At 45.6% G+C, this 144,179-nt stretch overlaps 3 long non-coding RNA genes across 3 annotated transcripts; all 3 read left to right on the top strand.

Annotated features, from left to right (window-relative positions):
- Positions 1-40,083: 40,083 nt before the first annotated feature.
- LOC120988725 lies at positions 40,084-57,256 on the top strand. The gene is made up of 3 exons (XR_005776171.1): positions 40,084-40,205; positions 40,288-40,599; positions 57,245-57,256. It is a non-coding gene; the product is annotated as an uncharacterized LOC120988725 (long non-coding RNA).
- Positions 57,257-71,896: 14,640 nt separating this feature from the next.
- On the top strand, positions 71,897-87,927 carry LOC120988724. The gene is made up of 4 exons (XR_005776170.1): positions 71,897-72,018; positions 72,101-72,409; positions 81,330-81,333; positions 87,913-87,927. It is a non-coding gene; the product is annotated as an uncharacterized LOC120988724 (long non-coding RNA).
- Positions 87,928-110,722: 22,795 nt separating this feature from the next.
- On the top strand, positions 110,723-112,020 carry LOC120988728. Its single transcript, XR_005776174.1, has 3 exons — positions 110,723-111,034; positions 111,805-111,811; positions 112,010-112,020. It is a non-coding gene; the product is annotated as an uncharacterized LOC120988728 (long non-coding RNA).
- The last annotated feature ends 32,159 nt before the right edge of the window (positions 112,021-144,179 follow it).

Raw genomic sequence — 144,179 nt, 5'->3', positions numbered from 1 at the left:
AGGTGGAAGACCAACCACAGCAGGCGTCCCAGGGGGCTTGTTGTCACCTTTTGAGGACCCTTGGTCTTGTACGTGGCTGGGTGGAGGAAGAGACCTTTAATGACGTCAGTGAGGACAAGGAACGGGACATGGCTAGCTTGGTATCCAACCTTGTGCAAATGGGGAGTTTGCGGTTGTGCAAATGGACTGTTTGCGGTAAGTTAAACAGGGAGTTTGGTCTGTCACTGTGAAGCGGGCGTAACCCTTACACTACCTGATCGATACAACATCATACCTGATGTTTTAAAGCACGTTATTCCAAACAATTGAGGAATGTTAGGTGATTTATGCCCTTTATGGATTAAAACCCAACTCTGCCTCAACTACGGAATTTTACATGGGAGTTTTGCCATGGATCCCCCTCCGGCATGCCATAGTCCAGGTGTTAGTCCCCTTGAAACAACTTTTCATTCACTATTGTGGCCAGAAAGAGTCCCTGTGGGTTTTAAAATTCGCCTGCCTATTGAAGTCTATGGCGGTTCGCGAACATTTGCGGACATTCGCATCCACCGTTCGCGAACGGAAAATTTTATGTTCGCGACATCTCTATACCCAATATGTTACTGACAAACTGGACATCCTGCATGAATAATAAAGATTATCTATGACTATAGAATAGCTTTGGTATACTGAAGCATTTCCAGTATTTACTGTGCACTGTAATGGATGATAATAGTAACTAGAAAAGCTACAATTTCTGGGGAAATTGTGTGAAGTGTTCTTGCCTCCACTAGTAGTCTACAACTAGAGTGGGTGGATAAACTGGGTGGAGTGGCTTGAGTAACTGTTGTGTGGTTGAAGTGGCTGGAGTAACTGTGGAAAGGTTGGACTGGGCAGAGTATCTGTGTGGAGTGTTTGGAGTGAGTAAAGATAGTAAACATTACACTAACCAATTGATTGATTAAATTTAAAAAGTGCACATGGCAAGCTTGATGACGTGAGAAATGCATTTCAACTTTTATTTATTTATATAGCACATTTAATTGCAATTGTTGTTGTTGCCCAAGTGCTTCACAGTTACATTAAAACATACATTTATAAAAACTTTAGCAGCCGATTTGTGTAGGTGGACTTGAAAATGAGGGAGAGGTGGCAGTTTAGAAATCATGTCCTGATTTTTCAGTTTACACACTACCTTTTGTCACTCTGCTGGCTGCTCACACACCTGGGTTCCTATGGCAACTCACTCTACAGCAAGAGCAGAGAAGAGCGGTTAAAAACAAACTGCTCCAACTCGCTCACTTCACTGGCAGTTGCTATCTTCAAATGGTTGTAGTTTAAAAATTATAAATCCTACAGCGAAGACCCAGACCTACATTTTCATGCATAATATGTCTCTGAAATATTAAAAATGAAGGCACAGTCGCAGTTTAGAAATTGCCCTTTAAGTTTGAGGTGGCTAGAGTGGAGTTTCAATAAATGTCAATGGGCAGCGTGAGTTGCAAACAAATAGTTATATTGTGAAAACTATCAGGACCAGGGGAGCACCCAGGAATTTTGTCTAGGGGGGTCCGAAAGGCAAAAAAATGTGGCATGTGTAGTGCGGGAGGGGGGGGGGGCTGTAGTGTGTTGCGCTGATTCTTTTACTTGGCCATTTCTAAAAGCTATGCAGGAATGGAACAATGTGGCGCGCGCAGCCAATTTTTTTGCCCCGCCCATTATTAAAAGCCCCTTCTACATATAATAGGCCACGCCCAACAAACACTGTACAGCTGAAATTCTATAGTTGAGGCCTGTCTCTACATATCATACGGAGAGGGGAGGGTCTGTCCTGGCTGCACTGCCTGCTTATACAACAAGCTACAGCCAGGAAGCTCCTCCGCTCTCCTCCCTCCCCAGATCCTGCTCAAGGCCTGTGGTTCCCCCCACCATCTGTCACCCGCCTGTGGCCTGCTGCCCCCTTTGGCCGTCCTCACCCAGCTCTGAATCCTCCTTCTGCAAATGGCAGGGGGAGGAGCCGGAGCATCTCCTCTCCTATATAGCGCCACATACCTCTTACATCCAGTGATGTCACCTTTGTTGTAGACGTTCTCTTTCTTTATCTTCTCCATTCAGACCAGACCGCCATGATGATTTTTCAGCCATCTCCCGTCTCTGCAGAGATTAACAAACAGACATTAGTTTCCCACATTTCCATCATCTTCTGAACACCCTTTCCTGCCACCCCCAATACTATACTGCAGAAACAGTCCCCATGGAAATGCTACTACCACACAGATAGTGTCCCCTTCAACAATTATTGGCACACAGTGCTCTAAAAATAACTGCGCCCAGACACTAATAGTATAAAGATAATGTCCCCCAAAAGTTATTGTGCTAAGCTGATACTGTGCCAGGGTGCCCCCCAAAGTAACAGTGCTCCCCAAAATCCCACCAATAGAAATAATTCTCTGCCAGAGCACACTTAGTAGTAATAATGCCCCTATAGTGCCCATACTAGTAATCATGTTCCTCATAGACCCCCAGTAGTAGTAAAGCTAATACCCCCTAGTAGTAATAATTCTCCCTATAATATGACAGTACATAAAATACCCCCGCTTAGTGCCTGCAGTTGAGCTAATGTCCCCATAATGTATTCCAGTATAAAATACCCCTATATATTGCCCCAGTAAATGCCCTCATAGTGCTCCTCTCGCCCTTTCCCATAGTGTCCCCCATAATATGGCAGTAAAAAATGCCCCTTCTAAGTGCCACCATATGCCCCAATAGTGCTCCACTCCCCCATAGTGCCGCTCTCCCCTATAGTGCCAGTAAAAAATGCCCCCTTAGTGCCACCAGATGCCATAATGCCCCCCATAATGTGCCAATAAGAAAAAAGGCCCCTTTAGAGCCCCCACTTCCCCATAGTGCCCCCAAATAATGCCCCTATAGTGCCACCAGATGCCCCATAGTGCTGTTCTCTCCTATAGTGCCTCCCATAATGGGTCAATAAAAAAAAGCCCCTTTAGAGCCCCCAGATGCCCCCCATAGTGCTCCTCTCCCCCATGGTGCCCCCCCCCCAGAGTGCCACCCCCCAAAAAAAAAATAGAAAACACTAATACTTACCTCCATCAGCAGCAATGTGATGCAGGTCTCTTCCAGCCTGTGTCCCTGCTGTGTGCTGTCCGGCTCAGGTGGCGCAATGATGACGTCATTGGCCTATCAGAAGAACAGGGGAGGGACACTCCTCTCCCTCCCCTGCCACAGCACAGGCATCTGTATCGCTGTCCTGAGGACAGCGATACAGATGGATATGGAGATGAGCGCTTCCAAAATGGAAGCGCTCATCTCCTACTGCCCGCCGCCACCACCGCCGCTGCCGCAATTACATCCAGGGCCGCGCCGCCTGTGGTGATCGGCGGTGCAGCCCTGAGGGATAAAAAAATATATATATATTGTCAGGTTGTTCTAGGGGGGGTCCAGACCCGCTGGACCCCCCCTGTAGGTGCGCCACTGATCAGGACTATGGCTTAGCCATGGACATTTTTTGTGGCAACAAGGATAGCTGAACGTTTTGATATAAGATTTGTGTAGGTGGGCTTGAAAATGAGGGAGGGGTGGCAGTTTAGAAATCATGTCCTGATTTTTCAGCTCCCACTCTAGCTTTTGTCAGCTCCCACTCTAGTTTTGAACATTCCACCATTCATTCCTATGGGACCAATTTCGCCACAAAAACACTGATATTTCGTGAACCATTCGGCGAAACGTTCCACAAAGTAATAGCACACCAATCGGGAACAATCCACACGTTTCGGTATATTACTGTCTATGTAGTGTAAAAACTGTGGGAGGCGTTAGGGTGATAAATTTGGCTATAATAATTTATATATATATATATATATAGAACACAAATCGGACTGCACTCCAAGCAACTCTTCAGAAAATGTGTTTATTCACCCATTTGGTGGCAAAAGCGACGTTTCGTTTCTCAGGCTTGAGAAAGGCTCATGCTTGAGCCGAAACGTCGCTTTTGCCACCAAATGGGTGAATAAACACATTTTCTGAAGAGTTGCTTGGAGTGCAGTCCGATTTTTGTTCTCTATAAGTGGGTAAGCACCTTTTACCGTACTTGGACATTGCACCCGTCCTGTTTTTCCATACTTCCTAGGGTGGTGCTGCCAGTGGTTTTTTTTTTTTTTTTTTTTTCTCTATATATATATATATATATATGATAACCATGCCATGCCATGCAAGAACACTTAATCACAATAATATGTTCAAGAACTACTAGTCTAAAAAATAACGGATGATTTTGTACTTTTGGTCACAGACGCCAGAAAAAAAAAGTCTTCTATTTTCACAGACTGTCCATGCTGTTACAGGTGGTTGGGAACACTAAGCAAACACCTCAAAGCATTCCTGAACAATTTTTCATGTATTTGGTCTGCAACAATGTTTAAAGGGGTTGTCTCACCTCAGCAAATGACATTTATCATGTAGTGAAAGTTATTACAAGGCACTTACTAGTGTATTGTGATTGTCCATATTGCCTCCTTTGCTGGCTGGATTCATTTTTCCATCACATTATAGACTGCTCGTTTCCATGGTTACAACCACCCCGTAAACCATCATTGGTGGCTATTCTTGCACACTATAGGAAAAAGTGCCGGCCTCTCTGGTGGCTGGGACCGTGGGAACTCACACAGGCTAGTGCTTTTTTTCTATAGTGTGTAAGCACGGTCACCACTGATGGTTTATGGGGTGGTCGTAACCATGGAAACAAGCAGTCTATAATGTGATGGAAAAATGAATCCAGCCAGCAAAGGAAGCAAAATGGATAATAACAATACACTAGTAAGTGGTTTGCATTCTCTACATAATAAATGCTATTTGCTGAAGTGACAACCCCTTTAAACAGTATTGCAGACCAAATACATACAAAATTGTAGATGATATATATCTAAATAATGTCCACATGAATGCCAGAGCCAAAGGTTTCCCAGCAGAATATTGTCCAGAGCATCCCACTGCCTCTACTGGCTTACCTTCTCCCACCATTCTATCATAGCCAGCATAAATTTTCATAGCAATTTGTGCCGCATAAGCTCTTTTGTGGAATCAGAACAAATGTGCTAGCCGTTGCCTGCCCGGCACATGAATGGATTTGGGCACCCATGACCTGATCACTGGATTACCAGTTTTTCATCCTCAGCAGGAGGGGAGGGTGGCAGAACTAGCATTGAGCTGACTTTCTCCCTTCCTGCTGATGGCTTTGAAGAAAAGCAGTACTGTAATTCTGTGATAAGGATTTTTTTTTTTGCATTCGTTATATCCAAAACTGAAGGACACAGTAAGCCAAAGTACAACCAGTTATGCTCTTTTAGGCGGTGCTCATATCATGGAGTTCATTGCATGGAGGCAGACCATGCGACAGCTACAGGTCTCATGGTGGAATTCCTGCAGGCTTAAAGGGGTTATCCCACTTAGCAGTTTCATACTTACCTGCTGCCACCGCGCGTTCACTTCCTGGATTCTGGCTGGGGGCGGGCTTCATCTTGATTGAAGTCTTCTCCCGGCCGGGCCGCGCGCTGGACTGAACGCGCACGCTGCCGCGCATGCGCAATGTGACTTATTTCTGGCCAGTATAGTACAGAGCCGGCGTGCGCGTTCGCAGCTCTGTACTATTCTGGCCGGGAAAAAGTCACCGTCGCGCATGCGCGGCAGCGTGCGCGTTCAGGACAGCGAGTGGCCCGGCCGGGAGAAAAGAAGAAGTCTTCTGGGCAAGCGCGACCATCGGGATTTTGCGGAAGAGCGGTGGTCGTAACCAGGGGAGACCGAGTCACAACAATTAGGTAAGTGGGGATGAATTTTCTCCTAATCGGTGGGAATTTGTTAATAAAGTATATTTACAAAAATGATCACTGTCAAATCATTAACAGATTTAACAGTGATCATTATGATGGGATAACCCCTTTAATAGATATGGAGGTCACTAGGAGAGATTACTCAGTGAATTTATTATTTTTTGAAAAATATAATGTTTTAATATATATTTTTTCTACAACTGTGGCACAAAGAGTGTTTATTTACAGCATCTCACTACAAAGGTGGTTTAACATATAACTTTTTTTAAACTAGATTATTTGATATTTTTTTCCTTTTTTTTTTTTCAAAAACAGCTGCGTTCAAATCTTAGCTTTAAGTAGGACTGGGAGATTATCAATAGAGATGAGTGAATTTCTCAAAAATTCCATTCGGCCGGTTTGCCAAATTTTCCGAAAAGATTCGATTTGATCCATTTCCTGACTGCAGAGAGCCTCTATAGTGGTGTAGAACACTGTGTCCTGCAGTAACACGCATTTGGAGTCTGCTGTGGTAGTGAAACAATACTGGGTCAGTATGACACACAGGCGTCGCTCTTAGAATCACTGCACACTTTATGGGGCCAAAACTGACCAAATAACTTGTGTCAACTCAGCCTTATGCCTCATTCACACGTCAGTGTTTTGGTCAGTGATTTCCATCAGTGATTGTGAGCCAAAACCAGGAGTGGAGCCTCCACAGACATAAGCTATATGGGAAAAATCTGCACCTGTTCTGTGTTTAGAGCCGCACCTGGTTTTAGCTCACAATCACTGATGGAAAACACTGACCAAACACTGATGTGTGAATGAGGCTTTACAGGTCGATGTTATCGCCAGGTATAAAGAACCGCTCAGAGGCCCAAGATCCTACTGTAGCGTGAAAGCGCGCACTCCTTTTACACCGTCATCAGCTGATTTCACATAGATGTCTACAGAACCTGTTCTATGAAGCACTTATACAAGTGAGTCAGTGACAGAGTAGAGAGGGTGTCAGCAGTAAGTTTGTGTTGAAGTCACTGATTATTTTGCCCTTCCTCTGATCCGTCAGAACAATAACCCTCCAAAAAAGGATCCTGTCTGTTAGTATAGTGATTAGAACTGTATACTGAACCAGTTATATGTGTGTTTACTTACAGTTCCACCAAATACAACTGCAAATACAATTGCAAGCATACAAACCAGATTCCATACAAATTGCATGCAAACTGCGAACTGCTCATACCAGATCATAAGCAATTGCATACTGCAAACCAAGTTGAGCAAGTAGAACTATTGGTTAGACCTCAGATATACCTCTCAGAGAGATCATAAAGTGCTTAAATAACAGTACAGATACTGAAGAAAGAAATATATCCACCATTTTATGTTGAATGACAAGATTGAACAGTTGAACCGCCATCTTAATCATACCGCCATTTTGTGATATCTTTTTGGCAGGTATCTATCTTCTGCTCTGTCTGTAGTCTGCTTGATTTGGGCTTGACTAGCTGAAGGAGGAATTTGGCTTCTCCTGGTCTTTGGATTAAACACTCACAGTTCTGCTCGCAGGGAATGGCTTCCTGGAGATCTGTAGATCTGGAGGTGGCTGCTTGCTTGTCAACCAGCTGAGGTAGATGACTCAGGCTGGGAAGGATGATCCTGGGCCTCAACCGAGGCTGGATCCTAGGTTGGGATCCCTGTTTCTGGGAGCTCCTACCAACACAGCCTTCCCCTAGGAGGGGGCTGGTACACACTAACTAACTTCCTCTCCTCCTCATGAGACAGGACATGGGAACAGCCCACTTCTGCTCACACAGGGGAGACTAACCTGGAATGGACTATTCCAGGCTAGAGATACTAACTGGCTATGGTCTGCTACGTACTGCTGCCACCTGCTGGTGTACATGGAAATTACAGCAAGATACATAAAACAGGCCTGGATAATCCACATTATGGAGAATGCATTGTTAGATTACACCAGATGGAAATACATACACACCTAACATGATGCAGCGGGGACACAGAAGTTTAGTGACATACTTCAGGATGTTACATTTTCAACACGTGTTATGTACATGGACTATCTGCTACGGAGGCGGCAGTGTTATATGAAGAAAAGTTGAAGTTAATAAAGAAGTTATTTCAAGCATTTGGTGTGCTCTTTAAACTAATAACACACAAAGAATTAAATGTTACCATGTTTTTATTGAACACACCATGTAAACATTCACAGTGCAGGTGTAAAAAGTATGTGAACCCCTAGACTAATGACATCTCCAAGAGCTAATTGGAGTGAGGTGTCAGCCAACTGGAGTCCAATTAATGAGATGAGATTGGAGGTGTTGGCTACAGCTGCCCTGCCCTATAAAAAAACACACTAGTTCTGGGTTTCCTCGCACTAAAGAGCTCTCAGAAGACCTACTATTAAGAATTGTTGACTTGCATAAAGCTGGAAAGGGTTATAAAAGTATATCCAAAAGCCTTGCTGTTCATCAGTCCATGGTAAGACAAATTGTCTATAAATGGAGAAAGTTCAGCACTGCTGCTACTCTCCCTACGAGTGGCCGTACTGTAAAGATGACTGCAAGAGCACAGTGCAGACTGCTCAATGAGGTTAAGAAGAATCCTAGAGTGTCAGCTAAAGACTTACAAAAGACTCTGGCATATGCTAACATCCCTGTTAGCGAATATACGATACGTAAAACACTAAACAAGAATGGATTTCATGGGAGGATACCACAGAGGAAGCCACTGCTGTCAAAAAAAAACATTGCTACACGTTTACAGTTTGCACAAGAGCACATGGATGTTCCACAGCAGTACTGGCAAACTATTCTGTGGACAGATGAAACTAAAGTTGAGTTGTTTGGAAGAAACACACAACACACTGTGAGAAAAAGAGGCACAGCACACCAACATCAAAACCTCATCCCAACTGTGAAGTATGGTGGTGGGGGCATCATGGTTTGGGGCCGCTTTGCTGCGTCAGGGCCTGGACGGATTGCTATCATCGAAGGAAAAATGAATTCCCAAGTTTATCAAGACCTTTTGCAGGAGAACTTAAGGCCATCTGTCCACCAGCTGAAGCTCAACAGAAGATGGGTGTTGCAACAGGACAACGACCCAAAACATAGAAGTAAATCAACAACAGAATGGCTTAAACCGAAGAAAATATGCCTACTGGAGTGGCCCAGTCAGAGTCCTGACCTCAACCCGATTGAGATGCTGTGGCATGACCTCAAGAAAGCGATTCACACCAGACATCCCAAGAATATTGCTGAACTGAAACAGTTCTGTAAAGAGAAATGGACGAGAATTACTCCTGACCGTTGTGCACGTCTGATCTGCAACTACAGGAAACGTTTGGTTGAAGTTATTGCTGCCAAAAGGAGGTTCAACCAGTTATTAAATCCAAGGGTTCACATACTTTTTCTACCTGCACTGTGAATGTTTATATGGTGTGTTCAATAACAACATGGTAACATTTAATTCTTTGTGTGTTATTAGTTTAAGCAGACTGATTGTCTATTGTTGTGACTTAGATGAAGATCAGATCACATTTTATGAACAATTTGTGCAGAAATTCATACAATTCTAAAGGGTTCACATATTTTTTCTTGCAACTGTATAACATTTATACAAGTTGTATTCAGGGCCGGTGCAAGGATTTTTGCCAACACAAGCGAAGCAACATTTTGACCCCCCCCCCCCCCCTCTGTCACATAAACCCCCCCATGTCATATTTCTCCCCCCCTAAATATCATATTTCTCCCCCTCAATGTCTCATTTCTCCCCCTCAATGTCTCATTTCCCCCCCTCAATGTCACATTTCTCCCCCTCAATGTCACATTTCTCCCCCTCAATGTCTCATTTCTCCCCCTCAATGTCTCATTTCTCCCCCTCAATGTCACATTTCTCCCCCTCAATGTCACATTTCTCCCCCTCAATGTCACATTTCTCCCCCCTGCATCCATGTCACATCACCCCCATGTCACATTTCCCCTCCCTCTATCCATGTTACATTTCTCCCCCTCCTTTTTACATCACCCCCATGTCACATTTCTCCCCCATGTCAGGTTTCTCCCCCTCCATGTCACATCATCCCCCCATGTCACATTTCTCCCTCCTCCATGTCAAATCACCCCCCTATGTCACATCAGCCCTCCATGTCACATTTCTCCCACTCCATCCATGTTACATTACTCCCCCTCCATCATGTCCATTTCACCACACCCCACCATGTCACATTTCTCCTCGCGGGCCGCACAGACAGACTACAGACATTTGTCGAATTGTCTTGGCCCCCTCTCCCATCATGTCACCCCCCCCATTAATGTTCTGTTATGTAAAATATTATACGCTCCGATCTGCGCTCATCACCTACCTGTCACGCTGGACAGGATACAAGATATACAGAATACAACCAAACCAGTGTCTAGGCAAGAAGCTGGGGATAAAGGTCACCTCCTGACAAATCCCTACCAGCTCTCCCTAGACTTCTATGCCCACGTTCAGACCCTGAAGGTGGGAATGAACGTGTCCCCGTGCCTAGGCTGAAGATACCCTAAAATCCCTAAGATGGTGAAAGGGAAAAAGAGGCAGCCTGCTCCCTCAGGACCTGGAGGGGGCAGACGTCTCTCTGACAGCCTAGACAGACAATCACAAGAAAAACAAAACCAACTTATCTTGTTAGTGAGCAGGAACAGCAAATCCTTCCTTCCTTCCTCTCAGCAATACAGAAGCTATAACCCGCACAGGACACTGGGAGTGGGCGTAATTTAAACTGATACCAACGACCCCACCCAGTGCACCTGAAGGGAGGCGGATACAGCTTAACTCCAAAACAAAAACAAAAGGCTACACATGTGCTGCTAACCTGGCAGACCTCCGCACATAACCTGAGCAGGGCATGACACTACCAGTGCCACCTACAGCAGTCAGCTGTCCGTCTGGTCTGGGCCTAGCTGTGTGAGTCACTGTCAAGACTCAGTCACCAACAGCCCCGGTCCAGTTGCTGCCGCGGCGCCGCTCGCCAGTCACCCCCCACCCTGACCCCGTGACCGCGTTGCGTGCCGCTCTGTGAGTGAGGCCTGGGGCCGCACGGCACACACACAGGCTGGGGCGGGCGGCTGGCAGCGCAACTTATTTATTTTAAAAAATAAAAAGTTTTATTTTTCCGCCCTGGCACCCCCCTTCTCTGCGCCCTCAGGCAGCCGCTTGGTCTGCCTTATTATAGCGCCCCCTTGGTTGTATTTCTTTAACAGCATTGTTGTATTTATCATATAGTGTACTGACAATCATGAAAAAAATATATTTGTCAGGTGAAGTTGAAAACGCTCCGCAGTTCCACCATTGTTATTTGGGTTTTGTTTTTACAGCGTTCCCTATGTGCTAGAAATGACATGATATCTTTATTCTACAGGTCAGTACGTTTAAATTACAATGTTTACCATATGGAATAAATATTTTTGTTTATGGCGATACCAGTTATTTTTATTTTTCAATTATTTATTTGTTTATGTTTATTTATGTATTATTTAGATTTATATGTTTTTGTTTTTTTAAAGGGACTTAATTTTTGGATATTTTAATGTAGGATTAGTCAGTGTGCAAAGTAAGCTAGAAATACAGCTATAAACTTCTGGGTTTTTAAGGGCTCTTTCACACTTGCGTTTCCGGCATAGAGTTCCGTCGTCGGGGCTCTATGCCGGAAAAATCCTGATCAGGATTATCCCGATGCATTCTGAATGGAGAGAAATCCGTTCAGGATGCATCAGGATGTCTTCAGTTCCGGACCAGAACGTTTTTTGGCCGGAGAAAATACCGCAACATGCTGTGCTTTTTGCTCCGGCCAAAAATCCTGAACACTTGCCGCAAGGCCGGATCCGGAATTAATGCCCATTGAAAGGCATTAATCCGGATCTGGCCTTAAGCTAAATGTCGTTTCGGCGCATTACCGGATCCGACGTTTAGCTTTTTCTGAATGGTTACCATGGCTGCCAGGACGCTAAAGTCCTATTTGCCATGGTAAAGTGTAGTGGGGAGCGGGGGAGCAGTATACTTACCGTCCGTGCGGCTCCCGGGGCGCTTCAGAGTGACGTCAGGGCGCACCACGCGCATGGATGACATGATCGCATGGATCACGTCATCTATGCGCATGGGGCGCGCTGACGTCATTCTGGAGCGCCCCGGGAGCCGCACGGACGGTAAGTATACTGCTCCCCCGCTCCCCACTACTACTATGGCAGCCAGGACTTTAATAGCGTCCTGGCTGCCATAGTAACACTGAACGCATTTTGAAAACGGATCAGTCTTCAAATGCTTTCAGTTCACTTGCGGTGTTACGGATCCAGCGGGCACTTCCGGCAAATGGAGTACACGACGGATCCGGACAACGCAAGTGTGAAAGCAGCCTAAAAACACCCTTTTTTGGCAAAATACACAATTTTACAGCCCTTGCTGCATCTGCACGTGTGAAATTCAAGCGTTATATACAGCTTTCATATTCTGCTAACACCCTTTTTTTGCAAAATACTTAATATTGCAGCCCTTGCTGCAACTGTGATTGAAGTTTTTAAAACTTGTTTTTAACAATAATTTTCTAGCTTTGAAAAAACACCCATTTTTGGCAGTAACCTTCATTTTGGGCCTCTGCCTCATTAGTCAGTGTGCAATTTAAGCTAGAAATACAGCTATAATTTTCTGGGTTTTAAAAAACACCCTTTTTGTGCAAAATACACAATTTTACAACCCTTGCTGCATCTGCACGTGTGAAATTCAAGCGTTATATACTGCTGTCATATTCTGTTATTAAAAAAAACACCCATTTTGGACAAAAAAAAATATTTTGCAGCCTTTGCTGCATAGGTCATTGTGAGATACACCCTTTAGATACTGTGGTTCTATTCTGCTATTAATAAAACACCCATTTTGGCCAAAAATCTTTAATTGCGGCCTAGTCTGGATCTGTACGTGTGAGATACACACTATAGATACTGTGGTTCTTTTCTTCTATTAGAAAAACACTAATTTCTGGCAAAAATCTTTAATTGTGGCCTAGTCTACATTTGTTCGCGTGAGATACACATTTTAGATACTGTGGTTCTATTCTGTTATTTGAAAAACAACAATTTTGGCCAAAAAATCTTTAATTGCGGCCTAGTCTGGATCTGTACGTATGAGATACACACTTTAGATACTGTGGTTCTATTCTGCTATTAATAAAACACTTTTTGGGCAAAATACACAATTTTACAGCCCTTGCTGCATCTGCACGTGTGAAATTCAATCGTTCTATGTTTCTATGTTTCTATGTTATATACAGCTTTTATATTCTGTTAGTAAAAAAAAACATTTTTTTGCGAAATACTTAATATTTCAGCCCTTGCTGCATCTGTGATAGTTAAAAACAAGTTTTAAAAAAAGTCAATAATTTTCAGGCTTTGAAAAAACACCCATTTTTGGCAATAACCTTCCTTTTGGGCCTCTGCCGCATTAGTCATTGCATTAGTGTGCAATATAAGCTAGAAATACAGCTATAATTTTCTGGGTTTTAAAAAACACCTTTTTGTGCAAAATATACAATTTTACAGCCCTTTCTGCATCTGCACGTGTGAAATTCAAACGTTATATATGCAGTGTCCCACTCAAGTGACCGTGGGCCCCGCAAACGTATCTTAATTATGTATTAATGTCATGTGATATGCCTGTATTTTGTATTTTATCTCCTGTCATATTCTCCATGTCACAATGTGATTCTACATGCAAATATCCTTTACACAGGCCTAGTCAGGGTGCACTAAACTTGTTTCTCCACAAGATGGAGCAGTGTCAGTGTGTATATATAGCTTAGCTCAGACCTAAGTTAGGCTGTGCAGTTCAGTTCAGTTGCTGGTCGAGGTCAATCCAAACCAGTGCAGATGAGCTCAGGTCAATCCAAGTGAGAGTTCAGTTCAATGCAGTTCTCTCATGAGCCTACAAGATAGCAACAGCCATGTACCTGAATGTCTGGAGGGAGGCATCTTCCTAGCCTCTCTACTCTGTCCCTGTCAGCTCCATAGCCCAGGGTTAAGGCCTTCAATCATTCTACCTAAAGGTGAGCAATCCACTCTTATAGATCGCTCTTCCGGGGTGACTAAAGTCTAAACTGTATGCAGCCGAGTATTTAAGGAATTATCACGTTTATGCAAGACAAAGTATTAGCAAGATAGTCATTACCTGAGGACTTATTAGGCACATTTGTAGCAGGTGTAGGAGATAGCTTGAAGCATATACAGTTTAAATCCTGAGGACAGTCAGGCCAACTGTCAGAACAACATTGGAATAGAAGTTTCAGGATTCAGAAAAGCACCTTTAATCAAGGATTAGGATCAGGCCGGATTTGTGACCAGTGTAAGACTTTCATTATTACCAGCCTAGTCTGAGCAGTAGCTTCCTTATGTATCACAAGAGCTTGTACTTCATTGAGGACTTGCATTTCCCTTTCCCCATATGTATGGGAGATTGTGCTTAATGCCGGATTGTATCAAGAGACTGCTTTAATGCCATTGGATGTATTGTTATCAAGAGTCATCTTCAGTAAAGTGCCATTTTGAGTTTCATCCTGCTTGCCTCAGACTCAAGTTCCTCTATTAATACAACAGTAAATGGTTTTACCTCCATATAAAAAAGGTACTGGCGTCACGACTACAAGGGACCTTGCCACTGGCACATTAATACAGACCATCAAGGGCACCTCAAACCACCATCTGGCCAGTGTCCCTTACACCAGAGTGTGCCCCAGAGAATCCTTGTGCCGTTCTCCTTTTCACTTATGCGAGCCTGCCCAGGGACAACATAATCGTGAGTAACCAGAACTGTATTAACCTTTGCCCACCTATTGCTTACACCGTGACCTCACACATAATTCCCCTGCAAGGTCTGGCATACCGCATATACTGCTGTCATATTCTGTTATTAAAAAAAAACACCCATTTTGGACAAAAAAACTTAGTTTTGCAGAATATGTCATTGTGAGATACACCTTTTAGATACTGTGGTTCTATTCTGCTATTAATAAAACACCCATTTTGGGTATAAATCTTAAATTGCGGCCTAGTCTGGATCTGTATGTGTGAGATACACCCTATACATACTGTGGTTCTATTCTGCTATTAATAAAACACCCATTTAGTGCAAGTTCCTAAAAAGACCCACCCCGGTCGTGGTGCTGCTGGTGGAGCTCCTGTTGCAGGGAGAGGACGTGGTCGATCTGTGCCAGCTACACGCACAAGTGAAACCCCTTCCTCAGGTGCGAGTAGGCGACAGAACCTGCAGCGGTATTTGGTCGAGCCTAATGCGGCTCTACGGATGGTGAGGCCAGAACAAGTACAGGCGGTAGTAGATTGGGTTGCTGACAGTGCCTCCAGTTCCTTCACATTGTCTCCTACCCAGTCTCCTGCTGAAAGATCAGAGTTAGCACCTGCAGCCGATGTCCATCCGTCTTTCACCTCACCGCCTTGCAAATCAGCCAAGCAGTCTGAGCCCCAAGTCATGCAGCAGTCTCTTCTGCTTTTTGATGACCCTGTTAGCAGGGTTTTCCAGGGCCATCCACCTATCCCTGCCCCAGAAGTGGAAGAGATTGAGTGCACAGATGCCCAACCACTTATGTTTCAAGATGAGTACATGGGAGAACCATCGCAGCACGTCTCGGATGATGACGAAACACAGGTGCCAACTGCTGTTGCTTTCGAAAGTGTGCAGACCAACAGGGAAGGCAGGGGTGAAGACTGGGTGGAAGATGATGTGGAGGACGATGAGGTCCTCGTCCCCACATGGATACAAGGTCATGCGAGTGACCTGTGTAGTTCGGAGGAAGAGGCGGTGGTCGCACAGAGCCACCAGCACAGCAGAAGAGGGAGCAGGGTGCAAAAGCGGAGCGGCTGTCCCCTAGACAGTACGCCTGCTACTGCCCACCGCAGCAAGGGACCGATCACACCAAAGCCAGCTCCAAGGAGTTCCCTGGCGTGGCAGTTCTTCAGACAAAGTGCAGACGACAAGACACGAGTGGTTTGCACGCTGTGCAATCAGAGCCAGCATTTCTAAATTACTGGCTTTTGAATTGCTGTCATTCTGTCTGGTGGAGACAAATAGTTTTAAAAGGCCTTATGACGGTGGCTGTCCCACAGTGCGTCGTGCCCAGCCACCACTACTGGGGAGAGCCATCCCTTCCCTGCACAACCAACTGTGGGACAAAATCAGGTGTGCACTGCGCAACGCCATCTGTGGCAAGGTGCACCTGACTACGGATACGTGGACCAGTAAGCACGGTCAGGGCCGTTATATCTCCATAACAGCACACTGGGTAAATGCAGTGGCGGCTGGGCCTGAGGCGGATAGCAGTTTGGCGCATGTCCTCCACCACCGAGGATTGCAGGGCGCTTCAGTTTGCCTCCTGTTGCTTCCTCCTCGTACTCTGCTTCCTCATCCTCTACCAGCTCCTCATCCGGTCAGCGTAACACCTTCACCACCAACTTCAGCACAGCCAGGGGTAAACGACAGCAGGCAGTTTTAAAACTTATCTGTTTGGGGGACAAACCCCACACTGCGCAGGAGCTGTGGACGGTCCTTGAACAACAGACCGATGAGTGGTTTGTGCCAGTCAGCCTCAAGCCCGGCCTGGAGGTGTGCGATAATGGGCGAAATCTCGTAGCAGCTCTGGGACTAGCCGGTTTGACGCACATCCCTTGCCTGGCGCATGTGCTGAATTTGGTGGTGCAGAGATTCCTTAAAATTACCCCGATATCTCAGAGATGCTGCATAAAGTGCGGGCCGTCTGTGCGCGCTTTCGGCGTTCTCACCCTGCTGCTGCTCTCCTGTCAGCGCTGCATCGTAACTTCGGCCTTTCCCGCTCACCGCCTCATATGCGACTTGCCCACAAGGTGGAACTCCATCTTGCACATGCTGGCCAGTCTGTGCAAGCAGCAGCAGGCGATAATTTCAGCTGCAGCACGCACGGGTGAGTCGCTCGGCGGAACAGCACAACTTCACCACCAATGACTGGGCCTCCATGCGAGACCTGTGTTCCTTGTTGCGTTGTTTCGAGTACTCCACCAACATGGCCAGTGCCGGTAACGCCGTTCTCAGCGTCACTATCCCACTTCTATGCCTACTTGAAAAAACGCTCCTGGCGATGATGGAGGAGGATGTGGCGGAGGAGGAGGATGTTGCGGAGGAGGAGGAACCATGTTCACAGCAGGGTGGCACCCAGACCAGCTCATGGCCATCACTGGTGCGTGGATGGGGGGATACAGAGGACACAGACAATACACCTCCCACAGAGGACAGCTTTTCGTTGCCTCTGGGCAGCCTGGCACACATGAGCGATTACATGCTGCAGTGTCTCCGCAACGACCGCCGAGTTGCCGACATTCTAACTTGTGCTGATTACTGGGTGGCCACGCTGCTGGATCCCCGTTACAAGGACAACGTACCGTCCTTAATTCCCTCACTGGAGCGTGATTGTAAGATGCGCGAGTACAAGCGCACGCTGGTAGACGCGCTGCTGGTGGCATTCCCACCTGACAGCAGGGGCACAGTGGAAGCACAAGCGAAGGCAGAGGACGAGGAGGATGTCGTCAATGCAGCTGGGGCACCTCCAGCACCTCAGAAGGCAGAGTTAGCATGGGCGAAATGTGGAAAAGCTTTGTCAGCACACCGCAACAACCAGCACCACCAGCTGATATGGAACATCTTAGTGTAGTGTCCCACTAGGTAAATGTGGGCACTACACAAGGGTCAATTAGGCCACGTTGCACTCCTACTCCTGAGGGACAGTGGCAGTATATTTAACCGTCCATTGTAATGTATTTTCTATATGCTTTTATATGTATTGTTCCCCTGTGATATGTACAGCAGGCCTATTGGGGTGTAGTGTAGCATCCTAGACACTAGAGGGAGATAGGGAACCCCTAGTATAAATGTTCAGGCCCAGACAGGGAGGAGTTAGTCTGTAGTCAGGAGTCTGTGGAGACAGAAATGAGAGGGCATCTTAGCCAGAGACATGCTGAGGGCCTCCTCCTGACATGCAGCTAGATAGTCCAGGCTTCTAGTTGCAACCAGGAGGCCATTGGGAAGAAGTCCAGCCTGCCTGTAGAAGATGAGCCTTAGTTAGCTCAGAAGATTTACCCCATGAGAAGAGTTGCCTCCTGGGAGAAAACCTGCAGTTCCCACAAGCCAAGCAGAGCCAGTGTTTCCAGCTAGTACAAGTAAGCTGAAGGGCAGAAGAATTATAAATGTAAAGCAAGGATAAATACCTGAGGAAGATTGTTTGCCAAGGATAAAATCCAGCATTGAGGTATCCGGGCTTTGGGATAAAAACCAGACAGGAGTTCTAAGGAACAGTGTACACTATTTCTGAAAAGGTACAGCCTGATTCTGAGTGTGTCTTGCAAGGAACAGTATACCTGCCATTGATGTGTAAAGCCTGCTTGTGAAGTGTATCTTATATGTGGAACTGAAATTGACATCCAACTGTATAAAGTTGAACTGTTTTCAAGTAAAGCAAAGTTTGGTTCACCATACCATCAGTGTACCTCACTTATTACAACTAGAAATCAGTGTGCCACCGTTACAGGCACTGGCGTCACGTTTCTTAAAGGGACCTTTCCCCAGGCACATAAAACACCTGCAACATCCAGGGCACCTCATCCACCACCCTAAATACAGAGTGTGCCCCAGAGGACTCCTGTGCCAGCCTCTCCTTCACTGCTGTGCGCCAGCCCAGGGTCATCCTACAGAACTGTGAGTAACCCTCGCTTGCCATTAACCGTGACCTCACAATCGCAATACCCTGCAGGTCTGGCGTGCTGCATTAGCAGGAGGCTGCATTTCACCAACATGGTGGAACAATATGTGTGAACATGCCTACATGTACTGAATGACGGGTCTGCCCCCTTCAACTTCTGGGTCTCCAATTGGGCACATGGCCTGAGCTTGCCTTTTACGCCTTGGAGGTGCTGGCCTGCCCTGCACCAAGTGTACTATCTGAACGTGTGTTTAGCATGGCAGGGGGCGTCATAACAGACAAGCGCAGCCGCCTGTCCACAGCCAATATAGACAAGCTCATGTTCATTAAAATGAACCAGGCATGGATCCCTCAGGACTTGTCCGTACCTTGTGCAGAATAGACATGTATACCGGCACAGTGGGTGTATAGTACCACTGCTATACCTAGTAGACAGGTTAAAAAAATAGTCAGTTAAATTTTTTGGTGAAATTCACCAATTTTTGGGTGTAATATACCCCTCCTCTACCTAGTTGACAGCTTAATAAATTTCAATAATTTTTCTGTTACATTCTTGGTTGACATTATACAATTTTAGACGTGAATAAACACCTGCTATGCATAGGTGACAGGGAAGAAAATTTTATAAATTATTCAGCAATTAATGCGCGCCACATCCTTTCATTCAATGCTTAAACTTTGAAAAGTTGTCACACTTTTATGCTTTAATAATTTCTCCCATATTTCAACTCTATAATTTTAAATTTGAAAAAATGAATCCTCCCTTGGATGTGGTCTCTCTTTCTCATGCTCCCTCTCTGGCCTGGAACCCTGATTCCCCGCCACCCGTGATCACCATGGTAGGCGCATAAAAGAACATCGAAAGTTGATAGAGCAGATATCAAATTGGATCGTGAACATCACAGGGACGTGCGACATAGTGGGGCAGTAAGTGTGCACACGCCTACACGAACTGACTGACAGGGGTCAGCTCATGCAACTTCTGGGTCTCCAAATTGGGCACATGGCCTGAGCTTGCCCTTTACCCCTTGGAGGTGCTGGCCTGCCCTGCCGCCAGTGAATTGTCTGAACGTGTGTTCAGCATGACTGGACTGGGGTTATCACAGGTTATATTTCCCAATGTTTTGGGGTGTACCCCAATTTTAAAAATAAAATTTAAAACCAAAAAGCAGTGTAGGCTACCTCCTCCTCCACCGCCGCTTCCACCTACACCACCACATCCACCGCCTCCTCAAACTCCTACTCCATATGGACCTCGTCCTCCTAGATCAAGATTATTATTTTTTATTTTTACGTATTTTATGTTATTTAACCCCTTAAGGACTCAGCCCTATTTCACCTTAAGGACTTGGCCATTTTTTGCAAATCTGACCAGTGTCACTTTAAGTGCTGATAACTTTAAAACGCTTTGACTTACCCAGGCCGTTCTGAGATTGTTTTTTCGTCACATATTGTACTTCATGACACTGCTAAAATTGGGTCAAAAAAGTTAATTTTTTTGCATACAAAAATACCAGATTTACCAAAAATTTTGAAAAATTAGCAAATTTCAGTTTCTCTACTTCTGTAATACATAGTAATACCCCCAAAAATTGTGATGACTTTACATTCCCCATATGTCTACTTCATGTTTGTAGCATTTTGGGAATTATATTTTATTTTTTGGGGATGTTACAAGGCTTAGAAGTTTAGAAGCAAATCTTGAAATTTTTCAGAAATTTACAAAAACCCAATTTTTAGGGACCACTACAGGTCTGAAGTCACTTTGTGAGGCTTACATAATAGAAACCGCCCAAAAATGACCCCATTCTTTAAACTGACCCCATTCTATTCTACAAACAAATTATTCAAAACAGATTTTACAAACTTCGTTAACCCTTTAGGTGTTGCACAAGAGTTATTGGCAAATGGGGATGAAATTTGAGAATTTCATTTTTTTGCCTAATTTTCCATTTTAACCCATTTTTTCCACTAACAAAGCAAGGGTTAACAGCCAAACAAGACTGTATCTTTATTGCCCTGACTCTGCCGTTTACAGAAACACCCTATATGTGGCCGTAAACTACTGTACGGCCACACAGCAGGGCGTAGAGGGAAAGGTGCGCCGTATGGTTTTTGGAAGACAGATTTTGCTGGACTGGTTTTTTGACACCATGTCCCATTTGAAGCCCCCCTGATGCACCCCTAGAGTAGAAAAAGTGACCCCATCTAAGAAACTACACCCCTCAAGGTATTCAAAACTGATTTTACAAACTTTAACCCTTTAGGTGTTGCACAAGATTTAATGTAAAATAGAGATACAATTTCAAAATTTCACTTTTTGGCAGATTTTCCATTTTAATATTTTTTTTCCAGTTACAAAGCAAGGGTTAACAGCCAAACAAAACTCATTTATGGCCCGATTCTGTAGTTTACAGAAACACCCTATATGTGGTCGTAAACCACTGTACGGGCACGCGGCAGGGTGCAGAAGGAAAGGAATGCCATACGGTTTTTGGAAGGCAGATTTTGCTGGACTGTTTTTTTTTACACCATGTCCCATTTGAAGCCCCCCTGATGCACCCCCAGAGTAGAAACTCCAAAAAAGTGACCCCATTTTAGAAACTACGGGATAGGGTGGCAGTTTTGTTGGTACTAGTTTAGGGTACATATGATTTTTGGTTGCTCCATATTACACTTTTTTGTGCGTCAAGGTAACAAGAAATAGATTTTTTGGCACTTTTTTTTTGTTATTTACAACATTCATCTGACAGGTTAGATCATGTGGTAATTTTATAGAGCAGGTTGTCACGGATGCGGCGATACCTAATATGTATACAATTTTTTTTATTTATGTAAGTTTTACACAATGATTTCATTTTTAAAACAAAAAAAATGTTTTAGTGTCTCCATAGTCTAAGAGCCATAGTTTTTTCAGTTTTTGGGCGATTATCTTAAGTAGGGTCTCATTTTTTGCGGGATGAGATGACGGTTTGATTGATACTATTTTGGCGTACATGCGACTTTTTTGATCACTTTTATTACCTTTTTTGGGAAGTAAGGTGGGCAAAATTTTAATTTCCTAATAGTTTTTATTTTTTTATTTTTATGGCGTTCAAAGTAACATTACCGTTTTATAGATCAGGTCATTATGGACGCGGCGATACCAAACATGTGTAGGGAATTTTATTTTTTTCATTTTTAATCAGTGATAAATGTGTTTGATTTTTACTTTTTTTTTCACTTTTTTTTTGACCCAGACCCACTTGGTTCTTGAAGATCCAGTGGGTCTGATGTCTGTATAATACAGTACAGTACACTATATAGTGTTTTGTACTGTATTTTCTTACACTTTGTCTGAACAGATCTATGCCTTTAGCACAGATCTGTTCAGCACCATGGACAGCAGGATGCCTGAGACGGCGTCCTGTTGCCATGGGAACCTTCCCTGTCTGCTCAGTAGTGGTCAGAACTTCGCAGACGGGGAAGGGTAAGGACGGGGCTGTCGGGGGGCTGTCTGGGAGCTCTCTTCCTCTCCATCGTGGGGGCTGCAAAGGCACTGCAGCCCCCCGATGGGAGAGGGAGGGAGCTCCCTCTTACTGTTAACTTTTTCCATACAGCAGTCCGTACGGACCGCGGTATGGAAAGGGTTAAACGGATGACATCTGCACAGATGTCAGCCGTTTATACCAGGGTGTCAGCAATGTGCTGACACCCTGGTATACCCACTAGATGCCAACGATTATTCAAGGAGAGGCAGGTGGGGGATCGCGATCCCGCCTGCCGCACCGCCCGCCTCCCGCACAACTCTTCCCCCTGCACCACCCGCCGGCAAAAAAAATCAGGGGGGGGTGCAAAATCTTTATTTTAGGGACCGCGGGGGATCAGAAACTGCAGAAAGCGCAGCGAACCGCAGGTCTGAATTGACCTGCGGTTTGAGGCGATCGCCGATAGGGGGGTGGTCACATGACCCCCCCTGGCGTTGTGACAGGATGCCGGCTGAATGATTTCAGCCGGCATCCCGTTCCCATTAACCCCCGCGGCGCCGGAATCTTCATTTAAAGTTAGGACGTACCGGTACGCCCTGAGTCCTCAAGGACTTGGGAAATAGGGCGTACCGGTACGCCCTGCGTCCTTAAGGGGTTAAAGTCATTTCCCTATCCACATTTGTTTGCAGAGCACTTGCCATGCTCTTAACAACATTTTGATGCCATTTGCAGCCCTCTAGCCCTTTCCATGACATTTTTACAGCCATTTTAGTGCTCAAAAGTTCGCGTCCCCATTGAATTCAATGGGCTTCGGGTTCGGGGTCAAGTTCGGGTCCCGAACTTGAACTTTTTTGTGAAGTTCGGCCGAACCCGAACATCCAGGTGTCCGCTCAACTGTAGTCCTTAATTCCGTCACTGGAGCGTGATCATAAGATGCGCAAGTACAAGCGCACGCTGGTAGACGTGCTGCTGGTGGCATTCCCACCTGACAGCGGGGGCACAGTGGAAGCACAAGGCGAAGGCATAGGAGGAGGAAGAGGTCGCCAACGCAGCTGGGGCACCACCAGCACCTCAGAAGGCAGGGTTGGCATGGCCAAAATGTGGAAAAGCTTTGTCAGCACGCCACAACAACCAGCACCACCAGCTGATATGGAATGTCTTAGCAGGAGGCAGCATTTCACCAACATGGTGGAGCAGTATGTGTGCACACGCCTACACGTACTGTATGACGGGTCTGCCCCCTTCACTTTCTGGGTCTCCAAATTGGGCACATGGCCTGAGCTTGCCCTTTACGCCTTGGAGGTGCTGGCCTGCCCTGCAGCCAGTGTATTGTCTGAATGTGTGTTTAGCATGGCAGGAGGCGTCATCACAGACAAGCGCAGCCGCCTGTCCACAGCCAATGTGGACAAGCTCACGTTCATTAAAATGAACCAGGCATGGATCCCACAGGACTTGTCCGTACCTTGTGCAGAATAGACATGTATACCGGCCTTACCCAGCCATTGTTATACTACAGCACAATTGCTCATTGTTGTATTTTTGATATTTCCCACTCTTTTGGGGTGTACCCTAAAAATCAGTGTTCGCTACCTCGTCCTCCTCCACCGCCGCTTCCACCTACACCGCTACATCCACCGCCTCCTCAACCTCCTACTCCATATGGCCCTCCATCTCATACATCAAGATAATTTTTTTTAATTTGTACGTATTTTATGTCATTTCACTAATTTGTCTGTTACATTTTCAGGTCAAATTCACAAATTTTTGGCTGTGATATACCCCTGCTCTACCTATTGGACAAGGAAATACATTTCACTAATTCGTCTGTTAGATTCTTGGGTGACATTTTACCATTTTTGCCGTGAATAAACCCCTGCTCTGCAAAGGTGACAGGGACCGAAATTGTTTAAAATAGTCTGTTCCATTGGTGGGTGACATTAACCCATTTTTGGTGATGAAAAACCCCTGCTCTGCATAGGTGACAGGGAATAAAATTTCAAAATTTAGTCTTTAATTGACGCGCGCCCCCTCCTTTCATTCGATGCTTCAACTTTAACAACTTGTCCCACATTTCCGCTCGATCACATTGGAGCCATTGACCTCCCTTGGATGTGCTATCTCTTTCTCACGCTCCCTCTCCGGCATGGAACCCTGATTCGCCGTTATCAACATGGTAGGCGCAGAAAAGAACATCGAAAGTTGATAGAGAAGATATCCAAATGGATGGTGGACGTCACGGGGACGTGCGATCAGGCATACGTTTCCTAGAGTCAACAAAGCGGCAGCAGGGCCTCTCCTGTCTAAGATTTACAAATCCAAAATACCCCAGTGACATTCCCTATAATTTTTTATTAATCATTCCATTAACAGGGCATCTTAAGAGTCCTGTATTGTTATTTATCTTCACTACCTCCCCGCGTCGGGAGTGGGTAATTGCAGCGCGCCCCCTCCTTTACTTGGAAGGTTATGCTTCAATACTTTGTGCCACATTTCAGCTCGATCACATTGTAGCCATTGACCTCCTTTGGATGTGGTCTCCCTTTCTCATGCTCCATCTCCGGCGTGGAACCCTGATTCGCCGCTAACTGTTCAACATGGTAGGCGCAGAAAAGAACATCGAAAGTTGATAGAGCAGATATACAATTGGATCGTGGACATCATGGGGACGTGCGACATGGTGGAGCAGTATGTGTGCACACGCCTACACGAACTGACTGATAGGTCTGCCCCCTTCAACTTCTGGGTCTCAAAATTGGGCATATGCCCTGAGCTTGCCCTTTACGCCTTGGAGGTGCTGGCCTGCCCTGCAGCCAGTGTATTGTCTGAATGTTTGTTTAGCATGGCTTAAGGGGGTTATCACAGGTTATATTTCCCAATGTTTTGGAATGTTTTGGGGTGTACCCCAATTTAAAACCAAAAAAATAAATAAATAAAAATTAAAACCAAAAACCAGTGTTGGCTACCTCCTCCTCCATCGCCACTTCCACCTACACCGCCACATCCACCACCTCCTCAACCTCCTACTCCATATGGACCTCGTCCTCCTAGATCAAGATTATTATTTTATATTTTTGCGTATTTTATGTTATTTTAAGTCATATCCCTATCCACATTTGCCATGCTCTTAACCACATTTTATTTTTTTTATTTTTTTTTTTTTTATAACGTAACAAGGTATATTAATATGTGCTTACACACCTTGCAAGACGTGCAGCAAGTTTATAAATGCTATTACATAGGGTAGACATCAGATATAGCAGTGAAAGTTAAAGTCACAGATACATAAGTTTGACATTCTCAGTATATCAAGTTTACAGTTACTATAACATCAATGTTTAGCCACAAGTGATATAACATCAATAACATCAATAACGGGGTACACCAGAGGAAGGCAGTATAGAGAGGTTGGTACAGTAAGTGGTTTATTTTCCCTCCACATTAGACCCATATCATTAGAAGTCACCCAAATCTGACGGGATGCAGAGCCGGACCTTATGTGTAGCTCGGGTGCCTAAACTTTTGCCATAAATGCCAGTGGCGTTGAAATTTTGGATGATTCCTAGCTTCCCATGAGGAAAGTTCTTCAAAGCGAAAGATTTGATCCACTTTCAGTTTCCATTGCTCTATGGAAGGAGGGATAGAGGACAGCCAACATTTTGGAATTAATAGTCGAGCTGCCATCAGAAGCTGTTTGAAGAGGAAAGGCATAGGATGAGTTGCCCTGTCCAAATCAAGGTTAAGTAGGGCTTTACTCGCAGACATTTGCACCTTAGTCTTGCATATTGAATTGCTAATTTGGAATATTTCTTCCCACCATGTCTTAATAATTGGGCAGTCTCACCAAATGTGGAAAAAAGTTCCCCTACTAGTACTGCACCTCCAGCATATGTCAGAAGCTGTTGCCGAATATAGCGAGGTGGTATCAGGGGTTTTGTACCACCTGGTTAGGATCTTGTACCCAATTTCCTGTATGCGGACACATCTGGATGAGTAGTGTGGGGAAGACAATACGTCCGGCATTATGGAGCTTGAGAGCTCCTGTCCCAAATCCCTTTCCCAGTGGCGAACAAACGCTGGCTTAGTGGAGGTCGATGGAATGTTTAGCCTTTTGAAGAGTTGTGAGATTAATTTCTTTGGGGGGCTAGGATTTGAGATTAAGGCCTCAGACCAAAGTAAAGGTCGAAAAATGTCACTTACTGTTACGTGTTGAGAGATGAATGCATGTATATAAGATGTGGAGGAGATATGTCGGCGATCAGCATTAAAGATCGCTTGAAACTCCTTGAATTGGACTAAGGAACCATTGGAATAAAAAAATGGTAGAATTGGGAGTGCTGAATCCCTCAAGTCCCTTGGGGTACATTCTATTACCTCGGGCAGTGCTGTTCCCAGTATATCCCTAATGGAAAGAAGAGGAGAGGGGAAGGGTATTGAACAGTGAGATGACTGAAACCATTTCCACACATTCAGAGAGGCTTGAATGATGGGATACGGTGAGGAGGGTAGGTTACATGTGCTTTTGTTGCCTAATAGGGATCTAAAGGACTTATTTACTAATTCCTGCTCCATTGCAACCCAAGGTTTTGTGCTACTAGGTCTGAGCCATTCTATTATTCTAGACAACAGGACTGCCTTCCCATATAACTCCGGGTCTGGTAGGGCAATACCCCCAAAACATTTAAGACGAGACAGGAGTTCATAAGACAATCTTGGCTTTTTCCCTCTCCATATACCGGTAAATGAGCGAAATATTTTCCTTAAGGAGTTATAATAGGTTTTGGGGACTGGGATGGGCAGAACTTGTTGTAAGTATGTAAGGCGGGGGAGTATCAAAGACATTAGTAAATTCTTTCGACCAAACCAAGAGATGGTTGGGATATCTAATTTATCTATACTAGAGGAGATATCATTTAATAATGGGGTATAGTTTAGTGTAAACAGATCCTTGGTGTTTGAGCTAATTTTAATCCCTAGATATGTTATATAAGAGGAGGACCAGTTGAAAGGGGAATCTCTTTTTAAGCTATTTTGGGTCGATTGGGGGATCCCCACACATACTGCTAAAGATTTTTGCTTATTAATTTTAAAGCTGGAAAAAGAGCTGTAGCAATCTAGGTGTTTTTGGATGATATGCAATGAGTCTTTAGGGTCAGTGTCACGACTGTGACTGATCCAGACAGGTCTGGGAGGAGAAGGTCGCAGCGACTTGCTACTCGTGATAGCTTGTGAGTTTGCTCCGTGGTTCAGGGTATGTCATCTGGGTTTTGCCTTGTGAACCTTTTTGTCCTGACTGGGAGTTGGTAGGCATCCTTCTCAGGTGAGTCCTGTCTGCCACTCCCAGCTACTATATTAGTTTCAGTTTCACTTGCAGTCATTGCCAGATATAGTCCTTACTTCCAGTGCTACTCTGACCTTGGAAGGAGATCGTTTGACGGTATTGCTGTGGAGCTCTTGTCCGGCGTGGACTGTCGTGTTTGGGATCGCCTTCTCTGCTCGTGACTGGATAAGTCTATCTCTGCTGTTGTTTGTTTGTTGCTGTCTTCCCCTGTTGTTTTCCTAGATGTGAGTGATGGTGACTAGCGCTCCCATCGGCCTTTCCCCAGTCCAGTCTTGTTAGGGCGACTGAGGGTTTAGGCATCCTGCTCGCCGCACGGGTTCACACCCCGTCTAGGGTATCAGGGCAGACAGGTGCCAGCTTAGGGTTAGTCAGGGGTGGCCATTCTATTTCCCATCCGTAGATAAGGGTCCCCCTTCCCCTCCGTCTGGTGCGACACAACTGCTGCTGGGATAGCGGTCGTGACAGTATATCTGGCCTTTTAAAAAAAAAAAAAAAAAAAAGGGACATTTCTTTTTTCTTTTTCTTTTTTGCTTGCTGTTTTGCTTTGTATTTTGTCTATTCCACTATGGATCCGGTTTCGGTTTTGGCGAGACAATTACAGGGGTTATCCCTTGAAGTGGCAGGATTAAAAGCAACAGTGCTGCAGCAGCAATCCTTGGGTTCCACCGTTGCTACGGGAAACCAAGGTACTCCTGAGCCAAAAGTGGCTTTACCTTATAGGTTCTCAGGAGGGAGAGACCAATTTGTAACCTTCAGAGAAGCTTGCAAATTGCTCTTCAGGTTACGCCCTAGATCCTCCGGCGGTGAGGAACAACGGGTGGGCATTGTAATTTCTCTCCTGCAAGGAGATCCGCAGGCTTGGGCTTTCTCCCTACCATCAGACTCTCCGGCCTTACGATCAGTGGAGGAGTTTTTTGAAGCCCTGGGTCTAGTATATGATGACCCGGACAGGGTCTCACTGGCTGAGTCTAAGCTACGTAGACTTCGGCAAGAGAACCGGTCTGCTGAACTATATTGTTCCGAATTCCGTAGGTGGGCTACTGATACGTTATGGAATGACTCGGCCCTTAGGAGTCAGTTCTGCCAGGGGTTGTCTGAAAAATTAAAAGACGCGCTGGTGGTATACGAGGTCCCTGGGTCTCTTGAGGCTGCTATGTCTCTGTCTATAAGAATCGACAGACGACTCAGGGAGAGACTATTCAATTTTACGGAGGCCTCTATAGGGCAGGGATCGGTCTGTTATGGTCCAGTCGAACCAATGCAAATAGGGGGCGCCACTAGACGGGTGAATCCTCCTAAGTTCCGCCGTAGGTCAGAGGTTTGTTTTCGTTGTGGGGGGAGGGGTCATTTTGTAAAGGTTTGTCCCTCAGAACCCAAGAGACCACAAACAAAGGAGCCGCCAGAAAACTAGAGTCCCCAGATTGTGCGGAGGAGAACAGTCTGGGCGTATTCGTTTCCTCCATACGCATGTCTCAGTTTTTGTTGTCCGCTACCGTTGAGGCGGGCAATAAAACTGAGATCTGTTCCGTCTTTTTGGACAGTGGGGCGGGGGTCAACTTGGTGGATTCACGGTTTGCTCAGGCTCTGGGTTTTACTCCGGAACCGGTATGCAGAACTATTCCTGTTTTTGCCATCGACTCCTCCCCTCTTACTCAGAGAGAGTTAACTCAGATCATCCATAATATCCATCTGCAGGTAGGGGACCTCCATAAAGAGCATATCTCTTGTTATGTCCTGGACGGTCTTCCGGCTCCTATGGTATTGGGGCTTCCCTGGCTGGTGACTCACAATCCAGTGGTGGATTGGCAGGCCGGGAGATTGTGGAGTGGAGTGAACATTGTAAGGACAACTGCTTGAGTAGTAGGTGCTCTACACTCTCTGTAACATCTTTACCTGCCTTTCTGTCAGATTTTATGGATGTGTTCTCTGAGAAGGGTTGTCAGGGGTTACCACCTCATCGTCCATATGATTGCCCAATTAATCTATTACCTGGGGCAAAACTACCTAAAACCCGGTTATACAATCTTTCCGGCCCGGAGAGGAAGGCTATGAAAGATTATATTTCAGAGAGTTTGGCTAAGGGACACATCAGACCCTCTTCTTCACCTGTGGCTGCAGGGTTCTTTTTCGTTAAAAAGAAAGATGGGGGCCTACGTCCTTGCCTGGATTTCCGGGAATTAAACCGGATAACTATCCGAGATCCCTATCCTCTTCCTCTCATTCCCGACCTCTTTAATCAGGTTGCTGGTGCTAAATGGTTCTCCAAAATGGATCTCAGAGGAGCCTATAACCTGGTTCGCATCAAAGAGGGGGATGAGTGGAAGACGGCTTTTAATACTCCGGAAGGGCATTATGAAAATCTGGTCATGCCATTTGGTCTTACTAATGCGCCTGCGGTATTCCAACATTTTGTCAACGATATTTTTAGTCACCTTATCGGGAGATTTGTTGTGATATATCTTGATGACATCCTGGTCTATTCCCCGGATCTGGATACACATAAGATCCATGTGAGACAAGTGCTGCAGATATTAAGGGCCAACAAATTGTTTGCTAAGTTAGAAAAATGTGTGTTCGCCGTAAAAGAACTGCCATTTCTGGGGTATGTGTTGTCAGATTCAGGTTTCCGCATGGATCCAGAGAAAGTCTGGGCGATTATAGACTGGGATCTGCCTGAGAACCTGAAGGCATTGCAACGCTTCCTGGGGTTTGCCAATTTTTATAGAAAGTTTATAAAGAACTATTCCTTGGTGGTCAAACCACTGACGGACATGACCCGAAAGGGATCCGATTTTTCCAAATGGTCACATGCAGCCAAAACTGCCTTTGCATCTCTGAAGGAGAGATTCACCTCGGCCCCTATTCTCGTACAGCCAGATGTCTCGCTTCCTTTTATTGTAGAGGTTGACGCATCAGAGGTGGGAGCGGTACTATCTCAGGGCCCGTCCCCTGGTGAATGGCGTCCGTGCGCTTTCTTTTCGAAGAAATTGTCTACTGCAAAAAGGAACTATGATATTGGCAACGGGGAACTTTTGGCTATTAAGTTGGCTTTTGAGGAGTGGCGTCATTTTTTGGAGGGGGCGGTTCATCCAGTCACGGTGATTACTGATCACAAAAATGTATTATATCTGGAGTCTGCTAAACGTCTCACCCCTAGACAGGCTCGGTGGTCGTTATTTTTTACTAGGTTTAATTTTGTAATAACCTATCGCCCGGGGGCAAAAAATACTAAGGCGGATGCATTGTCGCAAAGTTTTCCTGGAGGGGGTGATGTTGAGGTACCAGAGCCCATTTTGCAAAAGGGGGTGGTGGTCTCTGCATTACACTCAGGTTTGGAGGGGAGGGTGTTGGAAGCTCAGGGGGACGCCCCGGCCTCCTGCCCCTCGGGTAAACTGTTTGTGCCAGAAAATTTACAACTGGAGATACTAAAAGAACACCATAACTCCACACTGGCAGGACACTCAGGTAGTAGGGCAACCTCTGAGTTAGTGTCTCGTCGGTTCTGGTGGCCTAAATGGCGCCAGGAGGTGTTGAATTTTGTGTCTGCATGTGCTACCTGTGCTCGTTCTAAGGTAGATCATACTCGTCCGGCAGGGCGTCTTTTACCTCTGGCCATCCCCAACAGGCCTTGGACGCACCTGTCAATGGATTTCATTACGGATCTACCAGTATCAGCGGGGAAGACTGTTATTCTTGTAGTTGTTGACAGATTCAGTAAAATGGTGCACTTTATTGCTCTTGCCGCATTGCCTAATGCTAACACACTGGCTCAGGTTTTTATTGACCACATTGTGAAGCTTCACGGGGTCCCTTCCGATATTGTTTCGGATCGTGGTACCCAATTCATTTCTAAATTTTGGAAAGCTTTTTGTTCTCGTTTAGGGGTTCATCTGTCGTTTTCTTCATCTTTCCATCCACAGTCCAACGGTCAGACTGAACGTACCAATCAAAACCTAGAGACATATTTGAGATGCTTTGTTTCCGAAAATCAGGAGGAATGGTCATCTTATTTACCGTTAGCCGAGTTTGCCATTAATAATCGTCGTCAAGAATCCACCGATAAGTCACCATTTTTTGGTGCGTATGGTTTCCATCCTCAGTTTTGTACGTTTAGTGAGGGGGGGCCGTCTGGGATTCCCGAGGAGGAACGATTTGGGTCTTCACTTTCTTCAGTGTGGCAGAGTGTGCAAGAAAGTTTGAAGAGAATTGGTGGTAGATACAAACGTGCGGCTGATAGGAAGCGCTCTGAAGGTCCGGATCTTGGGGTGAATGACTTGGTGTGGTTGTCTACCAGAAATATCAAGTTGAAGGTTCCCTCGTGGAAATTAGGTCCGAGATTTATTGGTCCTTATAGGGTAATTAAGATCATTAACCCGGTGGCTTTTCGTCTGGAGCTACCTCAGACTCTAAGGATCCATAATGTCTTCCACAGATCTCTGCTTAAGAGATATGTAGAACCTCCTGAACCATTGCCACTACCGCCTCCACCGGTGGTTTCAGGTAGAAAAGATTGTTGATTCACGATATGTTTGCCGCTCTCTTCAGTACCTGGTGCACTGGAAAGGTTATGGTTCCGAAGAGAGAATGTGGGTTCCAGCATCAGAGATAAAAGCGGACAGACTCATTCGGGCTTTTCATAGCTCCCATCCGGAGAGGCCTGGTCTTGAGGGTCCAGGGACCCCTCGTAGAAAGGGGGGTACTGTCACGACTGTGACTGATCCAGACAGGTCTGGGAGGAGAAGGTCGCAGCGACTTGCTACTCGCGATAGCTTGTGAGTTTGCTCCGTGGTTCAGGGTATGTCATCTGGGGTTTGCCTTGTGAACCTTTTTGTCCTGACTGGGAGTTGGTAGGCATCCTTCTCAGGTGAGTCCTGTCTGCCACTCCCAGCTACTATATTAGTTTCAGTTTCACTTGCAGTCATTGCCAGATATAGTCCTTACTTCCAGTGCTACTCTGACCTTGGAAGGAGATCGTTTGACGGTATTGCTGTGGAGCTCTTGTCCGGCATGGACTGTCGTGTTTGGGATCGCCTTCTCTGCTCGTGACTGGATAAGTCTATCTCTGCTGTTGTTTGTTTGTTGCTGTCTTCCCCTGTTGTTTTCCTAGACGTGAGTGATGGTGACTAGCGCTCCCATCGGCCTTTCCCCAGTCCAGTCTTGTTAGGGCGACTGAGGGTTTAGGCATCCTGCTCGCCGCACGGGTTCACACCCCGTCTAGGGTATCAGGGCAGACAGGTGCCAGCTTAGGGTTAGTCAGGGGTGGCCATTCTATTTCCCATCCGTAGATAAGGGTCCCCCTTCCCCTCCGCCTGGTGCGACACGACTGCTGCTGGGATAGCGGTCGTGACAGTTAGATGTCATGATCATGATATCGTCCGCGAATGCGCCAATTTTATGGTCCTTGCCTCCCAGGACCACTCCTCGGATACCTTTGTCCGCTCTCATTTTCAGGAGAAGTGGCTCCAAGGCCAGTACGAAGAGCAGAGGGGAAAGGGGGCAGCCTTGCCTAGTGCCGTTTTGGATAGAAAAGGGGTCAGATAGGTCGCCATTGATCAAAACAGATGCAGAGGCCTGAGCATACATTGCGAAGGTAGCTTGTACAAAGGGATCAGGTAGGCCAAACCGGTAAAGGACATGTCTCAGAAAAAGCCAATTAATTCTGTCGAATGCTTTTTCTGCGTCCGTGCTCAGCAGTAGGAGAGGTCTGGAGCGGTTAGCAGAAAATTGCACTATGTTCAATACTCTGGCCGTATTGTCTCTACCCTCTCTGCCTTTGATAAAGCCCACCTGATCCCCGTGTACTATTGAAGGAAGGAAAGCCGACAGACGATTAGCCAATAATTTCGCAAGCAGCTTAAGATCAATATTGAGGAGGGAAATGGGTCTGTAGTTGGCACATTGCTTAGGGTCTTTTCCCTCTTTAGGGATCAAGGTAATATGGGCTTGTGTCATGTCCCTGGATAATTTTTCCCCTTGTAGGGTTAAATTACAAACCTCAAGTAGGTGGGGGAGTAAGCATTGTTGGTATGTTCTATAGTATTGTACCGGTAGGCCGTCAGGGCCTGGGCTTTTGCCAGAAGGTGTCTGTTTTAAGGCAGTTTTGAGTTCCTTAAGAGTGAACGGGGATGCCAGTTTCTGTTTCTGATCTTCAGGGATAGTCGGAATTGAGAGTGAGTCTAGGAAGGAGGAAAGGATAGATGAGTGAGCCTCAGGGGAAAGTGTTTGGGGCAGATTATATAGAGCTTCATAAAACTCTCTAAATTGAGCACCTATTTCTTTAGAGGAATATAAGGGAGAACCCTAAGGGGATGATATTTGGTGGATGTAGTTTGCTGCTCGTCTATTTCTTATCCTACTCATTATGAATTTGGATGTTTTGTCTCCGTGAACAAAAAACTTGTGTTGCGAATTTAAAAAAAGCTTAGTTGTGGATTGCTGCAACATGGATTTCAATTCAGCTCTGTAACCAGACAACTCCTGGAGTTGTAGTGCGGAGAATGAACGTTTGTGTAAGGATTCCAAGGATTGTATTTTCTGGCATAGAAAGTCTAATTTTTTAGTTCTCTTTTTTTTGGTGAGCTCCCATGCTTATGAAATGTCCCCTAACAAAGGGTTTGTGGGCATCCCATAGGGATAGGGCGGAAATATCAGGGTTTTTATTTAAGGTGAAGTATTCCTCAAGGAGTTCAGCAATCTTGTCTCTAGTGTACTGGTTCCCCAATAGGGATTCGTTTAGGCGCCATTTAAATTTGTACTGTTTGGGGACTGGGGCAGAGAGTGAGAGGGAAATAGGGGCATGGTCGGAGAGGTGTATAGATCCAATTTGAGGGTTACAACAGTATTGAAGGTGTTCTTTAGATACAAATAGGTAGTCCAGGTGTTGATATGAGCCGTGGACGTTTGAGTAAAAAGTATAGTCTGCTGTAGTAGGATGTAGCATACGCCAAACGTCTATGAGGTGAAGGTTCCAAAACCCCTCTCTAATGTACCTTAAAGTTTTAAGGCCTAGGGCCGATTTTGAAGTTGAGGAATCTAGTTGAGGGTTTAAGGTTGCGTTAAGATCCCCTCCTGCTATGGTCAAGCCTTCAGCGAAGGAATTAATGATGGGAAAAACCTTAGAAAACCAACTGTGGTGACCAGTGTTTGGTGCGTAAAGGTTGATGAAAGTATAGGTCTGAGGGCCAATGTTGCCCTTAACCAATATGTAGCGACCTTCAGGATCCTGCAGATGAGAATTATATTGAAAAGGGACTCTCCTCTGAAACCCAATACTCACCCCCCCCTGACGCAGAGGAGTTGCCGCCACAGTGGAACCACTGTGAATAGTGGCCATACGAGAGATTGGGGTATTGATTAAATTTGAAGTGCGTCTCCTGGAGGAGAAGGACAGTGGCTCCCAGTTTGCGTAACAATGAGAAAACCTGACTCCATTTTGAGGGAGAATTAAAGCCTTTGACATTGCAGGATGCAAAAGATAGGTCAGCCATTGTGTTTAGTGTGTTGTGTATTACCTTGCTGAATGTCTTTCCTCCTCCAGGAGAGCGCGACTTTGTAGAAAATACCAGGTGAAAATTGGGTGAGTAGGATGGGATCCAGAGGGAGCTCTTGCATCTGATGGTACCTTAGAGCACAGAATACATGTACCTTCATAACAGAGTAAACAAAACAGCAATTAACAGAATAAAAACTATCTGTGAGATAGACCTTAAGGGGCGGGTTATCACAGAATGGAATAAAGGTCGTAGGGGGAAAAGGTTAAATAACCCATTTGTGATCCCCAATGCACCGTATGAAGCCTCACAAGTGAGGTTCCCAGACATGCACATGAGAAATGCCCAAGGATGGCCTCTTGTTAGACACGCACATTATAAATGATTATGAGAGATAGGGTAGTGGGAGAAGGAAGGAAGTAAGCAGGATAGGGCTAGGAATATGAGAACAGAGGAGTCTCGTATAATGAGAATAGGTAAGAGAGAATTCAGACAGGCACGTGAATAGACATATAATGAGGAATCAAGAAGTCACGGTGTAGGGTCCTTATGGGGTAAACTGTATGTTTCTTTGTTTGGACTTCTGCGATTTTGGAGTGCGAGGATGTTCAAAGGGGGTGATCACGGGAAGCTCCGGTAACTCCAGGATGTCTTGATATAGTTCCCAGTTCTCAATGTCCATGCGTGGAATCTGAAGGTGGTCAAAAACTCCAGCTAAATCAGTGAACGCTGAGATCGTGAGACGGCGACCCTCATGTGTGAAGGTAAGTCCAAATGGAAAATTCCACCGGTACAAGATCTTGTTGGACCGAAGCCAATCGGTTAGGGGCTTCAAGGATCGTCGTTTTCTTAAAGTTGAAGGAGCTAGGTCCTGGAAAATCATAACAGGCGATCCCTCGCACGATATTGTATCCTGGTTTCTGGCCGCCTCCAACACTGCAGTTTTGACTTGGAAATTTAAAAAGCGGCATATGAAATCCCTGGGGGGTTCGGATGGTTTCGGTTTAGGCCTCAGCGCGTTCGATAGTAATATCCATCTGATGTTCCGGGCCTAGCAGGGACTTACATATCTCCATGACAGTAGCTGGTATATCAGCGGCGAGGATTGACTCGGGTATCCCCCTGAATCGGAGATTATTCCTCCGTCCACGATTTTCCTGATCCTCCATAGCGCTGTGGAGGTCGTTCAGGTGAATATGGCATTTTTGCAGGGAGGATGCTGTGGCTGTTTGGTGGGCCAGAATCGCGGCCTGGTGGGACTCTAAGGAGACCACTCTGTCCCCGACATGCAGTATGTCCTGGCGCATAACCGTTAATTTGGTCAGAACAGGCTCCATCGCTTTGCTAAGCGCCTGCTTCAGGAATCTGCGTGTGATCGGGAGTGCCGCTCTGTTGTGAGAGTCTTCGGCGTCCAACTCCCCTTCAGAGAGATCTGCTGCACGCTCACTGACCTTAAGCGAGGGAGTCGGCGCCATCTTGGGTTCCCGGGCCGCGACTGTGGCGGCTGCTTTTCTGATAAATTTGTCCTTTTCTCCGCTCGGATTCGCAGTTCTGTTGGAGCTGGACGAGTCTCCATACTTAGATTGGCCTATCTTGACTATTTCTCTGGCTATCGGCTAAAGTATGCTGGTGCTTTGTAGGATCTGTAGCGGAGAGCTCCTGACTAAGCTGCCATCTCGGTCTGGCGCTAGCTCCGCCCCCCCTCTTAACCACATTTTGATGCCATTTCAGCCCTCTAGCCCTTTTCATGTCTTTTTTAGAGCCATTTTAATGCTGCAAAGTTCGGGTGCCCATTGACTTCAATGGGTTTTGGGTTTGGGGTCAAGTTCGGGTCCCGAACTCGAACATTTTTGTGAAGTTCGGCCAAACCTGAACATCCAGGTGTCCGCTCAACTCTATATCCAGTATCTCACTACAAAGGTAGCTTAACATATAACTTTTTTTAAGTTATTTAGTTTAAATCGTTTATCCAGCTTTTTTTTTTTTTGTCTGCACCCAAATCTTAGCTTAAAGTAGGGCTGGGAGATTAATCAACTTAATGAGTATGAGTACAGCATAAATCATAGTGCAAAATAACCCTTCAATGCTCAATAAAGTAGTAAGTTGATGGCTTTTCTCAGTGGCAATAGGGGCAAGTGTCCATAGTCAAAAGCAACCTTGCTCCAGGGCACTACATCATCAACCCTAGCAAAGTAGGCACATTGCACATGCTGAGTGCAATGACACCTCTGTTGTAGCAATCAGTTTTAATGAAATGTGTACATTTATGTTTTTTGTTAATAAGGCACTTGGAGCACTGAGGGGCACCACTTTACCTCCTCCTCTACCTCGTCATCACTCCTACTGCACTGATTGACAGCACCAGCACCAGGACTTGCTGCTTGGATGCCTGGCACTGAAATCCCTCATGCGCCAGAGTATAGTCGGCGCATGCGCAGTTTGCATTTCAGCACATGATCCCCACTCTAAGATCTGAGCTGTGTGTATGCTGACTGTACTTTAGTCAGTGCATGCAAGATTTCAGGGCCAGGCATCCAAACAGTGAGGATTCCTAGCGCTGTCAATCAGTGCAGTATGGGGAATGGTGACAGGAGAGAGGTGGAGGTGAAGTGGTGCTTGAAAGGGTTAGGCGAGGTCATCAGTGCTCAAAGTGCCTCATTAAACATAAAAATAAAAGTGCACATTTCTCTAAAATTATCATTTTGATTGCTGCAGTAGAGGTGTCATTGCACTCAGCATGATCAACCCTACCAGGCGGTATGCATGGTTTACTAAGGTTTATCATGCAGACAGATGCTTTTTACCATGTAGAGGACACAGAGACTTGACTACAACAGTAATATTAGAGAACACCATTTTTTTATGTAGTTAGTAACCATGTGAGTTGTAGACACAATAGGGGTCATTTATGGCCAAATATCTGCCACTTTTTGGTGTATATTTGGCACAGATTTTCCCCAGGTGGGCAAGAGGGCAGACCCGTCTCATTTATCATTTTCTACAGTTTTTGCTGTAGAAAATTATCTGAATCTACGTGCAACGGGCGGCCTCCCCCCGGGGCCCTCTATAACATGTCCCAGGTGTAGGAAATGCAGAGTGGTATGTTGCGGCCTAAAATGTCTCTATGTGTGTCACGGTGCTCCTACCTGGATATGGCTGGATCCCAGGCTTTGGCTCTGAAGCAAAAAATAGGGGGGATAATTGAGGGATAAAAGAATAACTTGAGTCCAAACCTTGTATGTAGTTGAACAGCAGCTTTACTTGAATAAGCATTCATCAAAACAATCTTAAAGCTCTGTCTTGGTTCCAGCAGGCTTTAGCATTAAACTGGCAGGCTTCTTCAATAACTCTGCTTGCTTTCTCTCTCTCTCTCTCTCTCTCTCTCTGCTGTACTGATAAGCTGAATAGGTAACTTGGCTTCCTCTGTAAGCTGCACTTCACTTTGTAGTCTGACTCCAAGTTATGCCAGGGAACTTTCCTCCTGGCTCCTGAGGCTTTAAGCTTTGGCCTCATGGCCAGCAGAGCTTAAGGTGCTCTAGCTGGTGTGGGCACGTCCAGCAGAGACATGCCCCTGCACACCTGTCGTCCCCTAGCAGGGGGTAAGCTAGACTGACTAGTACTTCTGCCCACTCTTCCTGCAGGAAGTAGGAGGGGAGGGGGGGAGGGGGTTAGAATGGAATGGAAGGTTCCATTCTATCTAAATATAGCTCTGCCGTGTTTGCTGCCACCTGCTAGTGAACCAGGCACATTACACATGAACAGTTACATAACATTAGAAATGCACAGTGTGGAGGACCCGGATTAAATGCATAAGATGACATGAGGTTAGACCAATAAAGACAGTAGCAAGGTGCAGGAGTGGTAACACCACTCGAGGGTGTTACATACGCCCGGTAGCTGATGTAAATTTAAGGCTGTTGTACGCCAGTGGTGGATGTGCCTAAGTGATGTAGAGGCCGGATCCTCTACATTAATTAGGCACATCAAGCGCCAGCACAGGGTTATTAAGACTGGTGTCTAAAACGCAGGTTTTAATAAATAACCCCAAATGTTTGTAGATTTTTGATTAACACTTTAAAAAGGTACCCTATTTTTTCACATATTCATTGGAACATGAAAGGAAATGGTTGCCAAAGGACATTCACTTTAATCTTTTCCCTGTCATGGACTTAGCGTATGTTTGCATCTGCAGCATGCCTGACCCAGCACAAATGCAGGCTGTCAGCTGGACAAAAACCATTGCATGCATTGTAGTCACCGACGGATCTCCATTGAACTGTAGAATCCATCAATGCCAGATCTAGTGAAATCCTGCAGGCTGCTCTCTGCTGGAACAGCCTGCCTGATCCACTGCTGTATATGTGAACTGTGGGGATTCGCTCTGGTAAGCGGACGCAGTACAGAGGCAACAAACAGTTCTTAAACACAAGTTCAGTGTTTATTCACACAAGCAGGTTAACCAAGACAAAAGTCACCTTAGGTTTTAAGTCGTGGTGCTCAATTCACACTGTGCTGCGGGTACCGCTGAAGAGGGACCAGTCCAGGTGTTCGGCAACCTGTCCTCCCAGAAGGGCCGCAAACCAACATCCAGCCACAGTCCTCACACCCCCTACTGCCATCCAGCTGGCCTTTTAAGACAGTCAGCTGTCAGTAAAGCACGGGCCGGCATATGAGATCCGGTCCGGTGCTTGACCTCACCTGGGTGTCAATCAGTCCAGCAGCACATGCTGAGAGGAAAACACCTTCTTCTCCACACCAGACCTTTCACTGTGTCACAGAACATACACTTAGGCCTCATGCACATTACCGTATTTTCAGGCCATGTCTGCTCCACATTTTTTGCAGGTTGCACACCGACTCATTTATTTCTGTGGGCCGCAAAAAATTAGGACAGCACAAGTGTGGTTGCTCCGCAAATTTTAGAACATGTCCTGTTCTTGTCTATTTTGCAGACAAGAATAGGCATTTCTACAAAGAAGTTGCAGCATGCACAAGGCACACCGACTGCAAAATACATACTGTATGGTCGTGAGCATGTAGCCTTAACTGGCAAGCATTAATATCAATGCTTTTTATTACTTCTACTTTGTAGCTTTACAAATATACATGTGACACATGTACTAATAGATATATTATAATAATTTGTCCAGATGAAGCCATTCCTATCAGTGTATATGATATTATTTGCATACTTGGTTCCTGTCTTCTTTCTTTCTGGACCCATAAAAGAAGAAGGCAGTCACGGTGTAACTGTCTGCACAGAGAATACCTCCTGCACCATGTCCTGCTCCGTCCTCCTCCTCTCTGTAATTTTCTATAGTGCCTGTAAGATCCACCTCTCAGCACAGACAGATTACAGAAGAACAGTCTCTTCTCTGGTGTAACATTCATTTCTTTCTCTTTTCAGATACATCGGCTCAGTTTACTGTGACTCAGGATGCGTCAATGTCAGTGTCTCCTGGGGAGAATGCCCGTATCACCTGTAGTCGAAGTGGGGGTTCTGTAGATGGGGGTAACTACCCATCTTGGTACTACCAGACACCTGGAAGTCCCCCTAAACTACTAGTTTACAGCGGCAGTAGCACCAACCAGAATAGCAGACCCTCAGGAATATCAGATCGATTCAGTGGATCCATATCTGGGGGATCAGCCATTCTGTCCATCAGCAAAGTTCAGTCAGAGGATGAAGGAGATTATTACTGTCTTCTCTATGCTGGTAGTAATATACACACAGTACTGCACGCTGATAAAGAACAGGTACAAATACCTCAAGCACGTCCTATATGACACACTAGAGGCAGCAGAGCATTTACTATAATATTTGAATATTCAGCACCAGTTCTAAATGTAAGACAGCTTTTTAGCAACCTAAAACAAGAGTAGAAAATGATAAATGAGACGGGCCTCATGGCCCGCTTACGCCACACCCACAATATTAGACCTGGCGTGAGCAGGGCAAAGTCACAGATGGTGGCACAACTAAACGTGGCTGTGAGTCAGCATGGTGGCAGCCTTGTGAGATCTGGAGCCAAACATGCCTAGGGTAGACCGCCTGCTACTCAGGAGCCTACCTGTCTGGAAACAACCAGTTCATAGAGGCGGCGGCAGGCAGTCAGCATGAAGTGGTGGGGGGAAAATGCTGCAGCACGCCAGACCTGCAGGGTATTGCGATAGTGAGGTCACGGTTATGGGCAATCGAGTGTTACTCACTTTTTGGAGGAGAACCCTGGGCAGGCATGCGGCAGTGAAGGAGAGGTAGACACAAGTTCTTCTGGGGCACACTCTGGATGTAGGGACCAGACCTGATGGTGGATGAGGTGCCCTGGATGTTGCAGGTATTTTGAGTGCCTGAGGCAAGGTCCCTTTAAGGATCGTGACGCCAGTGCCTGTAACGGTGGCACACCGATTTATAGGAGTAGTAATGGAGGTACACAGGTGGTATAGTGAACCAAACGTTGCTTTACTTTGAAAACAGTCCAAACTTTATACAGACAGTTGGTTATGCAGTCCCTTGAATCATATCATTCACAAGCAGGCTTACCTTTTAATATGGCAGGTAACAATCTTGCAAGATACTTGGAGGGTATAAAGTTAATGCTTAGCAGAACTATGCTGCACTATCCCCTTCAGCTATTCTAGCTGGCTGGATCCCAAGGCTCGGATGCCTAAATGCTGGCTTTAATCCTTGGTAATAAATCTTCCTCCCGTATTGACCCTTGCTTTTATCTTATAGTACCTCTGCCCATCAGCTTACTTATCTGAGCTGGTTGTATGGTTCCTGTTGTGAGGGAAGCTGCAGGTTGCTCCCAGGAGGTTCATTCCTACTACTGAGGTAATCTTCTGAGCTAACTGAGGCTCACTTTATCAACAGGCAGGCTAGAGTCCTTCACTATCCTCCTGGTAGCAACTAGCAGCCTGGACTATCCAGCTGCATGTCAGGAGGAGGCCCTCAGCATATCTCTGGCTAAGATGCCTTCTCACTTCTGTGTCCACAGACTCCTGACTACAGACCAACTCCTCCCTGTCTGGGCCTGAACATTTATACTAGGGGCTCCCTATCTCCCTCTAGTGTCTAGGATGCCTAACTACACCCTAATAGGCCTGCTATGCATATCACAGGGGAACAATACATGTAAAAACACATAGAAAATACATTAAAGTACATGGTTAAATATAATATCACTGTCCCTTAGGAGTAGGAGTAACACGTGACCCAATTGACCCTTGTGTAGTGCCCACCCCTACCTAGTAGGACACTACAATGCCATACTCGCTGGTGTAGAAATTATTCATCAAGTCGCCAGAGGACGTCAATGTGGCCATATGTAGGATCTGTGGGCACAAGGTGAAGCGCGGCCAGGGTGCCAATGTTGGCACCACAGCCTTGTGTCAACACATGGAGCGTCACCATAAAATGGTCTGGGAAAACCGTGACGCTAATGTAATGGTACAACCGCTGCTTCTCCCAGTGGCCTGCACCCCTTCTCTGGTAGTCAAGGCTCCACTGTGCTGTTCTTTTCAAATTGAATTCCTGCACTGCATTATTATCTCTTCTTTACTATGTTGTTTCTATCTATTGTTCTCTGCTGCCATCTACTGGCCGGAATTCGTATGCTGCACGCCTTGTCCTTTGTTAAATAAAGTTTTCTCTCTGGGCGTGGTTTTAGCAGCTTTGGTCCTTGTCACTTTTTTGTGCAGCCATTTTCAGTGCTGCATTTCTTTGTGACTGGAGACACACACCTCAGCTTGTGAAGGCATCAGTTTTTGACCAGCAGTTAGCCTCAGGAAAGACATCCACATGTCTGCATTCCTGTATTGCATCACCGTATGTCACTGCTTTGGATCAAATAAACCCACGTTTGATTGCATCCTCATGTCTACGTCTGGATCCATCTAACCTGAGCATCTGCCGGTCCGGTCTGCTCCACTGCTTGGATACGAAGGTAGGACAGTCACAAAGTCATTATCAGTTACACCTTCATTCGCCTTCATGTGGGGACAGAACATCCACCACCTCAGCAGGAGGGAGTTGTGTTTCCTTCCCATCATCTACTGGTCTTGATGCTCCTCCTCCTGCTAGTCACGCATTTCGCCAGCATTGCAATCAATCAATGAGGCAATTGCAAAAAGACAACAGTATGCCTGCACTGATCCAAGGGTGCAGAAGCTGAACATCCTCCTGCCAAGTTGCTGGTACTTCAATCCCTCCCTTTCCACATGGTTGACTCTGCCCATTTCAGAGAACTGATGGCTTGTGCCAAGTCAAGGTGGAGTGTCTCAAGCCATCATTACTTCTCTAAAAAAAGATGTACCAGCCCTGCACGTGTATGTTGAGAAGAAGGTGGACCAGTTCTTGAGCTTGTCGGTGCCTGGTACAGTTCAAGCGCAGGCATGTGGAGCTATAACTATGGTCAAGGACAATATATGTCCTTTATGGCCCACTGGGTAAATGTGGTTCATACTCAGGTACACCAGCAACTTGGCCAGGTGATGACAATGCCGCCTCCGCGTTCTCATGCTGTGATTGCGATGCCAATGTCCTCCTCATTTTCCACCTTGTTCTCAGCCTCCACTGTAGGCACAGTTCGGAGTGCCTATACCTATGCAGAGCACAGCAGTGTCACGCTGTTCTGCACCTGGCCAGCCTGGGCTAATAGAGTCACACTAGGGAGGAACTGCTCTGCATCATCAACCAAGAAATCGAATGCTGGCTGTCTCCTCACCAACTGAAGATCGGAACCATGGTCACCTTTAACAGGAAGAACATTCTATCAGTGCTGCATCAAGGAGTGCTGGACCATGAGCCCTTTTTGGTGCATGTATTTATTCTGGTTGTAACCAGTACTTTGCCTTAGGATTTTATCGTGATTTGGAAGCCAAAAGCAGCTGTGGGTCCAAAATACAATATTTCCTTCATGTGTCATCGCTGTTTTGGACCCACTCCTGTTTTGGCCTTACCAATAATGATCAAATACTGATGCAAATGCTGACCACATGAAGGCAAATACTCAAAAGACAGAATCCGTGTTTTTGGGGGTTGTTCTTCTGATGGATCAAAAGAAGGGAAAAATAAACATTGACATCAACACAAACTTACTGCTGACATCCTCCCCACTCTGTCATGGAGCCACTATTTGTATCAGTAGGTAACAGAACTGGTTCTCTAGCACTCTGTATGGAAACAGCAGATGGTGTAAAATGAGACCTCTCTTTCACTCGATAGTAGAATGACTGGGTAACACAATACCTTATCTATCAATCAATGTGGACACCCTACAAAAATGAAATGAGACCGCTCTAACACAATTTAGTAGAATAAGTGGCTAACAGGTAAACTAGCAATCTATGTGGAAACAACAGACAGTGAAAAATGAGACCTCTCTTTCACTCTATAGTAGAAACTTGGGCCACTGCATGGTTAAGTGCATTATACCTGATGCAAACACAGAACTGTAAGACTAAGTTTACACTTCAGTTATTTGGTCAGTTAATAATGTATACTGTATGTGACCTGCCTGTCATACTGAAGCACAGTAAGTGTTTCACTAACAGAAAGAACTAGCTATGCATGTTGCTGCAATGCACAGTGATGTACACCAAGATACACTCTCCCTGCAGGCCAGGAAATAGCTGATTTAATGCTCTTCGTGACAAATTAATTCGGAATGAAGCAAGTTTTTTGGGAAAAATTTGGCAAAGCATCTGAATCGAATTTTTGAAAACTATGTTCATCTATAAATATAATGTTTTGGATGTGCACTAGTGTTGAGCGAATCAAAATATCCAAAGTGGAATTTGATTTGCCATGAAGCCACATTTCCTTGCGCTTCATAGTAACGAATCGATTTTTCCTAAAATAGTGTCTGAAAATAAGAAAAATTATACGCACCTCATACACTTGATCGCAGAGAAACCGACCGCTCCTGTCTTGATTGAAGAAAACTCTTCAAAGGACATGTGACGAGTGTTAAGATATCACCACGTTATTGCGCTTTTTCAAATTTCAACAATTTTTTTACATTTCTCTTATATCTAATGTACACCCTACTTTCTATGCTTTCTGCAACTATGGCACATAGAGTGTTAACAATATACAGTATCTCACTACAAAGGTGGTTTAACATAAAACTTTTTTAAGCTATATTATTTTAAATATTTTTTCCAGCATTTTTTTTTTCAAAAACAGCTGCGGCCAAATCTTAGCTTAAAGCAGGGCTTGGAGGTTAATCGACTTAATTCGACCTTTTTTTTGGCTGGCAATAACATTTATTTTTCACAACTGCCAAACTGAAATTTTTAAATAAACATATAAAATGTAGTTCAACAATATAAAGAGTATGTGTACAGCATAAATCATAGTGAGTTGTAGATGCAATTGGGGTCATTTCTTAAGACCGGCGTTTTAGACACCTAAGTTATGTAGAGGCATATATCTGTTAGTAAATGTTGGTAGATTTTTGATTAACACTTTAAAAATGTACCCATTTTTTTTTTCATGTATTCATTGGAGCATGAAAGGAAATGGTTGCCAAAGGACATTCACTTTAATCTTTTCCCTGTCATGGACTTAGCGTATGTTCACATCTGCAGCATGCCTGACCCAGCACAAATGCAGGCTGTCAGCTGGACAAAAACTATTGCATGTACTGTAGTCAATGGAGATCCGGTGGTGAATCCATCAATGTCAGATCCAGTGAAATCCGGCAGGCTGCTCTCTGCTGGAACAGCCTGCCCAATCCACGGTATATGCAAAAATACCGTTAGGCCTTATACACATGACCATATTTTCAGGCCATGTCCGCTCCACATTTTTTGCAGGTTGCACACTGACTCATTCATTTCTATGGGCCACTAAAAAAGCAGACAGCACATGTGTGGCTGCTCCGCAAATTTTAGACCATGTCCTATTCTTGTCTATTTTGCAAACAAAAATAGGCATTTCTACAAAGAAGTTTCAGCATGCACAAGGCACACAGACTGCAGAATACATACTGTATGGTCGTGTGCATGTAGCCTTAACTGGCAAGCATTTACATCAATGCTTTTTATTACTTCTACTTTGTAGCTTTACAAATATACACGTTACACAGGAGCGACCATACTGTACTGACTGTGCAGCTGCTTTATCGGCGCAGGGGCCCAGGGTGGGAGAGGGCCCTCTAGCTCAGCTATCACTCCATCCACAGGATGCACAAGCAGCTGATTGTAATGGTGAAGCAGAGAGACGCCTTTGGCAGGCACAGCACTTTGAAGTGCCTTTTGCGCTGTGGCATTAGAAGATTTTTGGTATCTCTGACTTTTAGTCTAACCAGACTGTCTATTACTCTGTAATACCTCTAGCGCCGTTCTATGGAAACAGTAGGTTTAAAGAGCACACCAAATGCTTGAAATAACTTCTTTATTAACTTCAACTTTTCTTCATATATAACACTGCCGTCTCCGCAGCAGATAGTCCATGCACATAACACGTGTTGAAAAGATATAACAAAATGGCGGTATGCATAAGATGGTGGTTCAACTGTTCAATCTTGTCATTCAACATAAAATGGTGGGTATATTTATCTCTTGAGTATCTGTGCTCTCACTTTGTTATTTAAGCACTTTATGATCTCTCTGAGAGGTATATCTGAGGTCTAACTAATAGTTCACTTGCTGAATTTGATCGCAATTTGAAATATGCAGTTAGCAGTAACTATTTGCAGATTGGTATGATCTGGTATGGTTATATGCAATTTGGATTGCGATATGGAATTTGAATTTGGATTGTAAACTTTGTAGTTTGCAATTGAATTTGTAGTTTGCAATTGGAGGAACTGTAAGTAAACATATATATAACTGGTTCAGTATACAGTTCTAATCACTATATTAACAGTATGAACATTATATAACTGTTTTAAATACCTATTTTGGCCTCTCTGCTTCCATAAAACACAGCTCTTAGTGGAGTGAACGTCTGTTCAGCTTCTCTCTCCAGTGAATAATTAATTTCTAGCAGCTCCTGCTAGGGAATTTCCCACACAGGCTGTGTGTGAGGCTGGCTGTGATTGGCCAAGACTCCTGCTGTGTGTGAGGCTGGCTGTGATTGGTCTAGACTCCTGCCCAGCAACAACAGTTTAACTCTATGCTTTCTGTTGTTTCTGCTGTGTCATTGAGCTTACCTCACATCCATATAATGAATCTTAAAGGCATATTATCTTTTCTGCTTCTGTGAACGCAATATATAAAACAGTTATATGGCATCCAAACATTAAGTCACTGTAAATAACTCTGCTTTTGTCTTTAACACACAAACATAGGAACTGTATTAAGGTTATTGGCAGGTCTAGCTGTATAAACATATAAGCTATGTTAGCAACCTAGGACAGGTCTAAGCTGGCTAGCTACACCACCGGCTCCCCGCTTCACCATTCATTACTCCAACCAGCATGTAGAAGGGGTCCCCCTGGCAGCCTGCGTCTCACTATCTGACTTTAGTCTGCATCTGCGATCGCCCCGCCTCCTTACAGCCAAGTCCTGCTGTGGGCACTGGGGCAGTGTGACGAAGAGTTTGAATTGAGCTCAGTCAGGCCTGTTCTGAGCCACTTCACTGTGTCCCTAGTTCTGCCTCCCGTGTAGCGATTCTGGTAGTCCCGACCCTGTCTATTATTGATGGTAGCTCTGCCCCATCTAGTGGTGGCGGTAGCTCTGCCACATCTGGTCCTCTCCTAGCTATTCAGCACCTCAGAGTTGGTGCTTAATGTGTGAGGCCTGCGGCAAGCAACTTAGGAGGAAGTGAATGAGGACTGGAGGCTGCCTGTGTGCCCACTGTCCCAGGCAGACACTGAAATTGACTTGGTATGTTATTTTTTACCCCACCCATCACTCCTGTTCCCCTTTGGCTCTCCTGTGACTGTCCCCTACCCAAACACTGTGAGGCCACATTCACAAGATCTAATGTATTTTGCGGTCTGTGGATCAGCAAGATATGAATGTGATCCATGTACAATCCGCATATTTTTGCTGACCCATTGACTTTCTGTCTTGTGCACAACGGACATAGAGATAGAAAATGGATAGAAAATGAGATGTTGTATAGTCAGAGCCGATTCTAGCTTTTCTGCTGCCTGAGGTAAAAATTGAAACGTCACCCACACGCCAAATTCTCAACTTAACCCATTCCCTCCAGATCAGCAGGGGTCCGACGCCCGGCACCCCCGTCGATCAGCTGTTTGAAGAGAAGGCAGCGCTATGAGAGCTGTTTGCTCTACTCTGTTCACCTGCTCACCGCAGCATTTGCTGCGATGAGATGATAAACAGAGCAGAGAAGGCAGCACTCGTACGAAAAAAAAGCAGACAACCCCTTTAAAGACATACTTGGAAAACATAATATACAGCCCTACAGAAAATACAGGGTAATACAGCACCACATATGTACCTCTTACATCCAGTGACGTCCTCTCTGATGTAGATATTCTTTTTCCTCATCTTCTCCATTCCGACCAGACCACCATGATTTCTTTCAGCCATCTCTTCTCTCTGCCGAGTTTGACAAACAGACATTTTAGTTTCCTACTTTTCCATCCTCCTCCTCACTTTCTGAACACCCCATCCTGCCACCTCTAATATTGTGCCACTGTGCTCCCCAATACTTTACTGCAGAAACAGTTCCCCTGAAAATGCTGGTACCACACAGTACGCCAGTACAAAAAATACCTTTCAGATACCTCAGATGAGACCCCCCCATCTCAGACCAGATCTTCTTTAGACGTCTATGTCAGACCCTATATCAGACCTCAGATCTGACCCCCCCATTAGACCTCCATGTCAGAAATCCCCATCTCAGACCAAACCACCATGTATCAGACCTCAGACCAGACCTCCAGATCCCCATATCAAACCCCATTAGACCTCCCGACCCCCATATCAGACCTCAGACCAGACCTCCAGACCCCTATTAGACCTCCAGACCCCCATTACAGACCTCACACCAGACCCCCATACCTGTATATCAGATCCCCATTCGACTTCCAGACCCCCATAGCAGACCTCAGACCAGACCTCCAGACCCCTATTTGACCTCCAGAGCCCCCCTTAGACTTACAGATCCCCATATCAGAACCCCCATTAGATCTCCATACCCCCATTAGACCTCCAGAACCCCATTAGACCTCCAGGCCCCCCTTAGACTTACAGATCCCCATATCAGACCTCAGACCCCCATTATACCTCAGATCCCCCATATCAGACCCCCATTAGACCTCCATGCCCCCATATCAGACCCTCATTAGACTTACAGACCCCAATTTCAGACCCCCATTGGACTTCAGACCCACCATATCAGACCTCCAGACCCCCAATCAGACCTCTAGACCCCCAATAAGACCACCAGACCCCCCATATCATACCTCCACACCCCCATATCAGACTTTCAGACCCCCCATATTAGACCTCCAGACCCCCCATATAATACCTTGAGACCCCCCATATCAGACCTCAGATCCCCAATCAGACTTCCAGACCCCTATATTAGACCTTCAGACCCCCAATCAGACCTCCAGGTCCCCCCATATCAGGCCTAAGATCCCCAATAAGACCTCAGATCAGACTTAAAGATAAATTAACTTACCTCTCCTGCTCCGTCGTTCCTCTCCAGGTCCGCCAGTCTCCTGTTCTCTTCTCAGGGCCAACGCTGCAGTCAACTGAATTCCTGCAGCGTCAGGTCACAGTGCACTCTGTACGTCCTGACGCTGCAGGCAGCCAGGACACAACGGCGCAGGACCTGAGAAGAGCGAACAGGAGGAGGGGTAAGTACAACGCTCACAGCGCTTCTCTCCCTGCCTCCTGCAGACTAGTGAGCGCTTCCATAATGGAAGCGCTCACTACTATTACAGCACCACTGGAAAGGGGGCATCGGCCACAGGCTGCGCCAATGCCGCCCCTTCAAAGCCAGCACAAGATGCCACCTGAGGCGAGATTCTCATCTCGTCTCATGGAAAAAGCAGGCCTGCCTATAGTGGTCTGCAACATGCAGGCCAGTTAATAGCTCTGAAAAAAAATGCAGGTGGCACATGGAAGTCACCCATTATTTTGCAGATCACAAAATACATATGGTCCGTGTCGTGTAAATGGGTTAAAAGTGTTGCCCAGACACTCAGGGGGTCATTTATTAAGACCTGCGTTTTAGACGCCAGTCCTAATAACCCCTATACCTGGCGGTGGATCCGCCGCAGTTATGTAGAGGCACCGGCCTCTACATAACTTCGGCGCATCCAGTGCCACTCTAAATGTAAGACAGCTGGCCTAACTGTCTTACATTTAGACCATTCTCTACACCTGAAACAGGCCTAGATAATGATGAATGAGGCAGACCTGCTGGCCCCTGCCCTTCCCCACCCACATCACGGCCACTTTTTTCAGACCTGGCGTAAGCGGGGAGAAGTTGCAGATTGTGGCACAACTAACCATTTTGCAGCAATCTGGCCTAAAATATGCCTAGTGTATTTCAGGATAATAAAGGTGGGAAGACAATGTAATAGAGCAGCACGAAATGCCAGCAGAATGCTTGGATGTATAGGGAGAGGTATAAGCAGTAGAAAGAGTGAAGTGCTTATGCCGCTGTACAGGACACTGGTGAGACCTCACTTGGAGTATTGTGCACAGTACTGGAGGCCATATCTCCAGAAGGATATAGATACTCTGGAGAGAGTTCAGAGAAGAGCTACTAAACTAGTACATGGATTGCAGGATAAAACTTACCAGGAAAGGTTAAAGGACCTTAATATGTATAGCTTGGAAGAAAGACGAGACAGAGGGGATATGATAGAAACTTTTAAATACATAAAGGGAATCAACTCGGTAAAGGAGGAGAGCATATTTAAAAGAAGAAAAGCTACCACAAGAGGACACAGTTTTAAATTAGAGGGGCAAAGGTTTAAAAGTAATATAAGGAAGTATTACTTTACTGAGAGAGTAGTGGATGCATGGAATAGCCTTCCTGCAGAAGTGGTAGCTGCAAATACAGTGAAGGAGTTTAAGCATGCATGGGATAGGCATAAGGCTATCCTTCATATAAGATAGGGCCAGGGACTATTCATAGGATTCAGATATATTGGGCAGACTAGATGGGCCAAATGGTTCTTATCTGCCGACACATTCTATGTTTCTATGTTTCTATGACCCCCTCAGTTTCTCCTACTTATTCATTTTAATGGGTCTGTGTAAGAGGGCACATAATCTGGCATAACTACTGTGAGGGGGCACATAATCTGGCATAACTACTGTGAGGGGGCACACAGAGATGGCTCTAGACTTTGTAAGTCCTTAGGTGAAACTCGAAAATGAGGCACCCATGAACACAAGATATGCAAGCGATAATAAAGATTAACCCTGGCTGTACTGTATGTGACATCGCTGTGCATATTAACCTAGTACTGTGACTAACATGCACAGTGAGTGACATCACAGTACAGGGTATAAACAGTGATGTCACAGTCAGGGTTAAGCAGCTGCATGCTTGCAGCACATAGTACAGGGCAGAGACGTGCACAAACATTTTGAAGGGCAGGGGCTTAAGTAAAAAAAAAAAAAGGCCACTTGTCATAATTTCAAAAAATGACTGCCCACATACATGATACAACACTGTCTGCCCACATACATGATGCCACATGGAGAGACACTTCCAGATTGCTTTGTGGTGGCAGACAGAAAATAATGTGGTGCTTATAGAACAGACTACACAGTGTAGCGGTATACTGTATATTGTGTGGCACAGTGTAGGCTATATGTGTATAACAAACATATTTCACATGAAAACTTACAATTACTTGGCTTGGCCTTTGGGGATCTTGGACACCACTTCAACACTTTGGCCGGGGGGCTCGGAGGAGCTGATGTTGTGTTTTATCCTAATGAGAAAGATTTCATAATAAGGATTTGGAGAAGGGGCAGAGGAATAGCAGAGCAGGGAGAGGTTGGTGCTGCTACTAGGGGGTCATACCATGGGGGAGTAATAAAGCCCACCATAATGCCACCCCCCAGTAGTAATAATTATCCTTATAATGTGACAGTGCAAAAAATATCCCCTTGTAATGCCCCCAGTTGAGCTAATGTCCCCATAGTGCCCCCATAATGTGCCAGTATAAAATACCCCTATATAGTGCCCCGGGTAAATGCCCCATAGTGCTCCTCACCCCACCCCCCTTCCTCCTAGTGCCCCCATAATGTACCAGTGTAAAATACCCCTTCTTAGTGCCCCCCCCAGAGATGACCCCATAGTACTCCTCTCCCCCCTTCCCCATAGTACCCACCATAATGTTTCCCAGTATAAAATGCCACTGTACTGAGCCCCCCATATAACATACCCCTTCTATGTGGCCTCAGTAGATGCCCCTATAGTGCCACCTAATAATGTGCCAGTAAAAAGTGCCCCCAATGATGCCCCCCGGCCTTAATGTCACATTTCTCCCCCTCCATGTCACATCACCCCCTCCTTTTTGCATCACCCCCTTCGTGTCACTTCGTGTGGCAGCAGCACATCTTACCCCCCCCAATGGCACATTTCTCCCCCTCCATGGGCCTGTCAGCAGCACATCTTACCCTCCCGCCCCCCTCCCCGGTACATTTCTCCCCCGACACCCTCTCCATGATGGCACAGAGACTGGCACCAGTAACAGTAAGTTATTATCATCAGGCCCTAAGGTAAGGTTCACAGGGGGGGGGGGGAGGGGATGGGCACAGCAGCCAGCAGGACACACACCAACCTGACATTGGGCTTCTTCGGGCACCAGACACGGACACTGAGGTGAGGCAGGGCCCTGGCTCCTTCTCCCATGTGGCTGCGCAGCGCTCTGAGGGCGGGGCGGGCATTGCGTTCAGTCAGAAGACGTGCCTGTGCGGTGGAACGCTCCGAGCCCCAGCCGCCACTGCTCTCTTAAAGAGGCAGAAAGGGGCTCAGAGCGGCCGGGCCGCTGTGGCTCTTATTAGTTCGCTTAGCAGGCCACCCGCAGAAGCCAATAAAATTGTACTTGCGGTTGCAGCGGTGTTGGGTGCGGGTGGGCGCCAGAGCAAGGGCCCCACCAGCGCGAGGCCTTAGGCGGCGGCCAGAGTGGCCTAATGGAAGAGCCGCCTCTGGGGTCACATAATCTGTCGCAATTACTGTAAGGGGCACATAATTTGGCATAACTACTGTGAGGAATGTGGGGATTCGCTCTGGTAGATAGGATTAGCGGACGCAGTATAGAGGCAACAACAAATTCTTTGAATTAAACTAGAGGTGGGACGAATCCAATTTTTTTCAAATCCGAATCCGAAAAGGTTCTCGAATATATCGAATCTTTCGAATCTCGAATCCTACGAATCCTGTACATAATTGTGTGAACGGTGTAAGAAACAAAGTCAGACCGCGTCAGTTTGTCTGAACTTCCACCTCCCAGTCATGGTTGCACCCTATATGACCGCGATCGTTACGCCCCTGCTCCTATCACTACAGAACATACAGGGTAATACAGCGCCACATACCTCTTACATCCAGTGACGTCTCCTTTGATGTAGATGTTCTCTTTCCTCATCTTCTACTTTCAGACCTTCAGACCAGACCACCATTTTTCAGCCATTTTTCGTCTCTGCAGTTTGACAAAAAAAAATCTTAGTTTACTACTTTTCCATCATCCTCCCATCTTCTGGACAAATCATCCTAACACCCCCAATACTGTTCCGCTGTGCTCCCCAATACTATACTGCAGAAACAGATAATACCCCTGATAATACTAGTACCACACAGAGCCCCCCATATAAAATACCCCTTCTTTGTGGCCTCAGTAGATGCCCCCATAGTGCCCCCCAATAATGTGCCAATAAGAAGTGGACCCACAGTGCCACCCAATAATGTGCCAGTAAGTGTCCCCATAGATGCCCCCCTAATCATGTGCCAGTATCAAATGCCTCTCTCCTCCCCCCATGTGCCAGTATCAAGCGCGGAGTGCCTCTCTCCTCCCCCCAATGTGCCGGTATCATAGTGCCATCTCCCCCCCAATGTGCCAGTATCATAGTGCCACCCCCCCCCCCAATGTGCCAGTATCATAGTGCCACCCCCCCCCCAATGTGCCAGTATTATAGTGCCATCTCCCCCCCATAATGTGCCAGTATCATAGTGCCATCTCCCCCCCCAATGTGCCAGTATTATAGTGCCATCTCCCCCCTATAATGTGCCAGTATCATAGTGCCATCTCCCCCCCAATGTGCCAGTATCATAGTGCCATCTCCCCACCAATGTGCCAGTATTATAGTGCCATCTCCCCCATAATGTGCTAGTATCATAGTGCCATCTCTCCCCATAATGTGCCAGTATCATAGTGCCATCTCCCCCCCCAATGTGCCAGTATCATAGTGCCATCTCCCCACCAATGTGCCAGTATTATAGTGCCATCTCCACCCATAATGTGCCAGTATCATTGTGCCATATCCCCCCATAATGTGCCAGTATCATAGTGCCATCTCCCCCCCAATGTGCCAGTATCATAGTGCCATCTCCCCCAATGTGCCAGTATCATAGTGCCATTTCCCCCCATAATGTGCCAGTATTATAGTGCCACCTCCCCCCATAATGTGCCAGTATCATAGTGCCATCTCCCCCCATAATGTGCCAGTATCATGTGCCATCTCCCCCCAATGTGCCAGTATCATAGTTCTATCTCCCCCATAATGTGCCAGTATTATAGTGCCACCTCCCCCCATAATGTGCCAGTATCATAGTGCCATCTCCCCCATAATATGCCAGTATTATAGTGCCACCTCCCCCCATAATGTGCCAGTATCATAGTGCCATCTCCCCCATAATGTGCCAGTATTATAGTGCCACCTCCCCCCATAATGCGCCAGTATCATAGTGCCATCTCCCCTCATAATGTGCCAGTATCATAGTGCCTCCCCCCCAATGTGCCAGTAGTATCAGTGCCATCTCCCCCCATAATGTGCCAGTGTCATAGTGCCTCCCCCCAATGTGCCAGTAGTATCATAGTGCCATCTCCCCCCATAATGTGCCAGTATCATAGTGCCAACTCCCCTCATAATGTGCCAGTATCATAGTGCTCCCCCCCCAATGTGCCAGTAGTATCAGTGCCATCTCCCCCCATAATGTGCCAGTGTCATAGTGCCTCCCCCTCCAATGTGCCAGTAGTATCATAGTGCCATCTCCCCCCATAATGTGCCAGTATCATAAAAACACTTTTACTTACCTCCGCTGCGATGCAGGCCTCTTCTGGTGTTTGTTCACACCATGCAGCCAAAAAGAAATCCTTGGACAAAACAGAATCCAGCTGCCTTCACACCAACAAGGTAGCAGGCCTTAATCCAGGCCCAAACTCCTAGGTCCCAACACAGAGACTGACAGAGCTCCACTGTCAGAGAGGAGTAATCCACACACCTCACACTGCTGGCTGGATTTGATATCGGCCAGTCAAGACCCGGCCTGGATCGTGAGGAGTAGTCACACACCCAGCACTTTTGACTACTCCCAGTAAGAGCCGTCCTGGATCAGCTATACAGCCATACTACAATATCAAAGTGTCAGTCAGCATTAGCTGCCGCTGACACCTGAAAATACCAGCTCTTACTTCACCGAGGCCAGGAACCTCGGTGACACATACCTTCCGTCAACAACGGACTCTTGCATCTTCCTATATACCTCCTCCCTTTGTTAGACCCTGAGGGTTTGATCACTTGCCAGACAGTGTTCCACTGAGAACTTGAAGTTCTGTAATGACAAGAACCATCTGGTGACCTGAGCATTCCTCTCTTGAGAGGGGAGTGGTCGGTCACCAGACGGAACTTTCTCCCCAACAGATAATAGCGGAGAGACTCGAGTACCCATTTTATGGCCAGGCACTCTCTCTCCACTATACTGTATCTAGTCTCTAATTTAGTAAATATATTGGAAATAGCTCACTAGTCTCACAACTATAAGAGGTGCACAATCTGATGAATTAACCCTTCAAATTGTATAACTGTCAATGTAGGATTGGCACACTCAAAACATGCGGAGCCCCACGGAGTTGAAACAGTTTATTATAACTACGTTTGATAAAATATGATAAAATACAATAAAATACATAAAATAAATTAAACAATGGTAGTAGTTTTGTAATATTCGAATCAACTTATTGCAGACAAATTATCCTGGATGTTCTCAATAGTGGATGGGTCTGCAATGACATACAATAGATGCTTAACTGCAGATCCTAACAACAGGGTGTTGTCTTGCAAATAAAACGCACTCTAGGTCACTACAGTACATATGTATACAAGTCACAAAATATTCAGAAGGACTGTTTGAATTCCAGGAGGTTGCATCAAACTCCGGTTATATTCATATGCAAGAAAAACGCACTGAGAGACTCTACATGCAGAAAAGCGCATACAGTGATTTCCTATGCAGGCACTATATTCCTATCTCTGTATATCTACAGTTTCTGCAATCCATGCATTCCAAGGTTGTTATAGGAGTTTTTCATAAGAATTTTCTGCATGCATTTATATTTGTATTTTTCTCAAGAATTCTATTCAGGAGGATCCTCAAAGAAGTTATTCCACACAAAGTCCCGATTGCAATATTCACATATGAACGCTATATTGTTTCGTTATAAATGTAAGTTTGTAACGATAACCCACACTTGTGGGCTTACCTGGCCTTTTTATTCAGCTGTTTTTTTTCTGGGTGATTGTCGGTTCCGACTTTAGGCCGGCGTCCCGGTCTTTGCTGTGTCAGCGGCTTAGTATTCCCCAGTGATGACTTTCAGCTGGTTGCAGGCAGGTTGATATAGAGCGTCTTGTTTGAATCCTCGATATCCTCTGGTTTTTAACAGTGCACTGTTATTTCGGGGTTCAGATCCTTCAGGGGTGAAACTCTCGCCACACGCGTTTCGGGGACACTCTCCCCTTCCTCAGTGGCATCACCCCTATGAGTGAATGGTGGGTTTTTATATCCCTCACGGTCTTGTGTGGAAAAGGATCATGGGAAAAGAAAAGGATCATGGGAAAATGGTATTCTGGAAAAGAAGGAGTCTGGATTCTCCCAATATAGGTCTTCCTCTACCATATTTCTTTTTCAATCTTATTCATCCATGATCATTCAAGGATTGATAAATGATATGATTTTCTTAATTTTCAAAATATTTTTTGCATGCGGTTTTTTGCATGCGGTTTTTGCATGCGTTTTTTTTTTCATTGATGCGTTTTTTTGATATTTGTTTACATTTTTTACTCCTGAATCTGCTGTAAACCATATTTTCTCAGAATAACATTCATAGATAGTTCAAAGTTCATAAGTCATACGATTTTGTTGGTTTTCATACATGCGGTTTTTTGTTGCGGTTATTGTGCGTTTTTTTAAGATTACGTTTTTTCACCATTTGTTGCATTTTTTGAACCATTTGTTGCGTTTTTTGAAAATTTGTTGTGTTTTTACTTCGAAATGTACTATACCCCATGTTGCATTAAAATAACATTGATATTTAAAATTGTAGGGCAATTTTAGCAGCTTAAAAATGACCTCAAATTGGGTCGGATGGCGATACATCCGACACGTTCAGGGAAGAGTTAGGGGGCGCACGCCCGTGGCCCAGAGAGAGTCACAGTGCTGATAAACAGCAAAACATGCGACTCTCTGTGGACTCACGGGCGGGCGACCCTCCGTCTTATAAAAAGCCAAATATTTCAAGCTCTGAGTTTAGTCCCCTTGGCATCATGCTCCCAAAGTCGTATATACATCTCGATTCCGCTCTCAACATTTTCTCTATGTGATTGCCCCCCCTCCAGTGTGTGTCTATCTTCTCCAGCGCCATAAATGTCAGGCCTGTACAGCTTTTGTTATGTGTCTCTTTAAAGTGTTTAGATAGTGGATTATTTTCGCATCCTTTTGTGATATTGTTGAGATGTTCCGATACTCTCACTTTCAGCTGTCTTTTAGTGCGGCCAATATACTGTTTAGGACAAGGGCACTGGATTAGGTAGACCACACTGGAGGAATTGCATGTCAGAGGTTGTTTCACTGTCATCGAGAAGGCATTTTGGGTTGAGGAAATTTCTGTAATTTTTTGGGGAAATTTAGTTTTCCTACATCCTATGCATGTTCCACATCTAAAGAAACCTTTAGCATTCAGCCAGCCTGATGTGTTTGTTTTCTTCTTTTTGTCGTTTATTGAGGGGGCTATTTGTATACCCAAGTTAGGAGCTTTAGTATAGGTAATGAGTGGTTGAGCTGGTAAAATAGGGCCAATTATTTTATCATATAGCACATGGTGCCAATGTTGTTTAATCAGTTGTGAAATTTGTTTCGATTGAGCATTGTAAGGCAGGATTATTCTGAACTCAGAACTTTTATCAAAGTTCTGTGGGGATTTGGTCTCAAAGAAGGACTCTCTGTTCAGCTGTCTTACCTTTCCCAAAGCTTCTTCAAGTATTTTAGCCAGGTAATTCCTTTCTCTAAACTGCAAATTCATTGTTATGGCTTCTTCCTCAAAAATTGCATTTTCAGTACAGTTACGTCTAATGCGGCGGAACTGCCCGAGGGGGACATTTGTGAGCCATCTTGGCAAATGGCAGCTAGAGAAAAGAATAAACCCATTTTTGGATGTTGGTTTGTGATAAGTGTTACACAGGTATTTATTGTCTTTTTTTGTTATTTGTATGTCTAGGAAGACTACCTTTTCTTTGTTCATGCCTGCCGTAAAACGTAAGTTGTATATATTCTTATTTAAGTCTTGCATAAACTGTTGTAGTCCATCCTCACCATTTCTCCAAATGAAAACGACATCGTCGATGTAGCGCCGCCATAGGACCAGGTCGCCCCCAAGCTTGGGGTCTATAAACTCATGTTCCCACTGGGCCAAAAATAAATTAGCGTAGCTGGGGGCGAACCTGGTACCCATGGCGGTGCCCCTCAACTGTAAATAATATTCATCGTTGAAGAAAAAATAATTATGGTGAAGGATATGATCCACACCCTCTATTATAAAATCTATCTGTTCCTGCTGCATAGTCCCATTGGAATTCAGTTGTTCCCTTAGGGCCAAAACCCCCTGTGTATGGTCTATTATCGTGTAGAGGGACTGTATGTCCAGTGTGTTAATAATCCACTCCGGTTGGACATCCAGTCCCTCCAATATCCCAATAATTTGGGTTGTGTCCTTGATATAGGACTTGGTAGTTTTTACCAATGGCTGCAGCAGGATGTCGATATATTGCGATAGATTCGCTGTTAAGGACCCTATCCCTGATATAATTGGGCGCCCCGGAGGGTTTTCAATATCCTTATGGATCTTCGGCAGGCAGTAGAAAATTGGAAGTCTACCTAATGTTCCCGTAATGTAATTATATTCCTGTGCAGTCAGAATGTTTTGTTGGAAACCTTTATCACAATAATTGGTCAAAACCAACTTGAATTCGCTTGTTGGATCCTTCTTTATTTTTTTATAAGTGGATTGGTCAGACAGCTGAGACAGACATTCTTCATTATATTTGTCTTTACCCCAAATAACAATAGCGCCCCCCTTATCGGCCGGGCGAATTACAATGTTCTGTTCTTCCTGCAATTCTCTTATGGCCTTAATCTCGGCGTTGGTTAGATTGTTCCTATCAGATCTTTTTGGTTTGATCTTGTTCAGACCTATTTCAATGTTTTTTTGAAAGGCAGATATCTCTGGACTGATCTCTGCTCTCGGAAACTTTTTTGATTTGATCTTTAAGTGAGTGTGTGTGAAGGGATCTACCTTCTCCGTTTCTGTGCTAATTGGATTCTTCAAAAAATATTTTTTCAAACACAATTTCCGGATAAATTTTTGAATACCTATGTAGGTATCAAATTTGTTTAGTTTTTTTGTGGGGGCAAATTTTAATCCCTTATTTAATAAGGTGATGTGTGCAGGTGTGAGAATTATTTGACTCAGATTAACAATATTACTCTGGTCTGTATTTAATAGTGTCTCTTGTGCTCTGGTTTTCCTCTTACCTCGTCGTGTTTTCTTAATTTTATGGGATATTCCCTGTGATAGTGTCTCTGACTGTCTGTTAAATAATTGTCTTGAACATTGTGTGAGCGTGAGTCCTGTTTCTCTGCATGTGTCCTCTGGTATGTCGATTTCTTCTGTTCCAATGGTGGAGTTCTGTGCCTCAGATTGTATGGTGGTCTGTAAGGTATTGGTGTTTGTTTTTCGTGATCTGGTGATTGTGATCGTCTGCGTCTGATTCTGGGTGGGTGGTGAGGCGGGGTTTGGTCTAAAAAAGAATTCTGCGCCAAGGTTTCAAATCTATTTTGGGTTGGTACGCTATATCTATTATGGTCCTCATATTCTCCTAACATCTGTACATTGCTTTTTGTTTTCGGCACTTCATTTGTTGATCTTATTTCGTTTGGTTTTACTTTTGATATATATTTGTGCTTTTTCATTTTTTTGGTAATTATTTCTTGCTCTGTTTTATCTAAACTTTTACACAGTCTTTCTTGCCAAATTTCGAAGATCTGATCTTTTGGAAACTGGTCTATTTTATTTTTCAGTTTTGTAATCTGTTCTGACAGGTTATCCAAAATCTCAGATCTACGTTTAATAATCAATTCGACTAATACACGTGACTGTGTGGATAAAAATTCTTCCCACTCTTTGTTAAATGCCTCTCCTGATAAATCCTGTGCTGGTGATTTGGTTAATTAACCTTGGAATGCATGGATTGCAGAAACTGTAGATATACAGAGATAGGAATATAGTGCCTGCATAGGAAATCACTGTATGCGCTTTTCTGCATGTAGAGTCTCTCAGTGCGTTTTTCTTGCATATGAATATAACCGGAGTTTGATGCAACCTCCTGGAATTCAAACAGTCCTTCTGAATATTTTGTGACTTGTATACATATGGACTGTAGTGACCTAGAGTGCGTTTTATTTGCAAGACAACACCCTGTTGTTAGGATCTGCAGTTAAGCATCTATTGTATGTCATTGCAGACCCATCCACTATTGAGAACATCCAGGATACTTTGTCTGCAATAAGTTGATTCGAATATTACAAAACTACTACCATTGTTTAATTTATTTTATGTATTTTATTGTATTTTATCATATTTTATCAAACGTAGTTATAATAAACTGTTTCAACTCCGTGGGGCTCCGCATGTATCTAGTCTCGACTGGGGTGAGTTTGCGGCTCAGGAAAACAATAGGATGTTCCTCCCCATTGATTTCGTGAGAGAGTACAGCTCCGAGGCCTACTTCAGCGGCATCGGTTTGTACCACAAACTCCCTCTTGAAGTCGGGCGTCACCAAAAACGGTGACCCGCACAGAAACGACTTCAAAGCGGAAAAAGCCTCTTCCCCCTGGTCATTCCAGCGGACCATCATGGACTTCCATCCCTTCAAGAGCCCTGTCAACGGAGCAAAAGTGGCAAAATTGGGAACAAACCTCATATAATAGCCCACCATTCCCAGGAACGACTTTACTTGCCTAATGGTGACAGGTCGGGGCCAATTCCGAATCGCCTCTATTTTGTTTACTTGAGGTTTGATAACTCCGTGCCCAATAACATACTCCAGATACTTAGTCGCCTCTAACCCTGTTGCGCATTTTTTGGGGTTAGCGATTAGCCCAGGCTTCCTAAGGGAGTCCACTACAGCCTGTACTTTGGGTAGGTGACTTTCCCAGACGGTACTGTGGATGACGATATTGTCCAGATACGCTGAAGTGTACCGACGATGTGGGCGAAGTACAATATCCATCAGCCTTTGTAAGGTGGCGGGGCGTCATGCAAACCGAAGGGTAACAACTTGTACTGATATAGCCCCTCAGGGGTGACAAAGGCAGTTTCCTCTTTGGCAACCTCCGTTAAGGGCACCTGCCAGTAGCCCTTGGTGAGGTCCAAAACAGAAAAATATCGGGCTTGTCATAACCTCTCGATAAGCTCATCTACCTGGGGCATGGGATACGCATCGAACTTAGAGATTTCGTTTAGTTTGTGAAAATAGTTACAGAACTGTAAAGTCCCGTCGGGCTTCGGTATTAAGACTATCAGACTGGCCCATTCACTTTTGGACTCCTCAATGACGTCTAGTTGCCATCTCCCCCCCCAATGTGCCAGTATCATAGTGCCATCTCCCCACCAATGTGCCAGTATTATAGTGCCATCTCCCCCCATAATGTGCCAGTATCATAGTGCCATCTCCCCCCATAATGTGCCAGTATCATAGTGCCATCTCCCCCCAATGTGCCAGTATCATAGTGCCATCTCCCCCAATGTGCCAGTATCATAGTGCCATTTCCCCCCATAATGTGCCAGTATTATAGTGCCACCTCCCCCCATAATGTGCCAGTATCATAGTGCCATCTCCCCCATAATGTGCCAGTATTATAGTGCCACCTCCCCCCATAATGCGCCAGTATCATAGTGCCATCTCCCCCCATAATGTGCCAGTATCATAGTGCCATCTCCCCTCATAATGTGCCAGTATCATAGTGCCTCCCCCCCAATGTGCCAGTAGTATCAGTGCCATCTCCCTCCATAATGTGCCAGTGTCATAGTGCCTCCCCCCCAATGTGCCAGTAGTATCATAGTGCCATCTCCCCCATAATGTGCCAGTATCATAGTGCCATCTCCCCTCATAATGTGCCAGTATCAAAGTGCCTCCCCCCCAATGTGCCAGTAGTATCAGTGCCATCTCCCCCCATAATGTGCCAGTGTCATAGTGCCCCCCCCCCAATGTGCCAGTAGTATCATAGTGCCATCTCCCCCATAATGTGCCAGTATCATAGTGGCTCCCCCCCAATGTGCCAGTAGTATCAGTGCCATCTCCCCCATAATGTGCCAGTGTCATAGTGCCTCCCCCAATGTGCCAGTAGTATCAGTGCCATCTCCCCCCATAATGTCCCAGTGTCATAGTGCCTCCCTCCAATGTGCCAGTAGTATCATAGTGCCATCTCCCCCCATAATGTGCCAGTATCATAGTGCCTCCCCCCCAATGTGCCAGTAGTATCAGTGCCATCTCCCCCCATAATGTGCCAGTGTCATAGTGCCCCCCCCAATGTGCCAGTAGTATCAGTGCCATCTCCCCCCATAATGTGCCAGTGTCATAGTGCCCCCCCAATGTGCCAGTAGTATCAGTGCCATCTCCCCCCATAATGTGCCAGTGTCATAGTGCCTCCCCCACCAATGTGCCAGTAGTATCATAGTGCCATCTCCCCCCATAATGTGCCAGTATCATAGTGCCTCCCCCCCCAAATGTGCCAGCAGTATCATAGTGAATCTCACCTCTCCCCCTCGCCAATGTGCCAGTAACAGAGAAAAAAAAAAAAACACTTTTACTTACCTCCGCTGCGATGCAGGCCTCTTCTGGCCTGTGTACCGCGCTGTATGGCTCAGGCGGCGCGATGACGTCATCGCGCCGCCTGCACCGGCCTCTGATAGGCTGCGGACCTTGTGCCGGTAGCCTATCAGAGGAACAGGGAAAGAAAACGCCTCTCCCTCCCCTGTCGCAGCAGCGAAGAGCTCATCTTCTAGAGTGCCCTGCCGCCACCACCACCAGTCTGGGCACCACCGGGATTCGTCGGATTCGTGTCCGGTAAATTACGTCGGGATTCGAGTCCACGAATCCCACGAATCCAGCAAGATTTAAGGGATTCGTGGATTCGACGAATCCCCCGACCCATCTCTAAATTAAACAGTTCAGTGTTTATTTACACATTAAGTAAAAGACAAAACAAAAAGTCAGTTTCAACAAAAACAAACAGTCACCTTTGATTCTGGTGTTTGTTCACACCATGCAGCCAAAAAGAAATCCTTGGACAAAACAGAATCCAACTGCCTTCACACCAACAAGGTAGCAGGCCTTAATCCAGGCCCAAACTCCCAGGTCCCAACACAGAGACTGACAGAGCTCCACTGTCAGAGAGGAGTAATCCACACACCTGACACTGCTGGCTGGATTTGATATCGGCCAGTCAAGACCCGGCCTGGATCGTGGGGAGTAGTCACCCACCCAGCACTTTTGACTACTCCCAGTAAGAGCCGTCCCGGATCAACTATACAGCCATACTACAATATCAAAGTGTCAGTCAGCATTAGCTGCCGCTGACACCTGAAAATATCAGCTCTTACTTCACAGAGGCCAGGAACCTCGGTGACACATACCTTCCGTCAACAACGGACTCTTGCACCTTCCTACATACCTCCTCCCTTTGTTAGACCCTGAGGGGTTGATCACTTGCCAGACAGTGTTCCACTGAGAACTTGAAGTTCTATAATGACAAGAACCATCTGGTGACCCGAGCATTCCTCTCTTGAGAGGGGAGTGGTCGGTCACCAGACGGAACTTTCTCCCCAACAGATAATAGCAGAGAGACTCGAGTACCCATTTTATGGCCAGGCACTCTCTCTCCACTATACTGTATCTAGTCTCGACTGGGGTGAGTTTGCAGCTCAGGAAAACAATGGGATGTTCCTCCCCATTGATTTTGTGAGAGAGTACAGCTCCGAGGCCTACTTCAGCGGCATCGGTTTGTACCACAAACTCCCTCTTGAAGTCGGGCGTCACCAAAACCGGTGACCCGCACAGAAACGACTTCAACGCGGAAAAAGCCTCTTCCGCCTGGTCATTCCAGCGGACCATCATGGACTTCCATCCCTTCAAGAGCCCTGTCAATGGAGCAAAAGTGGCAAAATTGGGAACAAACCTCATATAATAGCCCACCATTCCCTGGAACGACTTTACTTGCCTAATGGTGACAGGTCGGGGCCAATTCCGAATTGCCTCTATTTTGTTTACTTGAGGTTTGATAACTCCGTGCCCAATAACATACCCCAGATACTTAGTCGCCTCTAACCCTGTTGCGCATTTTTTGGGGTTAGCGATTAGCCCAGGCTTCCTAAGGGAGTCCACTACAGCCTGTACTTTGGGTAGGTGACTTTCCCAGTCGGTACTGTGGATGACGATATCGTCCAGATATGCTGAAGTGTACCGACGATGTGGGCGAAGTACAATATCCATCAGCCTTTGTAAGGTGGCGGGGCGCCATGTAAACCGAAGGGTAACAACTTGTACTGATATAGCCCCTCAGGGGTGACAAAGGCAGTTTCCTCTTTGGCAACATCCGTTAAGGGCACCTGCCAGTAGCCCTTGGTGAGGTCCAAAACAGAAAAATATCGGGCTTGTCATAACCTCTCGATAAGCTCATCTACCTGGGGCATGGGATACGCATCGAACTTGGAGATTTCGTTTAGTTTGTGAAAATAGTTACAGAACTGTAAAGTCCCGTCCGGCTTCGGTATTAAGACTATCAGACTGGCCCATTCACTTTTGGACTCCTCAATGACTTCTAGTTGCAGCATTAGCTGGACTTCCTCCGCAATGGTTTGTCGTTGAGCTTCGGGTACCCGGTATGGTTTTAACCAGACTTTTACCTGAAGCTCAGTGACAATGTCATGCTGGATTATGGAAGTGAGTCCAGGGAGGTCCGAGAACACATTCGTGTTCCGACTAATTAACTCACTGGCTTCCTGAGCCTGTTTAGAGGAGAGGCTGTCAGCAATTTTTACTGTGGCAGCCGCCTCTCTTGCATCAGACCGAGGAGCCTGAACCCTTTCTCCTACAAAACCTGGCCGCTGGCTGTCTTTCCATGGTTTTAGTAAATTCACATGGTACACCTGCTACGTCTTTCGCTGCCCTGGCTGGTGTACCTTGTAGTTTACCTCTCCCACTTTCTCGAGTACCTCATTGGGCTCCTGCCACCTTGCTAGGAACTTACTGTCTATGGTTGACCGGTCGTGTGCATGTAGCCTAAGTAAAAGACAAAACAAAAAGTTAGTTTCAAGAAAAACAGTCACCTTGTGATTCTGGTGTTTGTTCGAACCATGCAGCCAAGAAGAAGTCCTTGGACAAAACAGAATCCAGCTGCCTTCGCACCAACAAGGTAGCAGACTTAATCCAGGCCCAAACTCCTAGGTCCCAACACAGAGACTGACAGAGCTCCACTGTCAGAGAGGAGTAATCCACACACACCTGACACTGCTGGCTGGGTTTGATATAGGCCAGTCAAGACCCAACCTAGAATGGGTGGAGTAGTCACCCACCCAGCACTTTCGATTACTCCCAGTAAGAACCGTCCCTGATCAGCTATACAGCCATACTACAATAGCAAAGTGTCAGTCAGCATTAGCTGCCGCTGACACCTGAAAATACCGTCTCTTACTTTAAAAAATAGGAAAAAAGTTGACATATTAGGTATCGCCGCGTCCATATCGACCGGCTCTATAAACATATCACATGACCTAACCCCTCAGATAAACACTGTAAAAGATAAAAAATAAAACTGTGCTAAATAAACCATTTTTTTGTCACCTTACATCACTAAAAGTACAACAGCAAGCGATTAAAAAGGCGTATGCCCACCAAAATAGTACCAATCTAATCGTCACCTCATCCAGCAAAAAATGAGCCCCTACATAAGACAATCGCCCAAAAAATAAAAAAACTATGGTTCAGAATATGGAGACACTAAAACATCATTTTTTTTGTTTTAAAAAAGCTGTTATTGTGTAAAACTTAAGTAAATAAAAAAAAAAGTATACATATTAGGTATCGCCACGTCCATAACAACCTGCTCTATAAAAATATCACATGACCTAACCCCTCAGGTGAACACCGTAAAAAAAAAAAGTGCAATAGCAAGCGATCAAAAAGTCATATTCACCCCAAAATAGTGCCAATTAAACCGTCATCTTATTCCTAAAAAAAATGAGCCCCTACACAAAAACAGTCGCCCAAAAAATAAATAAAACTATGGCTTTCAGAAAGTGGAGACACTAAAGAATCATTTAAAAAAGAAAATGCTTTGTTATGTAAAACTGAAACAAACAACCCAAAAAAGTAGTCATATTTGGTATTGTCGCGTCCGTGACAACCTGCTCTATAAAAATACCACATGATATAACCAGTCAGATGAATGTTTTAAATAACAAAATATAAAAACTGTGCCAAAACAGCTATTTATTGTTACCTTGCCTCACAAAAAGTGTAATATAGAGCAACCAAAAATCATATGTACCCTAAAATAGTACCAACAAAACTGCCACCCTATCCCGTAGTTTCTAAAATGGGGTCACTTTTTTAGAGTTTCTACTCTAGGGGTGCATCAGGGGTGCTTCAAATGGGACATGGTGTCAAAAAACCAGTCCAGCAAAATCTGCCTTCCAAAAACCGTATGGCATTCCTTTTCTTCTGTGCGCTGCCGTGTGCCCGTACAGCAGTTTACGACCACATATGGGGTTTTTCTGTAAACTACAGAATCAGAGCCATAAATATAGAGTTTTGTTTGGCTGTTAACCCTTGCTTTGTAACTGGAAAAAAAATTATTAAAATGGAAAATCTGCCAAAAAAGTGAAATTTTGAAATTTTATCTCTATTTTTCATTAATTCTTGCGGAACACCTAAAGGGTTAAAAAAGTTTGTAAAATCAGTTTTGTATACCTTGTAGTTTCTAAAATGGGGTCACTTTTTTGGAGTTTCTACTCTAGGGGTGCATCAGGGGGCTTCAAATGGGACATGGTGTCAAAAAACCAGTCCAGCAAAATCTGCCTTCCAAAAACCGTATGGCATTTCTTTTCTTCTGTGCCCTGTTGTGTGCCCGTACAGCAGTTTTTTGACCACATATGGGGTGTTTCTGTAAACTACATAATCAGGGCCATAAATATTGAGTTTTGTTTGGCTGTTAACCCTTGCTTTGTAACTGGAAAAAAAATATTAAAATATAAAATCTGCCAAAAAAGTGAAATTTTGAAATGTTATCTCTATTTTCCATGAATTCTTGTGGAACACCTAAAGGGTTAACAAAGTTTGTAAAATCAGTTTTAAATACCTTGAGGGGTGTAGTTTCTAAAATGGGTTCATTTTTGGGTGGTTTCTATTATGTAAGCCTCACAAAGTGACTTCAGACCTGAACTGGTCCTTAAAAAGTGGGTTTTTGAATATTTCTGAAAAATTTCAAGATTTGCTTCTAAACTTCTAAGCCTTTTAACATCCCCAAAAAATAAAATCTCATTCCAAAAATGATCCAAACATAAAGTAGACATATGGGGAATGTAAACTAAAAACTATTTTTGGAGGTATTACTATGTATTATAGAAGTAGAGAAATTGAAACTTGGGAATTTGCTAATTTTTCAATATTTTTGGTAAATTTGGTATTTTTTTTATAAATAAAAATTATTTTTCTTACTCTATTTTACCAGTGTCATGAAGTACAATATGTGAAGAAAAAACAATCTTAGATAGGCCTGGATAAGTCAAAGCGTTTTAAAGTTATCACCACATAAAGTGACACTGGTCAGATTTGCAAAAAATGGCCTGGTCCTTAAGGTGAAAATGAGCCCGGTCCTTAAGGGGTTAAGGTGGTGGTGGGGCGCTTTTTTAATGTTCGCCCTGTTGGTAAAATTCCCTAGAAACGGCCCTGGAGTTGATCATCCTCCACTAACAGGCTTATGACTGCTTTTGCTTGCCTGTTTTTCCTGTCGTTGTTGTCATTGGGTCTGTGTGTATCTAGTACCTGCCACAAGTCATCTTTGGATAACAACATTTCAAGCCTAAACTTCCATAGCTGGTAGTTGGTATTGTTGAGTAGTGATGGGCGAGAGGTGCCATATTCGATTTCGACGAAATTCGCGAATATTCGCTAGAATATTCGTTTCATATTCGTTGAAATCGAATATTCGTCATTTTTCTAGTTATCGCGATTAATATGCGATTTAAATAATCGCGTATTGCGATTGTAACTTAAGGCTACTTTCCTATTGGCTTGATATCTAGAATTAGCGAATATGACGAATGTATTCGTCATATTCGTCAAAACGAAGATAACGAAGTATTCTCCATCTTCGTTTTAGCTCCATATCCGTCAACTTCGCTAATTCTAGCAATCAAATAGGAAAGTTGACTATAGAGACAGCTGTGTTTAATTCGCTATGCGATTATATTACTTTGCTTTTTTTTTTAAATAAATAGAATAATTATAATAATTATCAAGTATTATAATTATTCTATTTATTTTAAAAAAAAGCAAAGTAATATAATCGCATAGCGAATTAAACACAGCTGTCTCTATAGTCAACCTTCCTATTTGATTTCTAGAATTAACGAAGTTGACGAATATGGAGCTAAAACGAAGATGGAGAATACTTCGTTATCTTCGTTTTGAAGAATATGACGAATACATTCGTCATATTCGCTAATTCTACCAAGCCAACCATAGTAAACCAGGTCCAAGTTGAAATCGCAATGCGATTAATTCAAGTTATATTAATCGCATTGCGATTACAACTTAGCGCTGCTATATTCCATATTCGTTAATTCTAGCCTAATATGGAATATAGCAGTGCTAAGTTGAAATCGCAATTCGATTATTAGAACTTGAATTAATCGAATTGCGATTTCAATGTAATTCTCAAATCCGACAGTACATTCTAGTATGGAAACGTTCCCATGGTGATGGGGACATTCCATGAGCACGGAAGTCGGCAGAAGCGGCAACGGGCACTGACTGGAGCAGCCAGGAAGCCAGGAATCCTAAGGACAGGTAAGAACTACTTTTGAGAAGTGGGAAAGAAAAAAATGTAACAATAAAAAATAAAAAAATGAATATTCGAAATATCGAATTTATAGCACTATATTCGAAATATTCGCGAATTAGCGAAGTGCCGATATTCTATAAAAAAAATTGATATTCGAATATTCGCGCTCAACACTATTGTTGAGCTTTGCTATTGTAAACTTTATATCTTGCCATCTTTCAGTGAATTGGATGCAGCTCTTGTTTCTTCACACTGGATTTGGTAGGATCGTAGATGCAGCACTTGCTTGTAGTTTTCCTTTTTCTAGTGTCTAGAGCTGGGCCCATAACCTATTGGTTGTGGGTTAGATAAGACACTAGTAACTTGTGATGAGGCAGAACTTGGTTTACTTGTGTGGATTAAGTTCCAAACATACAAGACATTTCAGCAAACTGTAACAGCAGCCATCTTGGAATAAAGAGAGAGAGAGATAGAGAGAAAACCAACGAGTTTTACAGATATACACAACTGGTAACCTTAACATAAATTGCCATCTACTGGTCAAGTGATATTAATACACAATACTGTATATGGTACATGCTGTTGCATCCCCAACAAGGGGCACATGTCTGGCATAACTACTGTGAAGGGGCACATATCTGTCATAACTACTGTGAGGGGGCACATATCTATCATAACTACTGTGAGGGGACACATATCTGTCATAACTACTGTGAGGGGACACATATCTGTCATAACTACTGTGAGGGGGCACATATCTGTCATAATTACTGTGAAGGGGCACATATGTAGGCATAACTACTGTGAGGGGGGAACATAATCTGGCATAATTAATGTAAGGGGCCACAAATCTGGGCATAACTACTGCGAGGAGGGAACATAATCTGGCATAATTACTGTGATGGGGCACATATCTGTCCATAGCTACTGTTTGGGGAAACATAATATGGCATAACTACTGTGAGGGGGCACATAATCTGTCACAATTACTGTGACTGGGCACATGATCTGGGTTTAACTACTGTGAGGGAGCACATATCTGGCATAACTACTATGAAGTTGGCACATATCTGGGCATAATTATGCAGCCAGACAGAACCGCAGGTGCAACACGTGAGGTGCACGGTGGACCGATGAGGGGCCAAATAACAACACAGTTCATCAGTTTACTCACGGTTAGCAGAAAGCCTCCCTGGGCTGGCAGCACAGTGTTGAGGTGGACAGCACGAAATCCTCCGGGGCACGCTCTGTGGTAGGGAAGCATCAGCCAAGATGAAGGTTGAGGTGCCCTTTGTGTCAGGGGTGCTTAGGGTGCTTGTTGCGGCTGAGTCCCTTGATGGTATTTGTCGTGACGCCAGTACCGTTAATGGTGGTACAACCAGTGGTAAGAATGAAGTAGACAGTGGTAGGATACAACTCACAACTTTTACTGATGTTGGTTCCAGTTGCAGCATATACATCAGATAGAGAATACAGTATTTTGCAGTTTAAAGGAATCCTGTTGATCCACTGTTAATAGGTTTGGCTGGGTTTAGCTTAGCTTGAAGGTTCTGTAGAAGTAGTTCTGGTAGGTAACTTTGCTTCAGGTCCCTAGTAAACCAGAGCTATTTGGTGAGGTTGCCTGTGGCTAAAGTATCCTTCACCTGGATACCCAAAGGTCTTTTATGCCTGGGTAGTGGCTTTTATCCTTTGGATTTCAATCTTTTCTTTCTTTTGTCCCTTTCTGGACTAGACTTTTACTTGAGCAGAAGTGCTAGATCTGCACTGTCTCAAACTCAGCAGACTGACTACTAATCAACAACCACTGACCTGTCTAATCTGACCCACTAGGCCTGACCTAGGTATTTCTATGACCTAAGTGCTATCCCCATTTAGTGGTGGGATGTCTAAATTAAACCAGACCAGCCTATGAACAGGTATACAACAGGTGTTGTAGTACAAAATAACATGCAATATGATACTGCAGTTTTAAAGCTATTTTGCAGTTCCCACGTGTCCTGAGTGGGACGCTGCAATTACTGTGAGGGGCACATAATCTGGCATAATTACTGTGAGGGGCAATTACTACTGTGTTGCACAAAGGGGCAATGATTACTATGTGGGGGCATTAATACGGACCACAGTATCTGAGGGGTCTCCACCATCTTTGATGCCCCTGATCATCCCCCCCCCCTGCAGGTCGGGAGGAGCTGACAATTTGGTGTGCCTTCTGCTGCCACACATCACTATGTATTAATCTTTGCCTATGGCCTATGTTTATTTCTGTATGTGTGGTTTGGGGTGTGGGTGGGGGGCCCAGGCACATTCTTTGCACAGGGGACCTCTGCTGTCTGTCTGTGTCCGCCCCTGATGTGACACATGTACTAATAGATATATTATAATAATTTGTCCAGATGAAGCCATTCCTATCAGTGTATATGATATTATTTGCATACTTGGTTCCTGTCTTCTTTCTTTCTGGACCCATAAAAGAAGAAGGCAGTCACGGTGTAACTGTCTGCACAGAGAATACCTCCTGCACCATGTCCTGCTCCGTCCTCCTCCTCTCTGTAATTTTCTATAGTGCCTGTAAGATCCACCTCTCAGCACAGACAGATTACAGAAGAACAGTCTCTTCTCTGGTGTAACATTCATTTCTTTCTCTTTTCAGATACATCGGCTCAGTTTACTGTGACTCAGGATGCGTCAATGTCAGTGTCTCCTGGGGAGAGTGCCCGTATCACCTGTAGTCGAAGTGGGGGTTCTGTAGCTGGGGGTAACTACCCATCTTGGTACTACCAGACACCTGGAAGTCCCCCTAAACTACTAGTTTACAGCGATGGCAGCAACCATAATAACAGGCCCTCAGGAATATCAGATCGATTCAGTGGATCCATATCTGGGGGATCAGCCATTCTGTCCATCAGCAAAGTTCAGTCAGAGGATGAAGGAGATTATTACTGTCTTCTCTATGCTGGTAGTAATATATACACAGTACTGCACGCTGAGCATAAACAGGTACAAATACCTCAAGCACGTCCTATATGACACACTAGAGGCAGCAGAGCATTTACTATAATATTTTAATCTATATATAGAAGGGTACTTTCACACTAGCGTTTTTCTTTTCCGGCGCTGAGTTCCGTCCTAGGGGCTCAAATCCGGAAAAGAACTGATCAGTTTTATCCCCATGCATTCTGAATGCAGAGCAATCCGTTCAGGATGCATCAGGATGTCTTCAGTTCAGTCTTTTTGACTGATCAGGCTTTTCAGAAAACCGTAGCATGCTGTATTTTTACCTCCGGCCAAAAATCCTGAACACTTTGACTGAACGCCGGATCCGGCCTTTTTCCCATTGACTTGCATTAACGCCGGATCTGGCGCTGTGTGTTCCGTCAAACCGGATCCAGCTTTTGCATGTTAAACCCGAAAAATGTGAAAAAAAAGTTAAAGTCCATAAATGGCGGATCCGTTTTTTCCAATGCATTTTTTCATTGTGAGCAAAATCCTGATCAGGATTTAAATGTAATCCGTTTTCACACGTTTTTCCGGCTCCGGCGGGCAGTTCCGGTGTCGGAATTGAACGCCGGATTAAAACAACGCTAGTGTGAAAGTAGCCTAAGAAGGACGTATATATGTGTATGTATCTTCCGCGATCACTCAAAAATGCAACCATCGATTTCAACGAAACTTGGACATCTCTTGCTACCTGGAAAGAAATTTTGTGGGGGTCACAGCTCTCTAGGACGTACCGTTCCTGAGATATTCCCAAAAAATTATCTGCATTAGCCAATACAACTCTGCAAGTCTTTCTCTTCATATCCCAACTGACACACAAACGGTCACATGACCTTATCAGCCAATAGAAGCTTGCAGGTCCTTAGTCTCCACACAGTTTTACACCAGGTTTCCATAGCAACCCAGCCATTTTTCTTCACTGTTGTAGGTCAGCTTTAGGCTAGGGCTACATGACGACATGTGTCGCTCGACAATAAGTCGCACGACACATAGGGCACAACTACACTGCTACATGTGTCACGCGACATTGATGTCGCACCAATGTCACGTAACAATTTTTATAATGATAGTCTATGGTGTTGCACTGCGACATGTGACATGCTGCGACTGTGACACGACAGTCGCAGAAAAATCCATCTGTCGTGTCGCAGTCGCAGCATGTCGCATGTCGCAGTGCAGCACCATAGACTATCATTATAAAAATTGTTGAGACAAAATGTTGCAGGACATATGTTGTCGTGTAGACCTAGCATTAAAGGGGCAGGGCGCTGTGGAGGTTGCTGTTAAAGGGGTGGGCACTGTGGAGGTCACTGTTAAAGAGGCGTTTACTGTGGATGTTACTGTTAAGGGGGCAGGCTGCTGTGGAGGTCACTATTAAAGGGGCGGATACTGTGGAGTTCACTGTTAAGGGGACAGGGGCCACTATTAAAGGGGCAACTGCTGTGGAGGTCACTGTTAAGGCAGCAGAGTACTGTGAGGTCACTGTTAAAGGGAACCTGTCACCTGGATTTTGAGTATACAGCTGAGGACATGGGCTGCTAGATCGCCAATCAGCAATATCCATTCCCTATCGCTCTCTGTGCTTTTATTGTGTCGAAAAAACTATTTTACATATATGTAAATGAGGCAAGTAAGAAGCCCAAGGAGCGGTTACTAACGTTTCAGGAGCCCAGCCACGCCCACTGTGAAAGAGCCCAGAACCGCCCCGCATCCTCCGAATCTCCTCCTTGCTCCCCAACGTCACAAAGCTAGAGCACCGTAATCTCGCGATGCGCGAGCTAGCGCATGCGCAGTTCGTTCCCTGAGGCTGATGCCAGCACAGGGAAGAAACACTATGCCGACACTGCGCATGCGCTAGCTCGCGCATCACGAGATTATGGCGCTCTAGCTTTGTGTCGTCAGGGAGCAAGGAGGAGATTCAGAGGATGCGGGGCGGTGCTGGGCTCCTTCACAGTGGGTGTGGCTGCACTCCGAGAGTCAGAGAACGATGGACTTATCTCTGAAGCATGGAGGAGACAGGACTCATCTAAGGTTCATCTACATATATGGCGGGAACATTTATTTGGGGTTTTTCTCTGAACTGATGTATTAAAAAGTATTTTTTTGAAAAATGAGTGGATAAATAGGCTTAGAAAGTGATGACAGGTTACCTTTAAGGGAGCGGGGTACTGTGGAGGTCACTGTTAAGGGGGTGAGCCCCTGAGGAGGTCACTGTCAAGGGAGTGGGGTGCTGTAAAACTCACTGTTAAAGGGGCAGGCTGCTGTGAAGGTCAAAGTTAAGGAGATGGGCTGCTGTGGAGGTCCCATTTAGAGTGGTGGGGCACTGTGGGGGGGTCAGTGTTAAGGGGTGGGGGACTGTGGAGTTCGCTGTTAAAGGGGCGGGTTGCTGTAGAGGTCACTGTTATGGGGGGTACTGTCGATATCTTTTAACGACACACAGAAACATTAAATAAAATAGATGAAATATACCCGTGTGAAGCCCGGTCCTTCTGCTCATATAATATAAAAGCAGGTTTTAGTAAAGTTCACTTCATGTTTATGTTACCCACAAACACCTTGAGCTCATGTTAATTTGACAATTCATACAGGGATAAATGCCAACCTTCCCCAGCTACTTCCCCGCACCCCTTCCTCCCATCCTGCAGTTAGTAAAGATCTCCCACGCTCACCAAACAACCCCTCACCCACTCAGTCATATAACAAGTATGAAAATAAAATAACCAGCAGGGTTGGATTATTTCTGCAGTTCTGGGGTTGTGGTTGCAGCAACCTGCTAGTCTTGCTGCAATCCCAATTACTTCTATGGCAGCACTGCTACACTTCGATCATTAGTTGCGTGATAGATCATAGTGTAGCCCAGGGGCGGACACAGAGAGTAGACGGCCCCTGTGTAAAAAAATGTACTTGGTCTTCCCCCCCCAAACCACACATACGGACATAAACATATAGGTGTAAATAAAAAACATTGGAGCACATTTATTAAGACCGCCGTTTTAGATGCTGGCTAATAATGGCCCTGTGGCACCGGCCTCTCCATAACTTTGCTGCATCCAGCGCTAGTTCTAAATGTAAAACAGCTTCCTAGCTGTCCTACATTTAGACCTTTTTCTACGCCTAAAACAGGTGGAGAAAAATATGAATGAGACAGGTCTGTCGGCTCGTCCCCTTAACCCACCCACAATTTTAACCCTGGAGTGAAAGGGGCGAAGTCACAGATAGCAGAGCAACTAACCATTGCACCTCCATCTGCGCCTGAAATACGCCTAATTTAGGTGTATTTCCGTATGGTAAATGACCTCCATCTTGTTTATATGAGTCAATATGTTTACAATATGTATATATATTTTTTTATAACAGGCCACCCCTCTAACTCCACCCAAAGTATAAGTACACACCCAGTCCCCTTATTCCCTCTTTGTGCCAGCACACAATAGTGCCCACACTGTGCCCTTTTCACAGTAGCTATGCCCAGGTGTTCTCCTTCATAGCAGTTATGAGCATAGATGCCCCTTCACAGCAGTTATGCTCAGATGAGTGCCCCCTTCACAGTAGCAATGCCAGATATGTGCCCCCCTCACAGTAGCTATGCCCAGCTATGTGCTCCCCTCACCACGGGCGTACCGTCAATATAGGCAGACCATGCCGTTGCTATGGGGCCCGTGAGGTTAAGGAGCCTGACTAGGCTGCATGGCTCCACCCCCTTTCTGATTGAAATACACACTGCACTTAATACAGAGATAAACACAGGCCCCTGTCCTCCTCCTGATTCCTCCCCTCCTCCTTGCCATAGTGTCATGCCCTGCTCAGGCTATGTGCGGAGGTCTGCCAGGTTAGCAGCACGTGTGTAGCCTTTTGTTTTTGTTTTGGAGTTGAGCTATATCCGCCTCCCTTCAGGTGCACTGGGTGGGGTCGTTGGTTTGAGTTTAAATTACACCCACTCCCAGTGTCCTGTGCGGGTTATAGCTTCTGTCTGGCTCTGTGAAAGGAAGGAAGGATTAGCTGTTCCTGCTCAGAAAAGATAAGTTGGTTTTTGTTTTCTTGTGGTTGGCTGTCTAGGCTGTTAGAGAGACGCCTGCCCCCTCCAGGTTCTGAGGGAGCAGGCTGCCTCTATCCCCCTTTCACCATCTTTGGGATTTTAGGGAATTTTCAGCCCAGGCACGAGGACACGTTATTCCCACCTTCAGGGTCTGAACGTGGGCATAGAAGTATAGGGAGAGCTGGTAGGGATTTGTCAGGAGGTGACCTTGATCCCTAGCTTCTCGCCTAGACACTTGTTTGTTTATTTTCTGTTTATCTGGTTTCCTGTCCGCCGCGACATTATAACCCGCCAATACTTTGACTGCCATTGCTCAGCGGTTTTGAGATGGAGTCAATTGATGATCGCATGCAGGGATTATCCCTAGAGGTTGCGGATCTGCGTAATTCTGTCGCACGATGTAAGAATGCTCTGGCATCAGGTGCAATAGGAGGAAGTCAAATTTATGGGGAGCCTAAAGTCGCTCTCCCTGATAGATTTGCAGGGGGTGTGGATGACTTTATCCGCTTTAAAGAGTCATGCAAGTTGTATTTTCGGCTGCGTCCATCTTCATCTGCTGATGAGAGTCAGAGGGTAGGGATAATCAATTCTCTGTCTAAAGGGGACGCGCAATCCTGGGCTTTTTCTCTGCCGTCCGGTTCTCTAACCCTCCGGTCGGTGGAAGAATTTTTTAAAGTCTTGGGATTAATTTATGATGACCCAGATCGGGTCTCGATGGCGGAATCTAAATTGCGTAATTTATTACAAGGTGAACATACTGCAGAGGCTTACTGCGTTGAGTTTAGGAGATGGGCTACCGAGTCAGAGTGGAATAATCTCGCGTTACGTAGTCAGTTTTGTCAGGGGCTATCTGAGAGATTGAAAGATGCCCTTGCTTTACATGAGTACCAGGATACATTGGAGAATGCTATGTCTTTGGCAGTACGGTTAGATAGACGTATTAGAGAGAGGTGTAAGGTTCCCTCCGCGCAAGGGATCCCTTCGGTGAGTGGTTTCGTCTCACCTGCTCCCCAGGGTGATATGACATGTAACTCTGGGGTAGGGGAGGAACCCATGCAGCTGGGTCAGGTATCTTTCCATTCTGGTAGTAGGAACTTTAGGAGGTTGCCTAAACTATGTTATTACTGTGGAAAAAGTGGTCATTTTATTTTTGCTTGTCCTTTTGTTAAACCGCATGTTGATGAGAAGTAATCACAGAGGTTTACTTAAAGAAAAATAAAAAAACATCCCTGACTCTTGGTAGTGTGAATGAAGTGGTGGAGCAAGCAGGTATGCAAGCTCCCTGTAATACTCGTTTTCTCCTTCCAGCTATGGTAGCGCTAGACTCAAGAAATTTTTTTGTTGAAGTATTCATTGACTGTGGTGCTGGGTAGAGTTGAGCGAACACCTGGATGTTCGGGTTCGAGAAGTTCGGCCGAACTTCCCGGAAATGTTTGGGTTCGGGATCCGAACTCGACCCGAACTTCGCCCCGAACCCGAACCCTATTGAAGTCAATGGGGACCCGAACCTTTCGGCACTAAAAAGGCTGTAAAATAGCCCAGGAAAGGGCTAGAGGGCTGCAAAAGGCAGCAAAATGTAGGTAAATCCCCTGCAAACAAATGTGGATAGGGAAATGAATAAAAATAAAAATAAAATAAATTAAAATTAACCAATATCAATTGGAGAGAGGTCTCATGTCAGAGAATCAGGCTTCATGTCATAGCAGAGAATCAGGCTTCACATCACCCACCACTGGAACAGGCCATTGTCAGATATTTAGTCCCCGGCACCCAGACAGAGGAGAGAGGTCCCATAGCAGAGAATCAGGCTTCATGTCATAGCAGAGAATCAGGCTTCAAGTCATAGCAGAGAATCAGGCTTCATGTCATAGCAGAGAATCAGGCTTCACGTCACCCACCACTGGAACAGGCCATTGTCAGATATTTAGGCCCCGGCACCCAGACAGAGGAGAGAGGTCCCATAGCAGAGAATCAGGCTTCAAGTCATAGCAGAGAATCAGGCTTCATGTCATAGCATAGAATCAGGCTTCATGTCATAGCATAGAATCAGGCTTCACTTCACCCACCACTGGAACAGGCCATTGTCAGATATTTAGGCCCCGGCACCCAGACAGAGGAGAGAGGTCCCATACCAGAGAATCAGGCTTCATGGCATAGTAGAGAATCAGGCTTCACGTCACCCACCACTGGAACAGGCCACTGTCAGATATTTTTAGGCCCGGGCACCCAGACAGAGGAGAGAGGTCCCATAGCAGAGAATCAGGCTTCATGTCATAGTAGAGAATCAGGCTTCAAGTCATAGCAGAGAATCAGGCTTCATGTCATAGCAGAGAATCAGGCTTCACGTCACCCACCACTGGAACAGGCCATTGTCAGATATTTAGGCCCCGGCACCCAGACAGAGGAGAGAGGTCCCATAGCAGAGAATCAGGCTTCATGTCACCCACCACTGGAACAGGCCATTGTCAGATATTTTTAGGCCCCGGCACCCAGACAGAGGAGAGAGGTCCCATAGCAGAGAATCAGGCTTCATGTCATAGCAGAGAATCAGGCTTCAAGTCATAGCAGAGAATCAGGCTTCATGTCATAGCAGAGAATCAGGCTTCACGTCACCCACCACTGGAACAGGCCATTGTCAGATATTTAGGCCCCGGCACCCAGACAGAGGAGAGAGGTCCCATAGCAGAGAATCAGGCTTCATGGCATAGCAGAGAATCAGGCTTCACGTCACCCACCACTGGAACAGGCCATTGTCAGATATTTAGGCCCCGGCACCCAGACAGAGGAGAGAGGTCCCATAGCAGAGAATCAGGCTTCATGTCATAGCAGAGAATCAGGCTTCACGTCACCCACCACTGGAACAGGCCATTGTCAGATATTTAGGCCCCGGCACCCAGACAGAGGAGAGAGGTCCCATAGCAGAGAATCAGGCTTCATGTCATAGCAGAGAATCATGCTTCATGTCACCCAACACTGGAACAGGCCACTGTCAGATATTTTTAGGCCCCGGCACCCAGACAGAGGAGAGGTTCATTCAACTTTGGGTTGCCCCGCAATATAATGGTAAAATGAAAATAAAAAAAGGATTGAATGAGGAAGTGCCCTGGAGTACAATAATATATGGTTAAGGGGAGGTAGTTATAAATGTCTAATCTGCACAAGGGATGGACAGGTCCTGTGGGATCCATGCTTGGTTAATTTTTATGAACGTCAGCTTGTCCACATTGGCTGTAGACAGGCAGCTGCGTTTGTCTGTAATGACGCCCCCTGCCGTGCTGAATACACGTTCAGACAAAACGCTGGCCGCCGGGCAGGCCAGCACCTCCAAGGCATAAAAGACTAGCTCTGGCCACGTGGACAATTTGGAGACCCAGAAGTTGAATGGGGCCGAACCATCAGTCAGTACGTGGAGGGGTGTGCACACGTACTGTTCCACCATGTTAGTGAAATGTTGCCTCCTGCTAACACGTTCCGTATCAGGTGGTGGTGCAGTTAGCTGTGGCGTGGTGACAAAACTTTTCCACATCTCTGCCATGCTAACCCTGCCCTCAGAGGAGCTGGCCGTGACACAGCTGCGTTGGCGACCTCTTGCTCCTCCTCTGCCTTCGCTTTGGGCTTCCACTTGTTCCCCTGTGACATTTGGGAATGCTCTCAGTAGCGCGTCTACCAACGTGCGCTTGTACTTGCGCATCTTCCTATCACGCTCCAGTGCAGGAAGTAAGGTGGGCACATTGTCTTTGTACCGGGGATCCTGTAGGGTGGCAACCTAGTAGTCAGCACACGTTAAAATGTGGGCAACTCTGCTGTCGTTGAGCAGGCACTGCAGCATGTAGTCGCTCATGTGTGCCAGGCTGCCCAGAGGTAAGGACAAGCTGTCCTCTGTGGGAGGCGTATCGTCATCGTCCTGCGTTTCCCCCCAGCCATGCACCAGTGATGGGCCCGAGCTGCGTTGGGTGCCACCCCGCTGTGAACATCCTCATCCTCATCCTCCTCCACCTCATCCTCATCCTCCTCGTCCTCCAGTAGTGGGCCCTGGCTGGCCACATTTGTACCTGGCCTCTGCTGTTACAAAAAAACTCCCTCTGAGTCACTTCGAAGAGACTGGCCGGAAAGTGCTAAAAATGACCCCTCTTCCTCCTCCTCCTCCTCCTGGGCCACCTCCTCTTCCATCATCGCCCTAAGTGTTTTCTCAAGGAGACATAGAAGTGGTATTGTAACGCTGATAACGGCGTCATCGCCACTGGCCATGTTGGTGGAGTACTCGAAACAGCGCAACAGGGCACACAGGTCTCGCATGGAGGCCCAGTCATTGGTGGTGAAGTGGTGCTGTTCCGCAGTGCGACTGACCCGTGCGTGCTGCAGCTGAAACTCCACTATGGCCTGCTGCTCGCACAGTCTGTCCAGCATGTGCAAGGTGGAGTTCCACCTGGTGGGCACGTCGCATATGAGGCGGTGAGCGGGAAGGCCGAAGTTACGCTGTAGCGCAGACAGGCGAGCAGCGGCAGGATGTGAACGCCGGAAGCGCGCACAGACGGCCCGCACTTTATGCAGCAGCTCTGACATGTCAGGGTAGATGTGAATGAACTTCTGCACCACCAAATTCAGCACATGCGCCAGGCAAGGGATGTGCGTCAAACCGGCTAGTCCCAGAGCTGCAACGAGACTTCGCCCATTATCGCACACCACCAGGCCGGGCTTGAGGCTCACCGGCAGCAACCACTCGTCAGTCTGTTGTTCTATACCCCGCCACAACTCCTGTGCGGTGTGGGGCCTGTCCCCCAAACATATGAGTTTCAGAATGGCCTGCTGACATTTACCCCGGGCTGTGCTGAAGTTGGTGGTGAAGGTGTGTGGCTGACTGGATGAGCAGGTGGAAGAAGAGGAGGAGGAAGCCGAGTAGGAGGAGGAGGCAACAGTAGGCAAAGAATGTTGCCCTGCGATCCTTGGCGGCGGAAGGACGTGCGCCAAACAGCTCTCCGTCTGGGGCCCAGCCGCCACTACATTTATCCAGTGTGCAGTTAGGGAGATATAGCGTCCCTGGCCGTGCTTACTGGTCCACGTATCTGTGGTTAGGTGGACCTTGCCACAGATGGCGTTGCGCAGTGCACACTTGATTTTATCGGACACTTGGTTGTGCAGGGAAGGCACGGCTCTCTTCGAGAAGTAGTGGTGGCTGGGAACAACATACTGTGGGACAGCAAGCGACATGAGCTGTTTGAAGCTGTCTGTGTCCACCAGCCTGAATGACAGCATTTCATAGGTCAGTAGTTTAGAAATGCTGGCATTCAGGGCCAGGGATCGAGGGTGGCTAGGTGGGAATTTACGCTTTCTCTCAAATGTTTGTGAGATGGAGAGCTGAACGCTGCCGTGTGACATGGTTGAGATGCTTGGTGACGGAGGTGGTGGTGTTGGTGGTACATCCTCTGTTTGCTGGGCGGCAGGTGCCAACGTTCCTCCAGAGGCGGAGGAAGAGGCCGAGGCGGCAGCAGCAGAAGAGACTGCTGCATAACTTGAGGCTCAGACAGTTTCCCTGACTTGGAAATGCACGGTAGCTTGTGAAGTTATTGAGGATGACCCTATCCGCACCTTCAATCTAATATACCCTTTTATTGATAGATTTAAACTTGGTCTGATACAGCAGAAACCACTGATTTAGGGAATTGCTAAGTTGGGAATTGTATTTCAACCCAGAACAAAAACTGTGCTTTGGCAGACACTAAATAAATTGACCAGCCACAGCAGTAACAACAGATTTAGCTGAATATAAATTGTAGGCCTAATATTTAGGCGCTGGATGACAGGTATACGTTTACGGACAGAATTAGACTTGGAAATGCACGGTAGCGTGTGAAGTTATTGAGGATGACCCTCTCCGCACCTTCAATCTAATATACCCTTTTATGGATAGATTTAAAGTTGGCCTGATACAGCAGAAACCACTGATTTAGGGAATTGCTAAGTTGGGAATTGTATTTCAACCCAGAACAAAAACTGTGCTTTGGCGGACACTAAATGAATTGACCAGCCTCAGCAATAAACACAGATTTAGCTGAATATAAATTTTAGGCCTATTATTTAGGCGCTGGGTGACAGGTATACGTTTACGGACAGAATTAAACTTGGAAATGCACAGTAGCGTGTGAAGTTATTGAGGATGACACTATCCGCACCTTAAATCTAATATACCCTTTTATGGATCGATTTAAACTTGGCCTGATACAGCAGAAACCACTGATTTAGGGAATTGCTAAGTTGGGAATTGAATTTCAACCCAGAACAAAAACTGTGCTTTGGCGGACACTAAATTAATTGACCAGCCTCAGTAATAATCACAGATTTAGCTGAATATAAATTTTAGGCCTATTATTTAGGTGCTGGATGACAGGTATACGTTTACGGACAGAATTAGACTTGGAAATGCACGGTAGCGTGTGAAGTTATTGAGAATGACCCTATCCGCACTTTCAATCTAATATCCCCTTTTATGGATAGATTTAAAGTAGGCCTGATACAGCAGAAACCACTGATTTAGGGAATTGCTAAGTTGGGAATTGTATTTCAACCCAGAACAAAAACTGTGCTTTGGCGGACACTAAATGAATTGACCAGCCTCAGCAATAAACACTGATTTAGCTGAATATAAATTTTAGGCCTATTATTTAGGCGCTGGGTGACAGGTATACGTTTACGGACAGAATTAAACTTGGAAATGCACGGTAGCGTGTGAAGTTATTGAGGGTGACACTATCCGCACCTTCAATCTAATATACCCTTTTATGGATCGATTTAAACTTGGCCTGATACAGCAGAAACCACTGATTTAGGGAATTGCTAAGTTGGGAATTGTATTTCAACCCAGAACAAAAACTGTGCTTTGGCGGACACTAAATGAATTGACCAGCCACAGCAATAACCACAGATTTAGCTGAATATAAATTTTAGGCCTATTATTTAGGCTCTGGGTGACAGGTATACGTTTACGGACAGAATTAAACTTCGAAATGCACAGTAGCGTGTGAAGTTATTGAGGGTGACACTATCCGCACCTTAAATCTAATATACCCTTTTATGGATCGATTTAAACTTGGCCTGATATAGCAGAAGCCACTGATTTAGGGAATTGCTAACTTGGGAATTGTATTTCAACCCAGAACAAAAATATATCCTTTGCCAGACAGCAGACAGTATTACAATTGGCTAGCCACAGCTGAAACACCAGATTTAGGGTACTGCTATTTTGGCAATTGTATTTCACCCCTCAATAAAATAGCAAGCACAGCCAAGCCCCTTGATGTAGGATATAGCAAAAAAATAACCACACTATTGATGGTTAAATGGACTTGGTGGCAGCTTGTGCTGGCGTACCACAAGACACAAAATGGCCGCCGATCACCCAAGAAAAAAGTGACATAAAAACGCTCTGGGCAGCCTAAAAACAGTGAGCAATTAAATAGCAGCAGTTCAATGATCCACAGCTATAGATCGATCACTGAATTAAGTGTTTTTGCTGAGTTAATCACTGCCTAATCTCGCCCTAACAGCAGCTGCAACCTCTCCCTACACTGATCAGAGCAGAGTGACGTGCGGCGCTATGTGACTCCAGCTTAAATAGAGGCTGGGTCACATGCTGCACTGGCCAATCACAGCCATGCCAATAGTAGGCATGGCTGTGATGGCCTCTTGGGGCAAGTAGTATGACGCTTGTTGATTGGCTGCTTTGCAGCCTTTCAAAAAGCGGCAAGCAAGCCACGAACACCGAACCCGAACCCAGACTTTTACGAAAATGTTCGGGTTCGGGTCCGTGTCATGGACACCCCAAAATTCGGTACGAACCCGAACTATACAGTTCGGGTTCGCTCATCCCTAAACCCCACCATTGATTGGCAAGCAAGGCAAATAAATGGTTGGAGTAAGTTATCCAGAGAGAATTGCCTCACGGCGTCTCTTACAGAGGTTTCTACCAAGACTGTACCATCTTTTCTCTCTGAATTTTTGGATGTGTTTTCTGAGAGTGGTGTCCAGGAGTTGCCCCCTCACCGGGAGTACGACTGCCCTATTAATCTCATCCCAGGCACCAAGCTGCCAAAATCACGTTTATGCAATCTCTCCCAACCTGAAAGAGTCGCTATGCGTACTTATATCTCTGAGAGCCTGAGAAAGGGACACATCCGACCCTCGAAGTCACCTGTTGCCGCTGGGTTTTTTTTTGTTAAGAAAAAAGTTGGTTCTTTAAGACCTTGTCTGGATTTCAGGAAGCTGAACCGTATCACAATTCGTGACCCATATCCGCTTCCTCTGATCCCGGACCTGTTTAACCAGATTGTTGGGGCTAAAGAGGGTCATACAACCTAGTCAGGGTCAGGGAAGGGGACGAATGGAAGACGGCCTTCAATACCCCTGAGGGTCATTTCGAGAATTTGGTTATGCCCTTTGGTTTGATGAATGCTCCGGCCGTCTTCCAACATTTTTTGAACAGCATTTTTTATCATTTAATGGAGAAATTTGTTCTGGTGTTTCTAGATGACATTTTTATTTTTTCTCCTGATTTCAAGACTCGTCAGGTCTTGCTGATTCTGCGGGAGAATAAATTGTATGCTAAACTGGAAAAATGTGTGTTTGCGGTTCCGGAGATTCAATTTCTTGGTTTTCTTCTCTCCGCTTCTGGTTTTCGCATTGACACTGAGAAGGTCCGCGCTGTGCTTGATTGGGAGCTTCCTGAGAATCAGAAGGTGCTGATGCGGTTTTTGCGTTTTGCCAATTATTACAGAAAGTTCATTTTGAATTATTCCTCTGTTGTTAAGCCACTCACTGATATGACTAAAAAGGGGGTAGATTTTTCCTCGTGGTCGGTAGATGCGCTTAAAACCTTTTCTAGTATCAAAGAGAGTTTTGCTTCCGCTCCTATTTTGGTACAACCTGATGTCTCTCTACCTTTTATTGTTGAGGTGGACGCTTCTGAGGTGGGTGTGGGTGCGGTCTTATCTCAGGGTCCCTCTCCTGCCAAATGGCGACCGTGTGCCTTTTTCTCAAGGAAACTCTCCTCTGCAGAGAGAAATTATGATGTGGGAGATAGGGAGTTGTTGGCCATCAAATTAGCGTTTGAGGAATGGCGCTATCTGTTAGAGGGAGCCAGACACCCTATTACCGTGTTTACCGACCATAAGAATCTGGCCTACTTGGAATCGGCCAAGCGTCTGAACCTGAGACAGGCCAGATGGTCTTTGTTCTTTTCTAGGTTTAATTTTGTTGTCACGTTCCGCCCTGAGGTTAAAAATGTGAAGGCGGATGCCCTGTCACGTTGTTTTCCGGAAGGGGGGAACTTTGAAGACCCGGGTCCCATTTTGGCTGAAGGGGTGGTCGTCTCTGCTCTTTATCCTGATTTGGAGGCAGAGGTTCAGGCAGCCCAGTTAGAGGCTCCTGATCTTTGTCCTCCTGGAAGGTTGTTTGTGCCTCTCGCTTTACGACACAAGGTTTTTAAGGAGCACCACGATACTGTCCTTGCTGGGCACCTGGGGAGTAGAGCCACAGTGGATCTCATTGCTCGGAGATTCTGGTGGCCGGCTCTTTTAGCAAGACGGTTGATGGTTTTGTGGCAGCCTGCGAGACCTGCGTTCGTGCCAAGGTCCCTCATTCACGGCCATCGGGTTCTCTCCTCCCGTTACCCATTCCTTCCCGTCCTTGGACGCATCTGTCCATGGACTTCATTATGGCCCTGCCTCCTTCCTCGGGGAAGACTGTGATTCTGGTGGTAGTGGACCGTTTTAGCAAAATGGCGCATTTCATTCCCTTTCCTGGGTTACCCAATGCTAAGACTTTGGCACAAGCGTTTGTTGATCACATTCTTAAATTGCATGGCATTCCTTCAGACATCGTTTCTGATAGGGGCACGCAATTTGTTTCCAGATTCTGGAATGCCTTCTGTTCTCACTTGGGGATTCGGTTGTCGTTCTCTTCTGCTTTTCACCCGCAGTCGAATGGTCAGACCGAACGCGTCAATCAGAATCTGGAGACATATCTGCGCTATTTTGTGGCGGAGAATCAGGAGGATTAGTATTCTTTTTTGTCCCTTGCTGAGTTTGTTTTAAATAACCGTCTCCAGGAGTCCTCTGATAAGTCACCATTTTTTGGTGCATATGGATTTCATCCGCAGTTTAGGAAAATCTCTGGAGAAGGGTCTTCTGGTTTACCTGATGAGGAGAGATTTTCCTCGTCTTTGTCATTTATTTGGCAAAAGATTCAGGGTAATCTGAAGAGGATGAGTGAGAGATATAGGCGTGTGGCAGATAAGAGACGTGTGCCTGGTCCAGACCTGAATGTGGGTAATCTGGTGTGGTTGTCTACAAAGAATATCAAAATGAAGGTTCCCTCCTGGAAGTTGGGTCCTAAGTTTATTGGGCCTTACAAGATCTTATCTGTCATCAATCCCGTTGCCTTCCGTCTTGATCTTCCTCAGACTTGGAAGATTCATAATGTTTTTCACAGGTCCCTATTAAAACCTTATGTCCAACCCACTGTACCCTCCTCTTTGCCTCCTCCTCCAATTGTTGTTGATGGTAATCTTGAATTTCAGGTCTCTAGGATTGTGGATTCCCGCATTATCTGCGGTTCTCTCCAGTACCTCGTTCATTGGGAGGGTTATGGTCCTGAGGAGAGGATGTGGGTCCCAGTGGCGGACATTAAGGGCACTCGTCTCATTAGGGCTTTCAATAGGTCTCATCCTGAGAAGGTGGGCTCTGAGTGTCCAGAGTCCACCCGTAGAGGGAGGGGTACTGTAACCGCCAGTTCTGTGAGAAGGTCTGGCAGACGTCCTTCTCTATCTCTTGCATGACGTTCTTTGTTTTGGTTTCACTTTGTCATCTCCTTTCCTTCTCCTAGGTGCCTATTTAGACTAATCGTCTCCCTTTATATTCCCTCCCATACTGCCTCACTTTGCTGTTTATACTACTTCCTGGATGAAGTGTTCACTGCTGGAGGCTGCTGCTGCTGTTTGCTCAGATAAGTCTTTTCATGTATTGTGTTTCTTTGCTGGCTTGATTCTAGGTGACCCTGACTCCGTCCATATTAAGTGCAGGGAGTCGGTGGTCGTGTCCCCTCACTATTATAGGGTTTTCAGGTGTCACACAGTCTTAGGTACGTGGGCATGCAATCGTCTACCATTGAGACCCTTGCATGGGCATAGCAGTCAGGGAGAGCTCTTAGGGTTTTATAGGGCTCACCCATATGCTCCTTAGTTTGGGATCAAGCCAGTCGGACGTTTATTCATAAGTTCCAGCTATCTGCAACATCATCCGTGACAGCCGAGCATGGCAATGCTCGAGCCAAACTAGTGTTCGGCCAAGCATGCTCGCCCAACACTAGTCCCCACCTTTCCCTTGGTTGAACTTGATGGACTCACAGTAGACTTGTACATCACTTTGTTTCTCTCATAGTAATATAAATCTTTTTAGTTCAGGGCGAAGAGCACAATTTTCCTGCACAGGTTCACAGTTTTTACAGTGACCATTTTCATATATCTCATTTTGCATCTGATTTGCATAATATGTTACACCCCTTTCCTATGGATATTTTAGTAGCATTTGAAGATTGTTGCCAGGTTTCTCTGACAGTCGGCATCAAAACTTTATCCTTCTGCATCATGTCTTGGATGGTTCTTTTTGTTCTCACTCTTTCTTATTTTTCCTGTAAGATATGAACATTACTTTCTTCTGATTTCCTAGGGAACATTGTACTTTGTTTCAATAACATACTTTACTTTCTTTCAGATTCTGTGGCTCAGTTCACAGTGATTCAAGATGACACAATGTCAGTGACTACTGGAAAAAGCATTCGGCTCACTTGTAGTCACAGTGGAGGCTCTGTAGCTCCTGGTAATCACCCAACCTGGATATATCAGAGTATGGAGAGTGTTCCTAAACTCATAGTTAGTAGTGATGGAAGCAGCAACCACAATAGTAAACCATCAGGAACACCAGATCGATTCACAGGATCAATATCTGGTGGATCAGCTGTCTTATCAATAATTAAGGTACAGGCTGAAGATGATGGAGTTTATTACTGCACTCTATATTCTGGTGGAGTATGCACAGTGGTTACACATTATAGAGAAGTTCAACAAGAAATACTAGCACAGTGAGTTCAAACCACAAGAAGAAGAAAGAAAGAAAGAAAGAAAGAAAGAAAGAAACATCTGCGAAAACAACCCCTTTACAGCCACAGGAAAACAGCTACAGCCACTTTTTCTTTGAACAGGTTTTGTGAAATCTTTCCCAATATAAAAAAAGCGAGGCAGAGATGAGAGACCATACAACACCAACCAGTGTTCTCCAATACAGTTCTACACATATGTGTACCCAATACAATGGCAGCACAATTGTTCTTCAGTTCCTTCAGTTTCAGATAGTGTGTCCTTGAGAACTAATCAAGTGGCCCCTCCAAAGCAGCTGATATGTAACTTTCTATTCACATGCCACAGGTCACTTCTTCTGAAGGAGAAATGTGGGGCTGTTCAATTCTGCTAGGACATAATGTGTCCTGGGTGCTGGAATTAAGGTGGGTCACCAACAAGCTCTCTTACTTGGCTAAGGTATTTAGATACAAGCATTGGGCTTACAGGTATCTCATGTGTATGGTCCACTTTACTGGTTGAAGTTAAAGAAAATAAACAAACCGATAATTTAAGGGAGGGATACAGTATAAGCCTTTTTCTATGACTGCACACAGATAAGATTTCTTAAAGAGGTTTTCAAATCTTAGACATTTATGGCATATCCTCAGAATATTTAATAAATATCTAATACATGGTCTTATCTCTGGGACCCACACAACTCTATTTCTAGAATAGGGGTGCCCGAAATCACCCATCCCAAAGCACTATGAATGGAAAGGTGGCCATGCATGTGCAGCATTCTCTATTCATTTCTATGGGAGTTCTAAATACAGCTATAAAAGAAAATGAAAGCAGATTAACCAAAAAGAATATGGATCAGAATCTAGTTTTAGCTTAAAAGTATATATGTCTCAGTGTGATGGCTGAGCAATTTCTCTAGGCCAATCAGCTGGAAGGGAAATGCTGCTTAGCTGTTCTGGAGGCGAGAGCAGATAGTACAGATCTACTGCAGTTATCACTGCTTTGTATACTAGCACATACCCACTACACTCTACACATCTTGATACACTGTAGCAATTAATGTATCAATTCACACAGCTTGTCACACACACAATTCACTGCACATGTATCGCCCTGTCCTTATAAACTCTCCCTGACAATTGTTATTTGCCCTCCGCTATTCCCTGCCTAAAACACAGCATGGGTAGTGTTTGTTGCTGTAACCACCCTTTGTTTTCTATCACTGAGCCAGTTACTTACCCACATACAGACATTTTCTCCCAGTCCAAGCATTCTCATTTTATATACTAACCTTTTATGTGGTACAGTATCAAATGCTTTGGAGAAGTCCAGATATACGACATCCATTGATTCGCCGCTGTCAAGTCTAGAACTTACCTTCTCATAGAAACTGATTAAATTAGTTTGACATGGCCAATCCCTCATGAAGCCATGCTGATATTTTGTTATTTGCTTATTTTCATTGAGGTACTCCAAAATAGCATCTCTTAGAAAACCTTCAAACTGTTTACCCACAACAGATGCTAAACTTACCGGTCTAGAGTTTCCGGGCTCTGTTTTAGGACCCTTTTTGAATATTGGCATCATATTTGCTATTCATCAATGCTGTGGAACACTCCCTGTCAGTATAGAGTCCTTAAATATTGGAATTAAGGGTCTGGCTATGACATTACTTTATTCCCTTAGAATACAGGGGTGTATGCCAACTTGTCCCGGCGATATGTCTATTTTAATCTTTTTAAGAGGCCACTGTACAGATAAGTGTAATGCTCATCACACGGTGCTTGCATGGACGTCTGTGATCTTACTATTACAAAGCATACTAGCCACCTCCACTGCTGTGTTTGTGGAGCTAGAACTGATAGACCTTGTGATGAGACGATTTGTTGACTCCGATTTTTTACCTGGACATCCACCTCTTGGCTTTGGAATGGATGGACGGACTTCATTTCGTATTCTTTCAACTGTCATGGCACACACATATTACAGTTTGGCAATTTTCTTGGCCGAGATATCGCTATTAATGAGCTGGATGATGCTGCTTCTCTTTTCTTGGGGAATTTTTCATGGCTGCTTCTGGATTCAAACCAGTGACATTTTGCACAATGCAGTTACATGACAAGAATCTGCATAACTAATCATATGCTAATCATAGTTGCAAGTTAAATTTATTTATGAGATAGCCAAGATGATTGTCTATAAAATGATAATAGGCTCATGTTAGAAGCTGTGTTGGATGGAGAGATGTGGAGCCTGAAAATCAAAAGTTAAAAACATTGTTACCCTTTAGCTCGTCAGTGTATATATATATACAGTACAGACCAAAAGTTTGGACACACCTTCTCATTCAAAGAGTTTTCTTTATTTTCATGACTATGAAGGCATTAACACATGTGGAATTATATGCATAACAAACAAGTGTGAAACAACTGAAAATATGTCATATTCTAGGTTCTTCAAAGTAGCCACCTTTTGCTTTGATTACTGCTTTGCACACTCTTGGCATTCTCTTGATTAGCTTCAAGAGGTAGTCCCCTGAAATGGTCTTCCAACAGTCTTGAAGGAATTCCCAGAGATGCTTAGCACTTGTTGGCCCTTTTGCCTTCACTCTGCGGTCCAGCTCACCCTAAACCATCTCGATTGGGTTCAGGTCCGGTGACTGTGGAGGCCAGGTCATCTGGCGCAGCACCCCATCACTGTCACGAGGGTATCAAGAGCCACGTCTGACTCCGTTATACCCGGAGTCAGGAGGTCGCAGAGGGTGGCTGCGCGCTCTATATCTAAAGATCACGTTGTTTCTTTGTGATTGTTTTCTGTGTTTGCCTTGCTATCCTTTTTGTCTCAATCAGGGATCCGTAGCTTCTCCTCCTCAGCTGTTTCTTGTCTGACCACTCCCAACCTCCTTATATTCTCCCCTCACTCTTCTCTAGTTTCCAGTTATAGAGCTTCCTGCCTGGCCGTTACATTTTGAGAAAAAAAAAATAAAATATTTTTTTTTTTTTTTTTTCTCTACTTAGAATCCAATATGGATCCTATTGCTGCCTTGGCAAAACAGCTTCAAGGTCTGTCTTTGGAGGTGGCAGGGTTGAAGGCGTCTGTCCTCCAACGACAGCAGCAAATACAGCAGACCGCACCCCCAGCGGTTGCTATGGGTAACCAGGTTGTTACAGAACCCAAGGTTGTTCTTCCTGACAGATTTTCTGGGGGAAGGGACAAATTTGCGACGTTCCGTGAGGCCTGCAAATTATACTTTAAGTTGCGCCCTTACTCCTCAGGTAATGAAGAACAGCGGGTTGGGGTTGTCATTTCCCTGCTTCAGGGGGACCCACAATCCTGGGCGTTCTCATTACCCCCTGGTTCCCAGGCTCTCCGGTCAGTGGAGGGATTTTTTGGGGCTTTGGGGCTCATATATGATGACCCTGACCGAGTCACCCTGGCTGAGTCGAAGTTACGGAGACTCCTACAGGGAGATCGGCCAGCAGAGGAATATTGCTCAGAGTTCCGTAGGTGGGCTACGGATACTCAGTGGAACGACCCGGCTCTCAGGAGTCAGTTCTGCTCTGGGTTATCTGAAAGGGTTAAGGATGCGCTGGCGCTGTATGAGACCCCCCTTTCCCTTGATGCTGTTATGTCCCTCTCTATCAGAATAGATAGGCGTCTTAGGGAGAGATCGAAAATTCCTGAGCAATTGGTTACCTCTCCGAAGCAACAATTAGTCTGTACTGACTTAGATGAGCCTATGCAGCTAGGCGGAACTTCTCATCAGGTCCGTCCTCCTGAGGTTCGCCGTAGGGGGGGGGGGGCTTGTTTTTTCTGTGGGGGGAAGGGTCATTTCATTAATGTCTGTCCCTCCGTTCTCAAAAACAAAAGACCGCCGGAAAACTACTAACCCCAGGCTGTGCGGAGGATGTCAGCCGGGGGGTATACGTTTCCTCCATACGAACATCTCAATTTGTGTTACCAGCGGTTATTGTTTTTGGTGTTAAGACGGAGTCTATTTCTTTTTTTCTAGACAGTGGAGCAGGGGTAAATTTGATAGATGCCCATTTTGCCCGCACTATGGGTTTGTCTCTCTGTACGCTGCAGAGACCTATTCGCTATAGACTCGGCTCCTCTGTCTCAGAGAAACCTCACCCACATTGTTCATAATTTACACCTTCGGGTAGGGGACCACCATAATGAGTGTCTTTCATGTTACGTTCTGGAGGGACTTCCCTCTCCTGTGGTATTGGGTCTTCCCTGGTTGGTAGCGCACAATCCAGTGGTGGATTGGCAGGCCAGGGAGATATTGGAGTGGAGTGAGCATTGCAGAGAGAATTGCTTAAATAACAATTGCTTAATCGCCTCCATAGCTTCCCTACCTACATTTATTTCGGACTTTGAGGACGTTTTTTCTGAAAAGGGTTGTCAGAAGCTACCACCTCATCGTCCATATGACTGCCCGGTTAACCTGATTCCCGGTGCAAAATTACCCAAGTCCAGGTTGTATAATCTTTCGGGTCCCGAGAGACAAGCCATGAAAGATTATATCTCCGAGAGTCTCGCTAAGGGACACATCAGACCCTCTTCTTCACCCGTGGCTGCAGGGTTTTTCTTTGTTAAAAAGAAAGATGGGGGCCTGCGTCCTTGCCTAGATTTCCGTGAGCTAAACCAGATAACCATCCGAGACCCATACCCTCTTCCTCTCATTCCTGACCTTTTTAATCAGATTGCGGGTGCTAGGTGGTTCTCCAAACTTGATCTTAGGGGGGCCTACAATCTGATTCGTATCAGGGAAGGGGATGAGTGGAAGACAGCTTTTAACACCCCTGAGGGGCATTATGAAAATCTAGTTATGCCTTTCGGTCTGACCAATGCCCCCGCTGTCTTCCAACATTTCGTGAATGATATTTTTAGTCATCTCATCGGCAGGTTTGTAGTCATATACCTAGATGATATCTTAATTTATTCGGCTGATCTGAAATCACATGAGGTGCATGTCAGGCAAGTACTGCAGGTTCTACGGACGAATAAATTATATGCAAAAATTGAAAAATGTGTCTTCGCCGTTCAGGAAATACAGTTCCTGGGATATCTATTATCTGCTTCAGGTTTCCGTATGGATCCTGGGAAGGTCCAGGCAATTTTAGATTGGGATCTTCCTGAGAACCTTAAAGCCCTACAACGGTTTTTGGGTTTCGCAAATTTCTATAGAAAGCTCATTAAAAATTATTCAGTGATCGTTAAATCCCTTACCGACATGACTAGGAAGGGGACTGATTTTTCTAAATGGTCTGACGCCGCTAAAAATGCATTTTCCTCTCTAAAGGAGAGGTTTACCTCGGCACCTGTTCTAATTCAACCTGATGTCTCCCAGCCTTTTATTGTTGAGGTAGATGCGTCAGAGGTGGGAGTGGGGGCTGTATTATCTCAGGGTCCGTCTCCTGGCAAATGGTGCCCTTGCGCTTTCTTTTCCAAAAAATTATCTTCTGCAGAGAAGAACTATGATGTTGGAAATAGGGAACTGTTGGCGATTAAGCTGGCGCTTGAAGAGTGGCGTCACTTCTTAGAGGGAGCAATCCACCCTGTCACGGTGATTACGGATCACAAAAACCTTCTGTACCTAGAATCGGCTAAGCGTCTCACCCCTAGACAAGCTAGGTGGTCGCTATTCTTTACCAGATTTAACTTTGTAATCACCTATCGTCCTGGGGCAAAAAATACCAAGGCAGACGCGTTATCTCGTAGTTTTCCTGGAGGGGGTAATGCTAGTGATCCGGTACCTATTTTACAAAGAGGAGTGGTTGTCTCTGCTGTACACTCTGTTCTAGAGGGAAAGGTGTTAGAGGCCCAGGGGGACGCCCCGGCCTCTTGCCCCTCAGAGAAATTGTTTGTACCGTTAAACCTGCGTCTTGAATTATTAAAAGAACATCATAATTCGGCACTTGCTGGGCACCCGGGTAGTAAAGCAACCTTGGAGCTATTATCTCGTCGTTTTTGGTGGCCAAGGTTGCGTCAGGATGTAATAGATTTCGTGTCTACTTGCTCTACTTGTGCACGCGCGAAAGTCTCTCATACACGTCCAGCAGGGTCTTTATTGCCTCTTTTTATCCCCAATAGGCCATGGACACATCTGTCTATGGATTTCATCACAGACTTACCGTTGTCTGCGGGTAAAACAGTTATTTTGGTAGTAGTAGACAGGTTTAGCAAAATGGTACACTTTATTGCGCTACCCGCACTTCCTAATGCTAAAACTCTTGCTCAGGTGTTTATCAGTGAAATCGTGAAGCTTCACGGGGTCCCTTCCGATGTGGTTTCGGATCGGGGAACCCAGTTTATTTCTAAGTTTTGGAAAGCTTTTTGTTCCCGTTTGGGGGTACACTTGTCCTTTTCCTCAGCTTTCCATCCTCAGTCGAATGGACAGACTGAGCGTACCAACCAAAACCTAGAAACATATTTAAGGTGTTTTGTGTCTGAAAACCAAGAGTTGTGGTCATCATATTTACCGTTAGCTGAGTTTGACATAAATAATCATTATCAGGAGTCCACTGGCAAGTCACCATTCCTTGGTGCATACGGTTTTCACCCCCAATTTTGTACTTTCAAAGAGGGGGGGGTCTTCTGGGGTTCCCGAAGAGGAAAGGTTTTCTTCATCTCTTTCTTCGGTATGGCAGAAGGTGCAAGTTAACTTAAAAAAGATGAGTGGTAAATATAAATGCATGGCCGATAAGAAACGGTCGCCAGGTCCGGACCTAGGAGTGAATGACTATGTGTGGTTGTCTACTAGGAATATTAAGTTGAAGGTTCCCTCTTGGAAACTGGGTCCTAGGTTCATTGGTCCTTATAAAATAGTAGCCGTCATTAACCCTGTGACTTTTCGCCTGGAGCTACCTCAGACTTTTAAGATCCATAACGTCTTCCATAAATCATTACTTAAGAAGTATGTTCCACCTCTAGAACCATCACCGCCGCCACCTCCTCCTGTTATTGTGGATGGTAATCTGGAGTTTCAGATAGCCAGAATTGTTGATTCTCGTCGGGTCCGCCGCTCTCTTCAGTATCTGGTGCATTGGAGGGGTTACGGTCCCGAGGAAAGAATGTGGGTTCCAGCGTCAGAGGTAAACGCCAACAAGTTAATTCAGGCTTTCCATGCCTCTCATCCGGAGAGACCCGGTCCTGAGTGTCCGGAGGCCCCTCGTGAAAGGGGGGGTACTGTCACGAGGGTATCAAGAGCCACGTCTGACTCCGTTATACCCGGAGTCAGGAGGTCGCAGAGGGTGGCTGCGCGCTCTATATCTAAAGATCACGTTGTTTCTTTGTGATTGTTTTCTGTGTTTGCCTTGCTATCCTTTTTGTCTCAATCAGGGATCCGTAGCTTCTCCTCCTCAGCTGTTTCTTGTCTGACCACTCCCAACCTCCTTATATTCTCCCCTCACTCTTCTCTAGTTGCCAGTTATAGAGCTTCCTGCCTGGACATCTATACTGACCCACTGGAGTTGTTAATCCTGGTTGTCGTTCCAGAGTGCTTCCCTCCGGATCCCTGTTGGGCTTCTTGCTGTCTCCCGTTGTCGCCCACCTGGGATTATATGTTGAGTTTGTATTGTCTGTCCTTCCCTTGGTGTTTTCCTTTAGAGCTAGTGGTGCAGGACTAGTGTTCCCACCGCCCTGTTCACTATCTAGGGCTCAGCTTAGGGAAAGCCAGGGCTTTAGGCACGTGATCGGCGTACGGGTGAGGAACCCGTCTAGGGACGTCAGGGCAGCCAGGTGCCAGCCGCTAGGTGAGTCAGGGGTCACCATCTTCCCTCTCACTTGGGCAGGGCCTTCCTTGTTCCCTCCCTCTGTGTCACGTATGTGATAGCCACGCCGACCGTGATAATCACTCTCCTTCATGGTCAAATAGCCCTTACTTTCAAAGTTTTCCCAATTTTTCGGCTGACTGACTGACCTTCATTTCTAAAAGTAATGATGGCCACTCGTTTTTCTTTACTTAGCTGCTTTTTTCTTGCCATAATACAAATTCTAACAGTCTATTCAGTAGGACTATCAGCTGTGTATCCACCTGACTTCTCCTCAACGCAACTGATGATCCCAACCCCATTTATAAGGCAAGAAATCCCACTTATTAAACCTGACAGGACACACCTGTGAAGTGAAAACCATTTCAGGGGACTACCTCTTGAAGCTCATCAAGAGAATGCCAAGAGTGTGCAAAGCAGTAATCAAAGCAAAAGGTGGCTAATTTGAAGAACCTAGAATATAACATATTTTCAGTTGTTTCACACTTGTTTGTTATGTATATAATTCCACATGTGTTAATTCATAGTTTTGATGCCTTCAGTGTGAATCTACAATTTTCATAGTCATGAAAATAAAGAAAGCTCTTTGAATGAGAAGGTGTGTCCAAACTTTTGGTCTGTACTGTACATATATATATACACTCACCTAAAGAATTATTAGGAACACCATACTAATACGGTGTTGGACCCCCTTTTGCCTTCAGAACTGCCTTAACTCTACGTGGCATTGATTCCACAAGGTGCTGATAGCATTCTTTAGAAATGTTGGCCCATATTTATAGGATAGAATCTTGCAGTTGATGGAGATTTGAGGGATGCACATCCAGGGCACGAAGCTCCCGTTCCACCACATCCCAAAGATGCTCTATTGGGTTGAGATCTGGTGACTGTGGGGGCCATTTTAGTACAGTGAACTCATTGTCATGTTCAAGAAACCAATTTGAAATGATTCGAGCTTTGTGACATGGTACATTATCCTGCTGAAAGTAGCCATTAGAGGATGGGTACATGGTGGTCATGAAGGGATGGACATGGTTAGAAACAATGCTCAGGTAGCCCGTGGCATTTAAACGATGCCCAATTGGCACTAAGGGGCCTAAAGTGTGCCCAGAAAACATCCCCCACACCATTACACCACCACCACCAGCCTGCACAGTGGTAACAAGGCATTATGGATACATGTTCTCATTCTGTTTATGCCAAATTTGAACTCTACCATTTGAATGTCTCAACAGAAATCGAGACTCATCAGACGAGGCAACATTTTTCCAGTCTTCAACAGTCCAATTTTGGTGAGCTGGTGCAAATTGTAGCCTCTTTTTCCTATTTGTAGTAAAGATGAGTGGTACCCGGTGGGGTCTTCTGCTGTTGTAGCCCATCCGCCTCAAGGTTGTGCGTGTTGTGGCTTCACAAATGCTTTGCTGCATACCTCGGTTGTAACGAGTGGTTATTTCAGTCAACGTTACTCTTCTATCAGCTTGAATCAGTCGGCCCATTCTCCTCTGACCTCTAGCATCCACAAGGCATTTTCGCCCACAGGACTGCCGCATACTGGATGTTTTTCCCTTTTCACACCATTCTTTGAAAACCCTAGAAATGGTTGTGCGTGAAAATCCCAGTAACTGAGCAGATTGTGAAATACTCACACCAGCCCGCCTGGCACCAACAACCATGCCACGCTCAAAATTGCTTAAATCGCCTTTCTTTCCCATTCTGACATTCAGTTTGGAGTTCAGGAGATTGTCTTGACCAGGACCACCCCCCTAAATGCATTGAAGCAACTGCCATGTGATTGGTTGACTAGATAATTGCATTAATGAGAAATAGAACAGGTGTTCCTAATAATTCTTTAGGTGAGTGTGTATATATATATATATACAGTATGCTTCAAGTTCAGAGGGGGGATCCGTCCCTGCCCATCATTGCCTTATTAAAATAGGCTATTACTAATAGGACAATGAGTGGCAGGGGATGGATCGCCCTTCAGAACTTGAAGCATAAGTGGGTGGAGGAGGGGTTGTAAAGTATTTCTTTGGGGGGTGCTGTGTCTATGAGGGAAGGGTTGTACGTCTATGGCAGAGATGCTGTGTGCCATCCACTTCTAGTAAGCTATTACTACTAGTGTAAGCCACACAGACCCTCCCCATATTCCTCCTACCACATTGCAGCCAGTGCCATCTTAAGAGCATTATAGGCCCCCGGGCAATACAGTGCACTGGGGCCCTGTCTACACAATCACGCACTAGAATAAAAATGCAAATTATCAATAAGGCGATATTTATTGGTACTTTCAACAAAATCAGTGTTTAAACATTAAACACAACGTTTGAACAATATAACATGAGCTTGAAAAGCAAGAAATTGAAAAACAAGACATTACTGATTAAAATTGGACAGTACAAAAACACTAATCATTTATTAAATTTGCGACACTTTTTTGTACTCCAACATTAATACCCACCAGCACCAGCAGTACCCACACCAGCATTACCCACCAGCACCAGAGTGTGTGTACATTTATATATATATCTATATTTATTTCGTTTTTTTTAGTTGTATGATTAAAGTGGATGTAAACCCCCAAGTATGCAGTATAGCACCCTATAGTATACAGCACCACACAGTATGCAGTATAGCACCCTATAGTATACAGCACCACACAGTATGCAGTATAGCACCCTATAGTATACAGCACCACACAGTATGCAGTATAGCACCCTATAGTATACAGCACCACACAGTATGCAGTATAGCACCCTATAGTATACAGCACCACACAGTATGCAGTATAGCACCCTATAGTATACAGCACCACACAGTATGCAGTATAGCACCCTATAGTATACAGCACCACACAGTATGCAGTATAGCACCCTATAGTATACAGCACCACACAGTATGCAGTATAGCACCCTATAGTATACAGCACCACACAGTATGCAGTATAGCACCCTATAGTATACAGCACCACACAGTATGCAGTATAGCACCCTATAGTATACAGCACCACACAGTATGCAGTTTAGCACCCCACACTATACAGTACCCCACAGTATATAGTAGAGCAGTATAGACCCCCACACTATACAGCACCTCACTGTATACAGCACCCCAAACTATACACGATACAGCCCCCCACACTATACAGTACAGCACTCTACACTATACCGCACCCACAGTATACAGCCCCCCACACTATACAGTACAGCAGTATAGCACTCCCCCCACTATACAGCCCCCCCCCCACACTATACAGGCCCCCCACACTATACAGGCCCCCCACACTATACAGCCCACCACACAGTATACAGGCCACCCCCCCCCCCACACACAGTATACAGCCCACCACACAATATACAGCCCATTACACAATATATAGCCCACCACACAATATACAGCCCACCACACAGTATACAGGCCCCCACACAGTATACAGCCCCCCACACAGTACACAGCACCCCACTATACAGTAGTTTACAGTATATTAAAATAACAACCCCATGTCACCTTTTTCTGATGTAATCTTTACACAGAAAAGCTCCACAGTTAACTTCTGCAACACTCCTGATAGGACCTGTGATGACTTAATAGCCATGTGACCAGTAATTGCTAGGTTACTGGTCACATGGTAATGATGTCATTAAGGTCCTAGATCAAAACTCATTAAGGTCCTAGAATTAAGATCATTAACACAGTACGATCATGATGCCTGTGTAGCCGACAGCCTGACACCCGGGGCAGTAGCTAGCAGGGCTCAAGAGGCAGCTGCCTTGGGCCCCCCCAGGAGCAACTGGGCCCAGGGCAGCTGCCCCTTTTGCCCCTTGGTAAAGACGGCCCTGGCGGCAACGCTGCTAAATGACGGTTGGGAAGTTGGCTGGTGGGTTCACTGGGCAGGCGGGCCCCCAGGCAAGTGGGGCCCCCGGGCAACTGCCCAGCGTGCCCATTCGAAAAGACGGCCCTGATTGCAGCACAGTGTGTGAGTGTCTATATACCCTAATAGTCACTCACACAATTTTCTGACTGCTGTGGTTGCATCTGCTGGCTGTGTAAGTTTGTGTGGTATCTTTTTCAATACATACTCTCTAGCATCCAGTCTCTCCGGCAGGTCACAGGATGTCAGAACGTCAGCCAGAGGCGGCACTGAACATGGATGGCCCCCCTCACAATGCTCTCATAACTCCTGTAACACTTCATGTCGGCAAAGGCAGAGCCCAGAGCGGAGTTCAGGTGGCAAGGAAGGGGAGGAATCAGGAGGAGGACAGGGGGCAGTGTTTATCTGTCTAATGTTACTGGTTATGAGCAGCATGTATTCAGGTCGGAAAGGGGGCAGAATCATGTAGCCTGGCCGGGGGCCCCCAACCTCACAGGCCCCTTAGTGAATGTGTGGTCTGCCTCTATTGACGGTACACCACTGCACCCCACTAAACTTCTGTGTAAGGTGTGGGGGACTGTATTGCCAGCTGAACCCACTAAGAATGATGTGTTTGGACAGCAATCTAATGTGTGTGGGAAGTTCCTGACTCTCCCAGACAGATGATGTTGGGGGAGAGAAGGATCGGGCAAAGGGAATATTTCCGCCTGATCCTTTTGTTCTCCCAGGAGATAAGCTGCCGCTAGAAGTCTGTGTCAGTGGCTTTCTCCCCTCTTCCCATTTACTGCACATACATGCACAAGTGGCTTTTCTCCGTTGGCCATCTTTTACTTCAGTTTCCTAGCGTAAAAGGACATGGACGCCAGCTAGGGTCTAGTGTAGATATCATAAATGCGCATGTACTGCCGGATGCTGTACTAATTTATGACGAGGAATATGCCTCCTCATAATTTAGGCTAAGCCTTTGGTAGCGCTCTTGTTTTTAATAGCGCTCTTGTTTTTTATCTATGATAAATCTATCCCATAGTGTTTCCCATGATGGCCAAAAAAGTTGCATTTTAGTGTTATAGGACCAGAGAACCTCCTTTCATTTATTTGGGGACTCTGCCAAATGGTGTTTGGTGAACTCCAACTCCAAGTATGTTTTCATATGTGTGTCTTTAAGAAATTACTTTCATAAAGCCCCACTCTGTGGAGTGTATAACCTATAGTGGTTCCAGAGGACAAGTACTTCCATCTCCAATGTGGATCTGTGGAGCACCTACAGTGTTATTGTTGGATATTTTTCTATAGCACAGTATTTCAAGGGATGCTAAAATAAAATAAGAAACCAACTTTATTATGTTATTTGCTTAAAATGGGGAAAACTTACACAATGATCATTCTGATCCAATACTATACATCAGAGCTAACACACTTATAACTGTTGCTGGGCATTACCCCTAACAACAGCTCAGACCCCACTATGTATCAGCAATGTGTAGCTCCGGTATAGTTTCACTAATAAGGATCAATGGAAGCGGGGTAGGGTATACCTAGTGGTATTTAACACATAATCCAGTAGGTCCCTAATATACCAGCTCCCCTGCTCTCTTACACCACTGACCTCATTACTAGCTTGTATTAAAAAACTGTCTGACGCTGTCTAGTATAGCTCAATTACGTCTGCTGACACTGGCTGTAGCTCCACACTGGCTCGACGTGATTCTAGTGTCCTGACCTCCTCAGGAGCCTCCTTACTACTCATGCCAGTATTATTAGAAAAAACAAACAGACATATAATGAGCGTGCCACCTCTCACATGTGGTAGCGCTCGCGGCACTGGTGCGGCTGTGAACTTGGAATCCTATAACAAGGTAACTCCTCCTCCTAGAGGCTGGCTCATCCAATCAGCTGATCACCGCTCGGGAGACAGGAGCGCTCGCAGAGACACTCCCCCGGGCAGACGTCAGCTGCACGTCATGGAGGCCGGTCTATGTGTGTAGGTATCGTACCTATTTATTACAGGAATTCTGCGGCGAATTGTCATATCTATAAGGTGGTCCCAAATAGTGGGGGCAGTATGAACACAGGCATGTGAAACAGAGGGGGAAATGAATACACTATTCTCCATGACCCCTAATAAGTAGACCATATCGATACCACCTGGCCATAGAGATAGTGTATTTGTTGTCTAAGAAATAATCAACCATAGAAGTTAAGATTAAGGTGAAGCACAACAAAAAATCAACCTCACTGCCCTAAAGCATTCAAGGGCTGTCATCCAGTTGTCACCAAAACAAGGTGACACTTCACAAAAAGCAGCTATACGAGATATGATCACTCAGACCATCTGGGCGTACTGTGCCAAGACGGAAGGTCCATTGAGCCTCCTTCTGGAGCAGATGTTTACCCTCTGGGTGATACTATGACCACTTCAACGCCCTGGAAACTTATGGAGGCTGTGCCATCAGGATGGCATTCAGACATATGGCGCGCGATTCCTCCCTATGTGAAAAAAGGCACCAATCGTTAACATCAAGTTTGGCCACAAAAGATGCAAACGTATCACTGTCCCCCTTCCAGAGAATGAACACGTCATCAATGTATCTGATCCATATTACAATTGACGACGCTTCTTCCCTGAATGCCTTTCCAGTAACAATCTCACGTTCCCACCTGCCTAGATAAATAATGGCGAACGTGGGGGCGCATGGGCTCCCCATGCCACATCCTTTGTTTGCAGGTAAAACTTATTATTGAAGAAGAACGTATTATGCTCCAAAATGAATGACATCAGTTGGAGCACAAACGTGTTGTGGTTATGGAGGTGGGTACCTCGTTGAGAAGGAGCATTCCCCACTGCCTCACATCTCTTATCATGGGGAATAGAGCTATACAGTGCCTCTACGTCCAGGCTTGCCAGTAGCATGTCATCTTCCATCTGGACGCCCTCAATATGTTTGATGACATCCATGGAATCACTGGCGTAGAAAGGCAAGGCAGTGACGAATGGTCTTAGTATCTGGTCCACATATGTACTGATGGGGTGCGTCAGGCTGTTCGTACCTGACACAATAGGTCTACCCTTCAGTGGGTCGAGACTCTTGTGAATTTTAGGGAGCCCATAAAAGCAGGCCATTTGCGCATTTTTGGACAATAAGAAGTCAAACTTCGATCTACTTATAAGTCTGAGTTCAAGGGCCCGTGATAAAGTAGTCTGCAGCTCATGACGATGTGCTACCATTGGATTGGATGAAAGAACCGCATAACATTGTCGATCATCCAAAATCCTCATGCACATATCCGTATATTGCGTATATTGCTGACAGTCCAAAATCACGATATTTCCTCCCTTGTCAGAAGGTTTTATTACAATCGAAGAGTCTGACTCTAAAGACCTCAGCGCTGTCATTTCTGCCCTAGTCAGGTTACTCAGGCCCAACCCATGTCCAGTTTTTTGAGCTGGTCCGTTACGACCTTTAGAAAAATGGCACATGGTGTGTGCAAGGACGCCTGCATGTATAGTATTGGATCATTCTGATCCAATACTATACATCAGAGCTAACACACTTATAACTGTTGCTGGGTATTACCCCTAACAACAGCTCAGACCACACTATGTATCAGCAATGTGTAGCTCCGGTATAGTATCACTAATGAGGATCAATGGAAGCGCGGTAGGGTATACCTAGTGGTATTTAGCAGGTCCCTAATATACCAGCTCCCCTGCTCTCTTACACCACTGACCTCATTACTGACTTATATAAAAAAAACTGACTGTTGTTGTTACTTTGCAGTGTTCCAGAATGGGTTTATACACATCATGTGACACTTTGATTGCACAAAGGGGAACTTTACTCAACTTATTCTGTGACTTCTGAAGTTAATTGGTTGGTCCAGAACTAAGAAATATGCACTCACAACTTTTCATCCTTCATCCCTGAGAGGGCTAAATACTACTGTATATAGCAATTATATATACGTGTGTGTGTGTGTGTGTGTGTGTGTGTGTGTGTGTGTGTATATTTATATATATATATAATGTTAATTTTTTGCTACAATAATTGAAGGTCTAAATTTCAGTCTGCAAAGGGTTTGTCCGAGTTATAAAGAAAAGAAACTCCCCAAGTGTACTACATGTGATAATAAAAGAGCATATATATTATACCAATTAGTCCCCCACTATTTTCATCTCTGTAGTTTGAGTCTTCACCTCCGGTTATCGTCTAAAGCTGCAGCAGTGCATAGCTGTATACATCATGTGAATGCTGCAGCCAGCAGTGGCCTCAACAGTATTTGGCATGAGATCATGGAGGCCAGTGCTGTATACAGCTATGTCACTGCTGCAGCCTGGAAACAGAATCCTAAGGTAAGGACTGGCATAGCAGTGCTGGAAAAAGAGGGGGACTAAGTGATGATGAATATATGTACTTGTATCATTTTAACGCTAGAGGCACTTGGGGAGTTTTCTTATAACCCAGACAAACCCCTTTTAATTAGGCACAAGGATGATTTGATTTGCATACATTGACTCATCCTATGTTAGAGGAACTCTTATAAGTAAAGCGAGCAGTAATTGTGTGGCATAAGTAAAGTTTTTTCCTTCTGCACCATGCCTGGGACTATTCTACTTATCACTCTGATGTCTTCCTTTTTATGTAAGATTGAAACATGTACGCAGGTGTGTTCTTCTCTGGATACTCTTAAATGTATAACATTCTCTTATTCTTGTTGCAGATGCTATGGCTCAGTTTACTGTGATTCAAGAGAAGTCAAAGTCAGTGTCACCTGGTGAGACTCTCCGTCTGACCTGTGCGAAGAGTGAAGGCTCTGTAGCTGGGGATAACTACCCCTCCTGGCATTACCAAACATCCGGAAGTGCTCCTAAGCGTCTAGTTGGGAGTTCTGGTACAAGTAACCAAAACTATAACCCAATATCAGATCGATTTACTGGCTCTTTATCAGGGGGATCGGCTGTTCTGACCATTACCAAGGTGCTGTCTGATGATGATGGGGATTATTATTGTTGTCTGTATGGTGGTAGTGGCTCTAACAGATCACAGTGACTCCACAGCATAGGTAGCTAATGCATAATATCAGATTCATGACAGATGTTCACAATAGGAAGCAACTTGCTTGTAAAATAAAGTAGCAGTGCTAAATATATACTGATACCGAACACCTGCTCAAGCCTAGAACTGCCTGACATCTAATATTCATACTTCTTCTGCGCCATTGGTAAAGAACAGACTGTAGGAAAACAAATATAATATTCTATAAAACTTATAAATTATCTGCATAAAAATGTTACACACATGGAGTGGTGGCTAGTGCTACACATTCAACAATGCTTTTCTCCTAAAATTATAAAGAGTTACATGAAAGGCTATTCTAAATCCACAGGATACATGAACGTGAGCGCAGACAGCATCGAAAGGTCCTTTCTTTATTTCTGGAACCAAAAGGATGATAATTTTGTTCAGGTCCTTTACACTGTGTGCCCAAACTCTCAAATTACAACATGTTTCTACCCAGACAGAATGCATCCTTGGAGAGAAGATCAGAGTGCAGTACGTGGGGCAACATTCCAGTCTCTGTGCATCATGACCCTGGGTATGTCTTACACATACTATGGTGATAGTTTTACAGCAAGACACGGAGGCTCATATTGCTATCTCCTTCTTTACTTTTCCACCAATAGCAGCAAAGAAGAAATTTACATAATCATAACAATAAAGGACCCTCCCCTGACAGATCCTATAATAAGCAGTGTCCTCTTCAGTAACTTCCTCTTTCTTTGCTGCTTCCACCAAGATAAGTAACATCTATTCAGTATATTTTTGTGGCATGATTGCTGTGATTTAAGGGTTAAGCTCTGAGCTTCTGCTTGCTCAGGGTGCTGTATGTCAGACTGTGTCTCTTAATTGAGTTTATTCCCCATATATATTTGTATATTGTTTCTAGCCCTTCATATCTTATGGATTCATTCTAGGCCCCTTGTACCTGGCTTGGGGGTTCTCCCCCCCCCCCCTTTTTTCTTATTGTTACCCGATTTGTTTTTCCCTGTATTATTTTCCGTTTGCGATTTTGTGGCTTCCGATTCCCACCCTTATTCTGTCCGTTACCTGCGGCCTACTCCGGCGTCCGGAGGTGTTCCTCCACTCTTTTCTCTCTTCTCCTTGGTGCTCCGTTGACCATCTCGCTCCGGCGCAGGCTCTGCTTATTTCCCGCGGGTCGCGAGATCTCGGCGGCCATTTTGGGAGCTCCCGCACGTGTTCTCGCAGGATTTCGGCACTGCATCTACACCGGACGGTCTCGGCTCCTTCTCTGTGGCTCCTGGGGTGATTAACCCCTCGTTTTGGTTAGTTGGGGGGTTGTTAGGCTAGCACTTGCCATTTTAGCTCCCCCTTAAGTTACCTGCAGCTGTAGACCTGATTTATTATTATTATCTGAATAGACCAAGCATGTCATCCGACCGATCCCCATCTGGGCCTACCCCCCCTCCATCTGGGGAGGCCAGAAGGTCTGAGATGAATGCACAGGCCCTGGAGTTGCAGCGCTCAGTATCTAGCGCAATAATTGAAGCCATGGGATCCATGTCATCCATGATATCCCAGACCATCTCCCAGGCTTTGTCTGCCCATGCCCCTGGCCCCTCTAGTCTGACGCCTGCTATACCTCATCCGCAGCCTGCCGTTTATGATACTCCTAATATACAGGAGAACCTGACTGGTGTGATTTCAGCCACCCTTGATAGCGTGCATAGATCACGCAAAAGAGCCTTACCGCGCCAGGCAGAAAGGGCGCGCAGGTGGAAATGTGCTAGAGCACAAACTAGCGATGCGGAATCAGAATTGGATTCTGATACGGAGGCTAATGCGGAGGCGAGCTGCCATTCCGAGGAGGAGATGGAATATGATTTACCAGGCACTGCTGGCCCTATGCCTTCCACCTCTGGGTCTATGGGTCCTGCCTCCACCACCCCTAATGCGGCATCTACCCTGGTGGATCCCTCTGGCACCCCCTTATTCGACCCTGATGCCCTCCACCACCCTAGGTCAGCGGAGTGGATGCCTATAGCTCACGTGAGCGATTATTTAGAGCATTGGGTGCGCCGTCCTCTGAGCAAAGAGGCGCTCAGCAAGCTCAGATCTGAGTGCCCCAGACCATTGATCCCTAACAAGGTCTGTGAAACGCCGGCAGTTGATCCCAAGATTACACAGTTCTTGGCGAAATCCAGCTGGAACCCCCGTAAGGGGTTGGATTCGGCAATTAAGAGCTGCCAGGACAAGCTCCTTGCCATTTTTGGCCCCCTTGCCAAAATTTTTGAAATGGCCGAATCGGCCAGAGCGGACGGCTCTCCGATAGATCCGGGGGAGCTTACTGGCTGGATACAGAGAGCCATTTGTAATGCGGGCAGCACCAACTCCTCCCTGGTCATTGAACGGCGTAAAGCCATACTATTCTAAATAGATCCTAAATCCTAAACCTGCCACTTACTGAGGCAGGTAAGGATGCACAGGGTCTGCTTTTCGGGATTCCTTTATCAAGGACCTCAGTAGATATGTGGGAGCATTTACTGCCCTGGACAAGGCCCAGTCCTCCATGCGTAGGGTGTTTCAGGGACGGGTCTCCACTAGGGCCGGCAGTAGTAGGGGCCGTCTGTCTGGCCGTTCCAGTTCCCAGGCCCGCAGCTCGGGCAGAGACTCCTTCACCCAAAGACCACCCTTCCAGGACCAAAGGAATCCTCCTCCATTCTTCCCGGCCAGAGGCGGCCAATGGCGTTCAAGGTCTGTTAGAGGGAATCTGAATTTCCGAAAATCCTTCGGTAAGTCTTTCCCCAGTGGGGACTTCTTTGGTTCCTTGTGTCGGGGCAGACTCCGTCTTTGTTCCCACGTTTGGTCCAGCATTACATCAGACCCATGGGTGCTGACCACTGTGCAGGGGTTCCACATAGAACTTACGGAATCGCCAGATCTTATCCCTTCTACCCCACCACTTCCTCTGGCATTACCAGACAGGGAGCTCGTGGATTTAGAACTGTATTCCCTTTTTCAAAAAAGGGCGATAGAAAGGGCCCCTCCTACCCCGGAGGGGGTACTCAGCAACATTTTTCTAGTGCAGAAAAAGGGTGGACAAATGCGTCTGGTGATAAATCTCCGTGCCCTGAACTCTGTGGTGCGCTATCGCCACTTCAAGATGGAGGGAATTCACCTCCTTCGGGACTTGCTGATTCCGGGGGACTGGATGGTGAAGCTGGACCTCAAAGATGCCTATCTGACGGTCCCAATTGCATCCTCGTCCAGGGATCTCCTGCGTTTCCTGTGGAGGGGCAAAGTGTGGCGCTTCTCTTGCCTTCCGTTCGGCCTTTCTTCGGCGCCTTGGTGCTTTAGCAAGCTTCTGCGCCCGGTCATGGCCTGGTTACGGAGTCGGGGTGTGCGTCTAGTCATCTATCTAGACGACATCCTCATTATGCATCAATGTCAGTCGACGCTGCTACAACACCTTCAGTGGACCTCGAACCTCCTTACGGCTCTTGGATTTCTGCTCAACCCCGAGAAATCCTGCCTCGCGCCGTCTCGACAGATGGAGTTCCTGGGCTTCATGGTGGACTCCGTTGCGGAATCTCTCAGTCTTCCGTTAGAGAAGTTGCGGACGATATGCAAGGAGTTGAGACATGCTCTCTCAGCTACCTCCCTATCCCTACGCCACCTGGCTCGCATCATTGGCCTGCTGGCCTCCTCTATCCAGGCGGTGTTCCCCGCTCCTCTCCATTATCGGGCCCTACAGCGCCTGAAGATTGCCCACCTTCGTGCCGGGGCCTCGTTTGCGGACGCGGTGGTTCTGGACCAGGAAGCGCGGGAGGAACTTCGTTGGTGGATATGCAACTTGGAAGCCTGGAACGGCAGAGCAATCTTCGGATTTCAACCAGAATTCATGGTGGAGTCGGACGCGAGTCTCCAAGGCTGGGGTGCCCACTGCGAGGGTATTTCCACAGGGGGTCGATGGTCGGAGGCCGAGACCCAACTTCACATCAACACTCTGGAAGTCCTGGCGGGCTTGTTTGCCATCCGGAGTTTTACCAATGGCATCGCACACGCATGCATCCGATTACGCATGGACAATGTGTCGGCGGTCCGCTATGTCAATCACCTGGGTGGCACCCAATCGGCTACCTTGGCCCGACTGGCGAAAGAGTTCTGGTCCTACTGTCTTTCCAGGGACATCATGATACAAGCGGAGTACCTTCCGGGTCTACACAACTACCGAGCGGATCGGAGTTCCAGATGCTTCACGGACGGCAGCGACTGGAGGCTCGCACCGGAGATGTTCTCCACGATCTCGGACACCTTGGGTCCTTGCGCCATAGACCTCTTTGCGTCACGGCTCAATACTCACCTGCCCAGGTTCTTCAGCTGGCGCCCGGATCCGGAGGCGGAGGCGGTGGACGCGTTTCTCCAGGACTGGTCGTCAGCCCTACATTACGCGTTTCCACCTTTTGACATGATCCCGAGAATGTTGCTACAGACTCGTCGTCAGGATGCGGAATTGGTGGTGGTGATCCCCTTCTGGGGGACTCAAGCCTGGTACCTGGAACTCCTGGTGGATGTACCTCTCCTCCTTCCGGATCGGACGGATCTCCTCCAGGACCCTCTGGGTGCTCCACAGTCCCTGCTGGACCACGGATCCCTTCAACTTCTGGCGTGCCGAATCTCAGGACTCACGGAGAGGTCGAGGGAATTTCGGAGGCAACTAGACGCCTCCTGGACAACGCTTGGGCTCCCGGCACCCGAAAGTCTTACCGGGCAGCTTGGGGATCTTGGGTTAGCTGGTGCGTGGAACGGGACCTGGATCCCGTTTCGGCGCCTGTGACCCATTTGTTGCAATTCCTTACGTCTCTTTTTGAAGCAGGAAAAGCTTATCGGACCATTAATTTGTTCCGTTCAGCGATTTCTTCTACTCATCAGGGTTTTGATGGTGTTCCGGCGGGTCAACACCCTTCGGTGTCACGCCTACTACGTGGCTCACGCTTGGCTCGGCCTCCTCAGCCACGCTTCACCACTACGTGGGATGTTTCCCTGGTCCTTTCTTTCCTCTCTGCTTGGCCGGAAAACGCGGCTCTTTCCCTCCGTCAGCTGTCAGCCAAGTTGTTGACCCTCTTTTGCCTCATTTCCTGTAAGAGGGTTTCCGATGTCAGGGCTCTGGATCATGATGCGAGATCCTTTACTCCCGAGGGCATCACATTTAACATTACGCGGCGCACCAAGACCAATATTCGGTCTGTGTCTTATCCCTGCTTCTCGTCTTCTCCGGCGCTTTGTCCTGTAGCCTGCTTGCGGGAATATGAGTTGCGCACTCGGACTTAACGCTCTGCGGACATCCCACAGCTGTTCCTCTATATTCGCCATCCTTTTGGCCCGGTGACTAGTCCCACTTTGGCGCGTTGGATGAAGTGGGTCATGTCCCTTTTGGGGATTGATACGGCGGTCTTTACCGCTCATTCGGACAGGGGCACGGCTGCCACTGCCCTGGCTGTTTCGGGGGCTCGTTTGGAGGACATTTTGCGTTTGGCTGACTGGTCTAGGGCCACGACGTTTAGAGAATTTTATTTTCGTCCGCCCCCTCATGTGTTTTCATCTATTATTGATCAGCTTTGAACTTGCAATATGAGCCTCCGTGTCTTGCTTTAAAACTAAATGATTTTCCTATTCCATGACGTAAAGTCATAGTTTTATTAAAGACACGGAGGCAAATATTGCCCGCCCTGGGTTTTTCCTGCCCGCCCTTTTACTGTGTGATTATTATTGGACTGTTTACATTGTCTTTTATTGTTATTTATTACGTATATTTATATTACTGAATATTTATGGTTCTGTTTATCAGCGACCTTACGGTGTACGACCATTTCCAGGGTCGATCTTGTTCAGTTTCTGCCTGATTCTCACACTGGCTATATTATTTGCTCTGTTTCAGGTTGAAGTTTCCACGGCGTATGGAATTCTACGTTGTTCCAGGTTTCCTGAAGTGTTAGCCATGTTGGCTTGAATTCTACAGTTTGATGGACCAGAATGGTTGTCGTTTCTCCTGTCCAGTTCCAGTTTCCGGTTACGGTTCCAGTTACGGTTATGCGGTTGGTGTCGCGGATACAAAGAAAGAGGAAGTTACTGAAGAGGACACTGCTTATTATAGAATCTGTCAGGGGAGGGTCCTTTATTGTTATGATTATGTAAATTTCTTCTTTGCTGCTATTGGTGGAAAAGTAAAGAAAAAGATAGCAATACTCGCCTCTGTGTCTTTAATAAAACTATGACTTTACGTCATGGAATAGGAAAATCATTTAGTTATACCTTGGAATAGATATATGAGGATATATGTGTGTCAATATATAGATTTAAATTGATGTACCTAGTTATACACTTAGGCATCATTCTTTATTCAATGGTGCGTATTTTCGCCTTTTTGATGACACATTTATTTATTACCTATATATAATACTCTTAGCCTTTTATATTGATGGTTTGTGGCACTGTTCATTAATAGTAAGTAAACCTTTTTCTGAGAGATATTTTGTACAGGACAATGCATTATTTGAGCCATAGCTACAGTATGTTGCAGAAATGATTTGGATGGAGATTGTCCCATGTATTTTCTGTATCTATTTACTACTGTGTCGTCTTTTCACTAATGTCTATGTTATGAATATTGAGTAATAAAGACTTCTATATATTTTATAATATTGGTCCCATTGATCCGTGTCTTTGGTGTAGTCTATGGTTTATGATCCATGGGTTGTTTGAGGATTATGAGGTTGTTGTAGGTGTTTATTTTTTTATTTGCAGAAGATTGGTCAGAATAATGTTCAGCTTCCCCTTTGGTCTATATATCGAGTATTTGAGCCACCACTTATCAAAACAGATAACCCCTCTTTTGTTCGACGCCTCCATCATCTCTGCTCTGTGTCCTTCATCTGTGCATATCTGAGTTTCTGATTAACTTTTTCTCAACATTTTGATAATCTGCGCAGTCTATCTTCCTTTGTTGATGTGCAGTGCTGCAGGGGAGGAGTGTTGGCTGGCAGCTGGAAAGGATTGGAGGGATAGCATTGGCAACAAGGGAGGTTGTATTTATGGGCACCAAGTCTGAATACTCCATATTGGGGCCAGAATGAGGGAAGTGGCCAACACTCAAGTAGGTGGGTCTAAAATACATAGATGGGGCCAGCAATACCATAGATGGTCAGTATATTGTGCCACACTTTGGTATTAGGGGCTACTATAGTGCAGTGTGATATACTGCCCCACCAGAACCAAATTCCCAAACATGACACAATATACTGCCCCAAAAGAACCAAATACCATGGTGTGAAACAACACACTGCCCCAGCAGAACCAAATGCCACAGTGCAACACAATATACTGCCCCAGCAGAACTTGCCATTTACCAGTGGTATTTTGTTCTGCTGGGGCAGTATATTGTGCTGTGTCATTTGGTTCTGCTGGGGAAGTATATTGTGGTCCAGTGTGGTATTTGGTTCTGCTGTAGAATAAAATACCACAGTGCAGGACAATATACCTCCCCAGAAGCTGCCCCTCTGTGGTGGCCAGCACCAGCTGACATGTTCTATCTTTGTCCACCTCCAATTGAGAGGACTGAGGAGATGAGACCACAGCACTGAGCCAGCCCTACTGTCAGTGTGCTGTCTGGTCAATCAGGACATCCCACACCTCTTATATGCAGTGAAGTCTCCTCCAATGTAGACATTCTCTTTATTCATTCTTCCCTATTCAGACCAAACTGCCACAACAGCTTTTTCAGTGACGAAGAGAAGCGGCGTTACCGTTTGATACCGTGGACGTTTATGAATTGGATGCAAGCATTTGCGATTTTGGCTAGTGTAGAGGCGGAAAAGTCCCCGGAACAGTGCTCGTCGTTGTTTTGTTATATGGACACCATTGGAGAGGCTTACAGGGTTTCTGGGGGTGTAGCATGGCTTCGGTACAATGAACAGTTTCGGCAGCGGAAGGCGGTGCGGCCCAGTATCAGATGATAGTCTTTGGATATCAGTCTTTGGATGCGTTTGATGGTGGCTCCGAAGTTAGGGACATAGCCCTTTCACGGGGGGGGGGGGGGGGCCAGGGGGTCCCTCAGACGCGGCAGCAGGCGGTAGAAAAGGGTGTTGTTGACAATATAATGAAGGGTAGAGTAAGTTCCTTTCAGATTGTCGGTTCAAACACAAATGCTCCGGATGTGGGGGGGCACACAGCTTGTCCCGTTGTTTCAAGTGGGGTAGGGGATTCGAGGCTGTGCTGAACAGGAATGACACCAGTGAGGGTGGACGCGATGTTGCCATTCCTAAAGAGAAATCCAAATAGGGAAGGGGCTGAGTTCCGGTTCTACTGACGGGTTTCGGATTCTGTGCAAATCGGTTGGCTCCAGAGCCGTAGTGAAGAATTTGGTATCAGCATTGTTCCGGCCGGACGTAGTGCAGCAAAAGTTGGAAAAATAATTGAGTGTGGGTCCCATAGCGGGGCCTTTTGCGGTGCTTCCGTTGCCGGGCTTGAAGGTGTCTCCCCTGCTCTTGGTTCCGAAAAAAGAACCCAATAAATTCAGGCTCATTCACCACCTCTCTTATCCGTCTGGGAGTTCGGTTAATGATGGTATTGAGCAGGAATTATGTCCAGTTTCGTACACGTCGTTTGATGCGGCGGTCCGTTGGGTTCGGCGTTTGGGTCAAGGAGCTCTGTTGACGAAAACGGATATTGAGGCGGCGTTCTGTTTGCTTCCAATTCATCCGAGTAGTTTTCATTTGTTGGCATTTAAATGGGAGAGTCAGTTTTATGTTGACTGTTGTTTGCCTATGGGATGTGCAATCTCTTGTTCATTGTTTGAGACTTTTAGCTTGTTTTTAGAGTGGGTAGTGAAACATGAGTCAGGTTGGAATTCTGCATTGCATTATCTAGATGATTTTTTGTTTTTAGGCCTGGCTGGGTCGCGGGTGTGTTCCACCTTGTTACATACAATGGAACGGGTGGCAGCGGCATTTGGGGTTCCGTTGGCTGCGGAAAAAACGGAGGGACCTTCAACGTCGGTCAAGTTCTTAGGTATAGTTATCGACACTGTGGAAATGGAATGTCGGTTAACGGAGGACAAGGTGTCAGATTTGCGGGTGGAGGTGGCTTTGTTGCGTCGGGTCAAGAAGGTCGAGCTTAGACGGGTTCAGTCAGTGTTGGGTAAATTGAATTTTGCTTGTCGAATCTTGCCGATGGTTCGGGTTTTTTGTAGACATTTGGCTTTGACAACGGCAGGGGTGACAGCACAGTTTCCCTATGTGAGGTTGTCAGCGGAAATAAGGGAAGACTTGGCAGTTTGGGATTGTTTTTTGGGGAAGTTTAATGGGAGTTCAGTTTAGATGGAGGCGCCGGTGTGTAGTGTTGATTTGGAGTTGTATATGGATACGTCTGGGCTTGTGGTTATGGGGACTTTTGTCAAGACAGTGGAGCGCGGCTCCTTGGCTGGAGGAGTGGCGTACAGTGGGTTTCTTAACCAATTTGGCACTTTTGGAGCTATTTCCGATCGTGTTGTCAACGGAGTTGTGGGGGCATTTGTTGTGTAACAAGCGCGTGCAGTTCTGTTGTGACAATTTAGGTCTGGTACAGGCTATTAATATGCAAATGGCTGGCTCATTGCCGGTTTTGCGATTGTTACGGCATTTGGTTATTAAGGGGCTGGAGTTCAATTCATGTTTTGTAGCAGTGCATGTTCCTGGGGTGGTTAATACAGTGGCAGACTCTTTCTCATTTCCAGTGGGATCGTTTTCGCCGGTTGGTGCCAGCAGCGGATGAAAAAGGGCTGCCTTGCCCCCAGTGGCTCTGGAGCATGGCCTTGGGGTATCAGTATCCTTGATTCGCCAATCTGTAAGTAGAGATACGTGGTCGGCTTATGCAGCAATTTGGTCGCAGTGGGAAGAGTTAATGGATCAAGTGGGGGGATGCGTGTCATCAGATGATTTTCAGACGTTTTTGGTGTATATAGTGGGGTTGTCCTTTGAGAGCGGTGTGTCGTTTGCAACAGTGTAAAAAAAGATTGCATTTGGTTGCGTTTACGGTGGTTAGTAGACGTATCAGGCGCTGAAAGGCTATAGACGGAGTGCACCTGCCAGGGAAACTCGACGGCCGGTCTCCTTTTTGGTGTTACAGAGAGTGTGTAAGACGTTAAAGGAAGTTTGCAGGTCTGAATACAAAGCGTGTTTGTTTCGTGCGGCTTTCGCTTTCTTTGGGGCATTTCGGGTTTCGGAATTAGTGTCTAGTAGTAGAAAACGTGTTGGCGGTTTGCTGTGGGGGAACGTACGGGTGGGGTCGGATGGTTTGCAGTGTTTGTTAAGAAGGTCAAAGACTGACCCAGTTGGTAAAGGGGTGTGGATTAATTTGCACCCGTTGTTGGGCTGAGCGGTGTGTCCGGTTCGGTGTGTGGAGGAATTGCTGCAGTATCGCCCGGAGAGTGCTGAGCCTTTGTTAGTTCATCAGGACGGTTCCGCTCTCTCCCGTTTTCAGTTTATAGTGATTTTTCAGAAGTGCTTGACAGTCGCGGGTTTGCCGGCGGGGGAATTTGCTTCTTATTCCTTTAGGATCGGGGCGGCTATGGAGGCAGCCAGGTGGGGTTTAGGCGACGCTGCCATTAAGCGGATAGGCCGTTGGGAGTCAGCATGTTTTGGCACTTATGTTCGCCCTCATTTGCTTTAGGGGGTGATGGTCAATTGGTTTTGGTTGCGGGGTTACACGGGAGTAATGGGAGGGAAGCTATAGTACCTTTGAGGTGTGATGCTTTCCTTTCTTGTTGTTGCAGGCTCCTCTTTGTGCTTGGCCTGGATTTTTGGGCATTCTTACGTATATTGGGGAGCGAAAGAATGGAATACAGTTGGGTTTTATGAGCGAAGTGGTTCAGGTTCGTTGGATAGGTTTACGGGGTCTTTTGTGGGGTAGGGTTCTTCCGGAGTTTAAATCCTATGTTTCGTTAGATAGACTCCCAGATATTTTGGTTCTTCATGTGGGTAGGAAAGATTTGGGGGTGTGCCCATTTAGGGATGTCATAAGGGACATCAAGTTGGACCTGTTGCGACTGTGGACAGAGTTCCCGGGCCTGCTGATCGTTTGATCTGAGGTGGTAGCCCGTCGTACATGGCGGTTTGCCAGATCCGTTGATCGTATCAACAAGGCACGAGTGAAGTTGAATAAGGAGGTAGGGCGTCATAGGGAGTTGCAGGAGGCATCGACTCAGTTTCTACGGCCAGATGGAGTTCATTTAAATGAGGTAGGGATTGATTTGTGGGCCCTGGGGTTGCAAGAGGGGTTGGAGACGGCGGTTCGGGTGTGGCAGTATGAACATAGGTGTGGTGTCACCGATGTTCTTTGTGGCAGGTAAAAAGGGGGATTCTGGGAGGCAAAACTATTGAAATAGTTGCATGACTCTTTGGGGAGTGCATCTGAGGAGGTTTGGTGAGTTGAAGGATGTGGGCTCCTGTTTGGGCTAGAAGGCCTGCAGGGGCATGATGTTTATGTTTGGTGCCCTTGGGTCGGTGAGTGCGGCCGAGGATAAGGTAATACTTCAACTGGAGGATAAAAGAATGGGGCTGCCTTCCAGCATCCCTCATTATCATGTGGTTACGAAGTTGAGACATTGTTCATATATACAGTGGGATGCGAAAGTTTGGACAACCTTGTTAATTGTCATGATTTTCCTGTATAAATCGTTGGTTGTTATGATTAAAAATGTCAGTTAAATATATTATATAGGAGACACACACAGTGATATTTGAGAAGTGAAATGAAATTTATTGGATTTACAGAAAGTGTGCTATAATTGTTTAAACAAAATTAGTGCATAAATTTGGGCACTGTTGTCATTTTATTGATTCCAAAACCTTTAGAACTAATTATTGGAACTCAAATTGGCTTGGTAAGCTCAGTGACCCCTGACCTACATACACAGGTGAATCCAATTATGAGAAGGAGTATTTAAGGGGGTCAATTGTAAGTTTCCCTCCTCTTTTAATTTTCTCTGAAGAGTAGCAACATGGGGGCCTCAAAACAACTCTCAAATGACCTGAAGACAAAGATTGTTCACCATCATGGTTTAGGGGAAGGATACAGAAAGCTGTCTCAAAGATTTCAGCTGTCTGTTTCCACAGTTAGGAACATATTGAGGAAATGGAAGACCACAGGCTCAGTTCAAGTTAAGGCTCGAAGTGGCAGACCAAGAAAAATCTCAGATAGACAGAAGCGACGAATGGTGAGAACAGTCAGAGTCAACCCACAGACCAGCACCAAAGACCTACAACATCATCTTGCTACAGATGGAGTCACTGTGCATCGTTCAACCATTCGGCGCACTTTACACAAGGAGATGCTGTATGCGAGAGTGATGCAGAGGAAGCCTTTTCTCCGCCCACAGCACAAAAAGTGCCGCTTGAGTTGGGCTAAAGCACATTTGGACAAGCCAGCTTCATTTTGGAATAAGGTGCTGTGGACTGATGAAACTAAAATTGAGTTATTTGGCCATGACAAGTGGCGTTTTGCATGGAGGAAAAAAAACACAGCATTCCAAGAAAAACACCTGCTACCTACAGTAAAATATGGTGGTGGTTCCATCATGTTGTGGGGCTGTGTAGCCAGTGCAGGGACTGGGAATCTTGTCAAAGTTGAGGGACGCATGGATTCCACTCAGTATCAGCAGATTCTGGAGACCAATGTCCAGGAATCAGTGACAAAGCTGAAGCTGCGCCGGGGCTGGATCTTTCAACAAGACAACGACCCTAAACACTGTTCAAAATCCACTAAGGCATTTATGCAGAGGAACAAGTACAACGTTCTGGAATGGCCATCTCAGTCCCCAGACCTGAATATAATTGAAAATCTGTGGTGTGACTTAAAGAGAGCTGTCCATGCTTGGAAGCCATCAAACCTGAATGAACTAAAGATGTTTTGTAAAGAGGAATGGTCCAAAATACCTTCAACCAGAATCCAGACTCTCATTGGAACCTACAGGAAGCATTTAGAGGCTGTAATTTCTGCAAAAGGAAGATCTACTAAATAATGATTTCATTTCTTTTTTGTGGTGCCCAAATTTATGCACCTGCCTAATTTTGTTTAAACAATTATAGCACACTTTCTGTAAATCCAATAAACTTCATTTCACTTCTCAAATATCACTGTGTGTGTCTCCTATATGATATATTTAACTGACATTTTTTATCGTAACAACCAACGATTTATACAGGAAAATCATGACGATTAACAAGGTTGCCCAAACTTTCACATCCCACTGTATATATGAAAGTTATGTAAAATAATATGTTTCCTGGTTAATTTGGTAATAAATGGGCCGCTACGGCCTTTTAAACCAAATGAGGTCTCTGTGTGTTTGTATGGGGGGAAAAGGGATTGGGGTGGTAAGAATGGCCGTACTAATCTTCCATCCTAGTTAGTCATTCTATACAGAACTACATAAAAACATAGAATATGTCAGCAGATAAGAACCATTTGGCCCATCTAGTCTGCCCAATATACTGAATACTATGAATAGCCCCTGTCCCTATCTTATATGAAGGATGGCCTTATGCCTATCCCATGCATGCTTAAACTCCTTCACTGTAAGTGCAGCTACCACTTCTGCAGGAAGGCTATTCATACATCCAGAACTCTCTCAGTAAAGTAATACTTCCTGATATTACTTTTAAACCTTTGCCCCTCAAATTTGAAACTATGTCCTCTTGTAGCAGTTTTTCTTCTTTTAAATATTCTCTCCTTTTTTACCTTGTTGATTCCCTTTATGTATTCGAAAGTTTCTATCATATCCCCTCTGTCTCATCTTTCTTCCAAGCTATACATGTTAAGGTCCTTTAATCTTTCCTGGTAAGTTGTATCCTGCAATCCATGTACTAGTTTAGTAGCTCTTCTCTGAACTCTCTCCAAAGTATCAATATCCTTCTGGAGATATGGTCTCCAGTACCGCGCACAATACTCCAAATGAGGTCTCACTAGTGCTCTGTAGAGCGGCATGAGCACCTCCCTCTTTCTACTGGTAATTCCTCTCCCTATACACCCAAGCATTCTGCTAGCATTTCCTGCTGCTCTATGACATTGTCTGCCTACCTTTAAGTCTTCTAAAAATAATAACACCTGAATCCCTTTCCTCAGATACTGAGGTTAGGACTGTATCACAGATTTTATATTCTGCTCTTGGGTTTTTACGCCCCAGGTACATTATCTTGCACTTATCAACATTTAATTTTAGTTGCCAGATTTTTGACCATTGCTCTAGTTTTCCTAAATCCTTTTCCATTTGGTGTATCCCTCCAGGAACATCAACCCTGTTACAAACCTTTGTATCACAGGCAAAAAGACACAACTTACCATCGAGGCCCTCTGCAATTTTCGCTGATAAAGATATTAAACAATATGCATCCCAGAACAGATCCCTGAGGTACCCCACTGGTAACAAGGTCTGAATATACTCCACTGACTACAACCCTCTGTTGTCTGTCCCTCAGCCACTGCTTAATCCATTCAACAATATGGGAGTCCAAGCACAAAGACTGTAATTTATTGATAAGCCTTCTATGTGGGACAGCATCAAAAGCCTTACTAAAGTCTAGATAAGCGATGTCTACTGCACCTCCGCCATCTATTATTTATTATTTTAGTCACCCAATCAAAAAAAATCAATAAGATTAGATTGACATGATCTCCCTGAAGTAAACCCATGCTGTTTATCATCTTTCAATCCATGGGATTTTAGAGTTCCACAATCCTCTCCTTAAGTATGGTTTCCATTAATTTCCCCACTTTTGATGTCAGGCTTACTGGCCTATAGTTGCCAGATTCCTCCCTACTACCTTTCTTGTGAATGGGCACAACATTTGCTAATTTCCAATCTTTTGGGACGACTCCTGTTACCAGTGATTGGTTAAATCAGGCATGCTCAACCTGCGGCCCTCCAGCTGTTGCAAAACTACAACTCCCAGCATGCCTGAACAACCTACAGCTATCAGCCTACAGCAGGGCATTGTGGGAGTTGTAGTTTTACAACAGCTGGAGGACCGCAGGTTGAGCATGCCTGGGTTAAATAAATCTGTTAATGGTTTTGCTAGTTCACCGCTAAGCTCTTTTAATAGCTTTGGGTGTATTCCATCAGACCCCTGTGACTTATTGGTATTAATTTTAGACAGTTGACTTAGAACCTCTTCCTCTGTAAAGACACATGCATCGAAAGATTCATTAGTCTTCCTTCCTAACTGAGGTCCTTTTCCTTCATTTTCTTTTGTAAAAACTGAACAGAAGTATTCATTCAGCTAGTTATTTATCTTCTTCCATATACCTTACTTCTTTTGTTTTTAATTTGGTAATTGCTTGTTTTAGTTTCCTTTTTTCATTTATGTATCTGAAGAATGTCTTATACATTTTTTCACTGACTGAGATAACTTCTCTAGGTGGTTTATCTGCCCAAGCGACAGGAGAGGAGCATGAGGAGCTAGAGGGTGATGCCGAAGACGACACAGATTACCCCGACAGACTGTGGCAGTATTCGGCAGAGGGCTGACTACCGTCTCTCCACAATGTTAGACCCTTGCTACCAGTCCAAAATGGAGGCCTTTTTAACACCTTCTGAGAGGGATGAAAAGTTCAACTACTATCGAGACATCCTTTGTAGTCGCTTGGTCGCTGCCTACATGCACTATCACCCATCTTTACAAACAGGGCCGGCGTCAGCACCCGGCACATCCGGGCAAGTGCCGAGGCCCACTGCTCCTGGGGGGGCCCACTGTCCCTTCTCACTCCTGCAGCCTTGTCCTGGCCTTCATTAAACTGCCTGTTCTGAATTCTAGGGCAGCTTACCCCAGCAAGGCAGACAATTTTTGCCATGTGCACTGCTGGCGTGGGGGGCCCCAGGACTCATTTGCTTTGCTTTGACTCCATACCACAGTCTAGCCAGTGCTAATGGGTTACAGTTTAGACCACCTTCTGGGACATGTTGATAATTCCCTTTTAAACCCCAGTCCATGTCCCCTCAGTACTGGTAATCAGTGGGAGTCAAATTAGAAGGTAACAAAATGTTCGAGCATAACTAAAGGTGGAATTTCCTTGTAATGTCCCCTAAAGGTGGCCACACACATTAGATAGAAGTTGGTTGACGATCTCACCATCGCACAGGTGTCTGTCCATATGTATGTGTCTGTCCCTGTGTGTGTGTCTGTCCCTGTGTGTGTGTCCCTGTGTGTGTCCGCCCCTGTGTGTGTCCGCCCCTGTGTGTGTGTCTGTCCCTCTGTGTTTGTCTGTCTCTGTGTGTATGTGTGTCCCTGTGTGTGTGTCCCTGTGTGTGTGTCCCTGTGTGTGTGTCTGTGCGTATCCGTCCCTGTGTGTGTGTGTCCCTGTGTGTGTGTCCCTGTGTGTGTGTATTTGACTGCCCCTGTGTATGTATCTGTCCCTGTGTGTGTGTGTCTGTCCCTGTGTGTATTTGACTGCCCCAGTGTATGTATCTGTCCCTGTGTGTGTGTATTTGACTGCCCCTGTGTATGTATCTGTCCCTGTGTGTGTGTGTGTGTGTGTGTCTGTCCCTGTGTGTGTGTATTTGACTGCCCCAGTGTATGTATCTGTCCCTGTGTGTGTGTATTTGACTTCCCCTCTGTATGTATCTGTCCCTGTGTGTGTGTGTGTGTCTGTGTGTATCCATCCCTGTGTGTGTCTGTCCCTGTGTGTATTTGACCGCCCCTGTGTGTGTCTGTCCCTATGTGTGTATCTGTCTTTGTGTCTGTGTCTGTGTGTATCGGTCGGTGTGTGTGTCTGTCCCTGTGTGTATTTCACCGTCCCAGTGTGTGTGTCCTTGTGTGTATGTGTCTGTCCCTGTGTGTGTGTCTCTCCCTGTGTGTCTTTCCCTGTGTGTATGTGTGTGTCTCCATGTGTGTGTGTGTGTGTGTGTGTGTGTCTCCCTGTGTGTCACTATCACCATGCCCACAGTGTTCCTATGCCTTGACGCAGCTGCATCAGGACGTTCTGTGCGAGGCAAGATGAAGAATATGGAAGAGGAGGCAGTGCCGCCAGCATGGAATCCGTGGTAGAGGCACAGGGAGGCACCATAAGGACATAGGTAACACTACCACATGATCTACACTAGTGTTATCTGTGGTTTTACATAGGACTGCAGGTAACACTACCACATTATCAGCACTAGTGTTATCTGTGGTTTTAAATAGGACTGCAGGTAATACTAACACATTATTAGCACTAATGTCATCTGTGGTTTTACATAGAACTGCAGGTAACACTACCACATTATTAGCACTAGTGTCATCTGTGGTTTTACATAGGACTGCAGGTAACACTACTACATTTTCTGTACTCAGATAGCCATGACTGTGTTATACGTGCTGTTACATAGGACTGCAGGTCATAGCTACTATATTGTCTGTACTCAGACACTGAGACATTATCGCCCAAGGGCCTACATGAACTTGGAGCTGGCCATGCTCACAAAGGTCTAACTGGGGGGACCCTCTGAGTTCACGCTCCACTGCCATGACTGTTGGGGGGGGCAGGAGCAGCACCAGCTCCATCAGCAGCAACTTAAGTCTTGAGTCTCTGAAGAGCACTTTTCTTCACCCGCCTACTGAAGAAACCAGACAGCAGAAGGACATGGAGCAGGAGCTGAACCAGCAGGTGGTAGCGGCATACTTGGACTGCACTCTGTCACCCCATATCCAAGATCCCCTCGACTACTGGGCAGCCAAACTTGAATTGTGGCCGCAACTAGCTGTTTCTCCTTGGCAAGCTTTCCTGCCTGGCCAGTAGTGTGGCATCAAAGCAAGTGTTTAGTGTGGTGGGTGTCATAGTTACCCCAAAGAGAACTCACCTTTCAACAGAAAATTATGAGAGACTAACTTTTATAAAGATGAATCTGGCCTGGATCAACCAGGATTTCCAGACACCAGTGCCTGATACAACAGACTAGATCATTCTGGCAGTAATGATCTGACTGTAGTGTAATGCCACACCAGAACATTGTGACAAATGACCCATTACTTCGGCCCATGTCCTGCTGCCATTATTCTGATGCTGTCACCCACCTAATACCACACACCTGCTACCTCTATTGCCATCTGCCCCTACTGTGATCTGACAGCATCTTGTGCTGTTACTGCCAATACTGTTGCCCTCCCCTCCCAACTCTGGTCCAGGGCCACTATTGTGACTCTTCATGCTTCTGCCACCCTCACCACTCTGTTACAGGGCCAGTAGTGTCCCTGTTTGGCCGTGTTGACAACACTGTTTATTTTTCAGTTTTTCTGATCTGTCAGCAGGACAGACAAATAACAAAAAAACGGGACCCAGTCGTTTGAGCATCTATAAGGCCTCTATCACACAGTCAGTATTTTGCATCCGGATTTGATAACGATTTGGAAGCCAAAAACAGGAGTGGGTCAAAAACACAGAAGACATGCAAATATTTCCATCACATGTTATGTCTGTTTTGGACCCACTCCTGTTCTTGTCTTACTAATACTGCTCAAATACTGATGCAAAAAACGGACCAAATACTGACTGTGTTATAGAGGCCATTAAAGGCCTGCATGCACGGCTTCATTTCCATCTTAATAAAACTTATTTCACAACCAAACGGTCAAAACTCATGCAAATTGAGCATGAGGCCTCTATCACATGGTCAGTATTTGATCATGATTTGGAAGCCAAAAGCAGGAGTGGGTCCAAAACACAAAACAGATGCAAATATTTCCATCACATGTTATCATGTTTCTAAATACTGATCAAATGCCAACCAAATACTGACGGTTTGAAGGCAGATGCTCAAACTACAGGATTTCCTTTTTGGGGGTGTTCTTCTGACAGATCAGAAGAACGGAAAAATAAAGAGTGATGTTGACACAGCCTTACTGCTGACAACCTCCCCACTGTCATGAGGCCACTATTGTACTTGAATCTTGGGCCACTGCCCGGTGAAGTCCACTCTAATAAATTAGACCTGACGCTAACATTAACCTGTAAGGCTGAGTTCACACTTCAGTTATTTGGTCAGTTATTTCCATCACGTTTTGTGAGCCAAATTCAGGAGCCATGCCTACTCTCGGATTACGTATCATGAATTGATCTGCACTAGAGTTGAGCGGACACCTGGATGTTCGGGTTCGGCAGGTTCGGACCCGAACCCCATTGAAGTCAATGGGGACCCAAACTTTTGGGCACTAAAATGGCTCTAAAATAGTCCTGGAAAGGGCTAGAGGGCTGCAAAAGGCATCAAAATGTGCTTAAGAGCATGACAACTATTCTGCAAACAAATGTGGATGTTCAGTTCGGCAGGTTCGGCCGAACTTGAAAAAAAAAAACGGATTCGGGACCCGAACATGACCCCGCACCCGAACCCCATTGAAGTCAATGGGGACCCGAACTTTTGGGCACTAAAATGGCTCTAAAATAGTCCTGGAAAGGGCTAGATGGCTGCAAAAGGCATCAAAATGTGCTTAAGAGCATGACAACTGTTCTGCAAACAAATGTGAATAGGGAAATGACTTAAAATAACAGAAAATACAGAAAAAAAAAATAACAATCTGGATCTATGAGTAGGAGGTTGAGGAGGCGGTGGATGTGGCGGTGTAGGTTGACGTGGCGGTGTAGGTGGAAGTGGCGGTGAAGGAGGAATAGGTAGCCAACACTGATTTGTGTTATTTTTTATTTTTAAATTGGGGTATCCCCCAAAATATTGGGACATATAACAAAATAAAACTAAGAATAAGTGCACTTGAGGACAAGAATGGATGGTTGAGGCTGGTATAAATGTCTATTCTGCACAAGGTACAGACAAGTCCTGTGGGATCCATGCCTGGTTCATTTTAATAAACGTAAGCTTGTCCACATTGGCTGCGGCCTGTGATAATGCTCTCTGCCGTACTAAACACACGTTCACACTATACACTGGCTGAAGGGCAGGTCAGCACCTCCAAGGCTGACAAAGCTTTTCCACATTTTGGCCATGCTAACCCTGCCTTCTGGTGGTGCCCCAGCTGCATTGGCGACCTCTTCCTCCTCCTCTGCCTTCGCCTTGTGCTTCCACTCTGCCCCCGCTGTCAGGTAGGAATGCTATCATCAGCGTGCGCTTGTATTCGCGCATCTTCCGATTAGTAACAGATGTTTTCACTAAATTTAGTTCCCTGTCAGCAATGCAGAGCAGGGGTTCATTCACGGCAAAAGGGGGTTCATGTCACCCAGCAATACAACAGAGGATTTTGAGAGATTTAGGCCCCTGTCATTCAGGCAGAGCAGGGGTTCATTCACGGCAAAAGGGGGATCATGTCACCCAGCAATAGAACAGAGGATTTTGAGAGATTTAGGCCCCTGTCAGCAATGCAGAGCAGGGGTTCATTCACGGCAAAAGGGAGTTCATGTCACCCAGCAATAGAACAGAGGATTTTGAGAGATTTAGGCCCATGTCAGCAATGCAGAGCAGGGGTTCATTCACGGCAAAAGAGGGTTCATGTCACCCAGCAATAGAACAGAGGATTTTGAGAGATTTAGGCCCCTGTCAGCAATGCAGAGCAGGGGTTCATTTACGGCAAAAGAGGGTTCATGTCACCCAGCAATACAACAGAGGATTTTGAGAGATTTAGGCCCCTGTCACCCAGGCACAGCAGGGGTTCATTCACGGCAAAAGGGGGATCATGTCACCCAGCAATACAACAGAGGATTTTGAGAAATTTAGGCCCCCGTCAGCAATGCAGAGCAGGGGTTCATTCGCGGAAAAAGGGGGATCATGTCACCCAGCAATACAACAGAGGATTTTGAGAGATTTAGGCCCCTGTCAGCAATGCAGAGCAGGTGTTCATTCACGGCAAAAGGGGGTTCATGTCACCCAGCAATAGAACAGAGGATTTTGAGAGATTTAGGCCCCTGTCAGCAATGCTGAGCAGGGGCTCATTCACGGCAAAAGGGGGATCATGTCACCCAGCAATACAACAGAGGATTTTGAGAAATTTAGGCCCCTGTCAGCAATGCAGAGCAGGGGTTCATTCACTGCAGAAGGGGGTTCATGTCACCCAGCAATACAACAGAGGATTTTTAGAGATTTAGGCCCCTGTCAGCAATGCAGAGCAGGGGTTCATTCACTGTAGAAGGGGGTTCATGTCACCCAGCAATAGAACAGAGGATTTTGAGAGATTTAGGCCCCTGTCAGCAATGCAGAGCAGGGGTTCATTCACGGCAAAAGGGGGTTCATGTCACCCAGCAATACAACAGAGGATTTAGAGAGATTTAGGCCCCTGTCACCCAGGCACAGCAGGGGTTCATTCACAGCAAAAGGGGGATCATGTCACCCAGCAATACAACAGAGGATTTTGAGAGATTTAGGCCCCTGACAGCAATGCAGAGCAGGTGTTCATTCATGGCAAAAGGGGGTTCATGTCACCCAGCAATACAACAGAGGATTTTGAGAGATTTAGGCCCCTGTCACCCAGGCACAGCAGGGGTTTGTATACGCCAAAAATGGTAAAATGTCACCCGACAATTGAAAATAAGAATGTTTTCAATTTAGGGCATTAATATTGGCACTTTTTTAAATTAAAATGGCTCTAAAATAGTCCTTGAAGAGGCTAGGGGATGTAAAAGGCAGTAAAATGTGCTTAAGAGCATGGCAACTGCTCTGCAAACAAATGTGGATAGGGAAATAACCTAAAATGAAATAAAATAACTAAAAATTACAAATTATTAACCTACAACTCAGAGAAGGAGGTGGATAAATCCTGTTAATGGCTGTATCAAACAGCACTCCAATAAGAAGAATGGTTTGCTGGAATTACAGAGCTGTATAATGGCAATTTGGATCCCCAGTCAGTGCAGAAAGGTGTAATAGGATTGTTCCTATTACCCAGGCTGTAAACTCCCCTACTGAACCCTGTTCTGCTTCAATACTGTGGAATGATTCCTCCCTATCCTTTCCCTGAACTTCTATACAGCAAAGGCCTCATCCACACGACCGTTCCGTTTTTTGCTGTCTGCAAACCGCGAATCCGCAAAAAACGGAAGCCGCCTGTGTGCCTTCCACAATTTATAGAACGGGCGGCCCATTGTAGAAATGCCTATTCTTGTCCGCAAAACGGACAAGAATAGGACATGCTATATTTTTTGGACGGGGCCACGGAACAGAGCAAAGGACACACGGAGTACTGTCCGCATCTTTTGAGGCCTCATTGAAGTGAATGGGTCCGTACCCGAGCTGCAAAAACTGCAGCTCAGATGCGGACCCGAAAACCGGTTGTGTGCATGAGGCCAAAATAATAGTTTTAAAGTCTTTCGGGTCCTAACACAATTACTCATATAAAACGACATCTTTATTTATTGCTTTTTTTAAAAACATAGAGAACAAAAAGACCATATACGTTTACTGTCAGGGACTGACAGAGGACTAATATCAACTAATCCATGTACAGTTGTGTTCAAAATTATTCAACCCCCACTGAAATTGAGTGTTTTGGCCAGTTTGACATTGATTTTGATCATTTCAGTCATCTTGTTTGCAATTAAATCAAAGAGGCACTTGTAAGTCAGACAAATATAACATAACATTTATAATGAAATAACCACAAATGTCTTTTCTGTGCTCACATCATTATCAGTTTTATTCAACCCCCAAGTGACATTCAATCTTAGTACTTAGTACAACATCCTTTTCCAGTTATAACAGCTTTTAAACATGAAGCATAGTGTCTTGCAGCGATCTACGGGTATCTTCGCCCATTCTTCATGGGCAAAAGCCTCCAGTTCAGTCACATTCTTAGGCTTGCGCGCTGCAACTGCTTTCTTTAAGTCCCACCAGAGGTTCTCAATCGGATTTAAGTCTGGTGACTGCGATGGCCACTTCAAAATGTTCCAGCCTTTAATCTGCAACCATGCTCTAGTGGACTTGGAGGTATGCTTGGGATCATTGTCCTGTTGAAAGGTCCAACGTCTCCCAAGCCTCAGGTTTGTGACGGACTGCATCACATTTTCATCCAATATCTCCTGGTACTGAAGAGAATTCATGGTACCTTGCACACGCTGAAGCTTCCCTGTACCTGTAGAAGCAAAACAGCCCCAAAGCATGATTGACTCCCCACCATGCTTCACAGTAGGCAAGGTGTTCTTTTATTCATAGGCCTTGTTCTTCCTCCTCCAAACATAGCGTTGATCCATGGGCCCAAACAGTTCTAATTTTGTTTCATCAGTCCACAGAACACTATCCCAAAACTTTTGTGGTTTGTCCACATGACTCTTCTTATTCTTTGGAGACAGCAAGGGGGTGCGCCTGGGAGTTCTGGCATGGAGGCCTTCATTACGCAGTGTGCGCCTTATTGTCTGAGCTGAAACTTCAGTATCCACATCTGACAAATCTTTTTTCAGTTCCTCAGCAGTCACACGGGGACTTTTCTCCACTTTGCATTTCAGGTAGCGCACAGCAGTCGAAGTCAGCATCTTCTTTCTGCCACGACCAGGTAGCGTTTCAACAGTGTCCTTTGCCTTGAATTTGCGAATGATGCTTCCTATGGTGTCTCTTGGTATGTTTAACATCTTTGCAATCTTCTTATAGCCATTGCCCTTCCTGTGAAGAGAAATCACCTCTTCTCTTGTCTTCCTGGACCATTCTCTTGACTTCACCATGTTTGTAAACACACCAGTAAATGTCTAGAAGGAGCTGAGTATCACAGTCCTTTTAAATCTGCCTAATTGGTGCTTATTATGCTTGATTGCTGCTCCTTGACATCCACAGTTGTTTTCAATACCTGATCGAAAATACTTGAATGAACCTCTGTTCTTAAGAGTGGTAGTCTTTAAGGGGTTGAATAATTGTGTCAATGAAGAAATCACAAAAAAAAACATTTAATACTGTATTACAAAAACAATTGATGTCATTTTAGTTGCATTTGGTTCTTTAAAAAGTCCTTGTAAGATTTCATTCTGAACACAAGTATCAAGGCCGATTCATTGGCCTGCATTTGTGGGAGGGGCGCCCTGCCCTATATCTGGCACGTACCTTTTCTCCAGGGGACGGACGGTAGCAGTGTTCCTGTTACGGCCGACGGCGTCAGCATCTCCCAGGAAACCGAGCGTCACTTCCGGTTAGCGCTTCCTCCTGCACTCCGGCGTCCTGTTCCTCCTCGTGCGGCGGGTAAGTAGCTGCTGCCTCATCACAACGTCGCCTCGTTAGTCCGGTCGGTGGGGTCGGTCTCTCTAAGGTATGAGAGGGACATCCCCACATCGGAACGGCCGTCTGGCAGCACGCCCCGCTCCCACGTGACTGGCACGCAGGCAGCAGGAGTCAGCGGCACTCCGTCTCTTTCACTTGTTACCATCGATTTTTTCAGCTACATAGAGTAGTCTTGTTGAGAACCGTGAGGGGGGGAGGAAAAGCGGGGGGAGAAAAAGCGGGGGGAGTGGGGGGGGGGGGCGGTTTGTTACAGCTGAGCACTGGCTCGACGGTATCCTTTGCTCTAGGTGGCGTGCTAGATTTCTGGGACGTCATCTGTGGCCTCGTGATCCTAGAGACACTGAGGCCAATTTTGCTAGTCCAGGGTGAACTTGGTGTAGTCTCTTAGTAGTACCATGGCGGCAGGCCACGTGTGGCTGCCAGAGGCGTGGTTCATGGTTTCGCAGTTGTTACTTTTGTTAGCGCAATTCATGCGCTTCTCCTTCTTCTTTGTGTGGTGCCAAATCAATTAGAAGAATAAGTATGTGCATGCCATACAGCTTTATAATGAGACCAGACAAACTAGGTGGTTTCATGAAAGCATCTTCTCATCTTCCTTGAGCCCTGATAGAAGAGCAGGCGAGAGCCTTTTATTCACAGTACATTCACCTAAATAGCAGACATGACATCACAAAAGGGGTGTTCCTTAAGAAGAGACTATTGGCTCCTTAATCTGATAGGAGTGGTTTCACTGAGTCTATAGGTGTATTTGAAGACTGTAATGTAATCCCCTCTTCCCCCTCCCTTATTGACCTTCTCATACATATGGTTTGCGGCCATCTAGTGGACAAAAATGTGTACTACAGAATGTTCTAATTATATATGCGTATAAAATAATAAATCCTTCTCTCACAAATCCCTCCTTTTGCGGGCAATAGACCAGAGGTGAACAGGCAAAGTGAGGTACTCTCCCAACGCCCTAAACAGCGAAGAGCTGGACTTTCCTTATTGCTTCACCAGGTCCCCTCAACTCCCTTTCGGGTTTGCCTTCACCTTGTCCTATTTACCCCGCAACCATCAACAAGGTTTTATTTACTTCAGGATGGAATAATCTTTGTCTTTGACAGGGGCACAGCACATATACATAGTGTGGGCATGGATGTATTATACATTTTCAAAAACAATTTTCCTAAAATGTAGAACTATATGACAGCCTGTTAAAACCAAATTCTAATAACATTGTAGTCGCCGAACCAGTTCCCAAAACATTATTCTGGCCATGATATTAATTTCAGAATTTTTCCCGTCAGTTCATTTGATAAAGTTCATCAGTTTCTTCAGATCCTTGGTGATCCTTCCATCAGTTTCTTCAGATCCTTGGTGATCCTTCCATCAGGGGCAGTGTTGTCCGGAGTGTAGATGCAGCAGTTCCTGTAGACCCCTCCTTTTTCTGCTGTCAAGGACCAGTCGGTTCTGTAGAGTCATCACTGGAAAAGAGCTCAGTTGTTCCACCATTCCCTTAACAGCATCACAGATATAATTCACAAATCTCTGTTGATGACAATAGATATGTTAATCCAGTCAAAAAAAATTATTATTAATTTTTTTATACTACTAATCATGGGAATTAATGACTCGAATCCTGCAACTATCTGACTTTTAGCTTTAAATTAATCAGAAACTCTTCTACAGATTCCTATGGCATCCATGTATAAACGTGAGTCAAAAGATGTAGGCAGTGACCTCCTTAGTCGTGACCGGACATTGTTTTCTGATTTGATCCCACTAGTTTATATTTCTAACACTTTAGACTAGTACTCCATTCTGTTCATTTCCAATATCCACAGTTGGTATGGTCATATTTAAACACAATTACCATAGACTGGGTCAGTCCCCGTCACACAGATGTACTTATCAGACCAAAACCAAGTGTCCTATCTGTCATCTGTCTTACAGTCCACTATACTGCAAAAGTCAACTTAGTTGTTCCTGACTCATCTTGATAATATAACACCGTTGGAATTTGATTTGACTGTGATTTCCCCTTTGTACAATATGGAACAAACAATAAGGCATGAAACAACATTATGGCTCTTATAGTCCTGGCACTTGATTGCAATACGATCAGTCTCTCTTTGCAATTCGACAGCAGTGGCGGCGGTTATCAGGACTTGATGTAGATCTTCAAACCGTAGCTCTAGGACTTTCCACCCGTCTCTTGTTTCACCACTATCCAATCTCCTGATTGTGAAGAATAAATCACTTCTATACAGTCTGGATTCTAGGAAACAACTAAAACTTGGAAATACACATTAGACAATAAATTGTGCAACAGACAACATAATTTGGAAAACTACTATGCTGCATTTGGAACTATTGGGGAAATAGACACCTAATTCAGGAGCATTCCCAAAGAGTACTTCATGAGGACTTAGGCCTATCTTCCGGTTAGATGTATATCGGAGGAAGAAAAAAAACAACAGGGATAGGTACTCTCACCTCAGTCAGTATCTTTTAGCTGTAGCCTTTGCTACAGGCCAAATCTCCGAATATCCTGGAAAGAGATCAATATAGACACAGACATATTCACACTGTTCCACCTTTGTTCTGAATGTAGTCAATCCGCAGTCTCTGAAATGGGTAAGATGACCTTGGCATATGCCTTCCTGGAACTCCCATAGTTCTCCCATCATTATTACAGCATTCACCTAGTGGCAGCATTGTTGAACCCAGGAGTCATCCACCACAGAACCCAATCACACCTTCTCTCTCTCGATTTGCCCATGTTCTAAATCCATCCTCTTTAGGTGGAGTGCCCTCTGAAGGAAGAGTTTATTACCAACTCTCCAGAGTCCTATTATCACTTCTACCTTTATCCTTTGATGTTTCCTTTCAGCCTCTGTAACCTGTATCTGAAAAAGGCAAACTTTTTGGAAGTCCACTGGCCCTAAGCCATCCTTTATCACACAGATTTCCACTTAGCGTAGACTTCAGGTAATAATGTAGCCTCTACCTCCTCAGGCAGCATCAGGGCATCAAACATCTTTCATACACTCAGCATTCATTATTGATGGGCTTAGCCATGGATCCAACAAAATCTCTGCTTCACTAGATTAGACCATAACAATGAGTGATACCGAAGGCATACCTGGATGTTAGTAGTCTTACCCTCAGCCATCTTACCAACCTCAGCGAGTGTCTTCAGCTCTGTCTCCTGCACTACCATTGCTGGACGGAGTCGTTCTTTCTTGACAACATCAGATTAAGTAGGAACAGCATATCCTGTCCGAGATGATCCATCTTCCAGGAACCTGAAATGATCTACCAGAAACTCAAAAATGTGGTTATTAATTGGAGACATTAAATTTGAATTTGAATTTTTATATTTTTATTTACTACTCCCAGAAAGCACTTTTTATTTTTATTTACAGAGGTGGGAAAAAGTATTTGTATTTACTACTCCCAGCCTCCCCCCCTCCAGATGCAGCAGAGTAATCAGATCTAATTTTGCACATCCTTAAGACGGTGATTAATTGGTGAGAGGAGTAGGAATTGCATTACTAGATGCTCCTACACATGTGATACTACCCTCAGTCATGAGAGATCATGGAACATGTTTGCTATGAGGCAATGTAATTAGATCCCAAGGATTGTATAGATAATAGGGATCCAGCATTTGATTCTGGGTTGTTAATTTCCTATGGGTGTTTCATTTGAAGGGGCTGAACATTTGTCTTCCTCCCACAGGCGAGGAAGTGGGCAAGTACATACAAAGTCTTCCTCCCCCCCTTGTGGGGAGGACTGATAGGCAGCCACGCCCACCTTAGGTCTTTGTTTGATTTAACTTTAACAATATGACAAAATAGGGACAAAATGAACTTCTCTCAAGCCTAGCCAACACTAGACCTTTCTAGATGATTCTCAAGATCATACACAAAGGCAGCACTTAGGATTTTCTCATGCATAGCTAAGGTAATCTCAAAAATCCAAATCCACCCAACTTTCCTGGAGTCTAGTGAAAACTTTCTCCACACTCTCTGTCCTGATAACAATGTGACTGACTGATGACCTAAACGCTTCCTTACAGACTCACTGATCTTCACTATGCATTAAATCCCCAGCTCTACATTGGACTCAATTTTCCAAATCTCATAAATAATATGAGAAAACTCTCCATATTTTAACTAATTTTCTATAAAGCAGCATAAGTAAGTCCTCTGAATTGGGAATTCTATTCATCGTGGCAAAATTGATGTTACTACTGGTTGTGGAAGATGTCATACATCATATAATGATGCAGATATCCCTACACTTTCACTCATACCCGAATAAGGACTTAGAATGGGTGCATTCCTAGATTGAGTAGACTGGCTTGGAATATTTCTAGTAGGCATCATAGGGGCAATTACTGCAGGTACATTTTTAACTGATGGGACATACAATTGGGAAGGGTTATTTTCAGACATCACTGGATATAATCCAGTGTTGGAAACTGATAGGATTGTATCCTGTCTTTGCGATCCACAAACAAACATGTTACTTGCACACACACTCCCATCCCCCATAAGGCCTAAGGAAAGAGTTTTTGGGGATGGGGAAGGGCTAGAGGGAGCAGAAGGCACAGTGGGTGGTGCTGATTAGCACATTCCAGCACCTGGAGTAGAGGAGGGGCTGACAGAAAAAGCAATAGTATTCTTCTTTGATGGACCACAAGACCCAGGATTACTTACAACAGAGGTGGCGGGGGAAGGGATGCCGCATGGCCAACTCTCTTTGTTCTCTGTTCCTTGTTCCCTATCACACCCAAATCCTCCTTACTATAGCAATTACTTTCAACTTTCCATCTACAGTTTTCCACAAACTTTAATTTAATCTATCTCCTACTGCATTTGCAACATCTAGGGGGAATTTTACACAAAACTGCATATTTCCGGATAATACCGGAAATTGCTGCTACTTAGTATGACAGAATGCTTTCAACTTTTATTTCTAACTGAAACTTTTCCTTCTCTTTCTCTCATCAACTCAGCCGCTGTTAATATCTCTTTTCACTCTGTCCTGCAACATTCGAATTTCCCATTATTGTAGTTGCACGAAGATCAAACAATTGCTACTTATCAAACCCGCAAACTTAAGCGTAGTTGCACAAAGATCAAACGGAATCCGATTACTATAAGTAATCGCCACCGAACCCACTAACTCAAGCGCAGTTGCACAAAGCTCAAATGAAATAATAGTATTGAACCCACAATCTCTCAAAGTGAAGACCCCTAGTCAATTCACCGGGATACAAAATCTTAATAACTTCCAATTGCCTATGGCAATTGGTATTAACCCTTTCCTCAAATTCTCGTCAGAATATTGGGCTGGGAACCAATTCTACGTCACAGGATATCCGGCTCAGCCGTCTAACAACTTCCGTTTAGTTTCCAGCATGTTCTACCACACAAAGAAGGAATATTTCAACAGGTTCTTTCTAACGGACAGATCAGCTATAACTTGAACCCTTTTATCGCGATAACACCAATTCAACTCTTGAGAACCCACAAAAGCGGAAGTTACAGAGGAGATTTGTAAGAAATAAAGCTTTCTAAGGCCTCTTTCACACTTGCGTTGTCCGGATCCGGCGTGTACTCCACTTGCCGGAATTACACGCCGGATCCGGAAAAACGCAAGTGTACTGAAAGCATTTGAAGACGGAACCGTCTTCCAAATGCGTTCAGTGTTACTATGGCACCCAGGACGCTATTAAAGTCCTGGTTGCCATAGTAGGAGCGGGGAGCGGGGGAGCGGTATACTTACAGTCCGTGCGGCTCCCGGGGCGCTCCAGAATGACGTCAGAGCGCCCCATGCGCATGGATGACGTGATCCATGTGATCACATGATCCATGCGCTTGGGGCGCCCTGACGTCACTCTGGAGCGCCCGGGGAGCCGCACGGACGGTAGGTATACTGCTCCCCCGCTCCCCGCTACACTTTACCATGGCTGTCAGGACTTTAGCGTCTTGGCAGCCATGGTAACCATTCAGAAAAAGCTAAATGTCGGCTCCGGCAATGCGCCGAAACGACGTTTAGCTTAAGGCCGGATCCGGATCAATGCCTTTCAATGGGCATTAATTCCGGATCCGGCCTTGCGGCAAGTGTTCCGGATTTTTGGCCGGAGCAAAAAGCGCAGCATGCTGCGGTATTTTCTCCGGCCAAAAAACGTTCCGTTCCGGAACTGAAGACATCCTGATGCATCCTGAACGGATTTCTCTCCATTCAGAATGCATTAGGATAATCCTGATCAGGATTCTTCCGGCATAGAGCCCCGACGACGGAACTCTATGCCGGAAGACAAGAACGCAAGTGTGAAAGAGCCCTTACCTTGCCGGCATGTGATCTCGTCTGATGGTTCCGTTTAAGTCGCTCTCGTGGCGTTTGAATCGGAAGTTACGCAAGCTATCTGCCCCACACTCGGCGCCATTTTGTTAGCGCAATTCATGCGCTTCTCCTTCTTCTTTGTGTGGTGCCAAATCAATTAGAAGAATAAGTATGTGCATGCCATACAGCTTTATAATGAGACCAGACAAACTAGGTGGTTTCATGAAAGCATCTTCTCATCTTCCTTGAGCCCTGATAGAAGAGCAGGCGAGAGCCTTTTATTCACAGTACATTCACTTAACTAGCAGACATGACATCACAAAAGGGGTGTTCCTTAAGAAGAGACTATTGGCTCCTGAACATGATAGGAGTGGTTTCACTGAGTCTATAGGTGTATTTGAAGACTGTAATGTAATCCCCTCTTCCCCCTCCCTTATTGACCTTCTCATACATATGGTTTGCGGCCATCTAGTGGACAAAAATGTGTACTACAGAATGTTCTAATTATATATGCGTATAAAATAATAAATCCTTCTCTCACACTTTTCCTGCTTAAGTTTGTACTTCGCGGAAATTAATGGTGGCTGGAAAACTGGTACTGAGGGGGTACAGGCAGATAGTGTCTTTGTGGGGTCAAAGTCTGGCACAGGCTGCCGTGCTATCAGTTAGGTAGGGGGTAGTGCCGTGCAGTGTGATGGTGAGGAGTTGGTGGGGGTAGCCCCCCCAGTAACAAGCGCCCCTAGACGTAGGCCAGCAGGGGTGCGCCAGACCCTTCACATTGCATGGCTTTTTCTTCCATTGTTTCTGTCTCAGGTGTGCAGGTTTTCTCATTTGCATGTCTTTGTACACCTGTCGCAATTTGATTGCTGCATAGGTAGTTGTGGGTTCATTTTTTGGCGTAGGCCCGTCAGCCATTCAGCCAACACCACGGATCCACGGCAATCTGACTTTCGTGTCTCGTTGCCCAGCTCCGGGCCGCTTGAACGCAGGCGCGAGCGCTGTTTATGAAAAAAATAAAAATAAAAAAATAAATAAAAATATAGATATATATACTTATTCTGCTTAATTCATGCGAACAGGTCTATTTCTACGGTTGATTCCTTGTGTTCTTCTCATATCAGCATCGTGTCCGATTTTCGGTAAGGTCCTCCTTCTTTGGCTCCAATTTTTTTCACTGTCACACGTCTCCTCTTTCTCCTTACCTCCGCTGTCAGGGGGTCACCAGGGTCAGTTACCTTTGCATGACGTTTTCTGCAGTGTCGGTGGTGGTGTCTAGGCACGGGTGTTAGTCAAATTGGTGTTAAACAGTGTTAGTGACGGTCCGTCGTTTTGCTTGTTTTTCAGTCTGGTCATGTCTCACGTGTCAGATATCGTGGATGCTTCTGGCGAAGACTTGGGTTCCAGGGCATCGGAATCCGACAGTATTCCGTCTCTGCGCAATTGGACTGTGCCCAAACTCATGTCTGAACTAACCAAAAGAGGCATTCCTTTTCCGGCCACTGCCCGGAAGGCGGAGTTGTACAGGCTGCTGGGGTCCACCCCTGCAGAGCCAAGTCATCGAGAGGTCTCTATGGCCACGGTTCAGACCTCCTTGACGCAGCTCCACGTCATGCTGAATAGCCTCACCTCCTCTATGTCTGGTGTGCAATCCATGTTGGAGTCGGTAGAGACTAGGGTCACTGGCTTATCTTCACCCGCCACTCTGTTACCAGTAGCAATGGCACCTGTTGCCAGTACCTCAGGTAACTTTGTTGCAGTGCCCAACTTCACGCCGGCCCATTTCATTCCGGCAAATATCAAAAAGGACATCCTCGATGGCAGAGACGTGAACCTAGCTTCCCTCCTAATTGCCACTCGTGATCTATCAGACAACAGGGTCATTGCATGCGGCGATGTTTCTGTTGTCCTGAAGGGACGCGATCTCAGGCTTAGCAGGAAATTAACGATTCCAGAGTTTGTACTCGCCTTTAGTCTCTACCGAGATATCATCTGTTCAATACGGCCAGATAGGAGAGAAGAATTGGACCTGTATTTGTTCAGGGTCACTGAGTTAGGCTACAAGTACGGAGGGTTCGGGTTTTATGATTACCATTGCTCCTTCGCCGCAAAGGCGGCAGCAGCGCTTAGTCAGTTCCAGTTTACCACCAACTGGGCCAACGTTGACACAGAGATATTCTGTAGGCACTTCGCTGGGCTTAAAGCCCCGGTGTGTTCCTCGTGCCAATCCATCTATCATACAGGAGAATGGTGTCATAATGCCGCGAGTGCCCCGAGGTCCAATTTTTCTCCCCCTATCCCTGGTCCGTCGGCTGGCGTCCAGCAGAATCCTACGGTAGACAAACTCGGCCGCCCAATCAAGTACCTGGGCAGGTCGCAGATTTGTAATAACTTTAATTTCGCCACTTGCAATTATAGTCAGTGCCGTCTGTTGCACATTTGCGTCAACTGTTTCCGAGCCCACCCGAAGGTTGCCTGTTCATTAAAAACCGATAAACATTACATGAGTGTGGTAAATGTAGACCTCCTTGAACTTTACTTGCAGGGGCATGAGGATGCTTCCTTTCGCGACTTTCTTGTGTCAGGTTTTACTAATGGTTTTCATACAGGTCTTGTAGCATTACCGGACGACACCTATGAGTGTAGAAACCTGCAATCTGCATCACATAACCCAGGGTCCATAGATAGACTCCTCCAGTTGGAGTTAGACAAGGGGTACATCATCGGCCCCTTTTTGTCTTCCCCGTTCGAACGCTGGAGGGTCAGCCCCATAGGGGTAGTCACGGGAAAATTCAGCCACAAAGAAAGGTTGATTTTCGATCTGTCAGCGCCCCATGGGTTAACTACACCCAGTCTGAATTCGCTCATTCCAGCGGAGGAGGTCAGCATGGTGTACGCCTCCATCGATCAGGCTATTGCACTCATCCTTGCCACAGGCCCTGGGGCGATCCTATCCAAAGCGGACATATCTAACGCTTTCAAGTTGATGCCGATCAGGCCGGAGCTATGGCGGTGGCACGGGATCAAGTGGAATTCCCTTTATTATTTCGCAACTCAGTTGACTTTCGGGTCCCGTAGCAGCCCTTGGATTTTCGATCAGCTGGCGAAAGCCTTGCATTGGATCCTTGAAAACAGATTTGGTTGCGAACATGTCATACATTACTTGGACGATTTTTTGCTGATCGAATCTCCATGGGGCTCGCGGCGCGATCTCCAGAGCCTGTTAGCATGCTTCGCTCAATTGGGGATCCTCGTTTCCCCCAAAAAAGTGGATGGTCCTGTGACCACCATCACCTTCCTGGGCATCGTGTTAGATACAGAGAGCATGTCAGCTAGGTTGCCGGAAGATAAGTTGGTTAGGGTCCGGGCAGTCATTCACGGTTTCGTCACTGGTAGGGTCACCACCAAGGTAGAACTGCAGTCCTTGTTAGGCATGTTAAATTTTGCGATGCGCGTCATCCCTCAGGGTAGGTCTTTTGTAGCCAGATTATTACCACTTCTCTCAGCAGCCCCCTGTCAGGATAGTCCAGTGTTCCTGGACAGTCAAGCGCAAGCGGATTTGAGCATGTGGGACCATTTCTTAAGTCATTGGAATGGCGTGTCCATGTTTGTCCCGGCGGTCTCGCACAGCTCCCCCGTCATATTCTCCAGCAGCGGGGTTAGTACTGGTTTCGCTGCTATTTTTGGCTCCCATTGGCTGAATGGGGCGTGGCCGGAGGAGTTTTGCGAGGCCACAGGAATTTCCCAGTCAACGGAGGCTAGGGACTTGTATCCCGTGGTGGCAGCGGCGCATGTCTGGGGTAACCATTGGACAGGCCGTACCGTGGTCTTTGTCTCGGATAGCCCCTCCACCAGGGCTATCCTTGACAGTGGCAAATCCAGGTCTCAACTGGCCATGTCCTTGATGAGGCGTCTGGTACAGTTGTCACTCCTACACAATTTCTTGTTCTGTGGCTCCCTCGTACATGACGCGCAGTTAGTAGCAGTTGACGCACTAGCTAAGCAGAATTACTCTTTGTTTTCTCAGGTTTGCCCCGAAGCCGATACATCGAGAACCCCGTCTCCTCATCCGTCCTCGCTCATTCCCAGTTGAACAAATACTTAGCTACGGCCCATGGGCTGTTTGCCAGGTCGCTCTCGGCGAATACCACCAGGACGTACAACACTGGCTGGCGGTTGTACTGCAAGTTCCAGCAGGAACACCCCCGAGGCGGCCTTGACCATATTGACTTCATATTATCATTTATCGGGTACTGTTATGAGCATATGCACCTATCACATAGCACTGTCAAAACTTACCTGTCAGGGGTTCAACATCATTTGTCCCGCTCTCATCCAGAAAGAACATCGTTGTTTTCCAGTCACGTGGTCAAGGCCACGTTGAAAGGTCTACAGAACTGTACCCCAGGTGTCAGCCCCCATAGACAGCCCATTTCCGGCCCAGTGTTCAGAGGCATGTCCGATTGGTTAGACCTAAGCCCTTTCGGGGTTCTACAAAGCTTAGTGCTCAAAGCTGCCATCTACCTGGCCTTTTATGGCTTCATGAGGCCAGGAGAATTCACATCACGGTCACTTAGTGGCCCCTTCCTAGCTCGCCGTCAGCTGGTCCCCAGCCCAGAGGGCTTTGTCTTGTCCGTGCCTGTGACCAAGACCTCCCAGTCAGGTCCCCCCACCCAGATCAAATTCTTCCCCACTTCTCACAAATGGTGTCCGGTCCACGTCCTGCAGGAGTTATCAGGGGCGCTGGCCGGTCGCGGCACTAACACCCCTTTGTTACCCTTCGGGACAGCAGCTTTGTCCACCTCCCAATTCATAGCGCATACGCGTATACTCGCGGTTAATCTAGGTTTGGACCCCCTCACGGTGTCAGGGCATTCGTTCAGGATAGGGGCAGCCTCGGCCGCTTCCAGGAATCAGGTGCCAGCACACATCATACGTAAGTTGGGTCGGTGGCGCTTCTCTTGTTACAGCCGATATGTTCCGAACCCCGTTAGCGAGATTTCTTGTGCCTTTCAGAATTTGTTGTAATATGTCAATAAACAGGCTTTGTATTCTCATGCTGGGTTTCTGGCCTCTTTCAGGTGTACTCTCGACGGAAGCAGTTGTGGCACAACTCAAGCCGCTAGTTCTCTTGGGGCATACTTCAGGGGGATAGGTTCTTTCACACATAGCCCCGGCCACAAGTATCAAGGCCGATTCATTGGCCTGCATTTGTGGGAGGGGCGCCCTGCCCTATATCTGGCACGTACCTTTTCTCCAGGGGACGGACGGTAGCAGTGTTCCCCTCCCAGCCCGCCCTTTTCCTTTCACTCTCCCACAGGGTATGCCCTCTTTCAGGTGTACTCTCGACGGAAGCGGTTGTGGCACAACTCAAGCCGCTAGTTCTCTTGGGGCATACTTCAGGGGGATAGGTTCTTTCACACATAGCCCCGGCCACAATTACAAATGTACACTAAATTCCCTAAAACCCTTTACAGCATTGGGGGTTGAATAATTTTGAACACAACTGTACATGTAGGTTGGGACAGATTTTGTGCTTTATTACACTGTGTTACCAATAAACACTGTTTTACAGTAAACTGTGTAGTGTATTTTTTGCGTCTCATGTCTCTCAGTTTGTGTATATATATTTTACACTTAATAGCTTTTGTACTGTTAATTTAACAGTGTATTGTTTGGACAATCAAACGTCCATTTATTTATATACATAGTGTCTACTGGGGATGAAGAAGAAAATATAATGAGCCCCCAGCCAGCCCTGTGATATCACAGTCCTATAAATAATAACTTCAAACTGGGCCCTAGCTGGGACCCTCAGGATAAATACATAATTTATATTGCAGTCAGATGACCCTGACGAAGTCGCATCTGCAGCGAAACATGTCGGGAGGGGTAGTATTCGGTGTGTGTTTTTAGACAGGGCTGAGCAGCAGTACAAATTATACATGCCAGGGCTTGTTCACACGTGTGAAGCCCGCGCCCGTGCTGTGGACCGCAAATTGTGGTCCGCAACGCACGGGCACCAACCATGGCCCAGCTGCATGGGGATCGCAGACCCATTCACTTGAATGGGTCCGCGATGCATCCGTTCCGCAAAAAGATAGAACTTGCTCTATCTTTTTGCGGTGCGGAGGCACGGAACAGAACCCCAGGAAGCACTGGCTGGTATTTGGCATCTATATATTGCGCTTGATCTTATGATAATTGCTACACACGTGCTATATAACTGACCACAGACTTTAGACAATGTAGCTTAGCTTCAGCCACACTGTCTATGCCAGTATACACAGCGCTTCTATCCAGTTTTCTCTGCTCACATTGCTTGCATTAATACAATGTGGCAGTGATTTTGCAACAAACACAGAGTTGTCTGCTTCTACTCGCACCCCCCCCCCAGGTCTTATACACACTGTCCCTCAGTATTTTCCTAAGGGCTCATTTACACGAACGTGTGCTGCCCGTTGCCGTATTGTGGACCGCTTTTGCAGATCCGCAATACAAGGGCACCGTTCCGTGTGCATTCCGCATCATGGATGTGGACCCATTCACTTCAATGGGTCTGCAAATCCGGAGATGCGGGATGGCGTGGAACGAAAGCACGGAAGCATTACGGAGTGCTTCCTGGGGTTCTGTTCCATGCCTCCGCACCGCAAAAAGATAGAACTTGCTCTATCTTTTTGCGGAACGGACGGATCGTGGACGCATTCAAGTGAATGGGTCTGCGATCCCCATGCGGCTGGGGCATGTTTGGTGTAATTTGCGGTCCACAGCACGGGCGCGGGCTTCACACGTGTGAACAAGCCCTGACATGTATAATTTGTACTGCTGCTCAGCCCTGTCTAAAAACACACACCGAATACTACCCCTCCCGACATGTTTCGCCGCAGATGCGACTTCGTCAGGGTCATCTGACTGCAATATATATTCTGTATTTATCCTGAGGGTCCCAGCTAGGGCCCAGGTGAAGTTATTATTTACAGGGCTGTGATATCACAGGGCTGGCTGCTGATTGGCTGCATGCATGGCATTGTGGGTGATCCCTCATTCCCAGATTTCTATGCTCCATGTCCTAACGTGCAGCAGCCATTATAGGAAAAAATGTGATTCGGTACCACGAAGCATGAGGAATTTCGGATTCGGTGTGAATCGAATTTTTCATGAGATTCGGATCGAATACCACTTCGGCACCTTCGATTCGCTCATTTCTAATGGAGATGCAAAGAAATTGATTTTTTTTCTAAACTTTTTTATGTTTTTAGAAGTATTAAAACATAACAAAAGTTACATAAATGTGGTATCACTGTAATTGTACTGAACCACAGTATAAAGTTAACATGTCATTTTTCCTACACAGAGAAAGACATAAAAACACAACCAAAAAAATTTACAGCTTCCCATCAAATCATATGCAGTATTAAATGGTGCCATTAGGATGTACAAACATTTCTGTAAAAAAAGCAAGCCCTCATATGGCTATGTGAGCAAAACAATAAAAAAGTTATGGCTCCTGAAAGGCAGGAGGTAAAAAAAATAAAAAAAAATAGTTGCATCAGGGTTTTCCACTTGAATGGGAGGTAAGCTGTAGTAACTTAGCATGGCAGTACACAGAGAACGGAGCTGTGCTTCTGGTTGTATAATGTGTGTTAGTCCTGGGGACAGCACTTGCTGAAAACTATTGATTGGTGGGGGTGTCAGGCGTCGGACCTCCATCATTCTGATACTGATGACTTGCCCTGAGGATAGTTCATCAATATCTAGAGCCCAGAAAACCTCTGTAAATGCTGTATGAATTCCATTCTGAGGGTCAGAAGACGGCATGTATACAGCTTTATGTCCTGTACATTATAGAGGTGGAGTTCTACCTGGTCACAGTATGTAGCCTCCTATCAGATTACATCACATTTACATACATATACTATATAATAGAGCAGTAGAGCCATACACCGCAGAGATCTCAGGCTGACTTCACAAGCAACATGTCCTGGGCGGCCTTATTCATCACTATTGTCTATATTAGCACATGTAAGATGGGATCTGATGGACTTTTCATTTATGACTGACTCTCACTTTATTCTGTGTTTTGTGACATTTCTTCCTGTATTTCAGATTGTGCTGCACAGATCACATTGACACAGTCACCTTCTGAATCCGTGTCTCCTGGGAGTACAGTGAAAATCCCCTGTACGGCTAGTGGAATTACCATAAGTGGCTATAATGTTTACTGGTATCAGCAGAAGGAAGGGAATAGTCCTCGATATCTTCTGTACTATTATAGTGACAGCAGCAAACACCAAGGAACAGGAGTCCCTGATCGGTTTTCTGGGTCTAAAGACAACTCAAAAAACGCTGGCTATTTAACCA

This window comes from Bufo bufo, chromosome 2, assembly GCF_905171765.1.
Source record: "Bufo bufo chromosome 2, aBufBuf1.1, whole genome shotgun sequence".
Lineage (NCBI taxonomy): Eukaryota > Metazoa > Chordata > Amphibia > Anura > Bufonidae > Bufo > Bufo bufo.
This window is presented reverse-complemented; position numbering and strand designations above follow the sequence as displayed.